Consider the following 143,771-nt stretch of genomic DNA (forward strand, 5'->3'; position numbering starts at 1 on the left):
CCCCTTCTTCCCAGGCGGGGCTTCCCAGAGGTGCCCCCTCGGCCCCTGCACCCTTCATACTTTGCCAGGCTTTCCCAGGGGAGTGACAGAGACATGCAGGGTGGACAACACATTGCAAGTGCTGTGGTGCAGCTTCTACCCCACACGGGCCAGTAGTTCCCACACCAGGAGTTTCCATCCCAGGGAGGTTCATGCCCTGAAGATCTCAGGTGAGCTCACCCCTGGACAGTCACAAAGAAGGCATATGGATACTTTCCCAAATCAGAAGCCTTAAAAGCAAACACCCTAGAGAAACTCTTATACAGAGACACAAAAAGGCATGTGCATGGCCAGCTCCTGCAGCACCACGTACACTCGTTACTAATTAGAAACGATTTAAGTGTCCTTTATGAGGCAGGTAATTAGATAAACTACAGCACACTCATGCCCTGCGATCCTGAGCAACAGTTTTTAAAACACGGGGAAAATCTATATGTGCTGACAGGAAAAAACAGGCAAGACATTGTTCAGAGAAAAAAACTCAGGTTCCAGCCAAACATCATGTCTTCCGGGGCTACCTACAAGAGGGTGACATTTTACCATAGAAACTCCATGGGGGCTGGCGAAGGAGGTCCTTGTAACTGAAGGTGGGTGAGGGGCCAAAGCCCATCAAGCTGGGAGGGGCAGCATGACCTTCAGGCAAAAAGAAGGACAAGGCACAGATAGCATGAGGTCCCAGAAGCCCATGTGCTGGGCAGCCCAGCTGGAAAAGGACTACCCTGGAATAGACTGGAGCTAGGTCAGAAAAGTGGACAGAAACCAAACCAACAATTTGGAATCCTTTATGCCTTTGCTTAGAATTTTGGACTTACTTTCTAGATAAGGGAGAAAAACTTGATAACTATTATCTTGATGAGAACAATTTGGTTAGTTTATCATGTACAAAGATCATATTGAAGTAGAAAGGAAGGTACATGAAAATGGAACCAGACTTAAGGCAGAGAGATCTTTTAGGGAATAATGACAATAACCCAGTCTGTTCATGATGTCAGTTTAAGTAAAAGAATGCTACCATGTAGGGTGACCATATAATTTATTGTCCAACCCAAGAAACTCTAAAAAAATGAAATATGGTAGCCAGAGAGACATTGGGACAGAAGGCATAAACTGGGAATGTCCCAGGTAAACTGGAATGTATGATCATCCCAGTAATAGGAGACAAAGAAGAGAAACACTGGGATGATATCCGTACAGTAACATATTGCCTGGTATCTCCATGAAAGCAGGAGCACATCTCCTTTTCTGTTCACCATTTACCATTTATCTCCAGAGCTGCTCCATTACCAGGAACTTCATGGTGCTCAATAAATAACCTTTGAATAAATGGATGTTGAAGAAGACAGAATTGAAGATGGACAACTTATTCACACCTTGGGATCCCCAGAGTGCGAATAAGATTTTCTGAGGAGGGTGCATGGGCTGAAGAGAGGGGAAAAACAGAATGTATGACAGCATGGAAGTTAGGAAGTAGGCACAGAAGAAATTAAGAGAAAGTTAGATGGAGAAGGAGTGACCAGAGAGATAAAAGAACACTTTAGAAGGGGTTGTATCAGTGACAGTGGGTGTCAGAGCCAGAGCCATTGAAGCTTGACTTAGAAGTCTGCAGCAGAATGGAATGAGGTCCCTTGGGATGCAGGATCAAACTGTGCTCTGAGCACTGTAGTTCACGGAATATGTTCCTTCAACCCCCTGAATCCCAATCACCTCAAGTGCTTATTTAAAATTCAGATGTTGGAACCAATCCCACACCTAATGAATCCGAATATCTCTGAGCAAGGTCCAGGAATTTTAACATGTTTTCTGAGGGATTCTGAAGTTTTAGAATCCTAGGATAATATATGCCTTCCCACTTGGATTTTGAAGACCAAGGAATAAAAGCTGGACTTAGAAAGGAGAAGACAATTCTGGACTGAGAATTGTGGGCTGGAAAAGTGAAAGCAATAAATAGGAATAAACAATAGATCTGGGCAGATGCCAACCACACATTTCACCAAGAACACTCCTCTGGTCTGAAGAAAACAGTGGATGGCATTAAAATAAACTTTCTAGGAGATGAGGAGAATAGACCTGCAGTTGCTAATTCCTTCAAGCTTCACTCGATGCGTTTCAACCATGAACATGAAGACATATGACATGTAAGGAGATAAAGTCTTCATTCTCTTGTGAAGATGAAACTCAGGATATTTTAGTAGAGTAATAAAATAAAGGTAACTCTGATGGCAAAATGACTAGTGTACGCAAGAATGAAAGAGTGATGAAAACAATGATTCTTCAAGGCCCTGGTAATAACCCAGATAGGCAACTCTAAGGGCTTGAACTGGGGAGGGATGAACATGATCTACAAGACGCTTTTGAGAAAGACTTGGCAGATCATAGTAAATGGATGTAGGCAGCATGTAAAGAGGGAAGTAAAACAGGCTCCTGGGCTGCAGAAGAAAGCATTCACTGAGGTGGATGATGGGAGGATGTGGAGGGGAGAGGTGAAAGGTGATTCGTCTGGGCAAGAAAGTAGAACACATGGTTATCAGGCATTTGGAAACTTTCACAGATGCACCTTTCTGGTGTCAGGCAGGGTGATGGTTACTTTTATGTGTCAACTTTGTGGAGCCACAGGGTGCCCAGATTAAACATTACTTCTGGATGTGTCTGGAAGGGCATTTTAGGAGAGATCACCATGAGAGTCAATGGAGTACATTGCATCCCACCACACACACCCCAAGATGACAGGTGTCATCCAATCCCCTGAGGGTCCGGAAAGAGCAGACACAGAGGAGGAAAACAATGAGTGCTTTTGCTTCCTGGCTGCCTGCTGGAGCTGAGACATAGATCTTCTCCTGCCCGTGGACTAGGATTTACACTGTGGACTCTCCTGGTTCTCAGACCTTTAGACTCAGCCTAGAATTACACCATGGGCTTTTCTGGGTCTCCAACAAATCGTGGGATTTTATTCTTCCATAATCGCATGAATCAATTCATCATAACAAATTTCTTTTTATATGTAAATATGTGTGTGTGTGCATGCGTGCGTGTGTGTATACACACATACACGATTGGCTCTGTTTATCTGGAAAACCCTAATACAGTTTGTAAGAAGGGGGGATTTCCTTTGATGGGTTAGCTCAATGACAAAAAGGGAAGATATAATTTAAGGGGCAAAAAGAATTTTTAGAACATCAACAACAATCAAATTCTTGAAATAAACAAATTTCTGTTACAAACTTGCAGGGTTTCCACTTATTAGAGAATGAGTCATGAGGAGTAGGGTTTTATCCTTGTGTCATGATAGATATTCCCAGGCATGGACAGATAAACGTACACAAACACAGAGTTCTACAAAATCATTTCCCTTCTGATAAGACTTACAATCATCATGGAGGGAAGAACGTTAAGGCTAGTGTTTCAATACAGTTTCTTTTATTTAACTAATTACATAACTTGGTTACATAGTGACATAGTTAAGTTAGGGGCAAGCTACCCAGAAATTGACTACAGACTTGATGAGGATTTAGACTATGCCACTGTTTAGGGAACTGTAGCAGGAGCACCTTCCCGTCCTTCCTCTACACAGATGAAATCAACTTGACTACTAGAAGCATGGCAGAGTGTATTTCCAAGCAAAGATTCCAAGGGGCATTGAGAAAAAGTTCTTAATTGGCATTAAGTTTGAGCTGCATGACAGATGATAATCAATGAGATATTTTTCATAGATTGTGCGTGTGTGGCATTAGTAAGGAAATCATGGAGATAGGAACATTTTTTGTTCCTGTGATATCTAATTATTCCTCCTGTACATGACTATGATGAGTTTTGTGATATAACACAGGAGGAGTGTCATTGTACTTTATAGGCACTGTATTTGCCCTCCCCATGAAGAAACTATTAACACGGACTTTGTGATACAGCGTGAATGTTCTGATGCCAAGGGAAGGCTTGCAAATAAATTATTTTCATCAGCGTTAGTAGTAATAATAGTGGTAATTACCTTTACTTGAAAGTATTATTTTCCTTGTTAATTTCTGTCATTCTAGATTTCTGTTTAATTTAACATTTTATATATCGTAAAGAATCAAACAAACGCTTAACATTTCTGTAATGAGGGATGCGGGCACATACTCTGCACATGTGCAGATTCCCACTGAATCTGCCCTTGGAAAGGAGATGTGCTAACATGCTGTATTTCCCAAACAATCAGAGGTGTATACATCATCAAATTGGTTGAAGATATCAGAATCGAACTCTAACAATCATATACTTCAGTGATTTTTCAAATTCACATTTAGGCAAAGAAAAACACTTTGTTCAAACAAAACCTTATCTGGAAATTTGATATGTAAAACAAGGAAATTGGAGCTGTTCTGTTTAAAGGACAAGGAGAAATGTTCCTAGCGTCCTCCCAAATTGGACTTCTCTCACCCCACCGCCGCACCCCATGTGGTTTCTGAGCTTCCAATAACATTTGTGGGGTTAAGATCATGTTTTGCTGCCGCTGAGCCAACCATCTTCCTCATCTATTCGTAGAAGTATCTGAGTGCCAGGGGACAGAGATGTCCCTTTTGCACCAGCAGACGATGGGGCCAATGCTTCTCAATCCTGGGCTGGCTCTTCACTCCCGCTGTGCATGAACATCAGTGGCAATGCAGAATCATCTTTGCTGATAGTGTTCCCACCCTGCAGATATGACCTTGATCAGTTTCGTAATCATCCTCTGACACATTAAATCCTGTCCTGCTCCTCCTCAGACACCTTTGATAACTCCCTCTGCTCAGAGGATAAAGCCCAGACTCATTCATACGCGACTGAAATCCCTTACAATGAGACCTCGGTGTCCTTGACTGCATCCTTGATAAACTCCATGCTGCAGCCTCACCCACTGCTCACTGGTCCCTGAGACATTTTCTGAGATGATGGAATCCCCTTAACTCATATTCTCTATCAAAATCCATGTCACCTTCCAAAGCCTGGTCCAAATGGCAGGTCATTGTACTCTTTCCTCATTGGCAGAATGAGTCATGTCCTCCTTTGACCCCTGAAGTCCAGAGCTCTTCTATCACTGAGGGTCTAGCTAGGAGACAGAAACCCTGTGAATTATTTGGACAGAGAAAATAATTCTCAACTAGATATTGGTATGGGTTCAATTGCATGTCCTTAAAATTGATGTTAAAGTCCTCATCCTCAGTATCTCAGAGCTTATTTGAAAATTGAATTGCTGAACATGGAAGTAGTTAAAGTGAGGTCACACTGGAGTAGGGTGGGCCCCCAATCTAATATGGCTAATGACCTCATAAGAGGGGGATATTTGAGCACAGAGAGCCCACAGGAAAAATGCCTCCATCTGAAGCTGAAGGCAGAGATTGGGGTGAGGCATCTGCAAGTCGAGGAACACCAGAACTGCCGGTACACCCTCAGCAACTGGCAGAGAGCATGGCTCTGATATCTTTGAGCTCTTCCCTCACAGCCCTCTGAGGAACCCACTGTGCTGCCACCTTGAACTTGGACCTCCAGCCTCTGGAACTGCCAGGCAATACGTTTCTGTTGTTTAGGTTCCCTGTCTTGGTACTTTGTTACAACTGCCCTAGCAACTGAAGACATTGTGATGGATTTTCAGCAAGTTAGCAGAAAAGGCAAAGAGCCAACATGAAGTTATGGCAGAGGCAATGCGGGAAGCAGCTGCCACCCATTAGCTAGGGGACAAGGGAGGGCAGGCAGATGGATTGGAGGAGCGCAGAGGCTGAAACTCAAGCCTCTAAAATGAACACTCTGCTTGGCTGGTATGGTGTTGTCTGAGGGAATCTGACGGTCTGGCTTGGTAAGTGCTGGACACCTGGACCACTGGACCAGCTGCTGCCTGGTGAAGTCAGGTGGCCGAGCTGATGTGGAGAGTAACGGGAAGCGACCTGGGCGGGAGGGGCGAGGCTGCTGTGGAGAAGTGTGTTTAGCAGAGCCTGGCACTGTGCAGCAGAATGCAGAAGGGGGCTGGCAACTTGGAGATGGACATTTCATAATGGTGTATCCCTCCTAGCAGTTACTTTTGCCTTATAGAAAAATTATGTGTCTGTATGTGTTTCACCTAATTGTCTAATTTAGACATGTAACATAGATACTCAGACAACTGTCTAATTGATTTCAGCTTCTGCCAGAGCACAAGATACTGTCTATTCCTTATAGTGTTTCCCTAAAGCCTTCAGAGAATAAACGAACAAAGGGAAAAGGAGGGAGGAAGGAAGGAGAGAGGGGGGAAAAGAGGAAAGAAGGAGGGAGGCAGGACAGGAGGAAGGAAGAGAAATGGGAGGAAAGAAAGGAGGGAGGAGGGATGGGAGGAAGGAAGGAAGGAGGAAAGACAGGAAGAAGGAAGGAGTGAGGAGGGACAGGAGTAAGGAAAGAGGGAGTCGGGACAGGAGGAAGGAAGAGAAATGGGAGGAAGAAAGGAGTGAGGAGGGATGGGAGGAAGGAAAGAGGCAGAAGTATGGGAGGGATTGGAGGAAGGAAAGAGGCAGAAGTATGGGAGGAAGGGAGAAAGGAGAAGGAAGAAAAGAGGGAGGCGGGACAGGAGAAAGGAAGGAAGAGAAATGGGAGGAAGGAAGGAGGAATGAGAGGAAGAAGGGGGAGTGACAGGAGGAAGGAAAGAGGGAGGCAGGACAGAAGGAAGGAAGGAAGAGAAATGGGAGAAAGAAAGGAGGGAGGAGGGAAGGGAGGAAGGAAGGAAGAAGAACAGAGGAAGGAAGGAGGGAGGAGAGATGGGAGGAAGGGAAGAGGGATGAGGAAGGAAAGAGGGAGGCGGGACAGGAGAAAGGAAGGAAGAGAAATGGGAGAAAGGAAGGAAGAAGGAGGGACGGGAGGAAGAAAAGAGGGAGGAGGGATGGGATGAAGAAAGGAGGGAGGAGGGACAGGAGGAAGGAAAGAGGGAGGCGGGAAGGAAGGAAGAAAGGAAGGAACGAAGGAAGGAAGATAAATGGGAGGAAGGAAGGAGGGAGGAGGGATGGGAGGAAGGAAGGAGGGAGGAAACGCAGTCAGACACGGGTAACAGCTGTGCTGGCGATGGCCCTGTAACATGATGAGCTGCCCCTAGAAGTGCAGAGACCAGGGGACTGTCACAGGGTCTGGGAGAAGAGAGTGTGGGAAGGGTTGTGTCATGAGATCAACAAGTCTGTCAGTCCCGGGCCCAGTGGGCGGGCTGTTGAAGGAGGTGCTGAGGTTCTAATCCTGGATTTATTGCACACTTGCTGAGCGACCTTCGACAAACCACTTAACTCAACCCTAGAGATAATGTCACACAGTTCTCAGTTTGTAAAATGATCACTGATCCTTTGCCACTGCTATCACAGCCACAGTGGCAACGTATCTGCTGGCAGTGAGGCACAGCAGCTGATAAAACACACAAGGGGGCTCAAATGTTCTGTTTTTATGGCAGTTTTTTCTTGCCTAATGTACATACAGTAAGCTACGACCTTGGGACCCAAGCATATTCACATGATGGGCTACTAGAGGTTTCCTCTTTTGCAAAATCTAGGAAATGGGGCTTAACTGACAGCTTTGAAATGTGCTTGGCAGAAATGACATCAAGATAGCACAACTGGAACATCTATTGCATGGAGTAAAAGCAGCACGCTGGCCTCCTTGGTTTATGAAGACCTCCTACCAGCTAGCTGACTACCCTGGAGTCAAGACGGAAGAAATAGAAGTAGCTCAGAGCCCAGGATCAAATTCATTTTCTCAAATCGAAGCCCCTTCTTGTCTAGAGAACCTATAAGCCAGACAAAATTCAAAAGTCTTTTTAAACAGGAATACGCTGCATCAGGGTGGGAAATTTAACCTTCGATAATAACCAATGTTGGAAATTTTTAATGTATGGAATAATATAATTCACCTAAATATGACATATTTTTATTTTATTTAACACTGAAGAGAGGAAACTCTAGAGCTTTTTCTAAGACCTTTTGCCCCAGAGCTAAAGAATATATTGCAGTGTGAGCAATGAGCATACGCAGCTAATGAACTCTGGTGTGGCTTGTGTGGGAGAGGCATAGGTGATCATGGATTGTAGTGGGAAGGTATAGGTGATCATGGATGGTAGTGTGAAGGTATAGGTGATTATAGATGGTAGTGTGAAGGTGTAGGTGATTATAGATGGTAGTGAGAAGTTATAGGCGATCATGGATGGTAGTGGGAGAGGTATAGGTGATTATAGATTGTAGTGGGAAGGTGTAGGTGATCATGGATGGTAGTGGGAAGGGGTAGGTGATCATGGATGTTAGTGTGAAGGTATAGGTGATTATAGATGGTAATGGGAAGGTGTAGGTGATTATATTTTGTAGTGGGAAATGTATAGGTGGTCATGGATAGTAGTGGGAAGGTTTGGTGATTATAGATGGTAGTGGGAAGGTGTAGGTGATTATAGATGGTAGTGGGAAGGTATAGGTGATTATAGAAGGTAGTGGGAAGGTGTAGGTGATTATAGAAGGTAGTGGGAAGGTGTAGGTGATTATAGATGGTAGTGGGAAAGTGTAGGTGATTATAGAAGGTAGTGGGAAGGTGTAGGTGATTATAGATGGTAGTGGGAAGGTATAGGTGATTATAGATGGTAGTGGGAAGGTACAGGTGATTATAGATGGTAGTGGGAAGGTACAGGTGATTATAGATGGTAATGGGAAGGTGTAGGTGATTATAGATGGTAGTGGGAAGGTGTAGGTGATTATAGATGGTAGTGGGAAGGTGTAGGTGATTATAGAAGGTAGTGGGAAGGTGTAGGTGACTATAGATGGTAGTGGGAAGGTGTAGGTGATTATAGATGGTAGTGGGAAGGTGTAGGTGATTATAGATGGTAGTGGGAAGGTACAGGTGATTATAGATGGTAATGGGAAGGTGTAGGTGATTATAGATGGTAGTGGGAAGGTATAGGTGATTATAGATGGTACTGGGAAGGTGTAGGTGATTATAGAAGGTAGTGGGAAGGTGTAGGTGATTATAGATGGTAGTGGGAAAGTGTAGGTGATTATAGAAGGTAGTGGGAAGGTACAGGTGATTATAGATGGTAGTGGGAATGTGTAGGTGATTATAGAAGGTAGTAGGAAGGTATAGGTGATTATAGATGGTAGTGGGAAGGTATAGGTGACTATAGATGGTAGTGGTAAGTTGTAGGTGATTATAGAAGGTAGTGGGAAGGTATAGGTGATTATAGATGGTAGTGGAAGGTGTAGGTGATTATAGAAGGTAGTGGGAAGCTATAGGTGATTATAGATGGTAGTGGGAGACGTATAGGTGATTATAGATGGTAGTGGGAAGGTATAGGTGATTATAGATGATAGTGGGAAGGTATAGGTGATTATAGATGGTAGTGGGAAGGTGTAGGTGATTATAGATGGTAGTGGGAAGGTGTAGGTGATTATAGAAGGTAGTGGGAAGGTATAGGTGATTATAGATGGTAGTGGGAGAAGTATAGGTGATTATAGATGGTAGTGGGAAGGTGTAGGTGATTATAGATGGTAGTGGGAGAAGTATAGGTGATTATAGATGGTAGTGGGAAGGTATAGGTGATTATAGATGGTAGTGGGAAGGTGTAGGTGATTATAGATGGTAGTGGGAAGGTGTAGGTGATTATAGATGGTAGTGGGAAGGTGTAGGTGATTGTAAATGGTAGTGGGAAGGTATAGGTGATTATAGAAGGTAGCGGGAAGGTGTAGGTGATTATAGATGGTAGTGGGAAAGTGTAGGTGATTATAGAAGGTAGTGGGAAGGTGTAGGTGATTATAGATGGTAGTGGGAAGGTGTAGGTGATTATAGAAGGTAGTGGGAAGGTGTAGGTGATTATAGATGGTAGTGGGAAGGTGTAGGTGATTATAGATGGTAGTGGGAAGGTGTAGGTGAGTATAGATGGTAGTGGGAAGGTGTAGGTGATTATAGATGGTAGTGGGAAGGTATAGGTGATTATAGATGGTAGTGGGAAGGTGTAGGTGATTATAGAAGGTAGTGGGAAGCTATAGGTGATTATAGATGGTAGTGGGATACGTACAGGTGATTATAGATGGTAGTGGGAAGGTATAGGTGATTACAGATGATAGTGGGAAGGTATAGGTGATTATAGATGGTAGTGGGAAGGTGTAGGTGATTATAGAAGGTAGTGGGAAGGTATAGGTGATTATAGATGGTAGTGGGAGAAGTATAGGTGGTCGTGATGGTAGCAGGAGAGGTATAGGTGATTATAGATGGTAGTGGGAAGGTGTAGGTGATTATAGATGGTAATGGGAAGGTGTAGGTGATTATAGATGGTAGTGGGAAGGTGTAGGTGATTATAGATGGTAATGGGAAGGTATAGGTGATTATAGATGGTAGTGGGAAGGTGTATGTGATCATGGGTGGTAGTGGGAGAGGTGTAGGTTGTCATGGGTGGTAGTGAAAGAGGTATAGGTGTTCATGGATGGTATAATAGGCTGAATCATGCTCCACCCCATTCCCAAATTCATACATTGAAGCCCTAATCCTCAGTACACCATAATGCCAGTGCGTTTGGGGACAGGGCTTTTAAAGAGGTGATCAAGGTAAAACGAAACCATTAGAATGGACTTCAGTCCAATTGAACTGGTGTCCCTTCAAAAGGAGGAAATTTGGACACATAGAAAGACACCAGGATGCCCATGCACTGAGTGGCCAGGAGGGGACACAACAAGAGGCTGCTGGGTCACCTCTAAGCGAGGGAGAGAACTCAGAAGGAACCAACCTTGCCAACAACTTAGCCTTGGACTCTTAAGCTCCAGAGCTGGGAGAAGATGAATGTCTGCCATTGAAGCCCCTGGTCCCTGGGACTTTGCTCCAGCACTCCCAGCCAAGGCACACAGGTAGACAGGATTCTGCAGGCCTCTCTCAAACCTGGCTCTACCATCAGCAGCATCTGAGAAGGAAATCACTGACAAGGGGGATGCAGAAGGCCTCCTTCCCCCAAAGAGTGATTGGGAAGGAAGCCACTTCTCCCCTAAACCTCCAGCAAAAGTGTGGGTGTCCCCTAGGAGCTTTGGGTGACTGCTCTATGGCCCCTTATTAAAATGTAGATGTTCTCTCTGCAGGAGATTAAGCTAACCTATCCCTGTCAATTAACAAATACCCTGGGTCATATTAGAATCTTTGATTTGTCTGCCAGTCCCTCAGTTTATTCCTAAGAGAATGGACCACAGGCCCCATCAATCTTCACTGGAGGTGACGGGAGCCCAAGCATGGGTCATAGGTGGCATTGAAGGTCAACCCAGGCAGCCTGCCATCAGCATGAGGACCTTTAGGGCGGGCTCTAAAATGCGGGGGTTTGGGAAGGGCATCTGGAGGAATATGGAGGACTGAGAAGAGGAACTTGCCAATCTGGGGATTTTGCCTGGATTGGGCTCCTCTTGGTCACAGGTGTATTATGTTCTAGGGGCCAAATTCCCCACTGGAAATGTGTCTGGGAGAAGAAAATGTTTCCTCTTCTTCCTCTCTTCTCTTCCACCCCCCACACTATTTCCACCTTTCACAAGCACGCATGCACTCACACAGCACCCAAAGCTGGTGCAAGGTTGGAAGGTCCGGAGGCCTTTCTTCATGTCCTACAAAAGAGAGGATGCGAGTGGTGGGGACCTGGCTAAGAACCCCAGACTAGGGTACAGCTATGGTGATGACGTTGGGTGACAGTTATGTAAGAGGCAAAGTCAGAGCAAGAACAGATATGGGAACCATGGTTCAAGGGATAGTTTAAGTTTTCCTCCTCAGACTCATTTCATACCCCAGATTTTTCTATAACAGTGGTCTTGGAATATGCTGGTAGGCTCTAAGTGTCTTCAGAACTTCCCAGAAACTTTCCCTGAACTTCCAATGTCTGTTAGGCTTTGAGACATTACACTGTGCTGTTGAGCTTGTGTCCCTAAAGTTTGATGAATAGATTTTAACCTATGGGCCTAGGAGGTCTGCTGTTGCACACATTCATTAAAAACCTGAAATGTGCTATGCTTTCTGCTTGGGAGGTGTTTTGTGGGCATATATTTCTCAATGGATTTTTAAAGAGATTTGTAGTAGGTGGGCTTTTATCTTTAATAATGTATAAGTGGTTGAGGGCTGATATGAAGTCATTGGAGACAGAACACTGGTCTAAATTTTAAATATTTTTGGAAACATCAAACACAAATACACCATTTAGTATTTTCCCCTTCTTCCATCACACGCATATAAATCCTTTGAGGGTTTTACCCTGAAATCTTCTCTGGATTTGTTCAGCTCTGGGAAATGTAATATCCTTCCTAAGCTAGCATCTTACTTCCTCTCTGGTCGTTACTGTCTGTTGTTATTGGGAAGAATATATGAAGTAAATTGATAAATAAGTTTTAAGTACGCATCCATGTAGATCTGGTTCTTTGAAGGAGACATGCTACTGTAATCATAATTGAATGTAATTAAGTGGATAGTATATTTTAACCACTATTGGTTGTTAGAACATCAATTTCAAAATGCACAGCTATGATAAGAGTCAGGAATTCTAAAAAGAAATAAAAAGTCAATCATTTTTATCAACTTGTTGCATTTTCTAAACCCCTTCCTACTTCATTGAACACTGTACTAATAATATTTGATATTTATGTGACAATAGTTCATGAGCTTACAATTAAAAAAATTATTTGATTATTAAAATATTAATGAAAATGACAGTGGAATTCAACCAAGTTGATTTGAGTTCTTCTTATTTCCTATCTTCTTTTCAGGAAGAGGGTGAAATGCTCTCTGCCCCCTCCCTAAACCCCTGTGTAAATTTCCCTGCTGGCATTTCATCATGCAGCAGTGATAGAAAATTCTTAAAGTTGCATTAGATGCACCAACTGTTGCATTGTGTGGAGACAAATTACCTTTGGAGCCTCTCAAAGGTTGTCATGGTTTGGAGTTAGTGGTTCTTGCTTTTGGAAACCAAGAGGAAATGAGGTTGCTCCACAGTCTAAGACTTAAGAGTTTAGATCAAAGTCTGGGATGTGGTACCTTCCATTGCTGTAAGTTAAAACAAACAACAAACAAACAAAACAACAACTCCCTGACAGACTTCTTGTTGGTAGTGTGAATGCCTCAGGGATCAAGAGGAGCTAGGATGGGAGAGACCCAAAGAGTGCGTGGGACTCAGTGGCTTGACTGGAGTCTTCTGAAGGATGCATTATTTTGTTTTAAACACTTTCATGAAATGAGTTGCTAGTACAGAACTGTCCTGACTTGCACCAGGAGGGAAAAAATGGCACTGAAGCAACATGAAATAAGTTTTAAGATAAACTCGACTCACATGACAGTCAAAGGACATTAATTTCCAAAGCGACTTGGGCACACACGTGTACGTAACAGGAGCGCACCTCTGTGTGGCCAGGGTCATGCCCACTGCCCTCTGGACTCTATCCACCAGACTCTACCCACCATCTTAGTTTTTGTTGGAGTGTACAGTAACAGTCACATACTCAAAGAGTTAAAATAGAACCCTTCCACATGCCTGCTTTTAAACTGTAACGTCCTCGTAACAGAAATTCTTATCGGAGGTCTGCACGGTACTTGGCAAACAAGACGTTCTACCTTTTAAACAAATAATTCATTAGGTAATTAAATTCAAGTGAGATTACTCTAATTAAATATACACTGCTGTTGAATCATAATTTCTATGTGGCCTAGTTAAAGATGAGCAATCTCTTGTTCCTGACAAAAAAAGAAAGCTTTAAAAGAATTCCCCATGGCTGGAAGAATAGATACACACGCTCTCCACAGAGGTCATTTCAAGAAGGCGGAGACGCAAACACAACACGGAGAGGGGATGTCTCCTGTCTAGAGATTCCGGAGCAGGTTCAGCTTAAGGCTGCGGGTTAAGGTTAGCGGGAGCCGGAGGGAAGCTACAGTGATCCCAGGGCGCTGGGTCACTGCGGGTGCGGGTGCGCACAGCCAGGGATCCTGGCCGCAGCCACTGCGGTTTCAGCTGCATCCGATAGGCCCCAAGCGGGAGGCGATTCTGAGGCCAGCGCTGGCCCAAAGACCACAGGACCTGAGCAAAATGAAAAGTCACTTTGTTCCCCACGCCGTGCTCAGCCCGGCCTCCTCTAATGACATTAGGAGCCGCAGCCACGACGGCGCTCACGGGGGCGCAGAAGTCCCGCTGGCTTTGATCCGCGCCTCTCCGCTGCCGAGAGCTGACAGTCGGCTGCGCAGCGGCCCCGCTTTCATTTGTCAGACACGCGTTTGCCGGTGTACCCGCGCAGGCAGCTACACCTGTACTGAGAGAATTTACATCGCCTTGCTTCGGGATGGCATTGATTTGGGACGGGTGAAATACAAACACAAACTAATTAAAAACTGCATAATGGAGCCCTACAGGAACAAGGCAGAAAAACAAATAAATACAAGTGCAGCTGGCACGGCGATGGTGCCTCTGCCCCCGAGCAACCGTCTGGTGACATCAAATTAGAAGCCCTGAGAACTCTCACACCGTTGCTGTTGTTCATATTGAGGGCATAATGGAAATGATCTGGTTAATTAAGGGAAGGTTTATAAAATATTTACGTGTGTGCACACGCATGTAATTCACTTCCTTCGACACTGGGGACGGCGTCGTAGCGGCACTCCAGGCCAGGCCACTGCGGTCCATTCCTCTGCCCTGCGTTTGTGGGAAATACAGGTGCAGTGCCGCAGCTTTAGGGCCTGGGTCGCACTTGGTCCGCCCGCCGCGTTCCCGGGTGGTGTCCCCACGCTGCTGAGGAGCTGGTTCCGCGATGCCTGCGGTGGGGGGCACTCCCCGCAGCGTGCGACCGTCCTGCGTCCTTTGCTTCTGGGCGTTTCCTTCTGGGGTTTCCTTGCAGCGGCTCGAGTCGACTCCTCCCGCCTGCCCAACTCAGCTCCGCTAGCCACTGGGTCCCTGCAGCCCTGCGCCCTCGGGGCGCTCACTGTAGATTATTCTTGGTCTCCAGGGGCCACCGGTCCCTGCCTGGCGTGGCAGGAAAGAGCAGACTGGACACAGGGGTCGGAGCCTAGGGAACCATCGAGTCTCAGCGGCCAGACCCACCAGGGGTCTCAGACGCTGAGGACTGTCTGACTATTGCCTCAATGTCGCGGACTTGGGTGGCCTCCCAGCTGCTGCTGAGGGACGGTGCGAAGTCCTAGTGCGTTTTATGCAGACTCCTAAGTCTGCGCGCGAGTCGGGGCGCAGCGCCAGGCTGGGGTCCGCGCTGCAGCGCCAGGTAAGGCCGCCTCCGTCGCCACCGAGCCGCGGCCCAACGCAGAGCCCCGCCATCTGGAGCTGACAGCGGCCAGTGTGAAGGCAGGAGGCCAGGCCCGCGCCACCCGTTGCATCCCGCGGCGGGTCTGTGTCGCCTGGTCCACAGCGCCAAAGGCTGGTCCCACAGACGGCTTCCGGGAGTGATGCGTCCCCACGACATCCTCCTCTTCCTTAGCGACCCCCGGATTGCAGAGCTTCAAGACCAGCGAACTGTTTCCCAAGAAATAAAATCGTAAATTAGGAAGCTGTTGGGTGTGTTTAATCTTGTCCTGATGTAAATATGCCCCAGGAGGGTGGGGCAGGGCGGGTGGAATCCTCACCGAGGGTTGGGGGAGAGAAAAGGGAAACGATCTTCTCCAGGAATAACAAATCCCTCCCATTTAGAAAACTGACTCATAATAATAATGATAACAACAGCAGCACCTTGCAAGTAAACTTTCCATCAAGCCTTAACACCAGCTTAAAAATCAAGTTAGCTTAAACTGCAGTTGTACACCAACGCCCGTCCCCCTCCACTACCGCCTCTGGGCCTTTCCTCTCCTCCCTGCCCAATCCCCACCCCCACAGCCTGCCCCCTGCGCTCCCCGAGACACGCGCGCTCTCTGCCCACGCCGCTGCACCCAGAGGCCTGCATCTGTCCCAGCCCTGGACACGCTGAAATTCCTAGCTTCCCAGCAGGGGAGTCCCAGTCACCCCCCACTGCCGAGCTTCGCGGGGTCTCGCCAGCCTCCTGGGCCACGTGCCTTGGGTCCCCGGAGCACTGGGGCCCAAGGGCTTCCGGACTGGATCCCCCCGGCGCTAAGCAGGAGGAGCTCTCCGATTCCGCTGCGCAGCGACCCCTAGACCTGGTTTCGTCAGGCTCTTCGTCTTTGTCTTTGGCACAGTGACCAGGGGGCAGCCACCGGGTGCGGCCAGCTCCGCCAGGAGCAACTTCCGGAGCAGCGGCAGGGCCTGCCTCAGCCACCCCCTTTGGAGGCAGGAAAAGTTGCTGAAGGGCCAACGAAGTGGCTGTCTCCTGCCTCAGAGGTCCAGCGCCTCACAGCTGGGGCGTCTGTTTTGAAGGACAAACAGAGGGAGCCACACAACCTCCCATTCCAACGTCCATCGTCTTTGCCTGGCACCCCTAAGGCGAGCAGAGGGATGGTCCTAGATGCCAGTGACGCTGAGTCCGGGCGGGGGCAGGGGCAGTCTCTTTGAGAGAAAGTTTAGACTTTCTCACGACATTTTTAAAAGGACGTTCAAATCAGGCCCATGGATTCCAGACGCCCAGCCCTTCTGCCTGCTCCAGCATCTGAGGCCATGAAGCCCTGGGCCTCACTGAAACATTTGCTGCTGAAAATGAGTGGCAGAACGAGTGAGAGGAAACTCTCCCAGGAGAGGCTGAGCCAGGAGATTCTAGCTCCTTTTCCGCCCCTCCCCCTCTCTGATGGGATGCTTTGGTGGCAATTCTCTCTCTCTCTCTCTCAGTCCACCCTGCTTCCTAGTATCCTAGGTGAAAGTTTTGGGGACAAGGGCCAAGGAGAAAGAAGAGAGGAGGTGAGTCAGGCCTGCCAGGCTCTGCTAGAACTTCCTAGAAAGGACGTCCTAGAATTGGTTTTAGGACCACAGGCCTGCAGTGCAGCCCCAGGCCCTGGCCTTGGGCAGAGAATAGACCACAATCTCCCCTTCTGCACCTTTGCAGGGCTCCCCGGGGAGCAAGTTACCCAGCTTTGCTAGTGCCGCTTCCCCAGGAACTGTGCAGTCCTCAGGCAGGATTCACAGGGGAGTCTCCCGGTGGGGCCCAGCCAGGTCCTCCCCACCCAGCTCCCTGGTGTTTTCAGGAGCCTGCAATCACTTTGTGATGTGACGCCAATGGAGGTGACGCAGCCAGGACACAGAGGAGTGGCACAGAGGAGTGGGCCTCCCCACAAAGCTCTGCCAGCTGCAGAGAGACCTGAGGCTTGCGGGTGGGGTGGTGGTGCTCAGTGGATTGGATGGAGGCAGACAAGCTGTAGCTGAATCCCAAGGCTGAGAAGTGTCCCTGGACTTACATCCCACCTCATTCTCCAGGTCACTCAAGAGGGCGTATCTCCCCTGTCAACCTGAAATGTGACACTGTAGTTTGCTGAACAGGACAGGGGTGGGTGGGACTGGCCCACTTCTCAAACAGTGAGTCACGTGCAATGGATGGATTTGTTTTGGGTACAGAGGAGAGGAGGTTGAAGATCGGAAATCTATCTTAGGGTTAGAAGGTGTCTGGTGGTAGGCTGAGGAACAGAAAAAAGCTGCAGTTAGGGGCTTCCCGGAGTTGTGTCACCAAAAATTCACTCTGCACCAACCCTCGGCGTCCCCACAAACCCCGCCCGGGATCTATGTAAAAGCAGGAAAGGAACCCTGGAGGTTGTAGGCGGATTCTGGAGTGTGGAGGGGCGAATTGAGGGCGGGAAGCAGCATGACTGGGAAGACAATCTGACTCAGAGCAGGGAAAAATCAAGCCCGATGTCGGAGCTGGTTATTAGTAATTACTACTATCACGGGCATTATTGTTGCTAATTATAGGCGATGTCTCAGTGTCTGTCCTCAGGCCCGGAAAACCGGAGCCCTCCTGATGCTGCTGAAGTCCCTGGGCCTCGAGGCTTGGTGAAGAGAGGGAAGCGAGGCAGGGGGTGAAGGGACCTCCTGGCCGGTGTCCAGGATACGGGTGGCTCAGCCCACCAGCAGAACAGCATGCCGACTCTGGCCCGATGGCCGCCTTCATCCCGTAGCCCCAACCCGGCCTAAAGCCGGGAAGACGCCAGAGTGCGCTGCTGAAATTCCCGCGGAGTCCGGTGTGCTGGAGAGCGGCAGCGGGGTGAACTCCCGGCCCCGGCTGTGCGTAGGAGGTGGTTCGCAAAGTGGCCCCGGGAGCCGGGACCGGTACCCGGTTCCCCACGGCACTGTCCGGACCTCTCCAGCCACGAGGCGCAGAAGTGGCCTGCCAGCGCCTTCCCAGGCTCAGGGAGGCGAGGAGGCCCGTGCACTTGGCATCTTCTCCCGGGAGCCGCACGGCCAGGGCCGCGGCGACACCGAGCCCATCTCAAGTGCGCCGCGCCTGGCCGCGTCTTGTAGCCCGACGAGGCTGAGGATGGAGAAGGGAGACGCAGGGAGAAGAGGGACGCGGGACTTGGACCCAAGAGGCCGCTCCGTTCCCGGTCTGGCGGCGGCGGCGACTCGGGTTCGCGTGTTCCGCACAAGTTTCCTGTCTGCCTCTGCACACCTGGTGGACAAACCGGGCGTCCAGGCCACACCGTGTTCCCCCTTCGCTGGGGCGCGGGGGATGTTTCCCTCCGGCTGCCAGGGGGCTTTCTGGGTGAAGAGAAACCCCTCCCCCCGCGTCTCCCCCACCCCTCCCTCCGAGAACCCGCGGCGCCGACTGCGCCTGCTTCCCCCGAGCTGGCGACTTCTCCGCGGGATTTGCCCTCGCTCAAAGTTTGCACAATTGAAAGAGCCCGCAGAGCTCGGCCGCTCCCTGCTTCCCCAAGGGCGGCGAGGCCGGTCATTGGCAGACGATCGGTTACGACCCAGTAGGGGCCCACGGGAACCCGCATCTGGAGTCGGGGGTGTCACGCCACGCCGGTTCAGTGGCTCGCGGAGAGCGTCCGGGTGCACTTCTGCCAAAGATGTCCCCTGGAGGCACCGGCCGCGCGGGACTCGGGGGAGAGGCCGCTCCCCGCCCGCCGTCACCAGCGCCCAGGCCGTCGGCCCCTTCCCAGCTGCCCAAACGGTAGAAAAGCAGGCGCCAAGTTGTTTTTGTTAAAAAGGGGACACACCTCGGCCGCGAAACTGCAAACCCGGTGTCAGACAGCTGTAAACCCGTGTCGACAGGTTGTCAGACAGCTGCGGGCGCTGGTCGGGAAGGAGCCCACGGCCTCCGGGCCCACACCCCGCCGCCCCGACGCGCGCGCCCACCGCGAGAGTAGCTGGCCCGGCCGGCACGGGGCACCACGTGCTCGCGGGAGGGGCGGGAGCGGCCGGCGAGGGCGGGCGGGAGGCTGGGAGGGGGCGGGAGGGGAGCCAGGGGCGGGGCCTGCGCTCAAGGGGATGCCAATCAAAGCATCAACTTCAAATTGTGTCTGAAAGCCCCGCCGCCGAGCGGAGGGCGGCCGCCGCAGTCGGCGCGCGATCGCGGATCCGGGCGCAGCCGGGAGCCGGGCGCCTGCGAGCACCGGGCAGAGGAGCCGCGACCGGCCCCTATCTCCCGGCCCGCCCGAGCGCGCCCGGCCGGCCGCCCGCTCCTCCCTAGACCCCTCGCGGCGCCCCCTGCAACCCTCTCGGCCGGCCTCCGCCTCCCTCCCCGCGCCTTTAATACTCGCCCGCTGCGGCGGTCGCCGAGTCCGCGGACATGTCCTTCCCGCAGCTGGGCTACCCGCAGTACCTGAGCGCCGCGGGGCCTGGCGCCTACGGTGGCGAGCGCCCGGGGGTGCTGGCCGCGGCCGCTGCGGCGGCGGCCGCCGCCTCGTCGGGTCGACCGGGGGCCGCGGAGCTGGGCGGCGGGGCAGGCGCGGCTGCAGTCACCTCGGTGCTGGGCATGTACGCGGCGGCGGGGCCGTACGCGGGCGCGCCCAACTACAGCGCCTTCCTGCCCTACGCCGCGGATCTCAGCCTCTTCTCGCAGATGGTGAGTGCGCCCGGCCTCCCCCGCTTCTCCTCTGTCTCACCCGCGCCAGGGCAAGGGTGGCGGGTCGCCCGGGAGGGAGAGACGACGGGTGGACCTGGTCCGGAAGAGGAACTAGAAAGGTCCAGGGGCAGGTTCCCGGTGGCCGGGGCCGCGGCCCCCGGGGACGCAAGAGGGCTGGGAGGCCGGGCGGGTGACGGCTGGGCCATCTCGGCCTGGGAAAGCGGAAGGCCCGGGCCAGGGAGCGGGTAGGGAGAGAATTCAGAGAGGCCGCAGAAGCAGGCCCGGGGAGCGGTGCCCGCGCTGGAGGTCGGGGGCAAACTCGCCTGGCTCGGCCAGGGCGCCCGGGCAGGCCCACGGGGTTCCTGCAGGTCGGCCCGGCGTAGCGTAGCAGGATTTCCCTTCCTGGCCGCGGGTTCCACTCGCGCGGCCTCTTTAGTTTTCGAACCGAGTCTGGAAAACTTGGTTTTCTCCCTCTTTAGCAGCTCCGAGATAGTTGTATCCGAGTTTGCCAGACAGACCCCTTTTAAGCCTAGTAGAGTCAATCAAAATAATCTTAACAATAGAGGTCCAAAGGGATGGAGAGGTCTCTCCGTGGCGTGAGTGCGAATTTAAGATTAAACAAAAATTAAGTTGCAGTAACGTTTTGGTGTCTGAAACGGTGTTTGATTTTACTTTTGTAAGTTGCCAAAGTTTTCATTTCATTTGCACGGAAAGAAAAGCACTTTTCTTCCTTCGTTACATAATGGAGGATTAAAGAAAACAGTGTCCCTTGGTTTAAAATAAATGCTGTCCTCTTAGTCTCCCGTCCCAGTGGACGTTAGATGTGGGGGCAGGCGGCGGCACACTTAATTCTCCGCGGGGGCATTGGCCTGTCTGCCGGTCCAAATGATCCATTTTCCTTGGTCTGACTGCAAGGTCGGTGCTTAAACTTCGGACGGCTGGTGAACTGTGCGGCGGGAGCCGGGCCCTGGGAGGCAGCCCCCTCCTGGGTCGCTGCCCGCGGGATAAAGCAATTTCCAAGCACCCGCAATGTCTCCCCGCTTCCCGAAGGAGAAGCGGGGAGTAAACGTCCCTCCAGTGTGCACAAGCAAAGAGCTGGTTTCCCTGTAACTTTTCTTGTAGTTTTGAAAGAAAGCGGCCCGGCTGCCTTTCAGGTCTCTTACTATCGAAAAAGATCAGCCCCCATTTTGTTCAGGCGGCGGGGAGGCCGGGACGCGATGAGAGATTTACAAGTTGTCCTTTCAAAAAGAATTCCCAGTGGAGACGAGGCCGAAATGTCTTCTTTACAATTACAACTAAAATAATTAGAAAAGCGCAAAGTACATTTTGCAACGATTGGGCAAAAACGAAATCTAGCCGCAGAAACGTTTTCTCGGCGGCCTCAGTCACCAAACTAATTAGTTCAAGAAATCTTCTGGTCTTTACAACTTTCTCAGAGTCTGGAACTCCCTTTGCTAACATTGCAACTCGACCGTTTTTACATAGAGGATGAACATTTTTTACAGAAATTGCGAATGCAGTTGTGTGCCATTTGGGAACCCTGCCTGTGTTTGCGGGGGAGGGAGAGAGCTTCAGTGTGAGGACCTGCACCCTTTGTGGAGAGCTGGGGAAGGGAGATGTTTGCTGTTCTGAGTTGTTTTTCCCCTCTAGAGGGATAATATGTAAAAATTATTCCTACCCAAAAGGTGTGTGTTTCCTCCAGTTCTCCCGCTGGTTCTGAGAGAGTAAACTCAAACCCATACCCCGATTCTAGGCCTAGGTTTCCAAGCCATTATAATTGGGCGTTTGGAAGTCAAAAGATAAAATTGTATTTGAATGTCTGTCTGGGCAATTTATGGTAATAATGAGGCCTAATGAGGTTGTTAGAAAGATAAAATGTTATTTACCAAAAAACCTGATGGGATAATTTGACTTGCTGTGTTTTACTACTGATGATAAAAAGAATATTGATTGCAAATAAATCACCGCCTCTAAATGCCTGCAAACAGTTAGTGTTTGCTCCCTCCAGATCAAAGTCAAACTTCAGAGATGAAGTAACTGAGAAGAGGCCTAGGATACTGAACCGGTTCCCCTCCTGGCCGCCGGTGGCTCCCTGCCCTTGCGTTAATATTTTACAGGCTAAGCCTTCCTTTTGTATTTAAAAAAAAAAATGTTGTTTTTGTTATTGTTGTCGATGATGGCCGGGATTAAAATTTTAAATTACCTGTCACCACTAAAGACCTTTTAATGTGGGTAAACCATTATATGCAGATTAATTTGGAAGGCAAAGGACTGTGCTTTCGTTTTAAATTGCTGGCGGATTTAGACCGGTAGAAAACCCGGGATGGTTTATTTTGATTGAGCCCCCTCTGGGCGGCAGAGAGGAGGCTTGGGCTCTGGGCCCTTTACGTTTGGAGAAATGGCTTTATCAGCTCAGTTGAAAGGTTTTTCCCTCTAGCTAGTGAAAGATAAACTTGGAAATGCAGGTTTCTGCAGCGGTTGGTGGTGGGGACAGGGGTCGCCTAGGGAACTTGCAGGGACCGCGGCCTCTGTTGTGCTCTTCTGGAGAGTGCACTGTTTCTGGAACTTTTCTAGAGTGGCAAAAACGATCTCCACTGTCGGTGAAGGGCAGTTCCTGAAGTCAGCTCGTGGTCCTGGCTCCCCTTCTCCCCAGCAGTGAACTGGGGGTGACTTCCTGATCTGCCCAGCACAGGAGAGCCCCGCAAAGCGCCCGGGAGGCCCTCGAGCCCACTGGAGTGGCTGCTTCCCACTTTCCCTTCTTGGGGACTCATCTCTCTCTCTCTCTCTCTCTCTCTTTCCCTCTCTCTCTCCACTTCCCTCCTGTCTCTCCTCGACGGCCCTGCCCTGTGGCTTCAGGGCTCGCAGTATGAACTGAAGGACAACCCTGGGGTGCACCCCGCCACCTTCGCAGCCCACACGGCGCCGGCTTATTACCCCTACGGCCAGTTCCAATACGGGGACCCCGGGCGGCCCAAGAACGCCACCCGTGAAAGCACCAGCACACTCAAGGCCTGGCTCAACGAGCACCGCAAGAATCCCTACCCCACCAAGGGTGAGAAGATCATGCTGGCCATCATCACCAAGATGACCCTCACGCAGGTCTCCACTTGGTTCGCCAACGCGCGCCGGCGCCTCAAGAAGGAGAACAAGGTGACATGGGGAGCGCGCAGCAAGGACCAAGAAGATGGAGCGCTCTTCGGCAGCGACACCGAGGGCGACCCGGAGAAGGCCGAGGACGACGAGGAGATCGACCTGGAAAGCATCGACATTGACAAGATCGACGAGCACGATGGCGACCAGAGCAACGAGGATGACGAGGACAAGGCCGAGGCTCCGCACGCGCCCGCAGCCCCTTCTGCTCTTGCCCGGGACCAAGGCTCGCCGCTGGCAGCAGCCGACGTTCTCAAGCCCCAGGACTCGCCCTTGGGCCTGGCAAAGGAGGCCCCAGAGCCGGGCAGCACGCGCCTGCTGAGCCCCGGCGCTGCAGCGGGCGGCCTGCAGGGTGCGCCGCACGGCAAGCCCAAGATCTGGTCGCTGGCGGAGACAGCCACGAGCCCCGACGGTGCGCCCAAGGCTTCGCCACCACCACCCGCGGGCCACCCCTGCGCGCACGGGCCCTCCGCCGGGGCGCCGCTGCAACACCCCGCCTTCCTGCCTAGCCACGGACTGTACACCTGCCACATCGGCAAGTTCTCCAACTGGACCAACAGCGCATTCCTCACACAGGGCTCCCTGCTCAACATGCGCTCCTTCCTGGGCGTTGGCGCGCCCCACGCCGCGCCCCATGGCCCTCACCTTCCTGCACCTCCACCACCGCAGCCGCCGGTCGCCATTGCCCCGGGGGCGCTCAACGGAGACAAGGCCTCGGCCCGCAGCAGCCCCACGCTCCCAGGTACAGCTCTAGGCCGCGTCCACCTGTCCCCTAGCTGGGAGTGCAGAGGCCTGGTTAGGTGTCGTAGCGTGGGGTGCAGCATGGGCCGGGAGGGTACCAGGCAGTGGTCGCTAAGCCCTGGGGCTGCGCTTAATCCCTGCTTCAATTTAGAAAGCCAGACAAGGCCCTAGGGCTCTCCCAAGAGAGCTTTGCCCTACCGGCGGGCCTGCTAAGGGGTGGTGGTGGGGTGAGGGGTGACGTTTTTCGGCGAATCTGCCTGGGCAGCAGGCAGAAATTGATGGGAAGGAGGCCTGGGACCTCTCCCGCCCGTCTCTCCGTCCTAACTCTGCCTCTTCTGAACTCTCGCAGAGAGAGACCTCGTCCCCAGGCCAGATTCGCCGGCACAGCAGTTAAAGTCGCCCTTCCAGCCGGTACGCGACAAGTGAGTGCTGTTTGCTTTTGCTATGGGAGAAGGCGGTGGGGAGGGGGGAGGAGGAGTGGTCGGGACCCGGGCGGAGCTGGCTGGGTGGCGGTGGGAGTCGCGCAGTCCTTGTTGAAGGAGCGCTCCCCGCCAGCCCTGGGCGCCGGGCGAGCCGAGGAGACTGGGGTTTCTCCGGAGCCGGGAGCCGCGCTGGCTGTCGACCCCGCCCCCAGGGCTCCGCTGCTGGAACCGGCGACGCCCGGCGCTGCGTCCCCCACTCACAGTGCCCCTGTCTTCTTGTCTCGCTGTTTTCCCATGCAGCTCTCTGGCCCCGCAGGAGGGAACGCCGCGGATCCTAGCAGCCCTCCCGTCCGCCTGATTAAGGGTCTTCTTTTACTTTTGCGGGGGGAGGGGGGAGGAGTTGGGGAGGGAGGGAATGTGGGAGGAATTAAGACAAATATTTCAGACTGGTGTAAAGGACAAATATGACAACGACGTCAAGGACTCCCATCCATCGCTTTCTGCAGAAAGGGGCTTGTTCGGTCCCGAGCTCGCGTCCAGGTGGCCAGGCCTCTCTGCCGGCGGCTCCGGTGGCTGCGATTATCGGGTTCGGTAAATGCCCCCACGTGCTTGTGTCTCTTTCCCCCCTTTTCTGTATATAGAGTGATTTCAGATTGTAAATAGCGCGTCAGCGAACTTGTCTAAATCATATATTTTTGTCTAATAAACTAAATGAAATGACGCCCCCTCCTCGCTCCTGCTGCTGTGTGCCTGTCCAGCGTTGTGTGAGAGTGTGTGTTTGTGTGTGAATGTGTGTGTGTGAGTGTCTGTGTATGTGTGTGTGTGTCTGTGTGGGAGAAGGAGAGACAGAGAGAGAGAGAGAGAGAAGTGGGGGATAGAGGGATCCTGGAACCCTGGGCGGGACCCAAGGGCCTGTGGCTGGGGGAGATGGGCTTCTCATGGGGGGCCTTTAGAGAATGTTTCCACCCAAGAGGCAGGTGCTTTAAACATCTCTTTGTTGTTTGTGGTTGTTGTTGAATTTTTAAATATTGTCACTGTGGCAGTTTCTTGCTGGCAGTTCAATTGCTTTCAGGAACATTTTTCTGAGACATAATTTTCTCGGGACATAAGTTCAATTTGAGGCAGTTTTACAAAACGATTTTATAAAGTCGGTAAAAACGGAGGAAAAATAATTTTTATTTGCGACCCCAGAGAACTTCGGATTAGAAATGAGCTTATAACTAGTTGTCTCAACGGCGCATCGTGGCGCCTGGCCGTTTTCTGAGTTGAGTGTGAAAATAATGGAGTATTGCTTTGCATGAATTTTTAGTGATTTGGTTAAATCAAACACGGTAAGAAATTGGAAGGCTCTTTAAAACTCCACAGATGGGCCAGCTGGGATGCGGTGCGGGGGTTCTCTGCGGTGTGAGGTGTGAACCAGGGGCTGAGGCTGTGGTGGGAAGCGAGAAAGAGGAGGTGGCTTTGGTCTCCCAGGGAAGTCCCTTTACACTTGGGCTCCACGGACTGCGTCCTTTGCCCTCAGGCGCGCGCACCGCGGGCGTCCAGAGTAAATTGCCCTTAGATGGCCGCGGCCGGGCAGCGGGGAGGCAGCTGGGAGCAGCGATATTGGGAAACACTCGCAGCGGGGCTGGCCTCGGGCGCGCGCGAGTGGGGAAAGGCCTAGGATTCTGGACATCGCTGCGGGTCCGGGACATCAGCATCACTGGGTTCGGAGCGGGACGCGCGCCAAGCGCAGCAGCAGGCACCTTCAGAAGGCTTTGCGGACCCGGCGCAGGGCCTTCAGGGCGCAGGCGACTCTGCGTTGAATACGTGAAAACTGAGCCAGCAAACATTTCCAAAACTGCCAGCCAGGATGTGGGCTGCTGGGAAAAACGGTCTAGTGGGGACAGGGCCGAGTCCCGAAGTCAGAGCGACCATCCTCCGCTCGCACCCTCAGCCTGTGACCCGCCCTTCCCGGCCTGCTCGAGACCCGCTGGCGCCAGTGATGCGCGTGGGGACTCCGTGCATGGCCGAAGCGAGGGGAAAGTCGGGGCGCTGGTGTCTTTTCAGAGGTTCCAGGAAAGAGGGAGGCTCGCGTTAGGACTAGGAGGTGCCGGTCCACGGCTCCTACCCGCCCCCGACGCCCGCATCCTTTTACAGCCCTCCGTCCCGTTCCTGGTCCCTGTAGAGGGGAAGGTCCTCTCCCTGCCCCGAGGCGGGAGGAAAAGCGGCGAAGAGGAGGCTCGAAGGGCGCCGCGTAGGGCAAGTGGGCCGAGGACACGAGGGGCGCGTCGGGGAGCGGGGAGTGGGCGGGGTGGGATGAGCCAGGCAGTAGCCGGGCCGGAGCGGAGTGGAGTGGACCGCGGGCGGACGGACTCGGGCCGGGCCCCGGGGAGCAGCTCCGCAGTCTGAATGGACGTGCTGCAGGCGCCCTCTATGGTCCGAAAGCGGAATGCGGCCTTGACCAGCGCGGATCTCGCTCCTGGGGTGTGGGGCAAATCTGGGGGCGCTGGGCCTTGGGGCTCCGTGGGCACGAGCCTGGATTTGTAGTGATGGGGACCGCTTTGGGTTCCAGGGCTGCATCCACTGGTTCTTTGTGTGTGTTTTGGGGGACTGCCGGGCCAGCAGGGTAGGCTACTGGCATTTGGAGGTAGTGAGCACTGGGCTCTACGTGGGGTACTTTTATTGTCCAGTGCCTTCCTTGCTAAATCAGAGAGGTGTTTCTCATCTGCCCTCGGCCCTAGCCCTTCGTGGATCATCAGAGCCCTGGGCTCATCATTCCAGAGGTTCTGCAATGGGGCCCTAGAGCCTACTTTGACTGCTGGGCCCAAATAGATCTTGTGTCCTTAGCCAGATGGTGTCTCTAGAGGGGCTTGACCAGCTACGCCCTTCGCCTCTGATGAGGAACTGTGTTCCCAGCCACAGAGACGTGCTGCTCAAGCAACCAGTGTGCTGGGAGATGCCTTCTGGGTGACGCTGGAAACAGCAGGTTGGATTCAGGTGGGCCAGGTAGAGTTCTCTGCCCCTGGGCAAGTTCAGCTCTTTATTTCCCTGAATCAAATCGGATGGTCTGTGCTGGCACCTGCTGCTTTGCACACCCCTATTTCCACCCTTTCCTGATTTTTTGGTCAATGCAAGACATTTGGGACCCCACCCCCACCCCCACCCCCACAAGAACTGCTGCTGAGGTGGCTCGGCCAGCACCTGCTCATCCTTGGGAGTCCTGGCTACTGAGCTGCGTGGCCTAGAGTCATGAAAGGTCTGTGCACCTTCCTGAGAGCTAGGTTTTCCATACGAGGAAATCAGATTGCTAGCCTCAGAATTATTTTTCTCCAATGAAAAGCTACAAATGAATTTGTAATGGAGCACTGAAGGCATTTTTGTCCTTTGGACACTATTTGTTTACATCTTTCTGGCCATGGGAGCCATCTAGGTGTGCAGGGTCCCATGGGAGCACCCCACATGCCCGGTGCTTCAGCTCCTGAAAAATCTGGAGTGGACATAGAAAATCCACAAATATCCGTTGCTTCTAAAAACAAAGCCCTGTTAGTTCTGGAGGGGCTTTCTGCCTGAGGAAAGGGGCTTCCCTACCTCAGCAGTGCCCAGGACTGTTTCAGAGGTGGCAGCTGCTCTGTGGCCGGCAGGGAGGAGACGGTCCCTGAACAGACTAAGGGGAGATTGTCCACAGGACTAATTTCCAGACATAGGGTTCCCCTTGTCATCAGAAATGGGTTTCCTATAGAAAAGTTCCCTTTTCTGGTTATATTGGGCTTTTTCTGGAGGGGTATGTGTGTGGGGGAGAAAGACATAAATCTGGTCCTGGGCTCCTGCGTTCTGTGTTACAGCCCTGGCAGCCCCCAGCCCAAAGGTTGAGCTGGAGTCTCTGAAATCTCCTTGCTCGCACCATCCTGCCCACTGTCCTCCGATCAATTACATTCACCAGCACATTTATCTCGCCTGCAATATGGAGAATTCATATTCATATCTCGGTTTTAGTGGTCTGACACTGATTAATGTAATACGTGTCTCGGCTCCAAGGGGTGCGCCACCGATGAATCATGCCCTATAAAGTTTCAGTCGTCCTTGTAGATGGGACTCTGCCAGAGAGCAAGGAAGCTGGAGTGAGGGAGGGAGGCAGAAAGGAGAGAGGACACGGTGGGCCACAGCACCCAGGGGTACCTGGGACAGGGCACTGGCCTTTGGCTTTTCAACATGGAGGGTTCAGGCAGGCCCTGTCCTCTCTGCTTTTGAACCTCTTGCCTGAGAGGGGAATGCTAATTTCACCCTCTCCTGTCCACCCCAGCCACGATGCCAGTGGGTGGCTGGTCGCCTCCTCTCACAGAGGCAAGGTCTAGGGTGGGGTTAGGGATTCCAAGTGGAGATGGGGTTTGTGGACTTGGACTTGGGAAGAGTGGACCACTGAATGCACTTCTCAAAATGACAGGGCCCTGTTTGTTGGTGGGGACTGCAAGTTGGAGGTCAAAAAAAAGGGAAGGTAGCAGAGCCTAGGGAGGGTCACCTGCAAGGGTGGGGGAGCACTGGCCCCACGGAGGAGCGGAGCTTCATGGTGCCCTTGAGGAAAGAACTTGCAAGGCCAGAGGAACCTCCTGTGTGTGCAGAGGAACGTGCAGAGGAACACCTCTGCAATGTGGGCCACACCGCAGGACCCAGCACTGCCACAGGAGTCAGCCAGACTCTGAGCCCTCCAGAAAGGAAAGGGAGGCTTTAGGGAACCAGACACTGAGCGTGTTCCCAATGCCTGGTGACTTCTCTGTTCCCACAGAGGCCCCTGCCATCTCGCTGGCCCTGAAGTCAGAATGTGGCACCAGGAGGGGAGGGAATGTGGGGTAAGTCCAATTTGGGGGCCAGGAGACAGGGCAAACAGTGGAGGGGGCGCATTCTGGGGGAATTAAGAAGCCCACCCACCTTTAGGTATCCCTTGAGCCAGCGAGCGTGGGGAATGCATAGATTTGTGGAAGGAGAGCTCCTCACTCAGGGCACCCAGCCGCCTCGACCGCCCGGAGACTTTTTCTGTGCTTTGGCCGCCGACCCCGGCGCATGGACAGCCCCAGAGCAATAGGAGCGGCTCCAGGGAGAGGCCATGCTTTCCAGGTCTTCTCCGGCGCTCCCCACAAAGCCAGCGACTCCAATTATGACTCCTGAGCTGAGAGGCCTGCCAAGGTCATCCCGCGGGGACTGCTGGCCGCCTTTTGTACCCGGCGACTGGCGGCTGGACGCAGATCCCCTTCCCTCGCCCCAGAATGACGTCTGAAAATGGACCTCTTAGGGCGAGCGCGGACGAGGGCCAGATGCCAAGGCGGTCCCAGCCCGGTGACTTCAGCACTACGAGCCTGGGCCTGGGGGCCCCGGGTATTTTGAGGGGCCCAGGAAAATGGTTTAATTTTTTTTTTCATATAAAAATATCCGGTAATTTTTGGGTCGAAGAAAATGTGTTAATGTATATCAATATATTCATCTTTATACCAATGGAGTGGTAAAACAAAATTTTTAATAAGTTTCTCATGAAGAAGGCGTCTGCCTTAGGCCCACGGAAGTCACCACGTGGCCTGGGACTGAGGAGGCTTCAGGAGCGACCTAAAATGTTAGGATTGCTCTAAATGAGGAGGCAGAGAAAAGGCGGCCTTGAACCCGGGAGGGAGCAAGGGATGGAGCTGCGCGCTGGGTGGCAAGACATGGCAAGCCAGGAAGCTGGGACCCAGGGACGGCTCGGCCGCGCCGCAGGATCCCAGGCTGTGGGCCTGAATGGTGACCACGCGGAGCACGCGCCCCGGAGTCAGCTCCCGTCCGCGCCGTCCCAGCTCCCCGCCTGAACCCGGCGCCCCTCCGCGAGGAAAGGCCGGCCCTGGCCCTTTCTGGGCAGTGAAGGGGGTCAGGCCGACCCGGGGAAGAGGCCGAGCAGTCAGCGCCCCTCCTTCCCCTCGGGCGGGGCATAAGTGGCCGCCCTCTCCGCGGCTGCTGTTGGGCTTCTGAAGACGCAGCGGTTGTCTCTGATCCCCTAGTCCATTTATCCGGAGTCCTGAGCGCAATGGCTGGTGCGGGGACACAATGGCAGGAGGTGGTGGGGGTGGAGGGAGACCGGGCACTCAGCTAGCGCCACCCTCCTCCAGCCCCACCCGAGACGCTGAGCCACGACCCACCCTCCACGGGTCCCACGCCCTCAGGCAGAACGCAATGGTGGGAATGACGCCAAGGTCGGTGAAATCTTCCAAATTGAAGGGCTTTTATTTTAAATTCCGATTCCCCTTTGAAACAGCCCTTTCGATGAGGGAAGAAGCCAGCTCCGTTTCTGCGTGCGTGTTTATGATCTATCTGTGAGCGCGGCGCTCTGGAAGGTCACCCAGGCTGCGGACGCCCTGATAGCGGGGTGACAGCCTGCAGGATTCCCCAGCTGGTCACTTTCATTCTTGGTGTGTGTGTGTGTGTGTGTTTCTCTGTCTTCTCCTGTTTGCTGTTTGTCGCTGCTGTATCTTTGCTTGTTACTGAATTTTAAACATATGCTTAATTGCCAGAGCCTTGGATAGCTGCAGAAATGCCTGAAAATATTAAGTACATCTGTGAGATGGTTGGCAAGAGAAATTTAAAAAGGTGCTGTCTGCAGTGAATGTTAAAAAGATCTCACAATGAAGTGATTAACATTTTTATGAATAAAATTAATCACGCATTAAACTCTGCAGCACAGTACATCTGAAAGCCAAATGTGGAGCCGAAGCCCCCTTTCTTACACCCAAGAATTTGGAGCCTTCCCTGGCCCACAGCAAGCATTCAACCATTAGGAATTTTAGAGTATTTATGAGAAGATACGTCAATAAGAGATATCTAAGTTTGAGCTACCCCCTCGAAAGAAAAACCCTCCAAAAATGCCTCCACCGCCCTCTCCCCCCCAACACACAAACACGTGGCAACATTAAAAAGCAACCAGTAATTATTTTATTTTATTTTATTTTCTTTTAGCAAACTCTCAACCAAAGCAGGCCGTTTCCATTCTCAGATATGCACGTGGGATATGTGGCCCTGGGTCAGGGAGGGCAGGCAGGGCTGATGCAAGAGGAGGGGCTGGAGTCCGCTTTTTCCTTCCTAACCCCCATCCTGGGCCCACTCTTCTGGCAAAGCTGATCAGATTGGAGGGCGGGTCTTCTGCATTATTAAAATTTCCACTCTTCCAGATAATAAAGTGTGATTTCTCCTCTCTCTGTCTCCCCTTCTCTCTCCTTTCTAATCTCTTGCCACTGTGGTTTTGGGATTATTCCAGCAGGCTGTACAAAGGGAAGCGAAGGCATCTGAAGTGTCACTCTACAGCTGTGCAAAGTAACAGCATTTCCATTTTGTTGATGCTCCCAGCTCATGTGTGCAGCAGAAGGTGAAATCAAAGAAGCCGGTCTTCCTCAGTTGTGCACATTATTTTTCACTGCTGTGGCGAATCTCTCCGAGCTCCGTGAACCAATAAAACAACGGTCCCTGTTTGAGTTGATATATTAATATTTACTGAGGATTTGCAAGGTTGGGGTTAAATGTCAGCAGATTGCGGGGGCAGTCCTGTGGGGAATAATTAAACAAATCTCACAGCAGTTCAGCTTCCTAACATCTTTATTAATGTTTTTTCTCCTTCCCTCCTGAAAGAGTACATTGAAATATTGCTTTTGCAACCTTAGAGAAGATTCAGAATAAGCTTAATAATAAAATACTGCGTTGGCAATGTGTGCACCTGATGGTGTCCCGGAGCCTTCCTTTCCAGGTGTTAGTGAGTGAGGGAGACTCTGATGTGTGAGTCATCACCAAGCTGTTGTGATTCTCACCTGCTCTTCTATCAAATTTATCGTGACCAATTTGCGAAACACAGTAAGACTGTTCCTGTGATTTGATCCACGCCCTGGCTATGCCTGCATGGCCCACTTTGCTGAGCAAGGTGACTGCAGGCTGCTTGTTCCAAGGCCTGCCTTCTTTAACGTGATTACAGTGTGCACTTTAGTACAAGTTCGACAATTCTTTTTAATAAGCTTCATAATTAGTGTTGGGATGCCTCATTACAAGTCATAGCCTGTAGCGGTCCTAGGCCACACAGCCCTCTGCAATCTGATTTATTTTTTATCAGGCAACAGGAGCTGTCTGGAGTTTTTGTTTGTATAATGGGGGCCTGCATTAGGCCCCCAGTGTAAAAATACCACCAGGAAATTAATTGCTTCTGTGTGGATTCACCACAGACGTGTCCTGTTGATCAGAATAGTATATTTTTGACTTTGCTGTCCTACAGTGAATTGTAAAAAAATAAAATGAAAGCCAGCAATGCACACATATTAGCATCCACGCAGATTCAGGAGGCATAATTGAAAACATGGGGCTTCAAAGCAGGATGTCCAGGGCAGGTTCGAGATTCTGGTAAGACTTTTTTCCTTCCTTTCCCTTTTCTCACAGCTCTTATTTGATAAGAAACCCATGTATTTTTGTATTGTCTGTAAAGGAAACCTCTCCATGAAAAGCACAGGGCCAGAGTCTCAGTTGGTTTCTGGCTGAAAGATTACTCATGATAAATACACCCCAGCAGAGTGGCTGATTTCCCTGACACCCACCCTGGGCATCGAGACCCCTGCAAGCTTCAGCAGACAAGGGCCTGTCTCAAGTGTGCCTCCCGGCCACCCCAGAGGGAACGCAGGTGGATGCTCGGTGGCCGGCCTCATGGACACTTTCAGGGTGGTGTGTGTGTGCCACATATTTCCCGTGCAGACCCCGGTTTCCCTGCATTGCTCCCTGGGCTAAGACAGAAATACATGCCAAAGGCTTCCTTCCATCTCTTTGCTCTTGCATCACACCACTTCACCAGTTCCTGAACTCTGATTAGGTTGTGAATTGCACCTCCAGCTTTGAACACTTAAAGGATTTTTTTTTTTCAATCTTAGTCCCTGAATTAGAATGTGTTACTTCTGTGTTCTCTTCCCAGCACTGGACGGGTCATTGTTGGTGCTTCCGTGTGGACGGATCACATCCCGAGGGTGGACATTTTGCTCCTGTGTTCCTTTGTTTGTTCTTTTTCATCCAGGAGTTTTATGATTCTCCTTGTCCTTCTCTTTTGAACTCTCATGTGGTCAGCCATCTGCTTTCCTTGCTCGGCACGGTGTTGGGATGGGGTTTGTAAATTTAATTTCAGATAACATCTTGTTTGTGAAAAAAAGAAAACTAAAGATCAGTGTAACAATGATAGTGAAGCATATGGAATTGTGCAGGAAAATAAATAGGTTTAGTATACACAAAAACATATTGCTCTGATGGTTTTATTTTATATTTGTTTTTTCTCTGACTTTAAATGCTCCTAAAGACACATTTGGCATTTTTGCGCCAGTAGCAAGGATGTGCAGAGATGTATTGATGGAAGAATTCTAGTAGTTCCCTATTAAAATTCTGTAACTTGCCATATTACCAGTAAACGTGAGCTGCCAGAGCCTACAGGTAGGCAAGGGCTACCAGAAGGAGAGACGTGAGGAAACCTTGCCAAGAAGCCAGGAGAAGCCCCATTGGTCCCTCCCACATGGCATTCAGACAGAGGGTCCTCCAGCATTGTGGGCTCAAGAGTTGTCCAAGTGTGTGTTCGTGTGTGTGGTGTGTGTGCGTGTGTGTGTGAGAGAGAGAGAAAGAGAGAAAGCGCTAGCTCTCAGGGTGGGGATGTAGGGGAGGAGACCTAGAACTGGGTTTGTCAGTCTGCGTAATCTACTCTCTCTTTATCCTGCTCCCAGATGCCCCTCATCCTCGGGAGAAGACTCTTAGAGAAGCTTGTTACAAATGCATATTCCTCAGCCACCCCTCCTGAATTCCTGTTTCAGCAGGAGTGGAGTGGGCCCAGGAATGTGCATTTTAAATCAGGGTCTTAGGGTCATTCTGAAGCTGAAGGTGTAGCCTAGGCTTCGACCCTAAGCTGCGTTAAATGACTTCTTGCTAGAGAAGCCCCCTCTAAAAGAGTCCAGTGTCACCCGCCCTGGTTTATTAACACTTGAACTGAGATGGAAAGGTTTTAACTTATTGCAGAGCCAAACAAATTAATCTTTAATGGTGAGCATTGCTTCTGCTCAACCAAGGGAGGGACCTCTGGGAGCTCTCTGCAGTGCTCCCCAGGCCAGCTCCTGGGGGAGGGGCCTGGTCACTGTGAACACATTCTGGTTGTGCAGAACCCACGGCGACAACAGATCTTCGCTGATGTCCTACTGTGTCCATGGCCATCAGGGCCATTTATCAATTCCCAGCAGTTAAAAAGGGGATAATGAAATGTTGCCTGATCCCCAACTTATGGCTGGAACCGAAATGCATGGCAGATTCATTTGTCAGCCAGCAGCAGCGGTGGCACTTTGGGCTCTCTATTCTAGGGACAGTTCATTCCAAGGGTCTTCTCTGCAATGGAGGGCCGCTGATTATTTGTGACATAATTAACCTTTACTCATGCACATTTTCCTTTTTACTATTCATGCAGTTGCTAATTCCAAAAGTAGAGGGCAGTTGTCCAAGATGTAATGAAATGGATGCCGTGAGTGAGAGTCTCTCATTTGGTGAACGAGGCTGCAGACCCTTGATAGAAAGTCCACATTGAAGGAAGCCCCCAGTGAAAGGAATAACAAAATAATTGTAGAAGTAAAAATAATAAAATATTGCGGAATAACAAAATGTTGTTGAGTACAGTGTTGTGAATGAGATCTGAGTGCTGACCCCAGGTGGCCTCCAAGGTAGGACAAGGAACACAAAACCCAGGAGACCTTTCCAGGGAAAAAAAGCAAAAAGATCACCCCACCCAAGGCACTTGCTTTCCTCTTCATTTTTCCTCCCTCTGTCACCCACATAGAAAAATAAAGATAGAAAAGAATTTCTCAGCCAAGTTTGAAACCAGCCTAATTTACATGGACTGATGTTCATTTTATCTTAGGAAATACTCCTTACTTCTAAGAAGGAAGATATTTTTAACTTTGTTAAGAAAGGTGGCTGGGCACAAGGGCTCACGCCTGTAATCTCAGCACTTTGGGAGGCCGAGGCAGGCGTTATCACTTGAGCCGAGGCGGGTGTTTTTGAGATCAGCCTGGGCAACATGGTGAAACCTCGTCTCTACTAAAAATATAAAAATTAGCAGGGCATGGTGGTGCATGCCAGTAATTCCAGCTATTTGGGAGGTTGAGGCAGGAGAATCCCTTGAACCTGGGAGGTATAGGTTGCAGCGAGCCCAGATAGCCCCACTGCACTCCAGCCTGGATGACAGAGGGAGACTTCATCTCAAAAAATGAATAAATAAATAAAAAGACTCTTCCAATCAAATCAAGAGAAATGTAAGGAAATACATACATGTGGTCAGGACCATGTATTTTTAGTAGAGATGGGGTTTCGCCATGTTGGCCAGGTTGGTCTCGAACCCCTGACCTCAAAACATCTAAACTCTCTCCATGGTTTTCTGACTTTCCATGTTGTAACTCATGCCTTTATTTAAATATTATTTTGTTATTTTATAAGATGCCATGTTTATATGGAGGCTGCAGAGAGCCAAGATCACACAACTGCATTCCAGCCTGGATGAGAGAGCAAGACTCTGTTTCAAAAAAAAGAAAAAGAAAGGCCCCCCAAACATTTTGGGCATCAAATATCTGTTAAAAGCAAACATTTTGATAAGGTAAGTATAAATGAAACAGAAACATATGGCTTTGGTTTTTTTTGAGAAGCTTACTTTGAACCCCAAATATTTTTGGAAAGTTTGAGGTGTTCAAACACTGTGCAGTTGGGTACACCCATCCATAATTTTAAGGGGCTGAATTCAATGCACATGTTTTGGATATATTTACAATTACCAGAGTCAACTGTTCATTCTGGATAGCTTTTGATGTGGAAGAATTCCTCTGGGGCTTTAACAATCACTCTGCAATCTCTTTTCCCGTTTGGAAGTAGAAGGGTGTAACTTCCCAGAGTTGCATAACCTCCTCGTCCCTCACATTGCATACTGACTCCAGCCTCTTGGCTGCTAAGTGCTAGGGAGTATCAAAGTTGCAGAAATGCTTTATCCATGGTAGGAAGATGTTACTGTCGGAGGGAGAGTCCAAAGCTCATCAGTGCAGGTCATGACTTGTGATTCTTAGGTAGGAATGAGAGTGAGCCCTTGTTCTCATTCCCTGCCTTCCACCTCCTGAAGGGCTCAGATACAGGCAAGTTCTCTGGAATTTCTGCTGGTGGATGAGTTTTACCAATGACATTTTAATTTCGATGAGTCAAAAATCAGTCCTGGGGCATGTGTTATGTAAAAACAATTCATATTTTAGAAAGTTAAAGCCTATCTCCCAGGCCTAAAGAGATGACTTTAAAATGACTTCCCACGAGTGACAACACATATACGCAGGCAGATAGAGGAGAACGTATCTTAGTCCTGACTTAGGATCATCAAAATTCCTGAACCTTAAGGAGCAATTGTGGGGTGCCAGGCGTTCTTTGTAGTTGACACGGAGTAATGGATCTGGTGAGGCTGGAGTTACTATTCCTGTAATTTTAAGGCTGGTGGGACTGGGACACAGAAGTCACCTCGGAAGCTCGAGGTCTACTGCCTCTGAATATAACCCCCCGCCCCCTGCCCAATGGCATGGGAGGAGGTGGGGCTCTTGCCATGCCTGCCTGGTGCGTGACGGTGTGGCTGTCTTTCTGAGCCTTGAAGGGCTGTGGGAGCTCCCCTGCCACGGGAGCCTCTGTGTGCCCTGCTCCCTGATGGCCCTCTGTGGCCCTCAGCCCCTGCCATTGTTTCACTACCCCTAGGGATGGGGCTGATCTGTTGCAATATTTTCCTTTTAAAATTGGGCTGCAATTTTCTCAATTTTCTCTCATCAATAGGCAATACTATTTCTTTTCTTACTGATGTCTTTTCACACCAGAATAAAACAGGCCGGCGTATTGTTAGCAACCTTCTTTTTGTAGGAAGAAAGTTCTTGTTTCTCCATTGCCACAGACATCTGAGTTCTATGTAAAACAGGTGTCCACGGTTCTCAGAACTTGCAGTTGGTTCCATCTTCCTGGTTCTGCCTTCCATTGACAGTGAAGATCCTGGTAACTCCTGTATTGCCACCCCCCACCCGGTATGTACGGGATGGAAGAGGAGACCCACACTGCCGTGGACTGCAGAGGGCTGCCAATGCACACATTTCTTGTGTTCCTCTGAGTGTCACAGTGAGCCCTTGTGGGGGACAGTCCCATACTGGGAGAGCAGCCAGGGCACTTTGCACCCCCACCGGCAAGGGCTGAGCCATCTTCTGCCTCCATAGGTGGGTAAATGGGATGCCCTCGGCCTTCAGGACTGAAAGTCGAATGGGCCTCACAGGATGCTCTGTCTACAGGGCTCAGACTCGGGAGCCTTGAGAAGACAGCCCAGGCTTTGCATCAGACCACGGTGCCATCAAGGGCCTTGGTCCTCCCTTTCTCTTGGCTTCTTTATTTGTGCAGTTGGACCACTAAGATTTTAACCTCTTCTAGAAATGCACATTTAAAATAATATGATATTTATAATTCCTCTCAAGATGCTGAGCAAATTGTAGGCTATCCATGAATGCTGATTTCCTTTCTCCTCTGTATACGAGAGAGAGAAGAAATCTATTGTTTGTTGTGACTTCCGTGGAGATGCATACACTTTATTTAACAGGATTTTCAGGGGCTAGTGATGGTATTTGCTGGATCTTTAGAATTAAATGTCAACTCACAATGATGACCACATAGCTTCTTTTACTTTCTGTTTTCTTTCTTTTTTTTTCTGAGACAGGTCTCACTGTCACCCAGGCTGCATTGGTGGCACAATCTTAGCTCACTACAATCTCAAGCAATCTTCCTGCTTCAGCTTCCCGAGTAGCTGAGACTACAGGTGCACACCACCATGCCCAGCTCATTTTAAATTTTTTTCTTATAGAGATGGGGTCTCACTATGTTGCCCAGGCTTGTCTCAAACTCCTGGACTGCAACGACTCTCCTGCCTTGGCCTCCCAAAGTGCTGGGATGACAGGCATGAGCCGCCACGCTGGCCTAGGCCATTCTTTACAGGCAGATGCACCTGCTTCTTCATATTCATGCCTTTGATGCCTCCTGTCTCGGTGACTCAGAAGCAAACACAGATGACATCCCTACATCATGTGCACAGGCCAGATATACATATTCATTACATTTTTCAAAGTTCTTTATGAGTGGGATTTCCTGTAATACCTGAGGACCATCTTGATTTACTTGAATTCCGGGTCTCATGTTCATGTTCCCCCCCTTTTTTTGGTTTTGTGACTTATCTCTCATCGGGGCTCCTAATGCAGGAGAAGGGCTGAGTGTTTGCTGCTGATGGTTTGGGATAGTGTGTCTGCTCGGCATGGGAAGGAGAAGGCTAAGATGACACCATTGGCTGTTTTAGGGTTGTCTCATGAGGAGTTAGCAGATTTTTCCCCTTTTACTGAGAGGCTGGAAGGAGTACTGCTGTGGAGGGAAGTCCAGGAAGAAATCAGCTCATCTAAGGAAGAGTGTTCTAACAAGAGAGGCTCAGAGGGAAGATATTAGGAGTTTCCAGAAACAACCCAAGAAGGAGTCATTCCAGAAGATGGAAAGCATTTGTTATGGTGTTGTGGAGGGCATTTTTCCACTAGGGTAATTTGGACTTCTTGACAGCTTCCGGTTTCTTCTGATTCTCAGAGGCTGTGAATTCATGATAGAAGCAGCCTTTTTGCATTCTTTAGGTCTTCATCATCAAAATTGCTTGTGTGTGTGTGTGTGTGTGTGTGTGTGTGTGTTACTGTTTACCCAGGTAAGTTTCTAGCCTTTTTGTTCCCTAGTGTTGCTATCCTAACTCTGCAGTATGTCCTACATCCTGAGGACAGGACCTGGGATGCCACCAACACTGTCCCCCAGAACTTGTCCTTGATGTTCTGATGCAAACCCAGAGGAACAGCTGTCCAGCTCCAGCCTGATTTACATACACAACAATTACATACACATTGCATACATACACAACAATTACATACACAACAATTACATACACATTGCGTGGCTTTGGGGAGCCATGCAAAAGAGAAAGCAAAGGTGAGTGAGTCAGGGTTTGGGGAAGAAAAGGCACTCAGCAGCCAAGAGGCAAAAAGCAGAGGAGCCAGTGTCTTTCAGTGGTTTGCATCTATCTCTTTGTGTCTCTCCCCAAAGTTTCTGAGGCTCCCCACACCCCAGGAAGGGCATCTCTGAGAGTGTCCTCCTGGTTACAAGGCTCTGTGGGAGCAGCGAGGGGCAGAAAGGCTCACGTAGTAAAGGAGGAGGCATGGCTTCCCCAGATCGCTCTGGAGACTGAAGGTGCAACTGCCGTGGATATGACATCCACCCTTGTGATTGTGGTTGGGTTTTGTCTATGATGTGAGGGATGTAGTGAGGCTTCTAAATGGTAAGTGACATGTGTACATAATGTCTGCGCATGTGTGTGGTATGTGGGTGTTGGAGGTGGTGTGGGAAGGGCATGGGGAGAGACAAGTATCAGTGTTGCTAACTTGATTCAAGTAGACACCAGTGCGGATGACTGAGGCCTGTGAACCTCATGTGTTTACCGAGGGAAAGTCTCCTAACCCAAATGTCTTTGTCTCATTGCTATAACCTCATGGACCCTGTAGGGTACACACAGCTCATTTTACTGGTAGGAAAATGAACCCCACAAGGCTGAGTGAGTTGCTAAGCACCCACAAATCTGTCTACAAATGGAGAGAAGAAGGAATATGCTAGTCAGGACCACCTGTGGCTAGTGTGAACACGTGACAGCATGTGTGAGGAAGTGACTCCACGTCAGCACATTCCCAAGGTCTTCAGGCCACCTGAGAAAGGTGGCCAGTAAAGGGGGGCAGAGGGAATCTGGGAGATGTGAGCAGGCAGGGCTTCAGCATTGGCCTTCCAGTCTCCAGGGCTTGGCACGCACATGCCAGATTCCACAGATCTGCCTGCTTCCCTTTTCCTGAGCTCAGCCTTCATTCCCTGACTCCATCCCTAAGAACTCACACATGCCCCAGCAGGTGGTCCTCATTGACCTTGAAGTTGGGCCAGAGTGGCTGCGTGTGTGTCTCCTCCCACTCTGAGTCTCCCAGCATCTCCTGGCCTGGCCACACTGGTTGTGGTCATGATGCTGTCAACCATCGCCACTGTGTGGATCCTGACAACTCAGTCTTTGGACCCTTTGCACATGAATAGCTTTGTTTTCCTGTATCCTCTGGACTCTAAGACTTTCTGATTCAGAGGGATTTTACAAGGACCTGTTGAAATTCACTTGATGAATAGCAATTGCTTTGATTCTGGATCAATACTGGGCTCCATACCTAAGTGCATTCAAAGTATTCTCTTTGCAGCTGAGGCCCTGTGCCCAATTGCATTGCTTGCTTTCTTTCTTTCTAAGACTGGGACCCTCTTAAGGGTAGAGGTCTTTCTGCAAGTTACCCAGCCAGCATCATATACAAAATGGAATCTGTGTAAAGCGTTGCTAATGGTGATGCCTCTGTTTCCTCATCTCACTGAGTTGCATATAATGCCAAATGGCTTAAGGATGGTTTTGTACACCCTGTGTTCAAAAGCTACATCAACTTTAGTTCTTTATTTAAATTAAACACTTAATTTTGGCAGTGGTAGGTGGTTATGAAGGGGAATGGAAGGTGTGAGCAGCTAGTGTCTAAGTTCCTGAATTTATGGAGGGCACAGGTAGGAAGCTCCGTGGGGCAGTGTTGTTACGAGGCTGGGCTGGGTGGAGTTAATGAGACAGCCACCTCCTCCCTTAGGACTCTTCCTTGTGTGCAATGTTTGTCTTTCAAATACTCTATAAGCTGCAAACATGTGCAATGTTCCCACTGAAAGGGCTTTCTTCTCGCAGTATTTTCCTTACTGGGCCCTTTGCAAGAACATTCTACATGGATTTCCCTAAATTTGAAATCTGAGCTCATGACTTTAGAGACAGTGCTGGCTGACTTCATTCCAGGAGGACTGAGCTCTTCCATTTTCCAGCAGACATGGTGCATTCTGTGGTCACTTTCCAAGAGCCCGTGTTGGGTTGTCCTGTTTCTGCTGGTGGGAAACAAGTTAAACACAATTTGCTATTTGCCTTTCACCCCTCAGTTCATCACGAGATCATTAGTCGGCTGAGTGACTGCTGTCCCCCAGGGGCTGGGAGAGAGGGGGTCTTGAGGGAGTTACTGGTGATACTGCATGCCTGTGGGTTGGGGGATCATATCCTATTTGTATCAGATGGAATATGCTGGACCAGAAAAAAGAACAACTGGGAACTGTGTTCTTCCAACTTTGGTTTCAGATCCCTCTAGTTAATGCCATCCATGAAAACAATTAACTTCTCTATATTTCAGGATCCAGGCAGGACCTTGCAGGAATCTTATTTAATTATGTGCTATATTAATGTTATATTGATTATGTTATTGCCTGTAAATCCAGTTGCTTAATAAAGCTGCAGTCAGTTTGCAATAAAGTTGCATTTGCAGTCAATTAATGGGTGTCTGAGGGGTGGAGAGCTATGTGAGGGGCGTTGGTGCTAAGAGAACACGTCCTTGGGCTGAGCACCCGAGGTACCCACAGAGAAAGCCAGGGGTGTATGTGTATGTATGGGGATGTTTGTGTGGGTAGGTATAGAGTTGCATTAAGTCAAAAGGCAAAGCATGTGGCCCGTGGCACTTATTTTTAGCTCATGGAGCTGGATATTTATGAACGGCCGACTGTATGGCCCAGCTCAAAAGCGGCACTGAGGCGGCATCCATCCAGGGGATGGGATAGTATTTGATTTTAAAAATACCAGTAAATGATAACTGCCAGTATGGAGAGCATGTGAAGGCTAGGGAACAAAGCACACTTTCATTGCTCATCATGCTAACATCCAAGTTGGAGGAACATACCCTCCCATTCAGAGGAAATGCCATCGCTCCTCTGACGATCACATCTGCCACCAATATCGTTCGGCATGTGGTCCGACTTTTATCTTTCTAGCAAAATTTCATGTCCTGATTTTTACATCTGATGATAAATGCAGGTCACTATGAAACGAGTACAACTATTCATTTCTGTCTCATCTTTTGTGATGTGTCCAAGATGTGTGTTCTCATAGCAGAACATGAATACATATTAAAGTCTTATGAGTTTATTTTTAAGAATGCACCCTAGCAAATAGAAAATAAGACATTCCCTAATTCAGATAGATAGTTGATCTTTCCCCTAAGTGGAAGTGATATGAAGATCATATAACTATACTCAAGTAATTTTATTTGGAGGCAGGCAAATAGTTCTACCATGCCAATTATTTGTTGACTTTTTAACATGCATGTCTCTTTGACCATAAGGATGAGGTGTAAGAATGTACAAGCTCATGATGAAAAATGTCATTTATGACAATGAAGCACATGTCAGTGACAAACCAAATAACTCTCAGCTGGGAATACAGAAAGGACCCAAGCTCTGGGTCTCTAAGCCTTCCTGATACCAGCTCCTGCTCTTGTCCAGGGCAAATAATTGTAAACCACAGTATAAAACCCAATATTTCCTCCGAAGTTTCTGCGGGACTTTCCGAGAATGTGTCTTTTTGTGTTATCTTTTCTGTGCCTCTGTCTCCCAGCTGTCCCCTCATTCTGCAGGCTGGGAGCACACCGGCCCATCACTGCACATGACAGGTGCTCAGCAGTGAGGGCTTCTCAGTCTCAGGAATGTCCTTGCTGCTTTACTGTGAGGCTTCCAGGTATCAGTGCACTCCAGAGTTGAGTGTCCCTATCAGAGAAGGAATGTTCCACGTTAAGCCAAGTTCGTGTCTCCAAGGCTGTTGTCTCTCTAGCTTGGAGGACCAACTCCCCTTGTGACAGTTGGTGGGCACTGGGAGCTGAAAGAACATGAGAAGAACAAGCTGGGGGGCCAGCCCATGACCCCCGAGGACAGCACAGTCCTTCAGTCACCCACAGCTGGCATCAGCCCAGAGTGGCTGCAGGGAGATGGCATTTAGATCCGATCCTCGGGATCATCTCTGATAAGGAAGTTTAGTGTGTGGGGAATCAGAAGCCTCCAGATTCCACAGGATGCTCAATTGTTTTATCCCCTTACTATTACTGCTGGAATGAATCATTGGAAAGAGGTGGTCACTCCAGCTTTCCTTGCAAATGTGGTATGAATCGAACAGAAATGCCACCAAGTTGAAATGAATGTATGCTGACATCCTGTTTCCTGGATAGGAACTGAAGAGGACCTTGAGTGAAGTGGAAAGTAAAGGCCAAAAAGAACTAGGGTGGAGGCAGCTTCCACAACCCTCCCCCAGCCCTGCAGGGACCTGGCCTTTCAGAGAGCTGCCTAGCCCCTGTGGCAGCCACGCTGTGATTCATACAATGAAGTTTTGTGGTGTCCAGCTGTCTCTGAGCAGGGGAAGGAAAGGAGATAACGAAGCTCATGTGTAATCATTTGTACCTGTCTAATCACTGCCATCAAAGAAGGCAAGAGTGTCCCACCCACTGCCAGTTTTCTGAAAGCCAGAGGAAGTGTCAGCACATAAAGGAAGTTAAGCCTTGGAGGCCATTTCTCCATGGCACAGACCCTCAGCTCAGTCCAGAAGAGACAGGAAACAGGCCCTGCACCCAGCACCCCCTGCAGCCTCTGGTGATCCGCCAGCCATCTGTGAACCCAGGCACACCAGAGAGGCCTTGCGCTGCACCGAGTCCACCGCAGCCTGCCTGCTACAGGCCACGAGGAGGCTCTGAGGCACAGGGCTGGAACAGCTGCCCACCGTGTTGGAAGGTGAAAGCTGCCTTTCCAAGTCTTCCCTCCTTCTCAAGGCACTCTGGGGTTAACTCCTTCACTCACGTTTTCTTTTCAGTCAAAGTTTTGCCCAATTGACCACTGAGGAGTTCACAAGAACTGATGTCCTTTGGAATTGGTTGAGAGAAAGCACGGGCTCAATGCTGTACATCGAAGCAGGACAAATTTCTGCTTTGTCCTGGGGCTGTGCAGAGACACCAGGTGGGCCCCTGGCTCACAGCGAGGGTGGCGGGAAGGCCATAGTGGGAGAGCAGGTGGCCAGGCCACGTGGCCCCATGAGGATGAAGTAGGACAAGAGCCTAAGCTGGGGTGGTGGCTTCCAGGTGACAGAGTAAGGGAAGGGAGGCCAGCTTGACAACAGTTTGCCTTGGGTCTAAATTGCACAGCCTGTATCTTAGGGGACATTTCTGGAGGATCCTCAGTAGTTTCCTAGCAAACAATAATTTGGACTTGGGGTGGGCCTGTCTCATTGATATTGACCATGAATTTTTTTGCACGCACATTGGTGAGAAATTGCTTTCCCCTCCGCTCTCTTCATTAGTGTAGTGGTTTTCTCCCTGCCCTGAGGACATTTGTCAATATCTGGAGACATCGATGGGTGCTGACAGTGAGTGTGGCTGGCATTTAGTGGGTAGAGTCCAGGGACACTGCTTTGCATCCTGTAATGCATGAGACACCCTCCCCTTTCTGCAGCAGAGAATTATCCAGCCCCAGTGTCAGCAGAGCCAGAGCGGAGAAGCTGGGTAGCGCCGCATGTGCATATGCTCCTTCCTTCACGGCTGTGGATGGAGAAAGGCCAGGGCTCCAGCCCCAGGCCCAGCATGCATGCGAGAGCATCTTCTGCAGGTCACGGTGTCTCTAGGCCTCTGTCTTCCTATCTTCAGAGTGGACATAGAGGACCTCTTGCCTTTCTTCAAGAAGTGTCATAGGGAGGGGACGTGCAATCCCAGGGCTGAGCACGATTTTCCTCTAGGCACAGAAGGAGTGGGGATCAGATAAGTTGCAACTCTGGGGGTCATGCATCAGTGGAGGCCTGTGAGTGAACTCCATTTTACTGATGAGCAGATCCTGACATTGCGCCAGTGCCTGAGGCTGGAAGGCTGAAAGGCAGAGCCGAGGGCTCAGGCCACTCCAGTGGCCATCTTTCCACCACTGTTATCTCCCTCTTTTGTTAATTCCCCAACACTTCTTTTTTCTCATGAAGTGTCATATTCATATCTAGAGATCACTCACCCAAATTTTAGTTTTAACCTTTGATATTATAATTTGATAATCAATTTAAACAGGGCACTCTCAGATGCAAGACCTGGCCCTGTTTTCCTCTACACACTCACTGTGTGACCTTAATTACCATCACATCTGGGCCTCAGTTTACCCATCTGGGAGCCAGTGCTCTCTTCCTGGTTCAACAGAGTGTTATTTGGACTTCTGAATAGGCTGACTGTCCTGTGCTTGTGTTTCTGGTGAAAGATACTGAGCTGGGAGAAAGACACCACTTCTGCTGCAGCTTACACAAGACATTCACCTCAAGTAAAGGAAGCTTAACATCTGAAAGCTCCCAGATGACCAGATGTTAGCAGTCAAAAAGAATAAGAACCTTACATTTGAATTTCACGAATTAGGTCTTCTGATCAGTGGCCCACACTCAGTGTCTCCAGCGGGCACAGCCAAGGGGTCCTTGCAGCCCCTCTGTAGAGAGCACGTTGGCCACCATATGCAGCTCAATGTGAATTAGAACCAGCTCTGGTTTGTAAAAGGGTGAACTGTCAGGCATCTGAGGACAATCCTTTTGAGTTTTTATATCACTTGAAGAATATTTAGGAAGAAGAAAATCAAAGAGTTGGGAGTACACACAGAGTGAGTTAGGCAGCAAGGGTGACACCTCAACGCACAGGGGCCAATGCTGTGTTTTCTCCACTAGTTCAGGAGGTAGCTGCACAGGAAGACTTCACCTACACCTACCAGGATCATCCCAGTGCCTAGGAAGAGGGCCTGGCACTCAGAGCTCAGAAGCCTGGCCGGCTCACGCTGACCAGCTCTTCGGGCCCGGTGATTGCCATTCACTTCTGTTTAGTTATTTCCATGGTCAGGAACTTTGCATAACATCATCTGTGTTTCTGAAAAGGCAGAGGCAGATAGAATTCCTTTCCCTCCTTAGAAAGCCAGCTGGAAAGGCCTTCTGTTCCCTAAACTCTTGCAACATACAGGGATAAAATCTCATTTCACAGCTGGGCTGATGGACCTAGGACCTACCCTCGCTTTCTGAAATGCAAAGCACTACATTGCAATGACTGAAAGGTAAGAAAGATGTCTGCAATCAACAGCCAATCAGAAAAGGAAGCAAGAAAGGACAAATTCAGTCCAAAACATTCAGAAAACAAGCAAGCTCACCTTTCCAGGAGGTGCTGTAGGAGGAAGCTTTCCTGTCGACCAGCTGTGGTGTGTCTGGGGTCAAGGGAACGGCAGTCCAGGCACCTGTGTGTGCCTCAGGAAGCTCACCGGTACCCCCTTTATTTGCAATCAGGACCCGGAATACATGGGCTCCTTGGTTATGGGAATATGTTCATCTGCACTTGGACTTCATGGCATTTACAGAGTTAGATGATCCCACGGTGCACCCTCAAGCATGTGGTTCAGGGAAATGAGCCCACGGGAGCAGGCTTTGGTGAGCACCGCTGGCACTTCTGAAATGGAAAGGTGCCATGTATTGTTTCTCACACACCCAGGTGAAGCAATCTCAGGCCCAAGTCATGGAAAAGGTGTAATCTTCTCCATCTGTGTGTGCACAGTGCCACGGACCATGGATTGAGCCACTAGTTATGAATCTTATGTGCTGGGTAGACATAACTCACTGCACCCGCTGGGCCTTCTTCACAATAGACCAAACGGTGGGCTCCTTGGGAAATACTCTATTTTTTATGTTTTCATTTCAGTAAAAAATACTGAATTTGAGAGATTGCTTTAAAAACAAACTGACTAAATGATTCTTTAATAGGACAGATTGGCAATCATGACGAGGTAGGTAATAGGATTGAGCTGAAATGCTCAACTTTCCAGAGGGAAAGGAGAACCCGAGATACTTTCCAGAGGGAAAGGAGACCCTGAGATCCCTCCTGTGGCATCTGTGGTCATGGGAGTCTACAAAATTCGAGCTTCATCATTCTAAACCTGGGGAAGCCGATAGGGCCTGAAAAGCCAGCTGTGTTATCTCAAAGTGACTGACTTCTTTAGATCCACTAAGAGAAACAGGTCTCCCGAACATCCCTGAAGGATTCCAGCTTTGAGGCTGCCTCCAGACCTCAGCTTCCACTCTGGCTCTGCTTGTATGGCATTGCCCCAGGAAAATGGCACTAATTTTGATTTTCAACCCAAGAGTAGTCCCAAGGAATTTCTTCTGTGTGTGTGTGTGTGTGTATACATATATACACACATATATATATACGCGTGTATATACACGTGTATATTTTTTAAAAAATATACATATATACATATATACGTGTATATATGTATATATGTATATTTTTTTAAAAGAAGGAGAAGTGAGGGAAGAATAAGAATTACAAGAAAACATAAGGAGAGAAGAAAAGAGTATGAAATAATTCTCGGGTTTCAGGGGAAGATCTGCCATCATCAAGTTATTTATGAAAGTGAAACATGAAAACCAACCTAAAAGTCTCAGAAGTGAGAATTCCTTAAATGGATTTTGATCCAAGCACTCAAAGGAAAAATATGCGGCATTAAAAATCAAATTTCCCCAAAATTTAACAATGCAAAAATGTTTGTGTTGCATTGCTAAGTGATAAAATATGGAAACTGACTATATTTATGACTTGATCTTAATTCTGAAAACAATATATAGTTTTTTATGTATTACCATATCTCTATCCACATGAATACACTGAAACAAACCTAAAGAGAAGTTTACAAAAATATTGTGTTTTTCCTATTAAATGGTGTGATAGTGCTGATTGGTGTTTCTTCTTTATACTTGAATGAATTTTTGACATTATTAAATGAGACAGAAAAGCTTTGTAATAAAACAGTAATAGTTGAAATAGTTTTGGAATAATTTTTACTTCAAGTTATAAAATTAATTACACCAGCTTTCTGAGATCTGGGTTTATCCCAGAATGTCCTTTAAAATCAGATGTAATCCTTGTGTGTGTGCACATTTCAGCCAGTGAAGGGAGACATAGAATGAACAGGCAGAGATCACTTACAGAAGCCATTTCACACCATGTAGAGATGCATATTTGCAAACCGTGCTAGATGGATAGCAATCCTTGTGAGATTTTGGAAAGTAAAAATAAAGAACTCCATATTTCAAGTGCCACTTAGCGATGAGAAGCCATCTCATATAAACACACTCAGCCCCTACAATGTGTGTCTTGAGAGTCAACACCCTTGAACCCTCCAAATGCCTGTCTTGTGGGTGATGCACCATTTCAAACACCTTTACGTTCCCCTATAGGAGAAACAGTAACAATGGCCAGGTCCTTACTGTTCCCAAACCCCTGACTCTAGCCATCAGGCTCACATCTCAGATAAAGCCTCCCTGATGGCATTCCTGTTTGTAAAAAATAAACTTACAAAAATAAAAACTTTGGCTATTAACTGAATTTTTAAAACGATCTTTAGCAAAAGAATAAAAGGTTCAAAATCACTGGACAGTGAGAGAGTATCATATTAATCCGTTTTCACGCTGCTGATAAAGACATACCCGAGACAGGGCAATTTACAAAAGAAAGAGGTTTAATTGGACCCACAGTTCACGTGGCTGGAGAGGCCTCACAACCATGGCGGAAGGCAAGGAGGAGTAAGTCACATCGTACATGTATGACAGCAGGCAAAGAGAGAGCTTGTGCAGAGAAACTCCCATTTTTAGCACCATCAGATCTCGTGAGACTCATTCACTATCACAAGAATAGCACGGGAAAGACCGACCCGCATGATTCAATCACCTCCCACTGGGTTCCTCCCATGACACATGGGAATTGTGGGAGTTACAAGTCAAGATGAGATTTGGGCGAGGACACAGCCAAACCATATCAAGCATCTTCCCTCTCCAGTCATAGAACAGGTGTCTGTTCACTTCACGCAGGAGCACCAGCATGCCTGTTAATAGCAGGAAAACCATCATGATGGCTTGGTGACAGGACAGTCAGTCCCGGGGCTTTGCCATAAATGCACAGGGTAGAAACCACACCATTTCTAGTCACATTAGGAGGCCATACTTGAGGATAACTATAATTTCTGTTTTTCCAAATTTCATGTACTAGTTTTTAGCTTTTACATCTCACTCATACAACTCATTCTGGAAGTCTACCATTGTAAGATTCTTCTAATTGTTAGCACTTGTGACTTTTTTACACCTAGCAATAACACCAACAAAATTAGCTGCACAGTACAATAGGAAATGCATTGGTGTTGGGGGTAGGCCCCACAGTGAGTTGTGGTTTCTGACTCTAGTAAGCCATGCAGTCTGGGGTAAGCCACTCAATCTCTCATGGAGTCAATGATTGAGTCAAAACCATAGATATCATTGAGTAAGATGACTTCAAACTTGTTTTTCCTTTTCCAGAAGTATAAAATAGACTAACCTATAGCACAGAAACAAAAATATATTCAGTGAATATATATGTACATATATGTTCATATACATGCAGATTTATAGGCAAGGAAAGACTTCAGAAAAATATACTTGCCGGTACACGTGCAACACACTTTGTTATTTTTTATCTTGTTTTCCTTTTTTTTTTTTTTTTTTTTTTTTGGTTTGAAACAGGGTCTCGCTCTCTCACCCAGGCTGGAGTGCAGTGGTGTGATCATGAGCTCACTGCAGTCTCAACCTCCCAGGCTCAACTGACCCTTCCACCTCAGCCTCCCAAGTAGCTGGGACTACAGGTGTGTGCACCATCATGTCCAGCTAATTTTTGTATTTTTTGTGGAGATGGGTTTCGTCATGTTCCCCAGGCTGGTCTCCAACTCCTGGGCTCAAGTGATCTGCCTGCCTTGGCTTCCCAAAGTGCTGGGATTAGAGGTGTGGGCCGCCATGCCTGGCCTTCAATTCTAATGTTACAGCTGGTTGTGACCAACTGAATTTGTGCCGTGATCTGTATCCTGGCAAACACCGATGCATATACTTCACAAGAAGGACTCTTACAATATGTACAACGAGGTGAGAACAAGCTCTGAGCAGTGACCCCAGCCATCAGTGTGTCCTGTGCTACAGTAAGGAGATGCCGGTCTGGAATCTCTGAAATGCTGTCTGCATTCACCCTCCCATGGGGCCGTCCTCTAAGGCAGGAGTGTCCCGGCCTGGTGAGCGTCTCCAGGCGGCTGCCAGAGTTTGGGCGCGCCATCTTTCTCCTCTGCCTTTTTGCAGGTGGGAGGAGACATGTGTCCCCTCAAGGACACATCAAGGTCACAGGAAGACTCATTAGTTCCAGGGATCATATGCCTGTGACCTCACCTTCAAGGAAAAGAGTCCTGACGTCTTTATTTCTTAGATGCAGGAGAACCGTTCCCACAAGCCTCACAGCAGTTCTTTCCTTGGGTCCCAGTGACCCAGACTGGATCCCATTCCATGTTGAATTTGTCATGGAAGCCAGGGATGGTGGCATCTTATGTTAGATTCTGGGATGGTCTGAGGGCTCTGCCTACAGGCGGTGAGTGTCACTGGGGCAGGACTGGGTGGGGACAGCCAGAGAGGATGAGGGAGGCACTGGCCATGGTGTCTGCTGACCATCCCCTTCCATCTCTGAGATTCAATGAGGCTGGGTAAACATCTTTGGAATGCTCAACAAGGTTCAAACCTACTAGGAACCCACCTACACCTGGGAATCTAGCCGTCCTCCCTACAGACATATGCAGAGTAAGAAAGGATACACTTAGGAATCAGCTCCTCCTGGAGCCTTCAAAACCATGGCCAGCTAGTGGTGGCATTGCTGAGACTGAAGGACGGTCCACTGTGTTAGTGCCTCCCGGATTCCCTCTCTTACCAATATAACCACTTCCCTCTTCTTCTCCCTCTCAAAGGCTGCAAGCTCCTCGTGCCCAGCTGACTACCAGAGCCAGACAAGAGCCAGCCCATATTACTGACCTGCTTGTGTTGATATCACAGCAGAGGAAGTGTCTCTGTGCTAAGTCAGGACCCTGCCTTCCTGCTGCGGGTCCTATGCCCTTCTATCCCCTAAGACTTGGCTTTATACTATGCAGCCTTTCTTTTCTGCTTTCTCAGGTTTATTTATGTATTTCTCTCTCTGGGATCATTTTTACCCATTCTAATATCTCTCCTCTAAAACAAACCAGCACAGCAATGCCCCTGTCATGAGCCTATGTCCCCTTTCAATGGACTCTTCATTAAAACTATCTCTGGAAAGTTATCCAGGCCCCCAGTGTCTCATCTCTCCGCCTCTCCTCTGCTCCCTTTTGGGTGCTGCACTCCTGGCCTGTCCGCCAGACCTGTGGCCGCCATGCTCACTGAGACCCTCATTTCTGCAGATCCGACGGTGTGTGGCGCCTCTTCTCCCGACTCAGCTTCTCCATCGCATCTGGCACACTTGGCCTCCCTGGCCCCATAGCGGGAAAGCATGATTTAGATGTGGCTTCTGGGCTTGCCTACACCCTAGCTGTCCTTCCCGCTCACTAGCCATCTCCCTCCAGCTGCCTCTCCTAGCTCCTCCTGCCCTCTAATTCTGCAGGGTGCAAGGTTCACCTTCTCACCTCTCCTTACTCTCTCCCGGGTGACTCATCCCCTAGGTGACTCTGAGCAGCGTCCACGTTCAGATGGCTCCAGAGCCAGACACTGGCCTTGCCAGCTGCCCTGTGCAGGGCTCCACGCAGGACATCAAAGTGCCCACTAGGCCACAGGTGTCCTGACCCCCACCACAAGCCTGTCCCACACCCCTCCTCCTCTTCAAATGAACAGGACCTCTGCTTCCAGGTGCTCAGACTGAAGACCTGGGGCTATTCCTCATTCTCCTCTCATTCCCTGGCCTGTCCATCAGCAAGTCCTGTGTTCGCCACCTCCGGGATCTCTCTTGAATCCACCACCCCTGACCATTTCCGCCACCACTGCCCTGGCCCAACCCACCACCTTCTCTTGCCTGGGTGATTGGAAAAGCCACTGAACTTTTGCTGGATGGGGAAGGCAGCCAGAGAGGGCTTTTAAAAGTGTAAATCATATCACTTTATTGCTGTGATTATGAGCTTCCGTTGATGGCTGCTTCTTGCCACAAAACAAAACAAAACAAAACACATAAACTTTTCACTGTGGTTTACAAAGAAGAGCACGAAGTATCCATTTCACAAATGGGAGAAAAATCAGCCCTTTACTGAAATTACCTGCTCAAGCCATGCTACAATCATATGGGTAATAACTGATTATTATTCATTGAATGTTTGTGTCTCCCCCAAAATTCCTCTGCTGAAATAACATAAGCGATGGTTTAGGAGGTAGCATCTTTGGGAGGTGACACGGCCATGAGGGTAGAGCCAGGTGAGACTGTAGCCTGAGGTGTGGTCCATGAACCAGCGGGCAGCCCTCACCAGACACTACTGGGGCCTGGACCTGAGAGCCGCCCCCAGCCTCCAGGACTGGGAGGAAATAAATGCTTATTGTTGAAACCACCCAGTTTATGGTAATTTTGTGATAGGAGCCTGAATCAATGCTAATAGATTCTGAATGGGATCGGGGGAAGGCGTGAGCTCTGATTTGCACTGATTCAGCTGCTGCCTTCTTCACATTGAAAACTTTGCTTTTGCTATAGCTCTTGGTATGTATGTTTTGTTTATGCCAAGACCATAATGATAAACTGTAACAATTATCCACTTGTAGTTACAAAGACCTGTGTCCTGGGAAGAGCTACAAGTGCCTGGCCTGTATCAGGACCGCAGTCTTAAGAGGTGGGCACTATGGCGATCCTGGCTTTACAGCTTTACAGGTGAGAAAACTGAGGTGAAGTTACAAGATGTGCCCAGGCCACGGGTTTGCAGAGGGTAAAGTTAAGCTCAACCTGCTCCCAGGAAGCAGACGCTGGGAAGGAGGTGAGCGTGCAGGAAGCTCAGCAGGAGAGCTCCGTGCAGGAACACCCATGGGAGGAAGGGTGGAGGGCAGGCACCTTGCTGGGATGCAGTCTCCACGCGGGACTCAGCCAGCCTCACGGGAGCCTGCGTTGTGCTCCTGGGGCTGGTGAGGGGGCTTTGTTACCCACACACCAACCTGGGATTGGATGTGGGCTGCCGCAGTGGATGTGTGATCTTGGGGGAGGCATTCTCAAACCAGGAGATTCCCGGAGAGGTTGAGGCTGTGGCCGTCTGTGGGCAGAGCACCCAGTACTGCATGGAAAGTTGCCACAGTCCTCAGGGAGCATCTCCTCTGTGCTCACCAGCATCCACCCAGCGGCTCCAGGGCCTTTGGTCTTAACCCCTTTACTGACCACACAAACTCCTTCTAGGTCCCTCTCCGAAAAGGAAATGAGGATCTGGAGCTTTGCGAAGCACACAAGGCTCTGATGATGCAGGCTCCACTCGCGGGGCCAGAGTGGGCTTCCAGCACCCTGGGCTACACCCGTCAACTTGTATTCAGTCTGAGTACGGCGTCTGGTTAATTGAGCCACAACACTTTTTTTCCAGAACTGCCTGGTTGGCATTCACGCCTTCTTGCATTATTAACAGAAACAACTCGACTTTTTTTTCCCCAGGAATTGTAAGGACTTATACGGGGAGTTGAAATGTATGATTGGGGAAAGCCCAGTAGCTGGAGGGAAATGAGTCCTTCTGCAGAGGAGATGCATGTGAGTTTCCCATGGACATGCCCAGGGCTGTTTCTGTCTGGCTTTCATGGTGAGTTATGTTATCTGGATGCTGGGAAGGAATGAAGATGGCACAGAGGTTAAAAGGAGTGAAAGGAAAAAATTGATTTTTCAATTGAAAATGTCATTGTTGCATTGATAACAGACTGCTTTAAGATTAGAAAGCTTCACATACTTGTGTCTACCGCAGTCAACCAGAATTTGTTTAGTTTTTTTTTCTAATGAAAAGCCCAGAATTAATAGCCAGCTAAACAAATGATATAAAATAGGGTCTTTGTAACTACAAATGGATAATTGTTGCAGTTTATCATTATGGTCTTGGCATAAACAAAACATACATACCAAGAGCTATAGCAAAAACAAGGTTTTCAATGTGAAGTAGGCAGCAGATGAATCAGTGCAAATCAGAGCTCATGTTTCCCTGCTGGTGAGGGCACCTTGGTCCTCAGAGGGGCGACGGGAGAACTTTACCCCAGGTCTGCATGCCTTTTGCTCCTGTGAGGAGTTGGGTGGTCAGTCTCGGATTGAGCTGGTGGATAACAAGCGGCATTTCTGAAATCTCTGTGCTGGGGCTCAGGGTGGTGCTATGGGCAGAAGATTAGATAATGTGTCTGAAAGTTGTGTCTCCATCCATGGCGAGAACTTGATTTTCATCCATGGCGAGAACTTGATTTTCATCCATGGTGAGAACTTGATTTTTATCCATGGCGAGAGCTTGATTTTTATCCATGGTGAGAGCTTGATTTTCATCCAGGGTGAGAACTTGATTTTCATCCAGGGCGAGAACTCGATTTTTATCCATGGCGAGAAATCGATTTTTATCCATGGCGAGAACTCGATTTTTATCCATGGCGAGAACTTGACTTTTATCCAGGGCGAGAACTTGATTTTTATCCAGGGCGAGAACTTGATTTTTATCCAGGGCGAGACCTTGATTTTTATCCATGGCGAGAACTTGATTTTTATCCAGGGCGAGAACTTGATTTTTATCCAGGGCGAGAGCTTGATTTTTATCCATGGCGAGAATTGATTTTCATCCAGGGTGAGAACTTGATTTTTATCCAGGGCGAGAACTTGATTTTTATCCAGGGCGAGAACTTGATTTTTATCCAGGGCGAGAACTTGATTTTTATCCATGGTGAGAACTTGATTTTTATTTGGGATATTTTGGGGACGATGATATCAATTAGAAATCCTAAAGATTCCTTCCTTCGCTCCTGGAGATGGGCCTGTCTACGTTTCCAAGTTTGACTCATGCATGTGAGTGGGCATTCTGAGAGAGAGAGAGAGAGAGAGAGAGAGAGAGAGAGAGAGAGAGAGACGCCTGGAGTGGCATTACCTCTCCCTCCTCAGACTCCGTGCAGCAGCATTGACTATGGGGAGCTCAGAAGCCAATGAGCCTTCTTCTGACTGAGGCTTAGTGGCCGTCACTATGCTGTGCTCCTCAGACGCCCATGCTGACCACCAGGTCGGGCTCACAGCCGCTTCTCATTCTCCCTTGTTCCAGCACCCATTTTTGTTCGGATAGTTTCTAAGATAGTATTACAAACATTTTCATCCAGAATACTTACATTTTCTCAACACAATAGGTGACTCTTAATTTTTTTTTCTGTGAAATGTACATTAGCATTGCCAAGTGGAGTGTGGAGTCTTTCCTTTCCCTCTTTTTTCCCCTTCCCCTTTCATTTCCTTCCTCCTTTCCTTTCCTCTCTTGTCCGTTTGTTATCCACAAGCTCAATCTGAGGCTGACCGCCCAACTCCTCACAGGGGTAAAAGACCTGCAGACCTGGGGAAAGGTGCTCCCATCACCCCTCTGAGGATCCTCTCCTTTCCTCCCATCTCCCTTCCTTCCTTCCTTCCCTTCTCCTTCCTTCCTTCCTCCCTCCCTGCCTCTCTCCCTCTCTCTCTTTCTCTTTCTCTCTCTCTCTCTTTCTCTCTCTCTCTCTCTCTCTTTCTCTCTCTCTCTCTCTCTATTTCTCTTCTTCCTTCCTTCCTTCCTGCCTGCCTGCCTGCCTCTCTTTCTTTCTTTCTCTTTCTTCCTTTCTTTCTTTTTCTTTCTTTCTTTCTTTCTCTCTCTCTTTCTCTTTCTCTCTCTCTCTCTCTTTCTTTCTTTCTTTTTTGGCAAGGTCTTGCTTTGTCACCCAGGCTGGAGAGCAGTGGCATGAGCACAGCTCACTCAACCTCCCTGGCTCAAATAATCCACCTCAGCCTCCCAAGTAGCTGGGACCACAGGCCAGCACCACTATGTGCAGCTATGTTTTGTATTGTTTTAATAGAGATGAGGTTTTACCATGTCGGCCAGGCTGATCTCAAGCTCCCAAGCTCAAGGGGTCTACCTGACTCAGCATCCCAAAGTGCTGGGATTACAAGCATGAGCCACCATACCCAGCATGGAGTTGTTTCTGATAAAGATTTTTTTTTTTGAAATATTTTAATCCTGAATCTACATACAGAATGACAACTGCCAGCCTCACACTTTTTATCTTGCTCCCCTTCGCCCAGGGAGACTGAGTCCCACCCTGCCTGCTTGTGTGTTGTTTTATCTGCAAGATCTGGAACCTGCAGGTTCCTGACACACACTTGCAGAATGAATGAATGTGTGAGTTACAGGAAGACTTTGTGTAATGAGTCCATTCATTCAGAGCCTTTTAGAGACAGAAAGGTGTAGGGTTTTCTGAAAAGCTCTGTAAGCTACATCAAGTTGAAGCAGTAAAAACACATAATCAGTCACAGTGAAGAATAAGGCCACGAACTCGGCTTCTACCTAAACACAAGGCATTAAGAATAAGGTTGATATTCAAAGCATGTACTTGCTCTAGTTGGTTTCCTTATTTACCACCTATTTCTAGGAATGCTCTGAGGCATTTGCAGTAGAGGCATACGCACACTGAAAGGTGGATAAATTCTGTGTATACAGTTGGGAACATGGGAAGGAGAAGCAAATGTACCAACAGCCAGGTTTCATATACACACAATGCCTGGAAACGAAATTGGGAACACAAATGAAAATAGAATACCCAGGAAATGCCCACTTAGCAAACACCTGTTTCAGCTCTGTTACCTGCCAGGTGCTGGGCCCGGTGACGGGAATGTAAGGACACAAGCCCCCAGGCCCAAGTCTGGATCACCCTTGACTCTTCACGTCCCCTTGCACTCCGTGTTAGATTGGTCTGCAGATCTCCTTGGTGGTCTCTTTATTTTATTTTATTTCATTTTTGAGAGGGAGTCTCACTCTGTTGCCAGGCTGAGGTGCAGTGGTGCGATCTCGGCTCACTGCAACCTCTGCCTCCTGGTTCAAGCAATTCTCCTGCGTCAGCCTCCTGAGTAGCTGGAACTACAGGAACACGCCACCATGCCCAGCTATTTTTAAATTTTTTTTTGTATTTTTAGTAGAGACAGGGTTTCACCATGTTGGCCAGGACAGTCTCGATCTCCTGACCTGGTAATCCATCCACCTCGGCCTCCCAAAGTGCTGGGATTACAGGCTTGGGCCACCGCCCGGCTGGTGGTCCCTTTAAAATGCACTCAGGGTCCCTGCATTGCTCCCCACCTCCCCTGTGGCTGTGCTGGCAGGTCAGAGCCAGAGTCCTGGGCCTCCTACCGTCCCCCATGCTATCCTCAGTGCAGCAGCCCACACAGACACATTCTGGTGTCAATCAGATCCTTCCGCTGCTGAGTGGCTCCTGTCTTGCCTGGGTAGAGGCCTGGCCTCCCACTGGCCTTCCAGGCCCTGAGCACTGAGTCCTGTGGCTCTCTCTGGCTACAGGGGTTGCTCTTGCTCTGAGAGCCCGCTGGGTGCCCTATGCCAAGGACACTGCCCTCCAGATGTCTCACCAACTGAGCATCTTTGCACCAAGGGTGACTTCCCTGACTCCACCCTCCCAACACCTGCACCCCACATCCCCCCTACCTGGCTGTTTCTCCATCAGTCGCATCACTTGCCACATATCTCTGTGTTTCTATTTTGATATCATGCTTCTCCCACTAGATTGCAGGTGTCCTAGAGGTGCAGAGCCTGTTGGATCCTGTGGCTTTTTCAGGCTGAGGTCCCATGGGACCCACAGTCGTTCTCCACACTCTCCGTGGTGTGGTTGATGCTATTTGCTGAAGGCCCACAGTCCCCCCTTCAAGGGCTGTCCCTCAGTTATTGAAAAAAGAAAAAAAAAAGCAGGTGATTCCTTGAACAGTGTGAGGTTCTTTCGCCCTGCGTTCTGTGGGAGGTTTCTCCTGCGTCACATTCGCAGTTTGCTAAAGCTTTATGGGCACTGCCCATGGGGAGTGTTAAGCCAAAGGCAGAGCAGTTTTCAGATGACTCACAAAGGCTGAGCCTCTTGAGGCAAGCACGGCACACCTCCCCGACTGCCTCTGCTCAGAGGCTGGGCCAGCGCACAGTCAGAAGTCAGTCACTCCTGCGGCCCTGCAGGGTGCTTCTCAAACACACTACATCCTGAGTGCTAGAGGCTGCACTGGGCCTCCGCCCCACCACATTCATCTGCTGAAGCCCTAAGCCCCATGACCTCAGAATGTAACTGTATTTGGAGATGGGGTCTTTACAAAGGTAAATGAGTTAAAGTGTGGTCACTAGGGTGGGCCTAACCCCAAATGACTAGTGTACTTATAAGAAGAGGTGATTAGGGGCCGGACGCAGTGGCTCAAGACTGTAATCCCAGCACTTTGGGAGGCCGAGGTCAGTAGATCGAGACCGTCCTGGCTAACACGGTGAAAATCCGTCTCTACTAAAAAAAACAAAAAACAAAAAATTAGCCGGGCATGGTGTCGGGCACCTGTAGTCCCAGCTACTCGGGAGGCTGAGGCAGGAGAATAGCGTGAACCGGGGAGGCGGAGCTTGCAGTGAGCTGAGAACGCGCCACTGCACTCCAGCCTGGACAACAGAGCAAGACTCTGTCTCAAAAAAAAAAAAAAAAAAAAAAAAAGAAGAAGAAGAGCAAGAGGCGATTAGGACACAGCCACACAGGGAGATGAGCGTGAGAAGACACGGGGCGGACGTTCCATCTGCACAGCATGGATCGAGGCCCCAGTGGGAACCAACCCTGCCAACACCTTCATCTTGGACTTCCATCCTCCAGAGCTGTGAGACAATGAATTTCTGTTGTTTAAGCCCCAGTGTGTGGCACTCGTTATGGCCTTCCCAGCAGACTAAGATACTAGGCCTTGCCTTGAGCTCTTACTAAACACAGAGTTAGAAGCCATGGTCCGTCCTCCTGATTGGGTGGGCTTGAGCACTGATGAGGCGGTTGGATTCTTCAGAGGGAGTACGGACACTTTGGAGCCCGTGGCATGATTTAGGCACAAGTCAAGGATTTTCCCCAAAGACAAATCTGACTTCATTTAAACACATTGATAAGTGCCTGAAGAGACCCTAGAATTCTACCTCAAAATCAGGGAGAAGGGGCTGGTTTGTTCCCCTACATTCTGGGACCAGTACTCCTCATCCCCTTCGCTCTGGGAGCTTCAGCAGCACACCCACTGACACCGACCATGAGCATGTGGCTTAGGGGACACGTCTGGCATTTCCTGGTGGAGGCACACAGACGCTGGAGAATCACTGCCACTGTCTGCAATGCAGCCAACGTGCGTGTCCCCCTGGACTGCGTATGTTGAAATCCTAATCCCAAGATGATGATATGAGGAGGTGGGTTCTTTGGGAGGTGATTGTCATGGAAGGCAGAGCTCCTGTGAATGGGATCTGGGCCCCAGAGAGCCCCTCCCCTCCCCCCGACCCACGAGGACACAGTAAGAAGGCGCCAACTGTGAACCAGAAAGGTCCCTCGGCAGGCACGGAGGCTGCCTGTGCCTTGACTTGGAATTTCCAGCCTCCAGAGCTGTGAGAAATAGATTTTTGTGGTTCATGAGCCTCCAGGCTGATGGCCCTTTGTTATGGCACCCCGACAAGACTAAGACAGTGTGCAAGGCATGTAACATTTATTTAATTAGAAGAATTGAAGAAGACAGAATGTCAACGGTGGTCTTGGATGACAGTGGCTTGTTAGTGTAGGGTGATTGTAAAAGTGTACCCCTAGGGTGGGGGTGCTGACAGTGGGGGAGACTGTGTACATGGGGGAGCAGGAGGTGGATAGGAAGTCTATACGCTTTCCCCTCAATTTTTCTGAACTTAAAACTGCTCCAAAAATGAAGTATATGAAAATATAAACAATAGCAATAATTTTAAAAGAATGATTTCCCTCACTTTGAGCCCTGGCCGAAAATTGTGGTTCTTCCTGGACCCTTTTCTCTGCCACGTCTGGGCTGCCCCCTCTCAGTTTTGCTCTCAGCTATTGAACTTCAGATCTTTCCATCACGTGTCAAAATAAATACAGCCTCTTGGTTCTCGAATGCCTTTATAATCCCTCATTGCCCACAGACTTCACAGGAGCCCATACCTTTAGTCTCCACAAGAAAAAAGAAGGCTGTGATCTCCATATTGCCACACTTTTATTTACCTTATCTGTAATATAATTAATAGATGACTGCAAGGAGATCAACGTGCTTTCAAAGGGAATGAGACAGCTTCATATGAAACGTGCTCTTTTGAATCAGTCCAGGGCTCTATCAAAGTCTGTGTGATAATTTCATGTAAATCCTGGTGTTCCGAATCTGTATCTTTTAACCTGTACATACCATTTTTAACACACTACATTTCAAAGGCATCGAAGGCTGGTCTAATTTGTATTACAGAATTACATTATTTTCGGCGAGCAGCACATCTTACTGATTTATTAAAATGAATATGGAAGCTCATGAGAAAGACATTCAGAGGTCTCAGACAGTCTTTTAAAAGGCTACGTGGAGAAAACCCACACAGTCAATGCAAAACCTGGTTTCATGCAGCTAGGTGACACCTTGGACATGTATATTTTGGTGTTGCCTTTGGCAGTCTCTGGAGGGGCTGCACCATTCATGATGGCCGCCAAGAGCATTCACACTCTTGTCACCACTTGAGCCTCCAAGCTGTTTGTTTACAAATTCCCCCTTTGTTTAGTATGGGCAAATAAAGTAGTTTTTACAAACTTTGATTTCATAAATGTTACTGTTCCTCCACTGGCCCATCTCAGAGGCTTTACTAGTCATTGATTCCCTAGAGGCATTGTATTTGCTGTCTTAAAATGTGAGCCAGGTGGAGCCTTTATCTTCAGGCCACTTTTAAGAGTGGAAGTTGGGGTGTGGCTAGAGAGAGAATTAACATTCTTGCACTAGAGACGCCCAGCATCGCTCTGTGTCTTGAACTAGAGAAGCCCAGCATCCGTCTGTGTCTTGCACTAGAGACGCCCAGCATCCCTCTGTGTCTTGAACTAGAGACACCTAGCATTCCTCTGTGTCTTGCACTAGAGACGCCCAGCATCCCTGTGTGTCTTGCACTAGAGATGCCCAGCATCCCTCTGTGTCTTGAACTAGAGATGCCCAGCATCCCTCTGTGTCTTGAACTAGAGAAGCCCAGCATCCCTCTGTGTCTTGAACTAGAGACGCCTAGCATCCCTCTGTGTCTTGCACCAGAGACACTCAGCATCCCTTTGTGGTGTGATTCACTGGCAGGTGGGCGTTGGGCAGGGCCAGCCCGAGAACTGCTATGGGACAGGCAGGAAGCTGCATTTCTGAGCTCATCCACAGTGAGGTAGGCATGAGGTCCCCTTCCTGCAGGAAGCTCCTCCGTCCTTGGTGGTTCTCCTGGCCCGTCCCTCCCTAGTGCATAGCTTAGTGCATTGGCCACACACCTCCTTCTCCCTGACACCTGTCTACCCTCTGAGGCACGGTCGCCTTCTTCTTATTAGATGGGTTGGAGGGGTGAGTGTGTCAGGCAGAAACCCTTTAACTTTTTCCTGATGCATGAGCTTCCTGTGGCTGCTGGAACTAACCACCCTCTAGGTGGACAAAAACAACAGAGGTGCATCCCCTGGCACTTCTGCAGGCTGGAAGTCCAGAGCCAAGGTGTCTACTGGGCTGGGCCTCCTTCCAAAGGCTCCAGAAAGGGCCCTTTCCTGCCTCTTCCAGCCTCTGGTGGCCCCTGTGATCCTGGGCTTGCAGCCAGTTCTATCCCTGCCTCCCTCTTCACCCGGCCTTCTCTGCTGCGTGTCCAAGATTCAAATCCCGCTTCAGCTCTGTCTTGACAAATGATTCAGTGTATAAAACAGTCCTGTTACCTAGAAAGCCAATACTAGACAGTAGGCTTCTAGAATGTATTCATTTTACTTAACTGAAATGTTATGCCCATTGATTTAATTTGATTAGCAACTCCTCATTTCCCCTCCCTGCCCTGGCAATCATTGTTCTGTTCTTGGCCTATGTGTATTTGACTATTTTACATCCCTTGTAGGAGTGGGATCATTCAGTATGTGTCCTTCTGTGACTGGTTTATTTCACTCAGTGTAATGTCCTCTGGGTTCATCCATGTTGTCACACATGGCAGGATATCCTTTGTTTTTATGGCTATGGCTATGTAGTATTCTACTCTTTGTCTATACCACCTTTTTTTATCCATTCATCCTTTGATGAATAATTAGGAGCAGCCCACATCTTGGCTATTGTGAGTAGTGCTGCAATGAGCATGGAAATTCCCCACTCAAAAGATAGACAGCAGCTGAATAAATTAAAGAAAAAACCAAGATCCAACCATAAGTTGTGTACAAGAGATTCACTTTAGATTTGAGGACACTCATAGCCTGAAAATGAAGGAATAAAAAAAAGATAGCCAATGAAGAATAAAGAGATGAAAATGGCCACACTAACATCAGACTAAATAAACTAAAAATAGAACTAGCATGTGATCCAGCAAGTCCTCTTCTGGGTCTTCCTCCAAAGCTCTCTCTGGTTCATTCTTTTTAAAAATAATTTTTAAATTATTTTTTTTTGAGACTGAATCTTGCTCTGTCACCCAGGCTGGAGTGCAGTGGTGCAATCTCAGCTCACTGCAACCTCTGCCTCCTGGGTTCAAGCAGCGCTCATGCCTCAGCCTCCCAAATAGCTGGAACTACAGGTATAAGCCACCACACCAGGCTAATTTTTGTATTTTTAGTAGAGGTAGGGTTTCACTATGGTGGCCAGGCTGCTCTCAAACTCCTGACCTCAAGTGATCCGCCTGTCTCGGCCTCCTGACATGCTGGGATTACAGAGGTGAGCCACTGCACCTGTCGTCTCTCTGGTTCATTCTTATAAGGACCCCTGTCATTGCTTTTAGGGCTCAATTTAAATCCAGAATGATCTCATTTGAAGAACCTTAACTTAATGACACCTATCAAACCCCCTTTTCCAAATAAGGTCACTGTCACAGATTTCAGGGGTTAAAATGTGAGCGTATCATTTGTGGGGGTGCTGTTCAACATCCTACCCTTGATGAGTCCCAGGAGCAATTCTGCACCTCCCTTTCAGATCCCTTTAGAAAGTGGGGCTGGCTTTTCCTTGTTATCCTAATCTCTGGGGTTCTAGTGGGGGTTCTCAGGCAAGAGGAAAGTCCCATTAGCATGCTGGTGCATGGGGCTCCTCTCTGTCCTCACCTAACTCCATAGTGCTGTAACGTAGAGAACATCCTCACTGTGGCATGTGGACAGGGAGGTACAGGGCCCACTCCTCTGACAAGACAGTGGGACAAGCAAAGGAGAGTTGAGGGTTCAGTCAAGAATCCATCTGCTAAATAATCTTGCTCATAAAATCTCAGGATTTTAACTGTTGTCCATGGCTGTCTTTGGGTTTGGGGTGGACTTTTCCTGAAGTTTTTTTTTTGACGGAGTCTTGCTCTGTCGCCCAGGCTGGAGGGCAGTGGAATGATCTCGGCTCACTGCAACCTCTGCCTCCTGGGTTCAAGTGCTTCTCCTGCCTCAGCCTCCTGAGTAGCTGGAACTACAGGCACGCCCCACCACTCCCAGCTAATTTTTGTATTTTTAGTAGAGATGGGGTTTCACCATGTTGGCCAGGACGGTCTCGATCTCTTGACCTTGTGATCCGTCCACCTTGGCCTCCCAAAGCACTGGGATTAGAAGCATGAGCCTCCATGCCCGGCCTTCCTGAAGCTTTTGAGCCTGTTCTTTCCACATCCTCCTTTTCTGTGATTCGGCTGCCTGACTGATCCTAACACCTCCTATGTCCTTCTGCCATGGCATATTTTACCAGGATGCACTCTCTGGATTCACACTAAGGTACGAGGTGAGAGGTGTGTGCCTCCATACACAAAGGTATGAGGCTCCATTTATGGGTTTCTTGGGTCACTCGTCCATTCCATTTTTCTGCAAAGCTCTTCCTCTCCCCTAGCCCCTTCCCCAACCCCTCTCAGCCAGTGCTGTCTTGGATGCTGAAAGATGGCAGTTTTCAGAGTTGGATCTGAAGAAGAATCATCTTGAACGATTGTTTAAATGCAGATGTCCCCCTCACCATCAGTACTGGGTACTATACTCAGTACACCCAAGAATCTGAACTGCAGGTCTGTGATGTGGCTTAGGAATCTGCATTGTCAAGATTTCCCCAGCTGATTCTGTCTCAATATTCTCAGTGGCAGCTGGAGCAGCAGGGAGAGGTCGCCTTTATCGTCTGCCTGGGGGCAGAAGCTTCCAGGCTAGAGGTGAGCGGCCACTCCCAGAGTGAGGCAGGGAGGATGGAGCAGGACCTGATCTTTCTCTTCCACTGAGCCATGATTCAGTCAGCAGAGATCCCAGGGCCCCCCTGTGCCAGGCCTGGTGAAAAGTACTGAGACTTGGCTGAGCTAGTTCTCCCTGCTCTTAGGAAAAGGGCACCAGGTCCTAAACTCAATCCTGTTTTCAGGGACCAGTGAAAGGAAGAAGCAGGAGAAGGGAAAGGAGTGTTCAGAGCAGCCTGGAGCATGCATATACCATGTCTCGAACACTCTCTGCGCCCCCCTCCTCTGAGCTCCTGGGGCCTGCAAGTCAGAAACAGGCCCTCTCCCTCCTTGGGTCCTGTAGCCAACGGCTGTCTCCAGTGCTTGTAGAACCTGAAGAAATGAAGAAAAAAAAAAAAAAGAAAAGAAAAGATGAAAACTGAAAGAGCACTTGGCCCTGTCTGCCCAGGGCAGCGGGGAGGGGCCTGTAGGAAATAAGGGGTTGTTCTTGGCCGGGAGGTAGAAACCTTCTCATCTGAGTTCCCCTCCTCCTTATGTCCTACACTTTCCTTCCAGACCAAGGTTTCTTGGTGGAGTTAAAGTCTAGAAACCTCTTCTTGGCTGAGTGGCCCATGGCGTAGGCAAGTCTTTCATGAGAGAGAGATTAAACCTATGATGAAGGGATTTGACCAAATTGCTCTTCAAAGTGTTGCTTTTAAGTGGCAATATCTTGCAAAAGTCTCTTTGCTGACTGTCATCTGGATGCAGTCCCTCCCTCCTCCTGTTATGGGGCTAAAATGAGGAGGCAGATAGTTCACCCCGGAGAACCAGCTTGACACCACAGCCTTCCCCCTCCGTCCCTCCATCCCAAGCAGCTTCCCTCCGTGCCTTTGCAGCCTGGGGTCTTCTAGGAGGCAGCCTCCCTGTTCACCCACACCTGGTCATAGTCACCAGGCTGAGGGCAAGAGACATTCCTTGGGGAACCGGGTGCAAAGGTGCTCTGGCTTCATCCAGCTCCATGAAAAGTAAGGCAGGCAGGATGGAGGAAAAGATGCTGAAAACTACAAATCGCTAAACAAATGTCCATTGTCATTATATGGACTGTGGGTTCTTGAGGGTGAATCCAGAGTCATCCCTACTGACCCCATTTCTATGAACAGGCCAAACCCCCACCAGCCCCCTCCAGATGCTGAAGCCCATGTTTGCGTTACTCTCATTAGCACTCCCTCTACTCCAGTGGCAGAAGGTAATGAAAATGGAAAGATGACAAGTAATCACTTTAGTTAAAAAATGAGTGGGAAGTAAGTAGTTTTCGTAGAACATTCAAAAATCTCGCCCTGCCTCTGGAGTCTGCATTTTGGAGACAGCGTCAGACCTCGGGTGCTGGCTATGCCTCCCGGAGCAGAAGGAGTGCAATGGCATGAAAGAGGAGGAAGGAGCAGCGTGGAGGGCAAACCGCGAACGTCAAATTGCAGAAGCCAGCTCTTGATGGAAAGTGGCTTGTTAATACTTAATTTGCTTTGCACTAAAACATAGGCATCCTTATAAATGTCAACTGGGTACTGTAAGTACAATGCTTTAACCTGTTACAGAAACAGACTTGTGGAAAGAAACCATTTTCTCTGCTACTTGCCAAACACATTTAACTGGGCCACAGAGCCCTCTAAAAGCACATACGAGTCAGAGAATGATTCTGCCATCGGGATGTTTTCAGAAAACCAACAATTTTTTCTGAATTTTTAAGAAGACAAACAGAAGCCCCAGCCAGGGAAAGAGTGTATTCTGGCTTGGTTTCTTAGATGGTGGTTGGACTCAGAGCTTTCCTGCAATTTCACTCTGTGCACAGCCCGTTGACTTCAGGAAACCATATACAGATAGGGCTGGTGCACAGGGCTGGGGGCATTAATTGAGGATGGAAATCCAGAAAAAGGCAGCCCCTCAGCAGCAGGGGGTAAAGAGGACCGTTTCCATGCCCCAGGACTGTGTATTTTCTTCCAGTCTGGAAGCCTGGGAAGGACCTCCAATGTGTGCACAAGAGCCATCGGGGCTCAGAGGATAACAGCCTCACTGAGTTACAACTTCTCTCTAACAACCACATTTTGCTGCTAAAACAGGAAGGTTTCCCTCTGACAGGCTGCATGGCTATTGTCCCAGCAAGTCCCTAGGAAACCAACAGTTTGCAGAACCCTGGACATGGAGCCATGTTTGAAGTTCTTTGCTTAGGTTTTTTTTTATCCAGTGGCCTCCATATCCCAGGCATGGGCCAAGCTCCTCCCTGGGGCTCAGTCAAGAAAGGAAGATTGCCTGTTCTCCTGCTAAAGGTCTGCTTCAACTGAGCAGTCAACCCAGACTTAGGTCCAAGTGTGCTGGATTCTCTAGGCTCTATTTTTCTTCCTAAAGTCAAGGGAAAAAGTCAAATTTCCTTTGGGTCAAAGGTGTACACACTCACTTCCTTTGCGTCCTTCTGGCTTCATATTCACAGTGGCTTTCTTGTGCCCCAAGCACACCCAACAGAAACTGCCCTCCTGTGTAATCCTCACAATTACCTGCTTCCTGAGCCAAACCCGGTGTCCCTCAAGCTGAGTTGCCATGAAACCCACTATGGGAGTTTCCAGACTCTGTAGGGAAAGGCAGCTTCCTCTTGCATTGCTTGTGACCTGAATTGGTCTACTTTGTTGGTCTTCTCTGCGGAGGTTGTGAGACTGTCCTCAGAATATTAGTTGGAGCGTTTTCCATCCCCAGCAAGGGGAAAAGGGGAAGAAGAAAGGATGAGGAGAGGAAACAGGAGGAGGAAGAGAGGCGGGGAAGCAGGCTTGTGAGACAGGCTCTCACCGTGGTGGATGGTGGGCTCAGTGGCTCTCAAGACAGCCCTCCGAGACTCTTGGGGGTGCACTGGGGAGTCTCCTGTCTGTTGGCAGTGGGAGCTCAAGTGGATTTATTAGATTGGAGCTAATGGACCAGCTTCTGCCTCTGAGGCCAGAGTTTGTTTTGGAGTCTGTCCTCAGAAAGTCTTTGTGGTTCTACCAGAAATAAAGTTGCACTTATTCCAGTCACCTGATCTTCCAAAAAGTCGACAAAAATGAGCAAGAGGAAAAGACTTCCTAGTCAATAAATGGTGCTGGGATACCGGGCTAGACATATGCAGAAGAATAAAACTGAACTTCTCCCTTTCATCATATACAAAAATAAATTCAAGATGCATTAAAGATTTAAATATGAGACCTCAAACTATAAGAATCCTAAAAGAAAACCTAGGAAGTTGCATTCTGAGCATCAGCCATGGGAAAGAATTTATAACGAAGTTCTCAAAAGCAATCACAACAAAAACAAAAATTGACACGTGGTACCTAATTAAGCTAAAGAGCTTCTGCACAGCAAAAGAAACTATCAACAGAGTGAACAGACAACCTACAGGATGGGAGAAGCTATTTTCAAACAATGCATTCCACAAAGGTCTAATGTTCAGAATCTACAAGAAACTCAAACAATTCACAAACAAAAAACAAATAATTCCATTAAAAACTTGGCAAAAGACATGAACAGACGCTTCTCCAAAGAAAACATACAAGCAGCCAACAAACATGAGAAAATGCTCAACATCTTCAGAGAGATGCAAATTTAAACCACAATGAAATACCACCTCTCACTAGTCAGAATGACTGTTATGAAAAACTAAAAAAATAACAGATGCTGGCTGGGTATGGTGGTTTATGCCTGTAATCCCAGCACTTTGGGAGACAGAGGCAGGAGAATTGCTTGAGCCCAAGAGTTCAAGACCATCTTAGACAACATAACAAGACCTCATCTCTACAAAAAAATATTTAAAAATTAGGCGGGCATGGTGGCACATGCCTGTAGTCTCAGCTACTTGGGAAGCTGAAGTGGGAGGATCACTTGAGCCCAGGAAGTTGAGGCTACGGTGAGTCATGACCATGCCACTGTACTCTAGCCTGCATGACAGACCAAGACCCTGTCTCAAAAAAAATAAAACAAAATAAAAAATAAAAAATAACAGAAGCTGGTGAGGCTGCAGAGAAAATGTTATGCTTATACATCGTTGGTGGGGATGTAAATTAGTTCAACCACTGTGGAAAGAAGTTTGGACATTTCTCAAAGAATTAAAAGCAAAACTACCATTAGATCCTGCAATCCTATATCTGGGTGTTTGTATTTACCCGGAGGAAAATAAATAATTCTACCAAATAGACACATGTATGCGTATGTTTATCACAGCACTATTCACAATAGCAAAGACATGAAATCAACTTAAATGCCCATCAACACTGGACTGAATAAAGAAAATATGATACATATACACAATGGAATACTACTCAGACAAAAAAAAGAATGAAATCATGTCCTTTACAGCAACATAGATGAAATTGTAGGCCATTATACTAAGCAAATTAACACAGGAACAGAAAACCAAATACTGCATGTTCTCACTTACAAGTGGGAGCTAAACATGGGATACACATGGACATAATGATGGGAACAATAGACACTGGGGTCTACAAAGAAGGGAGGGAGGGAGGGAGACAGGGAGGGGGCAAGGTACGAAAAATGACCTATTGAGTACTGTGCTCAGTACTTGGGTGACAGTTTCAATTGTACCCCAAATCTCAGCATCACGCAGTATACTCTGGTGGCAAACCTGTGCATGTACCCACTGAAAATAAAATAAAAATTGAAATCATAAAAAAGAAAGTTTTAGTTATTCTAGAGGGCACCTTGAAAAGAAGACTCCTGTCAAGCCAACTGAGCATTTGGAACATTCTCTGCCTTCCCCACCAAGAACCTTGGATTTCTTTCTTTCTTTCTTTTTTTTTTTTTTTTTTTTGAGATGGAGTCTCACTGCATTACCCAGGTTGGAGTGCAATGGCATGGTCTTGGCTCACTGCAACCTCCACCTCCGGGTTTCAAGTGATTCTCCAGCCTCACCCTCCCAAGTTGCTGGGACTGCAGGTGTGTGCCACCACGCCCGGCTAATTTTTGTATTTTTAGTAGAGACAGGGTTTCACTATGTTGGCCAGGCTGGTCTCAAACTCCTGACCTCGTGATCCACTCGCCTGACCTCGTGATCCACTCGCCAATCCCAAAGTGTTGGGATTACAGGCATGAGCCACCATGCCCAGCCTGAGCCTTGGATTTCTAAGGACTGTCGTGCATGGATCCTAGATTGTTCCAGATTTTCCAGACCAGTTCTGGTCCACAGAACCTCTCTCTCAACAAACCCCACAGCCACATTTTGTCCACAGAAATGGGCCTGGTAGGACCAATAATTTTGAGCTTTGTTTTTGCCATTTCCCCCAGTGCCATGTCTGCACTGCCTCTGTTGCTGGAGGCATTCCTGAACAGCAATTTGACTTGACACATGTTTTTCAGTTGTTTGAAAGGTCATCAACTCACTCACCCACTGGGACAATCAATCCATTACCCATCAATCAAATAATTCAACAGATGCTTATTAAATGTTTGGTGGTGTCATGCCCACATACGGTGTCTGTCCTCAGGAAGCTCCGGAAACCCAGGAAGGAATCTTAGTGCTTCTCAGCAGGTCTCGTGGAAGCCCTGGCAGTTTTCAGAGATGTGCAGCTGGTGGGGGATTGCAGGGCCTCTGCTGGGGTCTCTTCACACTTGCTCCAGGAATGAGGGGCTCTGATGAGCTTCATGACCTGGTTATGTCTTCATTAGTAACATAAAAACATAATCCTCAAAGACAGTCTTTCCTTTTTATAGTCTTTCCTTTTAATGGCCAAACATAGATGAGAATGGTCATTTTCTAGTGTTTTCCAAATTACTTTGTTATGTCACGATCTAGCTTTTTGAAATCTTTCCATTGTCTTAGCTGTGGCATTACATACTTCAAAACTCTGCTTATAATTTTGTTTTCTTATGTAGGAAGAATTCTGAGTAGGGCATCAGGGAACCCAGCTCCCCATCTCAGCTGTGGACATGGGGGTGGCGCTTGTTGGATCACTCTGTGCTCTATTTTTCACCGGTGAAGGATGGGGTCACTGGGGTTACTCTTGGGGTCCTTCCCACCAGTGGCAGTTGTGGTCCTGTTTGTTCGGCACACTGACCAAGGAGTGGGAAGAAGGGCAGTCAGGGTGGCTCGAAGGCAAATGGCTGCTGTTTCTACCAGGAGGGTTGGAAGCTTTTCTGTAGCCTTCATTCATAAGTGGGAGTACATCCAATGGAGAAAATACAATTCATGCATATTCTGTATCATCATAAAAGATCCTTTGTGAAAGATACAAATGTAAGTAGGATTATTTGTTTTCATGAGGCCTTGGAAGGAAACTCTTATAGTCTGGATTTAGCTGTGTACAGGGAACAAACTGTGGAAGTGGCTCAGGCAACCACCTGCAGTGGTGAGGGAGAAAAACCCTGGGTGGTCAAGCTCTTTCATGTCCTGGGGAAACAGGTGAGATGCCCACAGGACTAATTGCTCCTTGGTCCACCCTTCTGAATACACAAAACCCTCAAAACAGAGAAGGGCTTAGCCTTTAGACAGGACTTCTCTCTCCCTACCCTTCCCTACATGAAGACCAGCATCCTGGCACCTGATGGGATCATGCTCAGCCTGCCTTTATCGCCAAAGCTTCCAGATCCATGTGGCAACATCACTTCCTGCCTCTTTCACTGGGTGATGTGCAGACGTCAGGTCCACCAGGGGCATTTTCTGCCTTTCAGGAGCTGAGGCTGCCCTGGTCTCACCCCTGATTTTACCCCCTAATGAAATCCTTGAGGCATCTAAGGTGCATTAAGAGCTGTGGCGCAGAAGATGAGGGATCATAAGGCTTGCATGGGAGACTCAGCTGCGTCCTGTAGCCCTGTGAGTTTGGGTGTCTTGCCTAGCATTGCCGAACGTTGGGACGCTCTTACCCACCTCGCGCACCAGTGTGAAGCCTAACGGGGATGATCCGCTGACAGCTCTTGGCACAGCCCCTGTTGCATGGCAGATGCTTCATAAACATGGGTTTCTTTCTGCATTTTTCTGTTCTGGGGTAGAGAGAGAGGTCCCGACAAGTCTTCATAATAAAGACTATGCCAGCACATTGTGAGGGCTTTGCAGAATCTTCCTTGGCTGGTTTCTCTGTCCTTCCCTGAGGTCTGGAGTTCTGCAGAAGGTGCTAAGCAATTGCTAAACTCATATTCAGGGCGAGTGGGGAGGTCATCACCCACTTGTTCAGGGCTCCTTTTCTCTTTCTTCCTCTCTTAGCTGTCTTTGCAGGGATAGGGTCTTCCCAACCATCCCTCACTGTGACCCACACCTGGAGGGGGTCTGGAAAGCAAGGACTGCAGCCTGAGTTCCCCTCATGGAGGCAAAGCCAGTCCCACCACCCTGGCTCAGGCTGGCGGCTGTCAAGAGGCACTGGGCTACTCTCTGAGCTTTAGTTCCTGTGACCCTAATTGCTAGGCGAATGTGGAGGCAGTGGGGATGCTCAGTCAGTGCAGCTGGCCTGGGGGAATCTGGCTATGTTTCCGGAGACCCTCTTATATGATTAGGCTTTGTATCCCCACCCAAATCTCATCTTGAATTGTAATCTTCATATCCCCCATAATCTCTACATGTCGAGGGGGCTGTTTCCCCATGCTGTTCCTGTGACAGTGAGTGGGTTCTCACGAGATCTGATGGTTTTATAAGGGGCTTCCCTTTGCTTGGCACTTCTCCTTCCTGCCACCTTGTGAAGAAGGTGCCATTCTTACCCTTTGCCTTATGCCATGATTGTAAGTTTCCTGAGGTCTCCCAAACGTGGTGAACTATGAGTCGATTAAACCTCTTCCCTTTATAAGTTACCCAGTCTCAGGTAGATCTTTACAGCAGCGTGAGAATGACTAATAATCCTTCCTTCCTTTACCTGGAGCTTAAGACTCCACAGATCAATGTGGCGACATCATTTCCCACCTCTTACAATGGGGTGAGGTGCAGACCTCAGCTCCTCCAGGGGCATCTTCTGCCTTTCAGAAGCTGATGCTGCCCTGGTTGGTGGACAGCCTTACCCTACCTTACCTTATCCTCTTTCAGCAGTAACCAGTCAGTTCCAACAGGAAGTGAGGGAAACAGAAACCTCTCCTGTTGAGAAGATCCATTCCAGGAATGCCTGCTGTGGGTGTCAGGCAACTCTAGAAGGAGGCCATTGGAAGTTTGCTCTCTGCCCATGGAACTGCTCCCCCTGTCAGCCTCATTCACTGGGCTGGCGCCTGAGGGAGATGTCGCAAAGGACAGTGTGCTGGGGTTGAGAGTGGGAAGGAGCAGGCAGCCATAGTTTCTTTTATTTTTCCGTTGAACAAATTCTAATTTCTACAACAATTCATAACACATTTTTGGGACACTCACATAATCCCAACTAAACATTAAAACCATGCATTGCTATTCTGGGAATAAAATTTGAAAAGTACTGGTGCTTTTGTGCAGTCTGAGTCATTATATTTTTACTACTTTGGTTAACATTGGGCTATAAAAACAGGTAAATAACTGTTAAAAGTTAAAAGCGGAGTCATTTGCTCAAAACTATTTTATGAGCTTCATTTTTGGAATGGTTGAACTTTCCGCTAGATTTTTCCCCTTCATACACACAGAATCTTTGTGTTTTTTACAACTCAGCTTGTGAACAATATTCCACCTTCTGACTGAGGTAAGGGTGTGGGCCTCGTGGGCTGGAGATTGTTCTTCTGGGCCTGGATGATGCAACCGGATATGCTATTTTCTCCACTGTTTTCTTGGGAGAAACCGTGGTTGTATTCTAGGCTCAGTGTGCTTTCAGTTGGTGGTTACACCCAGATATGAATATTGCAGCCATTTCAGAGGGACCCCCAGCCAAGCAACACCTGCCATGATTTTCATTCTTGGGGTCCTGGCTGCTTATGGTGAATTTGACCCGCTAAACACGTGTGCTCCGGAGCACAGCCGGTTTTCTGCTTGCCAGTTCCCATAGGTCCTCCATGTCTCAGGAGAGCCTCAAGGGCAGTAATAACCCACGGGACAGTGCTCACCCAGCACCTGGGCACTCAACAGAGGCATTGGGTGGAGGGTTTTCCAGACCATATTTGGTGGAAAGTCAAGAAGTCTCTTGATACCAACATCAGGGGCCAACACTCAGTGCATTCTAAGCTCCAGGTGTCCTGGGCAGCCCACTGTGGACAAGACGTAGTTGACTCTTCAGAAACTTTTGATGGTATGAACCCATATTAGAGATGAGCAGATGGAGGGGAATGGGTCCAAGAAGCCCAACCCAAGCCACACAGCCAGAAATGCATGGCTGTAGTTTTGTGGTCTTCACCGTGTCAGCATGGTTGCCATAGAGTGCCTGAGCAGACAGCATCACCAAGGGCCATCCATTCCATCTCGGCTCCAGTTCAGTCTTCTTTGGCAAGGCGGCTGAGCAATCCGGTCCCTGGGAACTGGCTGCCTGAAAGCCCTGCCCATCTGTACCTTATTCCTGCCATGTTCCAGACTGAATGACAGAGCTGTGTCTGCAGAGCATGTTTCCTGTAGCATTGGGTGTGGTTACAGGTTTCAAAACAATGCACTCTGTGTACCTGTTTTGCTTCTCAACTCACTCCTTAATAGCCTTGAAGTGTAAATCTAATCTGCATTTTTTTTAAAGCAAGCAAACTATCAAACAAGGTGTTTCTTAGGCCACCATTGTGCATTCTGTGTGTTGCAGCTCCCATACCAGGATCCCCAGCCGCCATAGGATTCAGCATTTTAATATTCCAAATGCCCTTGAAAAGGCAGTAGCGATACCTTCCATTGCTAATGTTATTATCCCCATATGTTCCCTTTTGAGTTTTTTATTATTATACCTGACAAAATTGTTGCTGCTATTTTTCCTCTATTTCATTTGGGGAATGTTCATCCCTGAAATGACTCCATTAGGGAGGATATTGAAGCATCAAAAGAACTCATTGATTGGTGCTCAGAAGAATTCCCTGGAGTGACAAAACAAGTTAATGTCTCAATCTGTAACTTGCAGCTCCATATTTCTTTGTCAGTGTCAACCATTCCAAGCAATCTCAGACCTTGATTTTCAACTACTTTCACCTTAAAGTTTCCTGAAGTGTATAATCCTAACCACGAGTCTACATTTCTTCCCCAACAACATCTTCTAGGAGTGTTGGTCTGCGGTGGTGACTGTGAAGTGTTGTCGGGCAGGGAAAGTGGGAAATAGGAGGTGAAAATCCATCCCTTTATAGAAAGCACAGCCCAGCACTGTTAGATCTTCCCACCAGGGGTGACGAGGAGAGTAGAGGGAGGAGGGCTTTAGTGCATATTTGGTATTGGCCAACATTTAGATGATGTTGTCACAGACCAAAATGTCTCATTTCCTAACAATAAAGTTTAGTTATCCATATTTTACTTCAAATCAATAGACATAGCATACCACTTCAGAACCATAAAATACCTAAGATATAGCTTCTATAAGGAACTCACTTTGCACTGCAAGAAAACATTCTGGTTGGTTCATTGTATTTCATTGATTAAAATTTATAGTGGGAAAAATCTGGTAAAAAGACTAAGTTGGAGGCTGGGTGTGGTGGCTCACACCTGTAATTCTAGTACTTTGGGAGACCAAGGCAGTGGAATTGCTTGAGCCCTGGAGTTCAAGACCAGCCTGGACAACATGGTGCAACATCACTGCTACAAAAAAAGAAAAAATTAGCCTGATTTGCTGGCATGTACCTGTCGTCCCAGCTACTGAGGAGGCTGAGGTGGGAGGATGGTTTGATGGCTTGGAACCAGGAGGCAGAGGTTGCTGTGAGCCTTGATCATGCCACTGCACTCCAGCCTGGGTGACAGGGCAAGAATCTGATGAAAGAAAGAAAGAAAAGAAAGAAAGAAAGAAAGAAAGAAAGAAAGAAAGAAAGAAAGAAAGAGAGAAGGAAAGAAAGGAAGGAAGGAAGGAAGGAAGGAAAGGAAAGGAAAGGAAAGGAAGAGAAAGAAAGAAAGAAAGGAGAGAGAGAGAAAGAGAGAAAGAGAGAAATAAATAAATAAAGGAAGGAAGAAAGGGAAAGGAAAGGAAAGGGAGAGAAAGAGAGAAAGAAAGAAACAAGAGAGAGAAAGAGAGAAAGAGAAGAAAGAAAGAAAGAAAGAAAGAAAGAAAGAAAGAGAAAGAAAGAAAAGGAAATGAAAGAAAAGGGAGAAAGAGAGAGAGAGAAAGAAAGAAGGGAAAAGAAAGAAAGAAAGAAAGGAAGGAAAGAAAGAAAAAGAAGGAAAGAAAGAAAAGACTAAGTTGGAATGAAAGTTGGAAGGAGTAAGTGGTTTTACTTGGGGAACCCATATAGGATGTGAGCTTCCTTTATGAACTTAGAGTCAGAGACTATCTGATAAGTTATTTTTCTGGCTTTATATATTGTCATTTAGAAACTGTTATTCCTGTTGTATGAATGTTAGCCTGTTTGCTGTGCTCTGAGATGCAACTCGTGGACTCACAAGAGGGCCCGGCTGAGAAGGCAGAAGGAAAGGCGCCACCATTGTCAAATGCTTCTTGTGTGTGAGATCCATCTGCTTACCAATTTAGTGTCTTAATCAACCCTTACAAACCCATGAAGTAAGTAAAAGAATAACACTTTACAGATGAGAAAAATGGAGGCTCCAAACATGTATGCATCTCACTGGAGATCCAGGCACCGCTGAGGATATGGCACAGAGGAACCTTGCATCCAGGTGTGTTGGAGTCTGAAAATTACTTTTTTTCTCATTGCATTACACGTCTGATGAGACACGAACACACAACCCACTGTGAAAGATTGCCCACAATTATGAAAATACAGGAGGTTTGGAATGTGGCGTGCCTGCCATCTCACCCTTCATTAAGCCCCAGTCAGAACTCAGGGGTAATAGTGATCCACTCTCCTGTCACCCAACACACGTTACCGTGTCACTTAATTCTCAGAGTGGGGAGAGGGACTTTGGAAATACTGGATAGCTATTCAGCACGGGCCCTTTACAACCTGCCTAACGGAGATGTCTGAGTTTGTTCATTTGTTATGGTCTTCATCTGAATCCAGATAGTAAAGCTATGTCAAAATTTAGAGCCAGGAAATAAGTCCATTTCCACTCTCAGTAGGTGCCACTTACATGCTCCTCAGCCACATCTGTCGAGATGAAGTGGCGATCCCAGGACTTGTGGCTGTGTCGTGGCTGCACAGTTGTTAGAGTGTGGAAGTGTTGAGACAACATGAAGCCTGGAGCTGCCTCCATCCTTCTGAAGGGCCCTCCCTGGCCCCCGACCCAGCCTGAAGGAGTATTGCCCACTGTCCATGGGACCGTAGAACCATGGGGGACTGATTCTTGCTGCCCCCCAGGACCAGTCAGATCTCTGCAAATTGACACTAACTGGATTTTCAGGCAATATAGTTTTCCAGGACAGAAACTCATATCCTACCCGATGTGGTCAGTATGGTTTTCCGCACTGATTGTTACCCAAGGAGGTAGAATCTGACTATAAAGGAAGCACCTGCCAACTCCCTGGGAGGTGGCTCCCTTCCTGACCTCCCTGCTTCTGCTCCTGTCTCTGAAATCCACTGCCCTCACCTCCCAGGGCAGCGCTCTGCCCGCTCTCAGCCTCTGAGCGTGCTGTGACATCTCAAAGCAAGGGATTTGGTTCAAAGGTGACTTCAATCAATATTTTTTCTTTGTAGATTTGCTATCAATAGAATCACAGTTATATTCGTGTCTTGGTGAATTGAACAGCATAATTTGCCTTTTAAATTTTTATAAATTTAATTTTATTATTTTAAAATTTATTCTCAGTTTCATTAAGGTATAATAGACAAACAGAATTGTATGAATTAAGGGGGAAAATAACATGCTGATCATATATATACATATATATGTATTATAACATAATATATTATAATATAATATATATGTAGTGAAATGATTACCACAATCAAGTTAATTAATACATCCAGCACCCCACCTAGTTACCATTTGTGTGTGTGTTGGTGAGAACATTTAAGATCTACTCTCAACAAATTTCAATGATACAATACAGGATTGCTAGCTACAGTCACCATGTTGTTCATTAGATCTCCAGAACTGATTAATCTTGTAACTGAACCTCCCAACCCTTTGACCAACATCTCCCTCTTGCCCTCATCACCAGCACCTGGGAACCACTATTCTACTCTGTTTCTATGAGTTAGACTCCTAGATGCCACATATAAGAGAACTCGTGTGGTATTTGTTTTTCTCTGTCTGACTTTTATTTCACTTAGCATAATGCCCCCACATTCATCCACATTGTCACTAACAGCAGGATTTTGTTCTTTTTTAAGGCTGAACAGTATTCTGTTACGTCTGCATGTCTTTCTTCATCCATCAAGGGAGGCTTAGTTTGTTTCCGCATCTTGGCAGCAGTGAATAATGTTGCAATGAGCACTGGAGTGCAGACGTCTCTTTGAGCTGCTGGTTTTGTTTTCTTCAGATGTATGCCCACAAGTAGGGTCTCTAGTTCCAATGGTAGTTCTCTCTTTGAGTTTTGGAGACAACTCCTGACTGTTTTCCGTAACGGCTGCACCCATCGCCATCTCCAATGCACAAGGGTTTTCTTTTCTCCACATCCTCTGACAAATCCGCAAGAAGGGGTTGCTTTCCAGAGGAGACAGAGCAGTGGCCTGGACAGGACAGATGGATGGCCCAAGGGAGACCCTGCTCTTTAGGGCCCAGCTTCCAAATCTTGGGGAGAAGCCCTTCTGTGAGCGGGGAGGAGGTGCTGGGGCTCCCAGCCTGTTCAACCAGTGGGGTGCTTTTCTGTGGAATTACTCCTCTCCAATCTACAGACACTTGATGTGCCAGGTCAGCTCTGTTTTCCATGTAAAGCTCCTTTTCCTAAACTTTGTTCTGATTGTTGGGGGGAGGGGGTGGGGGGAGATACGTTTGGAACAGTGGATAATTAAATATCACATTTCCTTAATTCCCAGGTGCTGACAGCTGGAGTATGCCTCATTAATTTAATGACAGTTTTTCTGGAATACATCTGACACTTAGGCATTTAATGCTAACAGCACTTCCTAGATGTACCCAAACTTCAGAAGTTCTTTTTTTAAAGCACTCGAGCACCTAGGAAATACTGTAAGTTTGGGAAACACTGGGTTAAACTGAGGTAAGTCTGTCTCTTTTCTGCACGATTTTCTTAAGACTATAGGTGTTTACAGTGGAGATAGGCTGTTTCCTCCTCCTCTATGCCCTGCTTTAGTGGGCTGAGTGCATCCCTGGGAATCTAAGCTACTTAACCCAGGCATCATTGCAGGCAGGATTCTAATGGCCCCACATCTGCTATCTGTGAGCTGCCACTGATCGTGAGCTATGGATCTGGGCAGCCAAGCCAGTCTGCACCTCAGCTCTTCTCTCTGCCGGCACAAGATTGAGTCCCTTGGTTTCCTTTAGGGCCAATGAGTGCAAACCAGGTGCCGGGGAGACCCAGCAGTCCCCTGCAGCGATGGTGGGTGCTGCTTGGGGACCAGGCCTGAAGTCGGGGGCAGGAGGATGCTCACCTCCCATGCTCTCTTGTTCCTGGGTTCCCTGCTCCCCAGTGCTTCTCAGAGCTGCTGTCAGAGAAGGGTTTTCTCACCGAGGTTTTTTCCAGACCTCTGAGTCTGGAAGAAGACCTCTGAGCTCCCCGAGGTCTTCTTTCTGTTTACTCCTTGTTGATCCTAAAAATACTCATGGGTGAAGTGATGGCTGCAGGCGATGGGCATGAGCTGAGCTGTTTTCCTGATGCCACGCTGCCATCATAGGGTATGTGGGACCTGAGGAGGGAGGAATGATTAGGGACCTTATAGCTGTTTATTCATTCATTCAACAAGTATTTCCTGAGTGTCTTCTGTGTGCCAGGATGCTCCTAGGTTTAGAGATTCAGCAGGGAACCAAATAGAAGGAACATCTCGTATTTTAGTGGTGAGACGCCAACAATCAGGAAATTAACGTAAGGCATAGAGTACATTCGACCTTGCAAGTGTCACGTAGGAAAAGCAGTGGGGAAGCGAGTGTGGGAGAACGTGAGGGGAGGGAGCACTCACAGGGGTGGAGGGAGGACCTGCACTGTGTCAGGGAGAGCCTTGCAGGTGGAGGGACTTGCCCCAAAGCCAAGGGTCCTCAGCTTCAAGACCCGCTTTCTGCATGGGCTGTTCCTGCGGCTCACAGGGTCCATATGATTTCTCTGTAGTCAGGACTATTTCCATCCTGAATTCCCCTCTGTCACTTTGCCCCGTGGTGAGTAGCCCTGGAGGGCTGTGGACAATTTTGGGATCCAGCTAAGGTTGAGTTGGGATGCTTTGGTTGGGTTTAGTAACCACGTGCGTGTGGTTTGCTGCCACTCTGTTGAGTTGCACAGCCCTGATGGGAAGGTGTCCATCATTTTCCAGGTCATTGCCAGCGTGTCAAGACATGAAGATTCCAGGCCAGAGGGACCAGCTCACCTCGGCTATATCCCAGGGTGCCCCTATCTGGACACCTGCAGGAAGGAGGAAAAACCAGGTCCGTAATGCACAATGCTAGAACATTCCTCCACTCATGGCTTGTACCGGATTGTATAGGAGGAGGACTTGTTTCTCTTCCATGCTTGGCCCAAACAAGAGATTTCACCCCAGGGGCTCTCTCTCCTAGGTAGCATCCTCCTCTGTAGATACAGGCTACTTCCTCCTCTTCTCCTTTCTGTCTGTGGTTTTTTTTTTTTTTTTTTTTTTTTTGAGAAGGAGTCTCGCTCTGTCGCCCAGGCTGGAGTGCAGTGGCACTATCTTGGCTCACTGCAAGCTCCACCTCCTGGGTTCACACCATTCTCCTGCCTCTGCCTCAGCCTCCCGAGTAGCTGGGACTACAGGCACCCGCCACTGCTCCCAGCTAATTTTTGTAGTTTTAGTAGAGATGGGGTTTCACTGTGGTCTCGACCTCCTGACCTCATGATCCACCTGCCTTGGCCTCCCAAAGTGCTGGGATTACAGGCGTGAGCCACCGTGCCCAGCCTCCTTCTCTTTGTTTTTAAAATGGGAAAAGATCAAAATAGAATTTGCAGGATTTATTTGTTTAGAGAATACAGACTTGTTGCATTTCTACAAAAAGTGAGGACACCTGTGTGTAAAGGTGCATGGTTATGCGTTCCAAACATCAAAGATAAAACACGAATTTCCATCAGCGAGGCTACAACATTGATCTATTCTCTCTGCAGAAAAATGATGTTAGTAAATCATTGTCATGACAAGAAGCAGTGAAAACGTGGAGGAGCAGTACTAGAGTGTCTGGCAGGAGATTTAGAAAATGTGCTGTCATTTTGGATGTTGTGATATATGTGGTCTTCATAAAACTAAAAATTTGTAATTTATGTACTCGTTATAAAGAAATATTTTCTTATGTGCCCAATTTCCTACTGGTAATTTTGTATTCCTTTCTTGAAAAACCTCCGCCTTCCTGCTCTACTCCCACTTTCGGCTTCTAGCATCCAAAACCTAGGCCTCTCCCAGTATGCAGACACTGAGCACACAAGCTTTCCAGATGGAAACATGTGCAAAGGTCCCGGGGTAAAAGGGCCTGGGCTGTCTGGGGAGGGGTGAGGATGCTGCTGTGGCTGGAATTGATGAAATTACACTGGGGCAGGGCACAAGAGTGAGCAGAAGGGTGGCCTGCCGGGCTGGGAGGCCATGGACATGGACTGGGCTCTTAGGAGGGGACCGTGGAGTCCCTAGGGCTCTGGGTCTGGATGGTCCTTGCTTCCGTGTTAGGAAGGGCTCTTGGGGTTGCCTGTGGGCTTTTCGCAGTGGATATTCTGCCTGGGGCCTGTCTCTGCATTCATATCTATTCGGCATTCTTGGATCCTGCCAAGCAGAGAAATGATTTTCTCAACAGCGAGATATAGAAGAAATTTGATAATAATGCGGAAGTAACTCCTAAGCATCCTTTTACAGAAAAATAGGATCACGTTTGGCCAAAGAACCACCAGAAAGTAAGAGCAGTGCTTCAAAACGGCCTTGAAGTTGCTCACTCAGCCCTGGCCCGGCAGCCTCTGAAGGCCTCTAGGAGGCTGGTTTGTGGCCTGGGCCGCAGACTCAGCTCCGACAAGAGCAGTGAGAGAGCAGCACGCTCTCAGCTCGTCTCATGACGAATGCAGATTCACGGAATGGAATTTACATTGCCCAGTGCCAGCAAATTCCGGGAAGTAATACATTTTATTAAGAAAACTCAACTTTTAACTTTATTTTGAAATAATTGTAGATATACATGCGGGAGCATAAAATAATGCAGGGAGATGTCAAATGCCCAGTTTCCCTCAATGATAACATTAGTGCGAAACTACAACGCACTTCACAGCCAGATAGCGACATTGATGTCATCTACTGATCTTGTTCAGATTTCCCCAGTCGGTCTTCACTCACTCGGATGAGCGTTGAGTTCTATGCAATGCTGTCACCCAGGCAGATTCATGTACCCGTCATCGCAGTTAAGACGCAGAACCTTCCCACCACTGCAGGAATTCTATATGATGACCTGCCCCGTTATGACCACACAGAACCTTCCCACCACCGCAGGAATGCTATGTGATGGCCTGCCCTGTTATGACCTCACCTTCCTCCCTCTTCCCCTCCTTAATCCCTGGAAACCACTGATCTGCTTTCTATTTCTAGAATTTTGTCATTGAAAGGAGGCTATGTATATGGAATTGCACAGTATGCCACCTTTCAGAACTGGCTTTTTCCTCTCAACATAAACCCCTTGAGACCCATGCCGGCTGCTGCCTGTACTGGTAGTTCATCCCTCTTCCTTGCTGCGTAGCATCCTGGAGCAGGGATGGAAAGGCGCTTTTTAAAATAATGCTTTTGCTGCTCAGAATATCTCAGCACTCGTCTTTAGCATCTTTGGTAAAACCTGCTAAGCCCTCCTCCACGATACAGGTCTCATTTTCACAGTTCCTAGAAAAACTTCTAAAGAAAGGATTCCTGATGGGTGCTGAGAGATTGTAGGGCCACTGGGATGAGTTTATGCCAATGCAAGAGGAGTTACTTGTGTGACTCTCTACGTGGGCTGGGGGTGGTGGGGTTCATTTAGAAAAACCAAGCAGCATCTCCTGAAGCCCTCCCTGGTGCCCGCCTCCCTGATGGGGATCACCACGGGAGAGGGGACTGTTCTAGCTCCCAGGCTTTCAGGCACCCAGGCTTATAGAGGAATGCTTTTGGAGAGGAGACTGTTAGATGCCTTGAGGATGAGGCACTGGCTTTGCTGTTTTCTCCAGAGTTGGGAGGGCAGGGTGCTGTGGCTCCATGAAGAGCATGTGGGGTGCATCTTCTTTAGGGGCTGCCTCCGTGAGATGGAAGGCACCCAAGGAACACAGGGGGTGGCAATAAATATCTGCAAACAGAAAGGGCACGTCCACTGTGATTCTCACCGGGTGTGTAAAAGCCCCTGCCAGTTTGCTTCATTTCATTGCAGATACTGCTACCATCCATTCTCTGAGGATAAATGGGTTAATTTTGCAGAGTGCTTTGAAAATGCAAAGTGCTGTAAAATTATCATGATGTAAGGAGGCCCCACATGTACACTAGAAGGAAAGAGGGGCAGAAGGGGCTACGGCTTGTAGTTTGCATAGTAAATTTCATGATTGCTTTTGGAAATTGCGCTTTCTTATTTACAAGTCTTGTCAATGAAATAAATTGAATAGAATCACCAGATGGCCCTAAATATTGTCTTTATTACCTAGAACTGTCTTCAGAGAGCTTTTGTTACAGGAACTGGAAGCCTTGAGATTGTTAAGCATGAGAGGCAAAGGGACACTATGCCTAATTCCAATGATTGTCATGGGCAGCTATTTATTTGCTGAGTGAGGTGAGGGGGAGACCTTCTCATTTAGACTTATTAAACGGCCCAAAGTGTAACACTCTTCAAAAGGGTCACTATAAATATGCCACATACTGTATTTCATAGAGTTTATGGGAAAGGAAATTGAAATCTCCTAAAAATAGAATTGAATCTTGTCCAAACAATATTGGATATACCAAATGAGTATTTTTGTTATTACATATAACAGGCTGATATTCTGAACACATTTTTATAAACCTTTAGTTTGTTTTCATAAATTTTGGACTTTCCTACAATTCTGAGGTTTCTTACAGTTATCAGCCAACATGACAGTGTTTTTAAAAATGAGAATGAAAGGCTTGTTTGTAGCAGAATGGCCACCTCCTCCCGCCCTTCCTGCTATGCCACCAAGAGCTCTAGGTTGCTGGCTCAGCTCCTGTCATCTCAGGGGGGCAAGGCCCTACAGGGCCAGGGTCCTGGGCTCTGGAAGCCTCATTTCCCTTAGACCAGGGGTTGGCCTCACTGTGGGCATGGGGTCAAGTTTTGGTTAGAGTTTAGGGAGAAGCTCTGCTGGGGAGAACTCTCTTTCTCAGAAACAAAAAGAAACTGAAAGAGTCTCTCCAGCAAGCCCTGGCAGCTGTGGCCTTATCCCTGCCTGTCCTGCAAATTTGGGCTCTGGAGCTCCCACTGTAGCCTTGAGACTATGGGCATGGTGATTGCCATAGAGAAGAGGCTGAGAGATTTACAAAGTGCAGCACTGGCACCTTCATGCCTCCAAGTCACCCACCTCCAGATCTGCTACAGAGGAAAAGAAAGCGTTGTGTGTCTGTAAAGACACCACTCTTTGTAGGATTGTCTGTTGCCTGAGGCCAAGTGCATTATTCTCAGATCATTCTACATGGACACATCAGAGAAGAAATAAAATGGCAGGGAATTATTATAGAATAGCATGAACAAATATAGACTGTGCTTCATTAGAGAAGCAGAAACATTCTCCTGTATCTACAGCCCTGTGTGCATGCTTAGACCTGGATAGTGGGTGGAGAAGAAAGGAGGCTTTGCATAGAGATTTTTCAGGAAATGCATCAATTTAGAAAAATGCTTCCTGTGGCGGCTCTACCCTGCTTTCTGCTTCGAGGAGTTCTTAGCAATTCACAAAGGAACCCTGGATTTCCTAGTTTATAGAGATCCCACAGAGTAGGGTTTCTTGGACATGAATATTACATAGGCTCTCTGCCCAGGGGATACATTTTCTCAGTGATCTCTAGTGTTGGCATAAATGATGTTAATTTCTGTTACTTGAAGATGTACACAAATAAAACTAGTATCAACCCTTCCCATTTACCTTTATGCACAAAATTTGAAAATTAGATGCAAATACAGGTTTACTATCAATAATATTTAAATTAGTAGTATCAGTGTTGTTGTTTAGTTGGAATTAAGTTTCTCTTCACAATGTGAATATTATTGTGATTTCTAGGGTTCAACTTGCTGTATGTTAAACATACGATGTGTTATCTGATGACAAAATTCCCCATTTCTGTTTTCTCCATTGAACTTTAGAGAAGCATCCCTTCATCCACCACGGTGCCAAATGTTCTCAGTTTGGCAGAAAAGAATCACTTATTAATTACATCCAATTCTGTCCTTTTCTTAAGGCCAATTTACCCATGAAACAAAGCCAAAATAGGATAGGTCTCCACAAATTTTTTATTTTTTTGAGATGTAGTCTCACTCTGTTGCCCAGGCTGGAGTGCAGTGGCGTGATCTCGGCTCACTGCAACCTCCACCTCTGGGGTTCAAGCAATCCTCTTGCCTCAGCCTCCCAAGTAGCTGAGATTAGAGGTGCCTGCCACCACGCCCAGCTAATTTTTTTGTATTTTTAGTAGAGACAGGGTTTTGCCATGTTGGTCAGGCTGGCCTCAAACTCCTGACCTCTGGTGATCCACTCGCCTTGGCCTCCCAAAGTGCTGAGATTACAGGTGTTAGCCACCGCACCTGGCCCTCCACACATTTTTTATTGCAATTGAAACTGCAGTGAAAAATTAAAAGCATCTTGGCGTGGCAAATGCATACATTGCTGGAAGTGTCTGTGGACCCCTTTTTGCAAGAAAAAAATGCCTATTAGGGAAACACACCTTTAGATCTCATCATATGAAGACCAAGTTTTCTTTTCTTTTTTTTTTTTATTATGCTTTAAGTTCTGGGATACATGTGCAGGACGTGCAGGTTTGTTACATAGGTTTACACACGCCATGGTGGTTTGCTGCACCCATCGACCCATCATCTACATTAGGTATTTCTCCTAATACTATCTTTCCCCTAGCTCCCCACCCCCTAACAGGCCCCAGTGTGTGATGTTCCCCTTTCTGTGTTCATGTGCTCTCATTGTTCACTCCCACTTATCAATAAGAACATGTGGTGTTTGGTTTTCTGTTCCGTGGTAGTTTGCTAAGAATGATGGTTTTCAGCTTCATCCATGTCCCTGCAAAGGACATGATCTCATCCTTTTTATGGCTGCACAGTATTCCATGGTGTATATGTGCCACATTTTCTTTATCTAGTCTGTCATTGATGGGCATTTGGGTTGGTTCCAAGTCTTTGCTATTGTGAATAGTGCTGCAATAAACATATGTGTGCATTTGTCTTTATAGTAGAATGATTTATAATCCTTTATATACCCAGTAATGGGATTGCTGGATCAAATTGTGTTTCTGATTCTAGATCCTTGAGGAATTGCCACACTGTCTTCCACAATGGTTGGACAAATTTACAGTGCAACAGTATGAAAGCATTCCTATTTCTCCACATCCTCTCCAGCATCTGTTGTTTCCTGACTTTTTAATGATCGCCATTCTAACTGGTGTGAGATAGTATCTCATTGTGGTTTTGGTTTGCATTTCTCTAATAAACAGTGATGATGAGCTTTTTTCATATGTTTTTTGGCCACATAAATGTCTTCTTTGGAGAAGTGTCTGTTCATATCCTTTCCCCACTTTTTGATGGGGTTGTTTGATTTTTTTCTCATAAATTTGCCTAAGTTCCTTGTAGATTCTTCATATTAGACCTTTGTCAGATGGATAGATTGAAAAAATTTTCTCCCATTCTGTAGGCTGTCTGCTCACACTGATGATAGTTTCTTTTGCTGTGCAGAAGCTCTTTAGTTTAATTAGTTCCCGTTTGTCTATTTGGCTTTTGTTGCCATTGCATTTGGTGTTTTAGTCATGAAGCCTTTGCCAACGCCTATGTCCTGAATGGTATTGCTCAGGTTTTCTTCTAGAGTTTTTATGGTTTTAGGTCTTATGTTTAAGTATTTAATCCATCTTGAGTTAATTTTTGTATAAGGTGTAAGGAAGGGGTCCAGTGTCAGTTTTCTGCATATGGCTAGCCAGTTTTCCCAACACCATTTGTTAAATAGGGAATCCTTTCCCCGTTGCTTGTTTTTGTCAGGTTTGTCAAATATCATATGGCTGTAGATGTGTGACATTGTATCTGAGGTCTCTGTTCTGTTCCATTGGTCTTATATCTGTTTTGATACCTGTACCATGTTGTTTTGGTTACTGTAGCCTTGTAGTGTAGTTTGAAGTCAGGTAGCGTGATGCCTCCAGCTTTATTCTTTTTGCTTAGGATTGTTTTGGCTATATGAGATCTTTTTTGTTCCATATGAAATTTAAAGTAGTTTTTTCTAATTCTGCGAAGAAAGTCAATGGTAGCTTGAGGAGGATAGCATTTTTAAATTACTTTGGGCAGTATGGCCATTTTCACGATATTGATTCTTTCTATCCATGAGCATGGAATGTTTTTCCATTTGTTTGTGTCCTCTCTTATTTCCTTGAGCAGTGGGTTGCAGGACTCCTTGAAGAGGTCCATCACATCCCTTGTAAGTTGTATTCCTAGACATTTTATTCTCTTTGTAGCAATTGTGAATGGGAGTTCACTCATGATTTGGCTCTCTGATTGTCTATTATTTGTGTATAGGAATGCTTGTGATTTTTGCACATTGATTTTGTATCCTGAGACTTTGCTAACATTCCTTATCAGCTTAAAGAGATTTTGGGCTGAGATGATGGAGTTTTCTAAAGATACAATCATGTCATCTGCAAACAGAAACAACTTGACTCTGTCTCTTCCTATTTGAATACCTTTTATTTCTTTCTCTTGCCTGATTGCCCTGGCCAGAACTTCTAATACTATGTTGAATAGGGGTAGTGAGAGACAGAAAGCATCCTTGTCTGGTGCCGGTTTTCAAAGAGAATGCTTCCTGCTTTTGTCAATTCAGTATAATACTGGCTGTGGGTTTGTCATAAATATCTTTTATTATTTTGAGATGTGTTCCATCAATACCTATTTTATTGAGAGTTTTTAGCATGACGCTGTGTTGAATTTTGTCAAAGGCATTTCCTGCATCTATTGAGATAATCATGAGTTTTTTTCCACTGGTTCTGTTTATGTGATGGATGATGTTTATTGATTCGTGTATGTTGAACCAGCCTTGCATCCTAGGGATGAAGCCAACTTGTTTGTCGTGGATAAGCTTTTTGATGTGCTGCTGGATTAGGTTTGCCGGTATTTTATTGAAGATTTTTGCATCCATGTTCATCAGGGATATTGGCCTGAAATTTTCCTTTTTGTGGGGTGTCTGCCAGGTTTTGGTAACAGGATGATGCTGGCCTCATAAAAGGAGTTAGGGAGGAGTTCCTTTTTTTCTATCGTTTGGAATAATTTCAGAAGGAATGGTACCTGCTCCTCTTTGTACCGCTGGTAGAATTCAGCTGTGAATCTGTCTGGTCCTGGGCTGTTTCTGGTTGGTAGGCTACTAATTACTGTCTGAATTTCAGAACTTATTTTTGGTCTATTCAGGGATTCGATTCTTCCTGGTTTAGTCTTGGGAAGGTGTATGTGTCCAGGAATGTGTCCATTTCTTCTAGATTTTCTAGTTTATTTGTGTAGAGGTGTTTATAGTATTCTCTGATAGTAGTTCGTATTTCTGTGAGATCATTGGTGATATCCCCTTTATCATTATTTATTGTGTCTATTTGACTCTTCTCTATTTTCTTCTTTACTAGTCTGGCTAGGTGTCTATCTATTTTGTTAATCTTTTCAAAACACCAACTCTTGGATTCACTGATTTTTTTTGAAGGGTTCTTCATGTATCTGTCTCCTTCAGTTCTGCTTTGATCTTAGTTATTTCTTATCTTCTGCTAGCTTTTGAATTTGTTTGCTCCTGCTTCTCTAGTTCTTTTAATTGTGATGTTAGGGTGTCGATTTTAGATCTTTCCCATTTTCTCCTGTGAGCATTTAGTGCTATAAATTTCCCTCTAAACATTTATTTAGCTGTGTCCCAGAGATCCTGGTACGTTGTGTCTTTGTTCTCATTGTTTTCAAAGAACTTATTTATTTCTGCCTTCATTTCCTTATTTACCCAGTAGTCATTCATGAAAAGGTTGTTCTGTTTCCATGTAGTTGTGCAATTTTGAGTGAGTTTCTTAATCCTGAGCTCTAATTTGATTGCACTGTGATGTGAGAGACTGTTTGTTACGATTTCTTTTCTTTTTTCTTCTTTTTTCTTTTCTTTCTTTTTTTTTGAGACAGAGTCTCGCTCTGTCGCCTAGGCTGGAGTGCCATGGCACGATCTCAGCTCACTCCAAGCTCTGCCTCCCGGGTTCACACCATTCTCCTGCCTCAGCCTCCTGAGTAGCTGGGACTACAGGCACCTGCCACCACGCCTGGCTAATTTTTTGTGTTTTTAGTAGAGACGGGGTTTCACTGTATTAGCCAGGATGGTCTAGATCTCCTGATCTCATGATCCACCCGCCTCGGCCTCCCAAAGTGCTGGGATTAGAGGCATGAGCCACTGTGCCAGGCTTATGCTTTCTGTTCTTTTGCATTTGCTGAGGAGTGTTTTACTTCCAATTATGTGGTTAATTTTAGAATAAGTGTGATGTGGTGCTGAGAAGAATGTATATTCTGTTGACTGGAGGTGGAGAGTTCTGTATATGTCTATTCGGTCTGCTGAGTCCAGAGCTGAGTTCAAGTCCTGAATATTCTTGTTAATTTTCTGTCTCATTGATCTGTCTAATATTGACATTGTGGTGTTAAATTATCCCACTATTATTGTGTGGGAGTCTAAGTCTCTTTGTAGGTCTCTAAGAACTTGCTTTATGAATCTAGGTGCTCCTGTATTGGGTGCATATATATTTAGGATAGTTAGCTCTTCTTGTTGCTTTGATTCCTTTACCATTAAGTAATGCACTCCTTTGTCTCCTTTGATCTTTTTTGGTTTAAAGTCTATTTTATCAGAGACTAGGATTGCAACCCTTGCTTCTTTTTGCTTTCCATTTGCTTGGTTAATCTTCCTCCATCCCTTTATTTTGAGCCTATGTCAGTCTTTGCATGTGAGACGGGTCTCCTGAATACAGTACATCGATGGTTCTTGACTCCATCCAATTTGCCAGTCTGTCTTTTAATTGAGGCATTTAGCCAGTTTACATTTAAGGTTAATATTGTTATGTGTGGATTTGATCCTGTCATTATGATGCTAGCTGGTTATTTTGCCTGCTAGTTGATGCAGTTTCTTCATAGTGTCAATGGTCTTTAAAATTTGGTATGTTTTTGCAGTGGCTGGTACCGATTTTTCCTTTCCATATTTAGTGCTTCCTTCTGGAGCTCTTGTAAGACAGGCCTAGTGGTGACAAAATCTCTCAGCAGTTGCTTGTCTGTAAAGGATTTTATTTCTCCTTCACTTATGAAGCTTAGTTTGGCTGGATATGAAATTCTGAGTTGAAAATTCTTTTCTTTAAGAATCTTGAACTTTGGCACCCACTGTCTTCTGGCTTGTAAGGTTTCTGCAGAGAGATCCACTGTTAGTCTGATGGGCTTCCCTTTGTGGGTAACCCAGCCTTTCTCTCTGGCTGCCCTTAACATTTTTTCCTTCATTTCAACCTTGGTGAATCTGATGATTGTGTGTCTTGGGGTTGCTCTTCTCGAGGAGTATCTTTGTGGTGTTCTCTGTATTTCCTGAATTTGAATGTTGGCCTGTCTTGCTAGGTTGGGGAAGCTCTCCTGGATGATATCCTGAAGAGTGTTTTCCAACTTGGTTCCATTCTCCCCATCACTTTCAAGTACACAAATCAAACGTAGGTTTGGCCTTTTCACATAGCCCATTTCTTGGAGGCTTTGTTTGTTCCTTTTTTTTTCTTCTTCAATATTTTCCTCATGCTTTATATCATTAAGTTGATCTTCAATGTCTGAAATCCTTTCTTCCACTTGATCAAGTCAGTTATTGATACTTGTGTATGCTTTACAAAGTTCTTGTGCTGTGTTTTTCAGCTCCATCAGGTCTTTTATGTTCTAAACTGGTTATTTTAGTTAGCAATTCCTCCAACCTTTTTTCAAATTCTTGGCTTTCTTGCATTGGGTTAGAACACGCCCCTTTATCTCAGAGGAGCTTGTTATTACCCACCTTCTGAAGCTACTTCCGTCAATTCATCAAACTAAGCTTCTGTCCAGTTTTGTCCCCTTGCTGGTGAGGAGTTGTAATCCTTTGGAGGAGAAGAGGCATTCTGGTTTTTGGAATTTTTAGTCCTTTTGTGCTGTTTTTTTCCTCATCTTTATGGGTTTATCTACCTTTGGTCTTTGATGCTGGTGACCTTTAGATGGGGTTTTTGTGTGGATGTCCTTTTTGTGGATGTTGATGCTATTCCTTTCTGTCTGTTAGTTTTCCTTCTAACAGTCAAGCCCCTCTGCTGCTGGTCTGCTGGAGTTTGCTGGAGGTCCACTCCAGACCCTGTTTGCATGGGTATCACCAGTGGAGGCTGCAGAACAGCAAAGATTGCTGCCTGTTTCTTCCTCTGGAATTTTCGTCCCAGAGGGGCACCTGCCAGATGCCAGCCAGAACTGTCCTGTATGAGGTGACTGTTGACCCCTACTGAGAGGTGTCTCCCAGTCAGGAGGCAAGGGGGTCAGGAACCCACTTGAGGAGGCAATCTGTCTCTTATCAGAGCTCAAACACTGTACTGGGAGATCCGCTGCTCTCTTCAGAGCTGGCAGGCAGGAAGGTTTAAGTCTGCTGAAGCTGTGCCCACAGCTGCCCCTTCCCCTGGGTGCTCTGTCCCAGGGAGATGGGAGTTTTATCTGTAAGCCCCTGACTGGGGCTGTTGCCTTTCTTTCAGAGATGCCCTGCCCAGAGAGGAGGAATCTAGAGAGGCATTCCAGCTACAGGGGCTTTGCAGAGCTGCAGTGGGCTCCACCCAGTTTGAACTTCTCCTTTACACTGTGAGGGGAAACCCGCCTACTCAAGCCTTTGTAATGGTGGATACCCCACCCCTGACTAAGCTCGAGCATCCCAGATTGACTTCAGACTGCTGTGTTGGAAGAAAGAATTTCAAGTCAGTGGATCTTAGCTTGCTGGGCTCCATGGGGTGGGATCTGCTGAGCTAGAGCAATTGGCTCCCCAGCTTTTGTCCCCTTTCCAGAGGAGTGAACGGTTCTGTGTCACTGGCATTCCAGGCACCACAGGAGTACAAAAAAAAAATCTCCTCTAGCTAGCTTGGTGTCTGTCAAAACAGCTGCCCAGTTTTGTGCTTGAAACCTAGGGCCCTGGTTGTGAAGGTACCCAAGGAATCTCCTAGTCTGTGTGTTGCGAAGACCACAGGAAAAGCATAGTATCTGGGCCAGAATGCACCATCTCTCATGGCACAGTCCCTCATGGCTTCTCTTGGCTAGCGGAGGGAGTTCCCCGACCCCTTGCACTTCCCAGGTGAGGTGATACCACACCCTGCTTTGGCTAGCCCTCCATGGGCTGCACCCCCTGTTTAACCAGTCCCAGTGAGATGAGCCATGTACCTCAGCTGGAAATGCAGAAATCACCCGCTTTCGGCATTGATCTGGCTGGGAGCTGCAGACAAGAGCTGTTCCTATTCAGCCATCTTGCCAGACACTCAAAGACCAAGTTTTCTTAAGTTATGCGGATATGACCTTGAATTGGTTCAGATTTCCCTATGAGGATATAACTTCATTATATTTACAGGAAAGGAAAATACAAATATTATGTAAAAGTATCAAGAGCAGTCCAATTCCTTTATTGATCAGCTTCCTGGCCTCGCCACTGAAGTGGCCTTTTGTTGTTGAAAAGCCACGTGGACGAGATGAGCAAAAGAGGTGAGAAGCAGTGATTGAGACAATGCTCATTCATTGGTGAGCTTGTCTCTACAAACAAATACAACTATATTAATCCCCCTTCAGAGACTTGACTGTGTTTAAAATATGAAAATTTTTGAGTACCTAATACAATATTATGGTTCATAATTAAAACAAACAAATAAATAAAAGGATTTTTTTTTAAAAAAACCTCCCTTCCTCTCCTGTGGCTTAGCCATCTTTCCTTTCTAATAGGAAACTGACATTGCTAGGATCTGTGTATCGCCAGAGATATGTTCTTGTCTGCATAGCCATGCACAATTGCTTCTGCACAGTGGCAGAAGACTACACAATGTTCTGCACCTTCATCTTTTCAAATATTTACTTACTAGTGTAACTTTATCCCCTCCCCATATGTGGATGCAGTTATCACATATTTACAAAGTCCTTGTGCAATTTAAAAACTTTAATCTATGGTAATAATTTTATTGCTCACCACCCTAGGCATATTTGGATATTCTCAGTAGATTCCTACAAGAGGACTTGATGTAGGTTTGGGATGCATGAACGAACTCCACATGGGACTTGGGGAATCAGTGATTTTCCAGGGAGTTTGAATATGTCTTCCATGTATGTTCTTCATAGTATTTGCTTGTTTAGTGTGAATTTGTACCTTTATGTAAAGAGGATAAGGCTGCCGAGAGCCACAGCCTGCAGCTCAGTTGCTAGTTTAGGGATTTACCTATTTTTTTGGCATCTAATGTGTGCCAGCACTGTGCTGAGGACTGCAGAGTCAAAGCTGACTCAGGCACAGATATGCCTTCTGAGCTGTGTCCAGAGGAACCCATGCGCCAGTGGGGAGGGAGAATTGCAAGCCAGATGATTCAATCCAGTGTTGACTGATGTAATATGATGTGGTAGGGAGGGACACAGACAGGGAGAATGCACCCTGCTGGGAGACAGAGGAGGGAAGGTGACTGAGACGAGTCACATGGGAGAAGCAGGTGTTTGCAGGGAGATATCTGAGAGCCAGGCAGTGCTGTGGCCAGGCTTTGTACTGGGGAGTCATGAATGTTCAATGTGTGTGTGCCCCAGGGCCCTGCCGGTTGCTCAGACTAAAGGCCCGACTCCCACCACCTAACCCTGGGGAGGGAAATTTTGGTTCACATAGTTGAAAAGTCTAGGGTAAAAGGCTCAGGCCTGGGTCGAAGGAAAGACTGAGACCGTGGCGTCGTGGCTTCCTCTTGCTGTTTGGCTGCATTGTTTGTTGAGTTTTAGCCCTGCTCTCTCCTGTGTGAACGGCTTCCTTACAAGCCAGGGCAGAGGGTCTCCTTGCTCACGGTGTGTGGTCTTTGCTGCTCTGAACTCCTGAGTGATCAACAGAGTTCACCCAATACCCCTAGTAGAAACTTGTGTGGACTCGGCTAGGACCTGTGCCGCTCCTGGACCTTAACTGTGATGGGGGTGAGCAGAGGCTCAGCCAGGCTTTGTCTGTGATGGTGCTGACCTTGTACTCCAGAGGCTGTAGGGGGCAGGAAGGGCCAAATCAGCCCCCAGAGAACCATATGAAACAAGGGTAGGACAAGGCCCTGTGGAGATATTTTCTGTGCTGAGCTGAGCAGCATAAAGGAGATGCCATTGGGTTTGGCCAAGACCCTTCCTAAGATGGTTCCTCAACTGCTGGATAACCCCGGTGCTGGTGGGGCCAAGTGAGGTATGGTGACACCAAAAAGAAAGGCTGCCTGCTTCCTGTGTGTTTTGTTTGGCAAAGGGGCTGCCCAGGCATGTGCTCAAGGCCTCCCCCAAGCTACAGAGTCTGGATCAGCGGGCCCACCGGGCCTTGGCTGGAGGGTGCAGGGAGCCTGGGCTCCCTGTGTCATCAGGTGGACTCTCAGTGAGCGCCCTTCTGTCCCTGCTTCACCCACATCACCCATCCCCATGGCATGGCACCTGGGAGGGTTGAGTGGGATGGGCACTTCTCCAGCTCAAGGGGAGAGTGCTGCCTGGTCTGAGCCCTCTGGGTTAACCCTGTCCCACTGCACTCTGCTCACACTTTAGGACTATGCAGTCAGAATAAATCCCAAAAGCCTGCCCTGATGTGAGTGGAGACACTTGTCCAGGAGCTGCTGTAACACGGGACAACTGCCAAGGCAGAAGTAAACACACAGCAGTCACAGAGCTGGGAGAACCAAGGAACTGAGCCGCAGCCCTGAGGTCACAGTGGCCATGGGGTCAAGCCCACCTGAGGCCCGCCTTTCCTCTGTGATATGGTTTAGCTCTGTGTCCCCACCTAAATCTCATCTTGAATTGTAATCCCCTCGTGTGGAGGGAGGGAGGTGACCGGGTCATGGGGGAAGTTCCCCCTTACTGTAGTGAGTGAGTTCTCACACAATCTAAGGGGTTCACAAGCATCCAGCATTTCTCATGCTTCCACTTTCCTCTCTTTCCTGTCATGTGAAAGGTCCAAATTTGCTTCCCCTTTGCCTTCTGCCATGATTGTAAGTTTCCTGAGGCCTCCCCAGGCATGTAGAACTGTGAGTTAATTAAAGCTCTTTCTTTCTTAAATTACCCAGTCTCAGGTATTTCTTTATAGCAGTGTGGGAAGGAACTAATACACTCTGGAATTCTTCCTTTTACTGCTAAGGGCTGCTTGAGTCGTGTTTCCTTACTTACCACCCCAGAACTCCCAGTTGGGGTACTGCCCGTTGGGTTTCCAGGGTAAATTCAGGGAGTCTTGGTCAGGCCTTTCTCAATCAATCAGAAAACTTTTGGTAACACCACTCTCAGGGCCAAGCTCAAGGTCTTGACACTGGGCTTCTAGGAAACTCTTGGCCCCTTTGCAAGTCGGCCTCCTCCGTTCAGTCATCTGAACAGTCCAGAGGCCTCCCAGCTCCTCCTCATGGGCAGCCTCTCACGGGCATGCACGGGCTGGCCTGAGAGGCATGCTCCTTGGAGCTTGGAATGTGCTGCAGTGACGAGGACCCCCTCCAAGCCCTATCACCACACAGAGAAGTCTCTGGAAACCTTTCACTGGCAGATACTTGTTCACAGATAGGAAAAGAGCCCACCAGCTCTCTGATGGGAGAAGCAAAGTGCAGTGAATTCTACCACCACCTGCAAATACTGACACCTCTCTTCTATCGATCCAGCTCTGTGATCTTTGCACACTGCTTTCAGCATTGAATGTGTTGTTTGTCTTGGGTCTTTAACTGCAGGTTTTATTTGACTTATTCATGGGACCAAACCCAGCTAAGGTCCTGGCTTCCCTGTTGAGAATGCTAACGTCCTCACAGGGACTGCTCCAGCCTTGATTCTACTCAGCTCACCTCTCACCTCCTGCCGTTTTCTCCACCAGTCACTCTGCTCCAGCGGCTGCTCCTTACGTTTTCCTCAGCACTCCCGGCAGCTCGGCCTGGGTGTGTTTGTGCTGGTGGTTCCTTCTACACAGATGCTGCTCCCGGCTTTCCTGCAGGACTCATCCCTCAGCTCCTTCCTGGATGCCACTTTCTCTGGTAAGCATACCCTGACCCACTCTCTTTCCTCAGAGCTGGCTCTCTCCCTCTACTTTCTGCTTCATATATATATATATATATATATGAAGCAAATATATATATATGAAGCAAATATATATAAAGCATATATATATGAAGCAAATATATACATATGAAGCAAATATATATAAAGCATATATATATGAAGCAAATATATATATATTTTTTCACATATAGATAATTTACTTATTTGTATGTTTACTTTTATGGTACTACCATTCCCCAACTACCAGAATGTAAACCCCCAGAGGGCAGGGATCAGAGATCTTTGTCCGTTTTGTTTCCCGATGGATCTCACAAGCCCAGAGCAAGTGTCTTTGTTGAAGGACACATGAGTGGATTTTAGGGACAGTGGATGGTGTGCTCACTAGGCCCCTCGCCAGCGGCCAGCTAGCCACGCTCTTGACAGCCAGCACACCGTGCAGGTGCATCCTTGCCAACACAAACCGCCCAAATTCCCCAGGTGAGAGATGGGAAGAGGGGGCAGTCCCAGGGACTATTTACCTTCCCTGCCCTCAAGTTTTCTTTCAAGTTTAATATTTTAAATTATGAAACAAGCTACTAAACAGGAGAGGCTATAAAGCCACCGCAATTGTTGTTTTCTGACAGTCAATGGATTCAAGAGAGGGAAAATGGAGACGTGTGTTCCGGGAGCGGGGAGGTCGGGTGAGGCTTTGCTTCCCTGTGCGACTCCTCACCTGCTGGAAGGCTCCTCTGTTCACGTCGCTTCTATGCTGTTAGAAGTTTAGCCTTTTGTTAAATTATTTAGAGCTTTTGGGGGCTGCCAGTCAGGATAGGATTAAAGCCAGATATTTCTTTCTTGGTCCTGTTGGTCTGCTGCTATATATTTTCAATAACTAAATGTCTTCAAGAAGCACAATTTCAATAGAAGTAAATTAGCATTTGATACAGATTAATCCTGCTGAATGAAGTTCATTCCAGATCACAGCAAGAGCCATGCTTTTGCTGTAGTCACCGCAAAAAGAAATTCTCAATGAAATTTAATCAAAAGTTACGTCTTCTTCCTTAACTTTTTTTTAAGTTTTCTTATGCTAATTTGAAGGTGAAATGTACTTTGTATTAAGCTGATGAATATCGAATTAATTTGATGTTAGAATTATTAGGAAAATCATTAGAAAATCATAAATAACTTGTAAAAACCTTAGCAAAGCATTTATATGTCTGTGGTGTCTTAGCTTAAAATTTGTCTTATGAACATATTACTTTCAGCAAAAATAAATAATTCTAACTCAACATTATTGACAATTAAAAAAAATAGCCGAAACCGTTCTTCCATCTCTCAGTTAGGATTGTCATGGGACTATTTGAGTGGCCTATGCAAGCTTGTAAAAACCCTTCCTAACTGGAATTTCTCATCTTGTTCGTGGATTACCACAGTGTTAGATGTTCATGATTTATTCACATTCTCAATTTGTTATGAATAGAGAAATGGCAACTTACTCAATACTCATCTTTTATGAAATTTCTGTCTGAGGAAAGAAAGATACCAGTAGCTGCCATTTACTAAGTGTTAGCTGTGGCCCAACTCTATGCTAAGCTTTTGACGTATATTATCTCATTTAATTTTCACAACAATGCAAGGACACAGATATCACAACTCTGAATTTAAGAGATAGGAAGACAAAGGCTTCACACAGGCTAATGCATGTCTAAGTCTCTAGAGTTAATCAATAGACAAGACCCGAATCTAAGGCTGTCTGATGAAAGAAGCTTCAATCAATCACAGTGAAGCAGAGCCAAGGGGAGCGAAGGAGACAGAGGGACAATTATTAAACACCTACTGTTTGAGGGGCATTTTTACATTTAAACTGTATTAAGACATTTTACATTTAAACTTACATTAGCCTCAAAGCAAACTTCAAGGGAGTGCTCGTGATCCTCTTTTCTGGAAGAAAAGATGAGAACCCAGGAAGCCTACGGAATATTCATAAGGCTGGGCAGCCGGCAGCTGGCGAGCAGCTGAGCAGAGTTTGAATTCAGAGCTGCGGCGGGCTTCCTGTCACCATCTCCACTCTCTGGACCCTCCAGGCTGCTGGATTTCCTCCTGAGACATCACCTGGCCTCATCGTGAGTGTCTGTTTACTCTTAGGCATAATGGTCCCTCCCCATGGGTGTGTCTTTGTTTTTAAACTCTTTAAGACATCAGTGTCCTCAAGTGTGTTGGGAAGACAAGACAGGAAATGGAAGAGTAGCTTTGGGAACACATCCTCCCTCCTGAGAGAGCAGGACCCCAGCTCCACTGTGGGCATTTGCCTAGCTGTGATTTGATTTTTGGCTTTCAGGACAGCATAAAAGGTTTGCCTTTGCCCGGCAGACTCAACGCAGAAGCTCTCCATGGCTGAGCGACTGCACACAGCAGAGAACTGAGCAGCCGAGTTGGAGGACGTCGCAGGGGGTGGCTGCAGAGACCCTGGACATGCACCTTGCTGCCTCTTCCCAACACAAGGCACGCCATTGACCCGGCATGTGCCTGCCCAGCCTCTGCTCTGGCCAGCTGTGCCACCCATGGGGCCTCCAGCTGTGAGGACTAACAGCCCATGTGCCTGGCAGCCGGCCCTCCGACAAGCTCACAGGTGGGACTGAGACACCATCCCTCTCTGCTCTCTTCCCTCTGCATCTGAAGTGAATGAATACATTCATGTTTCAGGAGGAGAAGATCATAACTGTCAGGACTGTCACAGCCAGGCAGCAGTCACGTGGGGACTCTGTTCCTTTGAGCTTCAGTGTGGCTTTCTTGGGTTTGCAGATGACATTCAAGTGGGAAGGAAGAGGATGACACTTTCCCCCTGAGAATGACTTCCTGGTCCAGGTGTGGTCCTGGAGGCAGTAATTAGTCGCTTTGATCTTTGTCCCTATAGTTCCTGTCTTTGGGGTGGGGTTCTTGGTCCCTCATGGCCAGGATGCTGCCCCCTCTTCTGCAGTGCTTCCTCAACCCTGGATTCCCTTTAAAACTCTGCTTCCCAGGGCTTCCTCTCTGGTTTCACAGGGCGACGATTTCACCTTTTGAGCTACCAGCAGGGTCCCAATCAAGGCAAAGGAGATGTGAAGAAGCGAGTGTGGCTTCCCTGAGGTTTTCACAGCTTCTCAAAGCTGCTGTTGATCAATAATAAATGGAATCCCAAGCAGACAGCTCCCAAGTCATGCTGGAGCAGGCAGCAGCTCAGGAGGGGCATTCGGGGCGATGCCCAGGCTCAGGTCACACAGGGTGGCCCCAAGCATGGACAGTTCCTTCCAGGCCATGCCCTGAGAGTCTGGCTTGCCTTAACCTCTGCCTGCCCTTTGCTGGAGCCTCATGCTGGGCTGAGGAGTGCCCAAGGTGTGCATCAGGGTGATAGCCCTGACTGCCAACATTCAGGGCCACACCTGGGAGCCCTGTTGTTGGGAGAATTTACACCATGGGAACTGGCAAACATGGTGAACCAGCCACTTCTCACAACTGTTCTTCCCCCAAGCATGGGTTACCTGGTTATTAAGTATATTGTCCTTCCTCAGCCCAGCTAATTCTAACATCTTCTCTTAATTCTAATATCAGTGCCCACCTTGCTATAGTACAGGGGCTTTTAGAAAGCGGGGAGAAAAGCAGTGAGTGAGCATCTCTTCTTTTCATGGTGGGAAGGCAGCTGTGTGGACCATGAGAGGGTGCCTCCTGCAGCACATGGGGGGCACCTGCTCCAGCAGACTCCCAGCCTGGCAGCGGGCACTGGCCAGTCCTGGGTGTGTTTGGTGGAAGCCTCTCCATTTTCAGTGCCAGGAGGGAGTCTCCTTGTTGTGACATCTGTAAAAAGGAAGACCCTCTAGGAGGAGACAGTGCCCCCACAAAAAGGGCCAGTGTGGCCTCAGTAGGGCCCTCCTGGAAGAGGGTGCTTGTGGTTCTGGCTTTTTCTCCTCCGCTTCTGTGATGGGGCCTGTAGACCCAGCTGCTCAGACTGTGGGGCTGTAGGCAGGCTGCTCCTGGTCCCATAAGAGGGTGAAAGGTCTCACCTGAAATGCTGCTCTGCTTCCCTGTGTGGATGACACCTTCTGGGAGGTGTTTAATTTTCCAAGGCCCTTTGAAGGACCCACAGATCCTTCAATTCAGTTCAAAACTAGGCCCAAAGGTATGGGGTCAAGACAGACTGGGCTTGGGAAGTACCTAGAGTCAGGGTGGTAACTGTCCTTGCACCAGTGTGGGCTCATTCTAAGAGGGGAGGAGGCTGGACGTGGGGAATTCTACACACACTTCAATAGAAAATATCCAGAGGGGACATAGGGACAGATAGTCCAGTAATGGAGGTTCTTCTTCCAGTATGGGAGCTACGCCCTTCATCTGGCATTCATTACTGGAGCCAAATGAACAAGGGAGACCCTACTCAGTCCTATAAAGAAAGGTCTTGTGCAGCCAGACAAAACCTGGGAGGTCCAGAGCTAAAAGTGTGTAACTGTGGACCACTTGAGGGTCCATTCTGTTCTCCAGAGTTCACCTGGAGTCCATCATATCTAGAAACTCAAGAAAGAAGAAAATTTAACAGGCACACAAAGATGTAATGTGAGTAGAACTTTGAGTAAAAAATAAAGTTCTCTATGAAAGGATGAGAGCTGCATTTATGGCTAAAGCATTGTGTATCAAGGATGTCAATTCCACAGGAATGGAGCGTGCCCACTGCCATCCCTCTATCACCACCTCCTCCCCATCCCCATGTTGTGTTTCAAGCATGCCGATTTCATAGGAGTAGAGCCTGCCCACTGTCATCCCTCCATCACCGCCCCCTCCTCAGCCCCGCATTGTATATCCAGGATGTAAATTTCACAGGAGTGGAGCCTGCCCACTGCCATCCCTCCATCACCGCCTCATCCTCAGCCCCGCATTGTATATCCAGGATGTAAATTTCATAGGAGTGGAGGCTGCCCACTGTCATCCCTCCATCACCGCCCCCTCCTCAGCCCTGCATTGTATATACAGGATGTAAATTTCATAGGAGTGGAGCCTGCCCACTGTCATCCCTCCATCACCACTCCCTCCTCAACCCTGCATTGTATATCCAGAATGTCAATTCCATAGGAGTGGAGCCTGCCCACTGCCATCCCTCCATCACTGCCCCCTCCCCAGCCCCGCATTGTGAATCAAGGATGTGAATGCCATAGGAGTGGAGCCTGCCCACTGCCATCCCTCCATCACTACCCCCTCCCCAGCCCCGTGCTACACTGCAGCTTCACTCGTGCTGGGCATTCCTACATATTTGCTGAGTGAACAAATGAGTTGATTATGCAATAGATTCTTGCATTGCTGCATAATAAATTATGATAGAGAAAATTAGAACTGAATCTCTTTTGAAACATTTGTCATAGTGATTTATGCCCAAGAAATGCTTTTATAAGCAGTCAATTTGTTGTATGAGTCTTTTTGGTTGTGACAGTGTTTATAATCCTGTACATTTGTATGAAGTATAATTACTCAAGCAAACAAAAAAGCGTATATCAGGTATTAAATTTTCTCTTATTCTCAAACAATTCTTTCTTAGACTGATATGTATGATATCCTTCTAGTTACTTTTCCTCTCTCCCTCCTTCCTTCCTTCCCACTCTCCCTTCCCTCGTCCTTTTTTTTCTATTCACAATCTTCTTTTTCAAATTTTAGAAATTATTTTTAATTGACATATGTTAATTGCATATATTTATAGGGTTCGCTGTGATGCTTGACCTATGCATACAGCCTAGTGGTTAAATTAAGCTAATGAAAACATCCGGCACCTCACCAACTTATGTTTTGTGGTGAAAACATTTAAAATATACTCTTTTAACATTTTTATTTTTTTTGAGATGGAGTCTCGCTCTGTCGCCCAGGCTGGAGTGCAGTGGTGTGATCTTGGCTCACTGCAAGCTCCACCTCCCAGGTTCATGCCATTCTCCTATTTCAGCCTCCCGAGTAGCTGAGACTACAGGCGCCTGCCACCATGCCTGGCTAATTTTTTGTGTTTTCAGTAGAGATGGGGTTTCTCCGTGTTAGCTAGGATAGTCTCAATCTCCTGGCAGTGATCTGCCTGCCTCAGCCTCCCAAAGTGCTGGGATTACAGGTGTGAGCCACTGCGCCCAGCCAACATTTTTAAAATGTACAAATTATGATTAACCAAGGTAATCACATTGTGCAATAGATCAGCAAAGCTGATTCCTCCCATCCAGCTGAAGCTTTATACCCATTGACTGACATCTCCCTTTTTCCATACCCCAATCCCTCAGTTTACAGTCTTCTTTTAATTGAATCAATCAATCAATCAATCATTTTAATGTCCGTTCGCCCTGGAGGTCTCAGTTGACTTATCCCCAAAAACACCTCCAGGAAGCAGGATGAACTTCCTGTAATGACCATTTGTGTTGATGTGGCAGATCCTTTCAATAGAAAAAGTGTTCCATATACTCACCAAATTAATGATTTCCCTTGGGAATAAGCAGTTCACAGTCAGGTTTTGTTCTATGGATCTCTGTCTACCTACCCATCTCTATCCACTAAATGTGTTTTCTTCTGATTCTATGTTCCATACCTACAAATTATCAGAGACCCAGATGAAAGTTACACCTCTATACTGCCAATTATAGCAGAAAAGATCTGCATCTTTTAAAGGGGTTAGTTGACTGCTTTAAATTTGAAGTTGTTTACTCATTTTATTCCTTTTGAAAATGATGTTTTAGGTCAGGTGTGGTGGCTCACGCTTGTAATCCCAGCACTTTGGGAGGCCCAGGCTGATCACTTGAGGCTGGGAGTTCATGACCAGCTTGGCCAACATGGTGAAACCCAGTATCTACTAAAAATACAAAAATTAGCCAGTCATGGTGGCGGGCACCTGTAATCCCAGCTACTCAGGAGGCTGAGGCAGGAGAATTGCTTGAACCCAGGAGGCAGAGGTTGCAGTGAGCTGAGATTGCACTATTGCACTCCAACCTGGGCGACAGAGCAAGACTCCATCTATAAGAAAAAGAAAATGATGTTTTAGAAATAACCTTATGACCGGCAAGAACAGAGTGTTGTTCTTGCCCACTGTGTGAGGAAAGCCAATGAATGCAGAGGGAGGCTTGCACCTGACTCCAGTTCATGGCGCTGCCTTTCTCTCCTTCATTCCTGCTGTACTTGCATTTAGATGACTTCCTTAGAAGTTCAGTTGCAGGGTAACCCCGTCCCATTGATCTGAGGACACATGGTGCTGGGGGTTTTGATGGACCCAGAGAATCCTCTCCCCACCTTTCAGATAGGAACTATTTGGAGCAGTTCCTGGCTCCCATCCAGGGCTGTCACCATTCTCCCTCCTGATCACTTAATCCATCAGAGGGAAGGCCGATTGATAGAAAACACTGCTGCTTTCAAGTGTTTCCAGATAGAAGCACAATCCTGTTGCTTTGGGTCTTTGTGAATGGGTTCTCTTTAAGAGCAGAGATGTGAAATAAGAACCAGCTGAGTTCAGGATGTGCCAATCAAGCAATTTGTATTCAGAAAACTTAAACAATATATTTAAACCAAATGCTGTGTTTCAGCTTTGATCAGTGTATGAACAGTATGGGAATGGAGCAGGCTGAGGAAGCCACTAGACTCTGGCTGAATAGCCGGGCCCTGCCCTCGGTAGGTGGGGAAATTCACTGGACCATACCAGGTCTCAGTTTCCTCATTTGTAAAATGGGAAAGTAAGAATGCATGCTTTAGGTATTCCAAGGATTGCTGAGACACACATGAATGGTTTGAACAAATTGTCTGGCTCAGATAAAGTGTTTGGAAACTCTCCGGAGGTATTAGGGTACAGATGAAGTTCGGATCTAGGCGGGCAGAGCAGTTTCACCCACATCGCAGGCAGTTTACCGAGCATTCAACACCACGAGCGGCTCTGTGGAGGGAGCTTTCCTGAGGTTTCCTGGAAGCTCAGACCCGCAGGGCTTGGAAGAAAGTCGGCCTCAAGTGGTCCCTAAGTCCTGTGCGTTCCCAGAGGGTGATGCTGTCCACACTTCTCTTGAGGATAGAAGGAGGCCCGTTCTCACTGCCGGACTGAGGGCTTTCCGAGTCAATCACCAGCAGTGTAATCAGGACACTCCACTTCAAGGGATTGTTCGGAGCAGCCAGATTCTTTCTCTTCTCTTGCTATCTCTTCTTTGTCCCCTAGGTCCCCGTTCTCTCCTGGCCATGGCTGGTTGGAGGGTCTGGCCTGATGCTCAGAGAGTCAGCTTGCACCGTGGGTGGTGGGCTGATGGCTTTTTAATTGGGTGTTGAGTCTGTTGACATAAAGAGAGTCCAAAGCCATCCCATTTGGAGGGGGTGGAGGGCAGATGAATCATTTTGCATTTTAATGCTTCCAGGGAACTTGGGTTAGTTTTCCTTTTTAATTTTATTTTTCTTTCCTGTTTGGACAACCTTGAGAAGTTTAGAAACGGTCTTAGGATCTTTATAACAGTGATTTTTTTTTCCAAGTTAATGTTGGCAGAACAAGAGTTGTTTTAGTCTTACTTTGGTTTGTAAATGATACTTGTTTTAATTTTATGTTGTGAAGAACTGATTCAAACTGACTTATAGTGTTAGAAACAAAGATGCCTAACATAATTCTTGTTTTACCTCATCAAAATTAATTATTGTGTGAGCAAGTGAACTTTTTAATTTAAATTTATGTTACAGGGAATACACAGTCATCTCTCAGTGACCCTGGGGGGCTGATTCCAGGACCCCCTTAAATACCAAAATGTATGTATGCTTAAGTCTGTTATACAAAATGGTGAAGCATTTGATATAACCTATGCACATCCCCCATGTACTTTGAATCATCTCTAGACTACATATAGTACCTAACACAATGTAAACACTAATAGTGGTTATGCTAGTTATTTAAGAATAATGATGAGAAAAGTCTGTTCATGTTTGCCATAGACACAATTATTTTCCAAGTATTTTATTTCTTTTTTGCCCATTTAATAGTCATATTTTAAAATTTTTTTATCTCTGTAGGTTTTTGGGGAACAGGTGGTGTTTGGTTACAGGAATAAGCTCTTTAGTGGTGATTTCTGTGAATTTGGTGCACCTATCACCCGAGCAGTGTATACTGTACCCATTGTGTAGTCTTTTATCCCTCATCCCCTCCCACCCTCTCCCCTGAGTCCCCAGAGTCCATTGCATCATTCTTATGCCTTTGCATCCTCATAGCTCAGCTCTCACTTATGAGCAAGAACATACCATGTTTGGTTTCCCATTCCTGAAATAGTTTCCAAATATTTTCTATTCTCCATGAGTTGAATCTGCAAGTGCAGATCTCATGGGTTTAGAGGACTGACTGTACCTGTCATCACAAACACTGGCCTGAGTGGTTCCGGGGTCCCACAGTCAGGATTGTAATCCCAGCTCATCGCTGTCTAGCTGGGTGATGTTGGCACAACATCCCAGCTCTAGGGGTATTGGCATCCTTATCTGAAAAGTGAGGTAACCGTCCCCTCCTTTAGCTGTTGTGAGGAACACGTGGGATGACATGTGTTGTGAGGAACATGTGAGGTGCTCATTTGGGCACTGGGGCCTAGCCCACGGTGCATGTTCATAAATGTCACCAATCACTCACAGTTTGAAATATGTAGGGAATCTCTCGCCTTCTTTCTCTCCCTCTCTCTTTCTCTCTCTCTCTTCTGTGCTTCTGTGCTGACTCCTTGGGTAGTGGGAGAGTGGGAGGGGTCTGCAGAAGCAGAAGAAAATGGCACGAACAGGGAGGGCTGTGACGGTGCCAGCACCAGCGCTGATTTTATTAGAACCTGGAACCCAGAAGCCCAATCTCAAAGTCCTGAAGCCACAGGCATCATCCACTCATTCAGACTCTCTTAAATATGTATTTAAAATACTTATGACTGCGTTTGACAGATGATCACTTTTCAATCTGGTATACATTCTCTTATCTCCCTGTGTGCTTTAAATTCACCTGCACCCCGTCTCACTCAGCGCAAAGCTCAGCCTCTTGGCCAGGCAGCCCTGCCATTGCCCAGAGAACAAGCCGGGCCTGTTCAGCCCGGAGGGCATTTCTGAGCTTGCAATGGCCCCTCCCAAATGCATGCTCCAGGGGCCATTCTTCACAGGCATCTTGTCAGAAAGGCAAAGGAGAAAAGGGTCCCCGAAGAGCATCCTCTGCTGTGAAACAGAGACCACAGGCCTCCTTCATCCTCCACTGAGCTGGGAGAGAATGAAATGAGATTAAGGGTGACAGCAATTAAAAATGTGAAATTACAGCTCTAAGTGCAGAGCTCTGTGCTTCTTGTGAGGCTCAGTTATGTGAAAAGCACCAGGAGATTCCTGAAATACAAATTCCCCTGATCAGGGGCCAGGCTTGGCTCTGCTGTAGCCCAGGGGAGACAGACGTGCTCCTGGGGCCCTGTGCCTCCGACCCATGTGTAAGGTCGGCTTCCAAGGTGGGGGACACCTAATAGGAAAAGCCAGTATCCATACTGGAAGAAGCGGGTCATCTGGGCGCCCTCGGTGGCTGATTCCGCACCTGTGATACCGCACCTGTATAGCATGTTTGCACAGATGTTGCCCGCTGGCTCCCAGGCTGCCCTCCAGGTGCCCCTCCAGGTGCCCCTGTCCTGACCGGCCTGCTGTGCTGGGGCTGGCGTCTGACCAGCTCGTCAGCAAAATGCAGCTGTGTCAATCCGGGTGCATCAGAAGCCGCGGCTCTCCCTGCTGGGTTTCAATTTTGACCAAGTGAAATGTCAACATTTTTTTTATTATCAGGAAGTCTTTTAATAGATTTTCACCATTAGACCTTAGGTCACAGAAAGAAACACAGGGCAGAAAGATTAGACCGATCCTCTCATGTGGCTTTGCTGAAATCGGTTATATTCACCCTATAAATAGTTGGCCCCGTGGAACCTTGAGACTTTTGAAAACCCAACTACAACCTCCAGTCAGGGAGCTCAGGGAAAGCTTTGCTAACAAAATGTCATGAGGTTTGCAAACCTAAAGGTGTCCTGGAATCACGTCTCCCTCTCTGAGTGAGTCTAACACCTCCCCACGGAACACCTCCTTTCTCCTCGGCCTGCTGGGACTGAGCCCAGTGCTGTGTGCACCACACACAGGCTCTCTGCATGGGAACAGAGACCCTTGGAAAGCAAGGCCCACCCCGAGAACCCCACAGGCCTATCCTGTGGGAAAGTCCCCACCCTGCCACCCCTGGTCCCTCTGGCTCCGGAAAGCCCAGGAGCCTTTTTCTCTCACTAGAACCCTGTGACCCGGGGCGGGGCTTGGCCCAGGCCTTGACCTCCCATCTGGACCTTGTCTAGGCTTTTCACACCACCCCTGGCTTTCTCCAGCCTGCAGGGACTTCTCTCTAACTGAGATGGACTACTACTGAAAAACTCATTTTCAAACTTTTTCTGCTGAATCGACTCAATTGTAAACATCTTTGAAGAAAAACTGTATGTTGTAATGGATTATTTCACCTCTGGCCTGTTCTTCTCATGGCATTGAGCACCACGCCCATGACAGGTGATGCCTTTTTATTAGCTCATTTATTAAAGGTGTCGTGTAATCTACAAAGTAAATATAATGCAAATGAATGGTAATAAAATATACACCTTGGAGCCCATACTATAATTTAAGAAGACACACCATCACCTCTCGGGGATCCTACATGCCTTCTAGGATGCTGTTGGCATGTGACTCGCATCTCCAATTTCTTGTTCATAATTCTTTGTTACTACTTACGGTTCTATCAGGAGCAGTTGCACACTCAGCCACATATTGTTACTTTTTCGCACATAATTTCATCTGTAGGTGATTTTATTTTTCTTCTGGGACTTGCTTTTTTTCATTAAGAATTATGCTTCATTGTTGTTTTTAGAGACAGTGTCTTGCTCTGTTGCCCAGGCTGGAGTGCAGTGGTGTGATCTTGGTTCACTGCAACCTCCACCTCCCAGGCTCAAGCAGTCCTCCCACCTCAGCCTCCCAAGTAGCTGGGACTATAGGTGTGTGCCACCACATCTGGCTAATCTTTGTACTTCTTGTAGAGATGGGGATTCACCATGGCTGGTCTCAATCTCCTGGGCTCAAATGATCAGCCCTCCTCAGCCTCCCAAAGTGTTGCAATTACTTACAGTCATGAACCACTGTGCCTGGCCCAAGAATTAAGTTTTGAATACTAGTTCAATCATTTTCAGTCTGCATGCTGTTTCTTCAGATGAAAATATTGCAACCTATCCATTCTCTTGTCCACTAACATCCAGCTTCTTCTATATTCTTCTCTTCTAGAAACCTTCTTGTACATGATCCCTGAAACAGATGCGAGAGTTTCCCCCTAGTATACAAGTGTAGGAGTGGCCTCGCTGGCTTGTTGGATACACACATCTCCAGTTTTACAGAATATTGTTGTACCCATATCAGCTGTGAGTGTTTTCATTTCTCCAGTATTCTTGGAGAGATAATTTCCATATGGTAGTGATGGATATATTGGTTGTTCCAATATGACGATTAGAAATTGTTCTCTTTGAGGGTTTAATTTGCATTTCCCCAATGTGGACTATCTTTCCATGTGTTCATTTGTTTTTCCTGTGTTTTTTCTTTTGTTAATTCTCCTATTCACACCTGTATTAGTCTGCTTTCACTCTGCTGATAAAGACATACCCGAGACTGGATAATTTACAAAAGAAAGAGGTTTAATGGACTCACAGTTCCATGTGGCAGGGGAGGCCTCACAATCATGGCAGAAGGTGAAAGCCACGTTTCACATGGCTGCGGACAAGAGAAGGGGACTTGTGCAGAGAAACTCCCTTTTATAAAACCATCAGATTTCGTGAGACTTATTTACTGTCATGAGAATAGTGTGGGAAAGACCCACCCCCACGATTGAATTACCTCCCACCAGATCCCTCCCACAACACGTGGAAATTGTGGAAGCTACAATTCAAGAAGAAATTTTGGTGGGGACACAGCCAAACCATATCAACGCCTTTTGCTCTTTTTTGTTTTAGGTTGTAGTTTTCTTGTGTACATTAAGAAACTTATATATGCAGTATAAAATATGCAGTGTAAAATTCTTTGCATTAAGAAGCTTGTATAGGCAGTATGAATTCCAGATGCTGATTTTTCGTGGTTGTGTGTATTGCAAATATCTCCTGTTAGTTTTTAGGCACATTTTCCACAATTTCTTTATAGAGCTTTATTGAAATTCTTAATTTGAATATATCCTATAGTTTATTTATGCTTATTCCAAAATGACAGTTTTTTCTCTTATTAATAAAACTTTTCCTATACTAAGGTGACAAAGATATTCTGCCTATTCTGTTGTAAATTTTTTTTAAACAACATAAATGTATTTCTCATGATTCTGGTAGCTGGGAAGTTCCAGATCAAGGTGTGGGCTGAGTCAGTTTCTGGTGAGGCCTCTTCCTGGCTTGCAGACATCCCCTCTCCCAGTGACCTCACAGGACCTTTCCTTGGTGTATGCACATAGAGAGAGGAGTGGGGTGGCAGGAAGAGCTCTGTCTCTTCTTATAAATTCACCAATCCTTTTGGATTACGACCCCACCTTTTTAGGGTCCTAATTGCCTACTAAAAGCCCTATCTCCAAATTCAATCACACTGGGGTTAGGACTTCAACATATGAAATATTGGGGCTCCCATTCTGTAGCAGGTATATTCATCCCATGAAATACTACTCAATAATGCAAAGGAGCGAGTGACTGAATTTCACAGACACTGTGAGTGAAAGAAGCCGGATACTGAGGAGTACATGCTTCGGATTCCATTTAAATAATGACAGGAATTAAAGAGTATTTGACTGTGGGTGAGGGGAAGTCAGCTAGGGAGGGGGTACAGGGGAAACTTCTTTGGCAATGCTTTGTCTATATTGGGGTGAAAGTTACATGGGTGTATATATTTGTCAAAATACATGGACTGTACACTTAAGACCTGTACATTTTATTGTGTTTAGACTATAGATTTTGTTTTGTTTTGGTATGGTTTGTTTTTTGAGACAGGGTCCCACTGTGTCACCCAGGCTGCGGTGCAGTGTGGCAGACCTGTGCATTTTATTGTGTTTAGACTATAGATTTTGTTTTTTTTTTGGTATGGTTTGTTTTTTGAGACAGGGTCCCACTGTGTCACCCAGGCTGTGGTGCAGTGTGGCATAATTATGGCCCACTACAGCCTTGACCGCAGGGGCTCAAGTAATCCTCTCGTCCTGGCCTCCCAAAGTGCTGGGATCACAGATGTAAGCCACCATGCCTAGCTTGTGTAAACTATATCTTGACGAAGCAAAGGCAACTAACTAAGACACTTCCCTGGTGATTTTCATGCACTCCCAGGTTAGAGGGTGCTATTTTAGTAGAGATATTCCATTTTATTTCTTTTAAAAAATAATTTCAACTTTTATTTTAGATTCAGAAGGTTCATGTGAAGTTTTTTTACATGAGAATACAGTGTGACACTGAGATTTGGGGTAGGGATCATCCCATCACTCAGGTAGTAAGCATAGTAACTAATAACTGGGTTTCCAACCCTTCCCTTCCTCCCTTCTCCCTCTCTCCCCCTAGTAGTTAGTCCCAGTGTTCTAACATTTTAAAGTTTTCATCAGTAATTGACTTTTATATATGATTAGTTATCTCATATAGATAACTAATTGCTCTGGTTAGATCTTATTGAATAGTTCATCAATAACCGATGATTACAAGCATTTCTGTCATATTTCATTTTCACCTATGTGTAGGACTCTTTCTGGACTCCATTCTATACTGAAGACGTTCTAGACAGAATCCTTTGTCAGTTATACACTCTCTTCCTTGCCGTGGCTGAATACTAATATCTGATAGAAAAAAATCTCAACACCATGATTTTCTGCAGTAATATCCTCTCTGTGAGACTCATCTTTAGAAAATTTGTATCAATACTGATTTTTATGTCAGTTTTTATCCATTATTTTTCAAAGGATATATAATCTCTCACTATTGTGGTAGATATTTTAATTTATTCAAAAACATAATTTTTGCTGTATTTATTTTGGAGTTCTACTATTTTTACAAGATTAGAATTTGTATATCTTTCTGGTAAAATTAAATGTTTTGATTTTTTTGGGTGGATTATGCACTAGTGTGGCTTTCCTAGTTAATATCTATGTTGCCTGAGGTTAATATCATCATACGGACTTTATTTGAATTAGTAGTTGGCCTGTGACTTCTTTTTCAGTCTTTTAATTCCAAACTTTCTGTATTCTTTTTTAAGAGATCTATTTTTAAAAGCATATTGATGAATTTAATTATAACTATTTTAACAATAGGTCTTTAAACTAGAAGTTTACATTTTTTGTGATTTCCAATACATTTGGATTTATTTACAAATAAATCCATGTGTGTTATACTCCGTAATTTTTTCTTATCTTTCTTTCTTTGGTTCTATTTTTAATTTTTTTCACATTCTTTTTTTTTAATCCTCGACTAGCTTGCAAGATGAAGACTTTTATAACTCCTTTTACTGGTTTTCATAGGATTTGTAACAAGATTTTTTAATTTGATTAACCCCAGGTTAATTAGATCCTTACTTTCCTTCTAAACAATAAAAGAGACTTAGATTTCCTTCAGTTTAATCTCATCTCTTAAATTGCATGCTATCCAGCATTTTATAATTTCTAATATTTTAGTTCTGTATTTTATTTCTTAGCTTGGCAATTTTTCACCCTTTTATTATTGTTTCTAAAGGCAATGCTTGCTGAGATTTACCATCATGTGTATATTTTCTCTGTTACCCATTTCTTTTTGTATTCCAAATCTTCCTTTGGGGTTGCTTTCTTTCAGACTGTAGTGAACACTCTCAATTTTTCTTTGTCAGAAAAATATCTTCCTAGTGCCCTCGTTCTTTAAGATGGGGGTTCTGGTGACAGCAACTTTCTGACTCTAGGTGACAGTAACTTTCTCTCAATATTTAGAAGTCATTCCATTGTCTTCTGGTTTCTACTAGTGATTTTGAGAAATCAGCTTTCAGTTTGGATGACTTTCCTTCATAGACAGCCTATCTTTTATTTCAACTTGGTAATAAACTTCTCAGTTTCTGATTACAGGAAAACATCCTTATTTGCCCTCACTCTTGAAGAGTATTTTGGGGCATCCAATTCTGGGTTGGCAGTTATTTTTTTCTTTCTGGCTTCATTGAAGATCTTGTTTTTGCCTTTGATGTTCTACAAAGTCACCGTCATACTCGTAAGTGAGAATTCATTTTTGTTTATAATTTATTTGGCTTTCTTAATATAAAGATCTTTTTTTTTTGCCCACTTTGGAAACTTATCAGTCCTGACTTCTTCAAATATCTTCTTTTCCTAATTGTCTGTTATTTTATTCTTCTGGTACCTAGATAGATGCATATTAGGTCTCATTTGTCTGTTTTTCATTCTCTTAGTGTTTCTTTTCATTTTTGATTATCTCTGTTGAATTAGGAGTACTTTCTTTAGGCATACATTCCAGTTCATTTCTCTCCTCAGCGGTGTCTAACATTTATCTAATAGCTAATATTTGAATCTCCATTGCTTTTCTTGCTTTAACTACTACATTTTCCATTTCTAGAGATTGTACGTACTTATTTTACAAGTCTGCCTATTTACTTTGATAATATTCTATTGTTTTCTCATATCTTCAGTATTCTATTTTTCCTTTAAACATATTTAATATAATATCAAATATTAAATATATTTTTACTCTAGTAATTCAGTTATTTGAGATCTTTGTGATCCTTATTGTGTTGGTAGTTTCATTTTCTTTTCTGCTGAATCTGGAAAGCAGTGTTTTGTTTTCCCATACGCTCTGTCATTTTTTTTAAAGAATTATAAACTCATGATTATTAGAACCTTATCCTTGAAAATTCTTGAAGCTATTGTTTAAGGCACATTTTTTCCAGAGAGATCTGATGACTTCAGCCAGGTTCCTGAGTGCAGAGTCATGTCAGGAACATTTTACTATCAAGAGTTTTAACTTTTCCTTTTGAAAATAATTAGACTTACATAAAAGTTGTGAAAATAGTTCAGATTTTTCATATTCCCTTCTCCCAGGTTCACCTACTGTTAACATTCACGTGTCCATAGTATAATTATCAAAATCAGGGAATTAATATTACTACAATACTTATAATTAAACTATAGGTCTTTTTCAAAATCTACCAGTTTCTCACTATTGCCCCATTTCTGTTTCAGTATCAAATCCAGGGCACCATATTGCATTTCTACATCTCCTTAGTCTCCTCACCTCCGTGTCATTCCTTAGTCTCCTCACCTCTGTGTCATTCCTTAGTCACCCCTCTCCTTCCATGATCTTGACACTTCCAAAGACTACTAGTGAGTTATTTGGTAAAATGCCTCTCAATTTGCGTTCATCTAATATTTTTTTATGACTAAATTGAACTTCTACATTTTGGCTAAGAATAGCATAAAAATAATGTACCCTTCTTAGGGCATCATATCATGGTCAGTGTAAACTAAATTCTCAGTGTGGTGTTATCAGGCTATATGGAGGCATGACTTAGAGGCCTAACCCATGTAAAGGCCAGTTTGTGGTTACAGATTCTCAGGAAAAACTTGCTTCTTTTTGCAGAGCCAAGCCTTAGACAATTGTGTTTTATTGTTTTTATTATTATTATTATTTTGCCATTTTCTTTCACCTTTTAACTACAGGTATAGAGTTTCATATTTCCATTTTGTGGACGTGGATCTGATTTTATACCTTACAGTGAGCCTCAGCTTTATCTCTTTCCTCCATGCGTACCTTTTATTAAACTGAGAGCTCTAGACCTCTGAGGATGAACAGATACAATTAGGTCTTCGAATACTTTGGAATTTGCCCTTTCTTATTAAATTTTGCTTTGGTCACTCATCCTTTCTTTGTGTGTATTAAAGGAAATACTGAGACATATATGTGTGTATGCATATATATACACATATGTACATACACATACATATATTCAATTATGTTTTATTTATAATTTTAGAAATTCTATGTCTGGAGGGTTCTGAGATTATCTGACCTACTGTTTAATAAATATGGATTGAATAAATTAATATATATATAAATTAAGTCTATTTTATGAATCTAGCTATAGAAAATACTCAGAGGTGTTACCAATATTTTGTACGAAGAAATTCATTGTAAAAGTATTATTTATAATAAGGCAGGATTGGGAAAATTAGAAAGTGGTTAAGTGAATTAGGATATGTCCATTTGAGAAAATATTATGCAGCCATTGAAATTATGTTTCAAGGTATTTTTAAGATGTAAGAAAATGTAGATATATTGTTCATCAAAGTGAGTTAAAATATGTTAATTTTACAAAGTACATAGAAAGCCCTTATAATAAATGTGTCAAAAGTTAACAGTGTTTACCTGTAATTCTCATACACTTCTGTGCTCTCAAAGTTTTCTACATTCATACATATTTATAATTTTTGTAATCAGAGAAAATAAAAGGATGGAGTGAAATGAAATTTAAAGCTGCATTCATGAAATAAATATAGAGCGTCTACAATATTATAGGTATGGCAACAACGCTGCCATCTTTTCAGCCAGCATTTACAGTGAAATTACAGTTAATAAGATGATTAAAGAATAGTGTCTTCTGATTAGGAAACCTTCTCCAACAACTAGATAGCCAGAAAACGTTTGTGGAGCTAAAAATAGAAAATGTTACTAGTTGTCACTTATCTTTTTTCATTCTCCAGTAACAAATAGAAGAAGGTAGATATTCAGCAAGGCAGAAGTCAATGCAGTGAATTTTCTCTTTCCAGGTTGACTCTAGAACACCTTTGTTGCATTTCTCTGGGAGCCAGGAACCTGGGACCACGTCCTGGCTCTGCAGCTAATGGGCTGCATTTTTGCTTACTGACAAATTAGATGATCTCTATCTAGGACTTTTTGATTTGATGATTCCAAAAGTAGGGTTGCTATATAAAGTGGATTTTTCATTTTATGAATATTTTCAACAGTTACATTTTGTGCTCACTATAAAATAAGACTTCTATGAAATTCAATTATTTTCTTTACGCGTAGCCTTTTGCAGTTCGACTATTGCGATATTTCTTTGGACATGTTCAGTACAGAGTCATCCCTTTTATTGGAACTGTAGTTAGGGTTTGTGGGTTAGTTGTCCAACACTGAGAATTTCACCGTCATAGATGAAATTCTATGACATTTCACCATTGAATGTGAACAGGTTAAAATAAGAGTTATAAAGTGAGGGGTGGGGTAGAAGTTGGTCCTTGGATACTCTGCAATCTCAGAGTCTTGGTGGCAGCACAAATTAGCAAGTATTATGTAGAGAGATTTGCAGAAATCTCCATGCCTCCATAAAATAAGTTTTGGAAGGTTTTATATCAAAAAGAAATAGAGAAAAATGTTAACATAGATTTTGCTGGTGAGTATGGAAATGTTTATTTTCTGTAGTTTCATGTATGTTATACTTAAAGCATTCTCAAATTGAAAAGAGAAATCTTCTTGAGCTGGATTTTGAAGCCTGACAGGGGTGCCCAGCTGCTGGAAGCCGGTCCTGTCTTTGCAGGAAGGTCAAAAGGCCACTGAGTTCGAGACACATCTCCTATCATGGTCAATGATCGCCTAAGTGATCCCAAGCAGTGGTTTTGGGGTGGGGATCACAGAGTTCCTTGTTTTCTAGCCAAGAAACAGCAACCAGCCCCATCCACAGCAGAGGTGGAGCTCCACAAGCATCTGTGGCCAGAGCCACTTCTGTGAATTCTGACAGTCGTCAGCATCAAGGACAGACTGGTGTGGTCGGCAAGAACACACACTCCTCCTCCTCAATCTGTCTCTCTGGGCAGACTCACTCCTTGAAAGAAAGGCAGACCCTTTACCATTTTTCCCTGCAAAGCTGTGTCTACCTTGAATTCTGAGGGGCATTGAACGACGCCCTTCACTCCTCTTTAATGTTCATCTGGGAGAGCACGAGCAGTGGAAAGAAAGGGTTATTAATTTCTGGCTTCTTGTTTAAATTCTTCTATGTCTTTTTCAGAAGAGATTACAGCTCCTATGGAGATTGCTGTCAACCATCAGATCTGCTTTTTTGACACAAGGTTATTTGTCTCCTTTCTAAAATATGCATTATTCTGACGCAGTGAAAAGATATGCGCTTGTTTTTGATACAAAAATACGGAGTTCTTAAGCTGAGCTTGGCCTGGTCTTCCAAACTCTTCTGATTAATCAAAGCCTCATATTATCACCAGGCCACAGAGTTAAGGGTATGAATGGAAAGTGCATTAAAGAGAAAAGTGAAGAAATACCTTAGTGCATCAATCTGCTATTTTTGCTTCACGTCAATTTGTTTTTTAAGCTAGAAGTTGTCAGAAGCTATATTTGTGAATTGTGTTTGCATTTTCAGTATAAAAGAAAACAAAAAAAATAGGTAGAGGTACTAAAATTTCTTTCCAGTACTGCGATTATCCTTGACCTATACTTTAAAAAGCAATAAAGTACTTGTGGAGAAACACTCCGTCTTCCCTGATTGTACATTACTCCCTTCTAATTAGGGCAAAGGATGGAAGCAAGATATGCTATCAAATACACCTACTGTGAACTATATGAAATATTTTTGACGTAGAAATGCAGAAACAATTAGATTCTTTTCAACAGAGAACATAGACTTTATCAGGGAATTATTACTTTGCTAATTGGTTCTATGTAAGTACAAAGTTAGGTTCTTGGCTTATCCCGGTCCTCAAAATGTGGTACTCAATTGTTTAGATGTCTCCTTTGATTGGCATCACCTGTGTCCTAAATAATTGCGTTTTTATTCAAGTCAATATTGTCTGCGTTTATCATGCATTGAGTGAAAACTTTGGAGTAACTGTTAGGATAATTGGGCATTGGGGATTCTTAGAAGTCTTTATTATGTGGAAATGCCTAAATAACATCTGTTCCAACATTCCTGTTATTCAGGGCTGCTTTGTAGTTGCCATGTCTTCAGGGACCTTCAAAACAAGAAACAAAGAAATTCAATATAAACTGCGCTTCATGTAAAGCCCTTTAAACCCATCAAGAGAGTGTGACCTGGGTCTGGGTTAGCCCCAGCCTTAGTGGAGACAGAAGAACTTCCCCAACATGCTGCCCCCTCTCCAATTTTAATGTAAGTCCTGGTCGCAGCTCTTCCAATTTTTTCTTACCATCAGGAATAAGGATAATTTAAGGACACTTTACTGAGGCTACTTGCTCTTCAAAGTAAATGGAACTTTGATTCTCAACATACATTTGCATTTTAATCCTGGGTACTCAGCTCTTGAATACTTGTGGCTTTTGAATGAATTTGCACCCATATTGCTCTTGATTGAGATGTTCTTTCCTAGGAAAGGGGTGGTTTTGGTGCAATGCGGTAAGTAACCACTGCGCTGGTGGAGACGGGAGTTAGGAGCTGCCACTGGGAATGGGTGGCTGCTCACTATACTGTCACCACGCTCAGGAGGACGGAGCAGGTGAGTCCACACCTGTCTGCCATGCACCTGGGCTATACTGCCATACTGAGCATGACATTGTGTACACTGTGCAGAGTGGGCTTCACTGACGGCTGCAAGCAACAGTGCTCGGTGGGGTGGGATGCTGGGGTGTGAGGTGTGGAGTGCTGGGGTAAAGAGTGTGGGTTAAGCAGCATCTGGCCTGCCCAGGCTCTGGGTAAGCTAATGGGAGGATGGTAGTGGCCGTGATGTTGGGGGAGTTGCAGGATGGCCGTGCATTGGAGGCTTGGGGGTGGGGAAGTCAGATGGAGGCCTAAGCTCCTTGCTTCTGGTTTCCAGAAGGAACCTTCCCTCCACCTCTCCCACTTTATGTCCATCTTCAATCCGGACCACCTGTCCTGCAACCTCAAGCTCAGAAGCAGAGGCCCAAGACTGTTTTTGAAGCTCCCACAATGGCATAAAATCAAATGTTAAAAAGAAATTCCTCACTCTACATCATTTCTAGAAAACTTCTCTGATTGAACTCTGATGTCTATTAGTGTGTATGACACAGCTTGTTAGTGTGTGTATGTGTATGTGCATAAGTGTGTTTGTGTGTGTATGTGAGTGCCTGTGTGTGCATACATGTTTGTGTAGGTGTATATGCATGAGTGAGTGTATTTGTGTGTGTTGTGAGTGTGTGTCTGTGTATGTGTATATGCATGAGTGAGTGTATTTGTGTGTGTGTATGTGTGGGTGCTATCTGTATGTGTATGGCTATAAAGGACTTCTCTAATTTCTTTTAGATTATTCTTATGCTTTTGTACTTTTAAACTTTTGGGAGATCTCTGGGTCAGCCTTTTCCTCGCCTCTCAAGGCCCAGCCCACCTGCCCATCACCCTGAGCTAAGGATAGTTAGGATGGGAGGGCCAACAGCCAGGGCAGGCACATACCTGCTTTCTGACTTTGTCTTCTGGGCTGATGTGACCTGAGAGCCTTAGGACATAGACCTGAACTGAAAAACAAAACAAAGGAGAACCAACCAAATCGGGGTATTAATTGAAGAAGATAGCATTTGTGTCAGGAATTAATGGCATGTAAATGAACTAAAGCAGCAAGAGACAGGACTCAGGGGAAAAATACCAGAGGAATAGGGGCAAGATCTGAGAGTTGCAATAGAAAATGATTGGGGTTCTGGGGGCAGAAAAGGGACACATGGGAAAAACAACCCGACAAATAATAGATGAGAATTTCTGAGCTAAGGAGATTCCCACCTCTGCAAATTGAAATAGTTAATCAACATCCACACTTAGACGTCTCTAAAATCAAAGAAAAAAAATCTAACAAGTTTCTAGGCTCAAATACCTAGCTGTTAACCAAACAAAGGCATTAGGTTTCTGTTTGTTTTTTTTTTTCAAGTACAAACAGTGCAAGTAAAATGCAGTGAAATACTACAGTCAAACATAATCAGGCGCATGCCAGGTGGCTCAAGAAAAGGACTGCACACTAGGATTTCTATATCCAGCCAAGCAATCACTGACTTATTCAGGTGTAAGACATTTAAAAAAAAAGTTTTAGAGAATACGCAAACTGTGAGTCTACCAAATACACAAACTGCAAGCTAATCTGAGCCAGATACCCAAGGAAAATCTAAAGAAACAGCAAAGAGGACAGACCCAGCCGCTCCAAGCTGAGCCTGAGTGGGTTCTCTCTCTCTCACTCTGAATGCATGATTATATACTTAACTCTCTGGGAATGTGTAATTATGTACCACGTTTTGTTTCTTGAAATAGAAGAGACATATTGCTAGGGAAAATCTTATGATGATCTGAAACAAAATCAGCTAAACCCTTTCAGCAAAACCTGGGGAGTGGCCAGGTTCTAGGGAATCTGCCTTAGGGCATGGGATGGACAGTGCTAAAGACTCAATATCCTGCACTTCCCAGCATCCAGTTTAATTGGAATGGGATGTTGTGTGTAGTGAGGTGCAGCAGGTATGTGGCGGGGGGGGCGGAGCAGTTGAAAAAGTAAAACAACTTCTTGTGGAAAATAATATCCATATCTCTAAAAAGAAACGTGTTGCACTATAAATGTGAGGAAAAAACAGGTAAGAAAGAAAAGAATAAAGAATAAATGGAACTCCTGAATTGATGAGCAGGAAAAACGAAAGCATTAAACCAGCAAATAAATCCAATAGGAAAAATTAACCAAAATAAGTAAAAATTGTAAAATAAAGTAGAGATTAAAGTTGACTATATTCATCCTGATATCAATTGTGAAGGAACTGAATTCTTCCATGAAAAGCAGGGACTATCTGATGAGGTCAAAACTCAAACTCTAGCTTTATGCTGTTAATGAAATTGTTTATTTTCCTATCTTCTCTGCCTTATCAGAGTAACTGCTATGTACTAGACACCTAGATTTTATTAATTTTTTTTTTGAGGTGGAGTCTCACTCTGTTACCCAGGCTGGAGTGTAGGGGCGCGATCTCGACTCACTGCAACCTCCGCCTCCCGGGTTCAAGCGATTCTCCTGCCTCGGCCTCCAAAGTAGCTGGGACTGCAGGCACGTGTCACCATGCCCAGCTGATTTTTGTATTTTTAGTAGAGACGGGTTATCATTATGTTGGCCAGGCTGGTCTCGATCTCTTGGCCTCATGATCCACCCACCTCAGCCTCCCAAAGTGCTGGGACTACAGGCGTGAGCCACTGCGCCCAGCCTCTATTGAATTCTTTACTGCTTAGAGAGGCAAGAACATAGAACTAATATGTTTTAGAAAGGTTTCCAACACTAAGACCCATATGAAATAATTTCTGCTGAATCCCCCATTGACCAGTTTAATCCATTCCTTGGAAGATCCTGATTTCCTTAACATTTTTATTAATTGAAATTTTACCACATGTAAAACAGTACATTCAATAATTAGCAATGTCTCATGAGGTAGTTTGGTTTTGTTTACTGGAAAAAAGGAGTTTAAAAAAAAGACTGGACAACTGTGATTCCATCTGCGCAAATTTATAATTCCTTATCCAGCTATTTCAGAGTTCCTAGTAAGAACATATATTACCATGAAGGTTCATTCTGCTTGGCTTATCATCCCTTCTCTTCCTTTTTATTGACTCTCGCCAGCTCTTGAGCCCTTCAGGAAGATGTTCAGCCTTGCTCTGAGTTATTAGACTGGACCAATTCTTGCACTGGACTTGCCCACTGGGGAGCTCTTCCCATTGTGCCTGGAACATGCTGGGAGGGTTCTCAGCTCCTGACCCCACTCCCAGGGCTGGGTTTGGGTGTTTGCACCAGAAACTGCAGACATCCTACCCTCAGATTTTCTGTGTGAAGGCTGATCTGCACACCACGTGGAAGCACTCTGCAACGCAGGTGTCTGAAAAGGGATGAGAAAGCAAACCTGTGGCATCCTCCTTATGTGTCCCTCCTGGCCCTCCCAGCCCCGAGCCCAGCTCCTCTTTCTGCTGTGCAACTGGGGTAAGGGTGTACCCAGCCTCAGAGTGGGGTCTGTTCCTCAGACCTACTCAGAGGCAAGGCACTCTGGAGAGCACGCCATCATGGCCTGGCCCCAGCCAGCCTCTCCAGCTGAGCCCACCGAGGGACTCCAGGAAGCACTTGGGTATGCTCAGCGATGGCGAACAGAGTTCCTTCTGACTTACTTGCCGTGAGATGTCCCCAAATGAGCCATGTTCCAGAGAGAGTCAGAAGCTAGAGGGTGCAAATTTGCAATTTCTGGAGTCAGTCCACTTGCCTGTCAGCTCCAGAACTGTCACATAAATGGTAGCGATTTATGCTGGACATGTATCTGTAGCAGAAAAAGAAACAAATGAGCTGCCGTTGATTTTCTACTATTTAATTTTGGAGATGTTTCCCCAGTGCACCGTTCTGGAGAAAATGTCCACATAAACAAATTATTATTTTACCAGTCTTTCTCATCAATGCTTTCCAGGCCTCCTCCAAAAGCCATAGCTGTATGAAGCAGGGAACAGTTTAGGATTTGGAAAGGAAGTAATACTGCTAAGTAAGTTGCTTCATTTGAAATTTTATTGGTGATTGGTTGCTTTCTACCATTTTTTTTCCTAGCTGCCATCATGCTTTTTTCACCTGACAACACGTACAGAGACAATTTGAAAATGTCCAAAGGTAGAAATAACTGTTTAAATATTTTTCTAGAGAACTCATTTATTCTTGTGCCAATAACAAATCACTTTACCGTATAGTTTTTCAGAGGACCAGCTCTCCAAGTCTCTTTTTGCGCAGATGAAAAGTGTGGGTACTGCGGACGACTTGGGATGGTGGCTCCTCGTGGGAACACTGCTGCCCCTGAGCGCTCTGCAGGGGGAGCAGTGTCTTCCTCCTTGGACTCTTCTGTGTCTGCCTAGGTTAGCTGAATCAAATTTCAAAAAATCCAGAAACCTAATGAGAAAATAGAAACCTATCCAAGCAAAATAATTTGTTAACTAATGATTACTTTTGCTATGAAGGAGAGAGAGAGAGGTATTAACATTTCTGAAATGAGAAGAGTCAATTCTGGTTTTGGATTTCTGGCAGTGCAGAGTGTTCCATTACTCAAACTCATCAGCTTTTGACCCATCATTTTCACTTGTCGGGGGAAGCCCTCCAACCCTTGCTGATTTAGTTATATTATCCCTTATATTCCCATTTCCTGCTGGCATCCCCTCAACCCCAGAGCCTTGCAGTGGGTGAGGAGCCACCTTTCTATTGCTGTGTGATCTTATGAAGGCCCGTTCTGTTGCCGTTTGTACATGCATTTTAAGTAGATGGTAATGGCTTGGCTGGTGGGAATGTAAGATGGCACAGCCCCTGTCGAATATAGTATGGGGGATTCTCAGAAAATTCAACATGAAATTACCATTCTCCTTGTGGGTATACCCCCAAAAAACTGAAAGAATTGAAAGAGGGCCCCAAACACGTGTTTATCCACATTCCTAGCAGCATTATTCCCAGGGGCTAAGACGGGGAAGCAACCCAAGCATGTGGCAATGCATGAACAGATCAACAAAAGTGGCACATCCATACAATGGAATGGTAGTTAGCCTTCAACAGCAAGGAAGTTCTGACACATGCCACAACATGGATGAACTTTGAAGACACTGTGTCCAGTGAAATACGATAGGCATAAAAAGATAAATACTGCCTGATTCCACTTATATGAGGTCCCCAGAGAAGTCAATTCAGAGACAAAGTGGAATTGTGGGTAGCAAAGGCAGGGGTAGGGGATGGGGAGATAATGCTTAATGGGTGCAGAGTTTTAGGTGGAGACGATGAAAGAAGTTCTAGAGGTGGGTCGTGGTGATGGCAGCACAGAAATGTGAAAGTACTTAATGTCACAGAATTGTACGTGGTTAAGAATAATTAAACTGAGAAATTTTACGTTATATATATTCTGATAATATTTTTGAAACGATGCTGCTAGTAAAATGTTCTATTTCTCCTCCTCCTCCTTCTTATTCTTCTTTTCTTCTGCTTCTCCTCCTCCCCCTCTTCCTCCACTCCTCCTCCTCCCTCTTCCTCTTCCTCTCCTCCTCCTCCTCTTCTCCTCCTCCTCCTCCTTCTTTTCTTCTTCTTCTTCCCTCCTCCTCCTCCTCCTTCTTTTCTTCTTCTTCTTCCCTCCTCCTCCTCCTCCTCCTCCTTCTTCTTCTTCTTCTTCCTCTTCTTATTCCTCTTCTTCTTCCTCTTCTTCTTCTTCTCCTTCTCCTTCTCCTTCTTCTTCTTCTTCTTTTTCTCCTTCTCCTTCTCCTTTTTCTTCTTCTTCTTCTCCTTCTTCCCCTTCATCTTTTTCTTCTTTTGCTTTCCCCCCGAATATTCTATTTCAAATATCCCTTCATGGCAGAATATTCACATAACTTTGTGCCTACTCATTGTTTCATGGTGTGCGACTATGTGATTTGACTTATTTTTTTTCCCAAGCGTGGACATTTAGAATCCTTCTAAGTCCCCATTACTGCACCTGACACCATAGGAAACATTATTGTGCATGTGTCATTTGGTTTTCTGAAGTGTTTTTTCCTGGGGGTGAAATTACTGAACCAGATGATATGGATCAGTAATTTAGTTTGTTTATTTATTTTAATTTATTTTTAATTCTACCTTGGCAAATTATAATTTTGTACATTTATTGATGACAATGTAATGTTATGATATATGTATACACAATGTGGAATGATTAAATCAAGCTAATTAACTTTACCATTATCTCAAATACTTATTTTTGTAGTGAGAACATTTGAAATGTACCCTTAGCAATTTTTAAATACATCGTTAGTAACTGTAAGCACCATCCTGTGCAACAGACCTCAAAAAACTGATTCTTGCTGTCTAACTGAAACCTTGTATCCTGTGATCATCATGTTCCCATTTCCTCCATCCCCCGGCCTCCGGTAACCACTATTCTACTCTTTGTTTTTATGCATGTTACATTTAACTCAGTAGAGCCAACCTGCTCTCCAAAAGGTTGTGACTCTACCTGGGATAACCACAGGCCAAAGTGTTTTCCTTTTTCTACATGTTCGCCAACACTTGCCAATCCAACTTTCTAATATTTTCTAGTCTGTTGGTTGCAAAGTGAAATCTCCTTGCGGTTTTAAATGTCAGTTCTCTAATTATTAATGAGCTTGAGCATCTTTTCACATTTTATTAGCCTTTTGGGTTTCCTCTTCGTGTGAATTGTCTTTTAATCTTTTTTGCCTCCGTATCTATTGCGGTTTTTCTTTTTGATTTATAGGCATTTCCTGAATATTCTAGATAATATGGCCCCTTGTTGGTTTTAGATATTGCAAATACATTCTCTCAATCTGTTGTTAACTTGGCCCATGTGTTTTTCATTAAAATCAATCCTTAGTTTAATGCAATAAATTCAACATATTTTGCCTTCAATTAGCTCATTTGTTTTTAATCTTTCTTGCCTCATGAAAATGTATTTTAACATATAAATTTTACTTTACATACCATTCTAGATGAGTCCCACACATTTTAAAATGTAATGTTTTATGTTGTTCTGTTCTAACTATGTCAATTTTATTTATCATTTCCTTTTTAGAAAAATGTATGTTGTCAAAATTTTTGAAATAGAGGATTGTTTTGAGTTATATTTTTGTATGAATTTCTAGTTATGTTTGCTGTGGTGAGAGGACATATTTTATGATACTGGTTCTTTAAATTTTATTGAGGATTCATTTGTGGCCTAATATACAGTCAATATATGTGACTCTTCATTGTGTGCATAAAAATAGTACTTCTCAAACTTTCTGTGGTGAAGGACCAGTTTAAAAAATTGTTAATTTCGTTACAAACTATTATTTTTCAAATTTTAATAAAATAAAATACAAAAAATTATGAAATCGTATGTCTCAATAATAGCAAACTGTTATAAATTTTTTAATACTCTCAATTTTTACATTTTTTTCATTTCAGACAGGTAAAAAACAGGGGCTGACAGGCATCAAGTAACCGGAAAGACTGCGTGTACTTGGTTTGCTAGTCTTAGCACTGCAAATTTAATCACTTTAGTTATAAATTGTATTATGGCCTCTACTGCTGCTTATTTTTGTCTCCATTAGGTGGGAAGGGGATGCGTTAAAATGTCCAACAACTAATGTTTTTGTATTTATTTATCTCTTCGGTTTGTCAGTTGTTTCGCATATTTTAAAGATATATTGTTAAGTGTATACAGGCTCATAGTGGTTACATGTTATTTTTATTGGTATAACATTCATCTTTTTTTCTTAGGACATTTTTGTCTTGATATTTATTTAGTCAAATATTAAAATTGTCATTACAGCTTTTTTGTGGGTAATATTTCTATAGTATGTATTTTTCATTCTTCAATGTAGCCTTTCTTGATTCATTTGGAATGTTGTATTTTTTTAACCAATCTGGAATTATTGGTCTTTTTATTACTGAGTTTAACATTTTCATTTATCATAATTACTATTGTATTGTGATTTATTTCTACCTTAAACTTATGTTTCCAATTTACTATATTTGTTTTTGATTTTTCTTTCATCATTCTTGTTGAACAGATTAGGTTTAAATTACGTTAAAATTATTTTATTTTATTCTTATCTTGGTTTCCTAAGATTAGAAACCCGTAATTATGTTTACTAACTTCTACTGATTTTTCTAAATTAAAGTAAAATTAATAATAATTAAGGTAAAATTAACAATAAGATGCATGAGTCTTAAGTCTTTAGTTTGATGGGTTTTGACAATTGCATACACCTCTGTAACCACTACCTCAAATATTTGTATTACCCCAGAGACTTCCAAGTTCGTTCTAAGTCATCTCTCCTATTCCCCAGAAATGACAATATTTTCACTTTTGTAGATGGCTTTGCCTATTCTTGTACTCCTGAATAATATATATTATTAATCATATATAATTATATTGTATATATTTATGTATATTATAATATATACAGTGGGAGGCTTGTTTAACATAATTGTTTTGAGATTCATTCATTTTTGCAATGATCTCTGTTGTGCTTTTTATTGCTGAATAGCATCCTATTCTATGAATATATGGCTATATCCTGATTTTTAATAATCCATTCTCCTTTGGTAAACACTTGGGTTATTTCCAGTTTGGGCTACTATGCATAAAACTACGATCAACATTCTTACCTGTTATTTTTTATTTTGTCATTAGTTTTCATTTCTTGCAAGTAAAAGTCTACCCTAGAATTGCGGAGTCATAGGGTGCATGCCTGGTTAACTGTGAGAACGTGACAAAGAGTGCTGGAAACATTAGATCTTGTTATACTTTCACTGAGGATGTACCAGCCTACCAGGTGCTCCACTTCCTCACCAGCACATGTGCTCTCAGTCTTTTTAGTCATTTCAGGGAGTGTGAAATAGTATCATTGAAATTTTAATCTTCATTTCCTTGATGACTAAGGATATGAAACGTCTCTTCATGTGCTTATTGGCCATTATTATATTTCATTTTGTGAAACCCCTGTTTAAATCTTTTGATCAATTTTAAAAATTAAGTTGTCTGTCTTTTTATTACCAAACTTGCAAAATTTTTATCTATACAAATCAGATGCATATGCTACATTTTTATACAACTTATGATACACTGATTAGCAAAAATGGTTAATTTTTATGAAGTCAAAGTAGTCAGTTATATTTTTTGTAGGGCCCGATTTTTGTGTCATTTCCTAGAAATCTTTGTCTACCTCAAGTTTGCAAAAGTATTCTGTTATGTTTTCTCCTAGTAACATTGTGAGTTTTGACTTCACATTGAAGTCTATGTCTGGTCTTGGATTAATTTTTGTGTATGCAGTGAGATGAGGTCTAAGTGTATTTTTCACCCAGCTGGCTTTTTATTGTTCTGGTGGGATTTGTTAAAAACACATTTCTCCTCCATCGGAATTGACTTGGCATCTCAGACAAAAATCACTTGGTAGCATTTCTGAGTCTGTTTCTGTTCTCCCTCATCTGTTCTGTTGCCTTCTCTGCCTATCTTTATCTCAATATCAACTCATCCAGAAGCTTTATAATAGGTCTTGCAATTTGCATTAGTCCTTCAAATTTGTTCTTCTCTTTCAAGATTGTTTTCACTACACTATGTTCTTTCTTTTTCCATATAGATTTTCAAAGCAGCTTGTCTATTGCTTAAAAAAATGCTTCTGGGATTTTGATAGTGTTTGCACTGAAGCTATAGATCAGTTCAAGAATTGACATCTTTACAACTTTGTGGTTTTTGTTCCAAGAAAATTATATATTTCTCCATCTCTGTTCTATTCATTTAAACTTATTTTTAGATATCCATATTTTCTTCCTAACAAAAGAAGACTTTTAATGTATTATTATAAACTTTTGATAGCTTTTTTTGGCCTATTCCATCTTCATATTGTTATAAATGTTATAATTTTAGTTCTGGGTGAATATACATGTATCCCTCTCTTTTTCATTTGTTCTTACTTTTTATGTAAAAACTTCTACTAACTTCTCTGGTCTCCCTTATTTTTCAAATCTCTTGCAGAAACTTTCTTGGGCTTGTATTTTTTGGTCTTCCTCCAAGAATGTTTTCAAGATTGATTTTCCTATAATTAGTCTTCTAAGGTTTTGTGTGTCTGAAAATATTTGTAATTTGCTTTCAGATTTTAAATAAAAATTTCACTGAATGCATAACATTAGGTTCAAAGATTTTTTTCCACCTTCCTTAGTTTAAAATCATTATTCTTGGATCCAGTGTTGCTGTTGAGAATTCTGATGACAAACCTCCCCGTGCTCCTTGTTCTTGCTAGGTGATCTGCCGTCTTTCTCTGGAAGCCGTCGGAATGTCCTCTGACCCCCTTGAGCACTCACATGTTCCCGTCGTGTGCCAGGAGTGAGTTTGGTCTTCTCTGACCTTCTCGGTCCTCTCTACACCCTTGCAACCTCACATCTTTCATTTCTATTTTGAATAATTTTCCCATGACCTTTTCTCTCCTGTGGGACTTCTGCTAAGTGAATATGGACATGTCTTATTTTATCCTCCTGACCTTGTAATTTTCCTTCCATGTCTCTATTATTCTTATCCTTTTCTGATGCCCTCTGGTAGTTTCACAAACAAGCTTTTTGCCTTGCTTGCATCTATTCGGCATACTCGCTCATCTGTTGTCTGCCTTATTTCAACCACTACGGTTTTCAGCGTTTCAGTATTTCAATATTTCTTTTTAGTCTGGAGGCAGACTACTTGAATTCCAATCCAGCTTTGCTCCTTTCCAGTTCTGTGGTCTAAAGCAAATTACTTAATTTCCCTGTGCCCTTGTTTTCCAATCCTGAAAATAGGCATTATAAGAGCAACTAGCTCTTAAACCCATTGCAGGACTGGCGGAGTTACTATTACATACGTCTGTCTACAATGGAAAGACCCATCTCCGGGAAGGTAGGTGCATGTGTTGATCATGACCACCTTTAAAGGCTGTTTCTCAGGCATATTTTAAATCACCTGTCTCTATCAACAGCCCCCTTCACGTTCTGCACATGCCTGGGTCCCTGTGGGCAGTCACATGACGGTTGTGTTTCAAGGTCTGTCACGGCACCTAGAGACCTGTGCCTGGGGCATCCATGGCTCTGTTTGGTGATGTGTGTTGGGGACGTGCTGCTCTGCGCAAAGAAGGGAGAGATGAGCTTCAGAACTGAGAGCCCAAGGGTTCGAAAACCCCTAAAGACCTCTCTCCAGCCCTGTAATTGCAATAAGCCTTGGCTCCTCCAGAATTTTCTCACAGCTTCATGTGGCTCCTCACATCCAGGCCTCTGTGTTTCTCAGTTTGCGGTTGGTTCCAGGGGTGGAGCCTAGACCTTGGCAGAACAAAAAGGCCCAGAAAAAGCCATTTTCTGTGCATTGTTATCTCTCTCTCTCTCTCTCTTCCTCTCATTCTCTCCTCCTCCCTTCTCCCCTCTTGCTTCCTTCCTTGCTCCCTTCCTTCCTCTCACCCTCCGGTCCTCCCTTTTTTCCTTCCTTTTATTTGTCCCTCCTGGTTCTTTTCTCCCTACTTTTCTTCCTTATCTCCTTCCTTCCTTCTTTTTTCTCTTTCTTCCTATATTTCTTTCTTCTTTTTCCCACTGGGTTTCTGCTCCAAACTTCATGTTTCCAATATTAGAAAACAATACATTCATTTCCCATTCTTTTGCACACTTCCGAGGCCAGCTTCAGTCATGTGCATACACTGTGATGGAGGAGTCCATGGCAAAATGTGCAGTGCGGTCCCACTATTTCTATCACCATATATTTACATTTCACTCCCACTGCTTTAAAATTCTGTAAAATAAGTGGAAGTTTTAAAGAGCAAAAAAGTCAAGAACCCCTATGATGCTATCAAATAAAGAAGGAGAATAATTCCATCAGATGTATGTAAGAGATGTCATCAGAACCTTCCCACATTTAGATGTGGGCTGCCTGCATCCCAGCCTTTGCCCAGGTGATGCCAGAGATAAAAGTCCAAGAACAGAGTGATGATGCTTGAATTGATTATTTTCAATGTATAGTTCATCTGTATTTTATGATAGAAAAACACTGAATTGAATTTGTGTCTATACACATTTTTCAAATTCTAATAATTTCTGGTTTTTCCATTGATTGCATATTCACAAAATATTCTGTTTCATAGATTGGAATGGAACTACAATGTCTGTCCCAGACTTGCTCACACACTCATTAGGAGAGATGCCAGTGCCTGAGATCCATGTATGATTATCTCTAACGGGCTCAGAGGGAGAAAAGTCAACTTTGGAAAATTATTAGAGGTGCACTAGCCTCACCGAATGAAGACTCACTGGAGTCAGCATCTCCGTCTTGACTGAGGGAGGGGAGAGACCATTGTTGCCAGGTGGTAAAGGACCTCCGCAGAGCCCTGCAGATCAACTCAGCTTGGATCTCATCCAGTTGAGTCTTGGAATTTTAAAATCTGAAAATATAAATCAGTACCCTTCACAGAAAAGTGTTTTAGTACATTTTAAAACCCTGCATTAAATATAAGCTGAACCCCATTTTATAGCAAAGACAAGATAGGATGAGTCCCTGAAACTCATGGGTTCTGCTGAGCTCACTGCTCTGGTCCCGTTCTACGGACGCGATCATTACCCTGCATTCACGTGCGCTGTGCTTAAAAGGTTGGATCCTCTGCCCCACAATGCACTTTATCTTGAAGCAAAGCCCTTTGGAAATTAATTCAGACTTTCAGACTCAACTTACAAATGAGTTATGACGGTTTAAAATAAGCAAAAGCTATATAAGAGAAGAATCTATACGCTGGGCATGGTGGCTCACACCTGTAATCCCAGGACTATGTGAGGCAGAGGCTAATGAATCCCCTGAAGTCAGGAGTTCGAGACCAGCACGGCCAACATGGTGAAACCCCCTCACTACCAAAAATACAAAAATTAATTGGGCTTGGTGGCAGTCTCCTGTAGTCCTAGCTACTCGGGAGGCTGAGACAGGAGAGTTGCTTGAACCCAGGAGGCGGAGGTTGCAGTGAGCCAAGATGGCGCCACTGCACTCCAGTCTGGGTGACAGAACGAGACTCCATCTCAAAAAAAAAGAAAAGAATCTATAGCATTAGATTAAAAAAAATATGTTTTATATATATGTATATATTTTTATATATTATATGTGTATATATTATGTATGTGTATATTATATAATTATATATATTATGGATTGTATATAGATGTCTGCTACACAATTTGAGAAGTTGTAGGGAATTAGATCTCAGAAATGAAACTACAATTAACCTCAAAGGAAAGACGTCCAGAACCAGTAATTCCTGAAAAGTTAAAGCTGAGGTTGTATAAATACATTTTAAAAAATCTTATTAAAATACAGGCTTGCTTTCTTTCTATTTTTTTTTGTAGCACCTCTGAGCAAATAATTTAAATTATATTAATGTGGAAACATGTGTGATGAAGAAAGGGTACTTATGAATGGCAGCCGTAACTACACTTCTGTCTATTAAATAATGAATTCTAAATAAAATTGAAAAAGACATAATAATGCTCATAAACATAATTTCATGAAACATATGAGTACAACGCAGAACGTTATAGGCAAACAGGCAGTCTTCACACGCTAGCAGAGCTCCTAAGCCAGTGCCCTTGTAATTAGTTGCTCTTGGTAGCACGGTCTGCAGCTCCTTTTAAAATTCCCCCATGCACAGACAGCACACCCAGATTCGAAACCAGGCTCTGCTCCTCACGTAGTGTTTGTGCCTTTTGTTATGGCTCTGTGTTTAGCTCAGTACACTTTTTTGTTTTATGCCTGACTTAGGAAAGCAGGACAAGTTTAGTTTTTGGCAGTGTCTTTTTGCACCTTGAGGGGTGGATTGTCTGCAAGAGCCTCTTCACTCAGTCTCTGCTTTTGACTTTTTCCTTTGTGATTCCAAAACAAGGCTTGTGAGCAGCACTTACTCGGAGATTTCAGGCTTGGGTTAGCCTCGGATGCATGCAAATATCTTAAAATGCTGAAATATTCAAATAAATTCCGCAGAAGCATGGCTGCAGCACAGTGGCTGAGGCAACTCTGATATCTAGGATCTGCAAAGCTCACGGCTTGAGAACTGTCATTAAGCCTGGAATATTCTCAGCCAGCCCAGCTTTCATATTACATATTTACAGCATGCAGTAAACCTCTGCTTTGCTTTCAGAGCTGGTGGGAGGAATGAAAAATACACATAAATGGAGCGAATCTGTGCCAAGGCAGTGGGTCAGGTGCAGCTCACCTCGTCTCATCAGGAAGAGGTGGGGTACATTCATTCCCGGCCCCCTCCTGTCTTTCCTCTTGAGTTTAAAGAGATTTCTAAAATCAAGTCGCCAACATGGAGTGAACTTTATTGCTGATACTAGTGCGACCTTGTAAGGTAATTAGCACGCTTCCTGCGTGTCCGAAGGGGGTACAGAGGGGGTCTGTTATCTTTCAAGCATTGAAATATCTCTTTTTTGTTGAGGAAAATTTTAATGAAAGGTGCCATTAAAATGGAAGTCTTTTGTTCATGTTTAGAATGTCTCAGTGTGGGGCCTCTCCTCACACATTTGAATGTCACCCTCCAGAGAGCACAGCCTGGGAGGTTCCAGGGAGCTAAAAGCTGGTGTCCATTGATTCCTTCCCTTCTCCACAGGGACAAAGATGGGACAAGGGACAGTGCAAAGAGACACATTATGGAATTCTTTGAGGTGGAAAACCTGCTTCCTAGATGCTGAGCCCAAATCAGGAAATCATTTTTGGGGGGTGGTCAAATAGGTGGAGCCATGTGGTAACATCAGCGTCCAATGCAGGCGGAGTTGGGGAACTCTGCCTTCCAATGCTGGGTAAAGCTCTTCCTCTTCACTTCGATTTCAATTCATGCTCTCTCCATAGAAGCATAAATGTCCTCCGCTAGGTTCATTGATCATAAAGTTGACTTCCAGAGGAAGAACGTCTAACATGGGTCACTAGAGAGATGCATGACCCAATGATTCAAGTAGAGGGAAGCCTAAGTAGGGGAGTGAAAACGTCCTTACTATACAAAGTGATGGCAGAATTGTGAGCCTGAGCTATGGGTCTCACGTTTTATGAACTGAATCTCATACTGTGTTCTTTATTCAGTAAATTATGATATTTGGTTATTTAAATACATGTCTAAACCACTTGATTCTACATTTTAAAATTACTTATATTATTACGGCTATTCTATGCACTTGTCAGACTATCTACTAGGGTGAATCTAGTATTATCACTGAATACACACAATATTTGAATCTACTGTAGACCATAATTGGCAAGAAAATGAAATAGTCTTCCAAACTAATAGGTATAAATCTCACACTCAAATTTATGGTTTTGGTTCATCTAAAAAATATGAAAAGTAAAGACAACATTCCATGCCCAGTGGAGAGGACCACTTGCCCTTGTACACTTAGCTCATAGCGAGTGTGCTGTGTACTCTTGGCAGGTGACCTGTGATGGGCTGCCCTGATTGACTTCCACAAGCAGACACTTAGAGAGCAGACATGTTACCCTGTCCTGGGATGTACCAATGAGCAGGTATGAAGTTTTGATGACAATCCATTCTCCCCTCAAGATTTCATTCTTGGACTAGGGGGGTCTATGTTTGATGTCACCATGGTGTCAAGCTGAGAGCACTGCTGTTGGGACAGATTGGGTTTGAGTTCTGGCTCTTTCACTCACTAGCTGCATGAATCTTTGGGCCTCGGTTTTCTCATCTGTAAAATTGGAATAGTTATCTTACAGGCTTATTTTGAGAATTCAGGGCCTCAGTAATTGGGAAGAACTTTGAGGATTACCTGGACTGTAGAGGATGTTATGTGAGCAGCTGATAAAATAAAACATACCTAAGATCGGTTACAGCTTGCTACGAAGCAGTGGTCAAGAGAGAGTAACGGTAGCAATCTGTATTTTGGAGTTCTAGGGAGTTATGCCAGAATATGAATTCAAGATGAAGGCAAACACTCTGTTCCAGCAAACCTTCCACACCTATGATGTTTGATTAAAGGTGTCTACTTGGCTGGGTTAAGGGACCCACAGATAGCCAGCAAAACATTATTCCTGGGTATGTCTGTGAGGCTATCTCTCAAAGAGACTGGCATTTGAATCACTGGACTGAGTAAGAAAATTTCACCTTTCCTCTATGTGGACAGGCACCATCCAATCAGCTGAGAGCCTGGATACAAAGAAAAGGCAGAAGACAGGCAAATTTACTCTCTTTCCTGGAGCTTGGACACCTGGAGTTCTGATGTTCTCCTGCCCTTGAACATAAGAACTCCAGGTTCTCGGGCCTTTGGATTTAGACTAGACACACTGCTGGCTTCCCTGGTCCTCCAGCTGGCACAGAGCATATTTTGGGGCTCTTTAGCACCTATAATCACATGAGCCAATTCCCTTAGTAAATATTCTGTTCCATTTCTCTATGTACCTATCTATCCATCCATCAGTCCATTCATCTATCTATTTTCTATGTATCTATGTATCTATGTATCTATGTATCTATGTATCTATCTATCTATCTATCTATCCACCTATGCATCTATCCATTTGTCCATGCATCTATTTTCTATCTATCCATTCATTCATCTATCTAGCCATCTATCTGTGAATCTATTGTCTATCTATTTATCTATCATTTATCTATCTATTCAGGCTCCCATCTATTTATTCATCTATCCATCTATCTACACATCATCCATGCATCTATTTTCTATCTATCCATCCATTCATTCATCTAGCCATCCATCCATCCATCCATCCGTGGATCTATTTGATATCTATCTATCTATCTATCTACCTATATCTACCTATCTATCTATCCATTCATCTATGCACCCATCCATCTATGCATCTATCCATCAATCCATCCATGCATCTATCTATTTTCTTCCTTCCTTTCTTCTTTCTTTCTTTCATCAATAAATCATCAATTTATCCCTTCATCCATCCATGCATCTATGTATCCATTCATCCATGTGTCTATTCTCTATCTATCCATCCATTCATCCATCTAGCCACCCATCCATTCATCCATCTAGCCACCCATCCATTCATAAATCTGTTATCTATCTATCTATCTATCTATCATCTATCTATCCATCCCTCCATCCTATTGGCTCTGTGTCTCTGGAGACACAGAGTGTTCTCCTCAGTGTTCTCCTCCCCTGGGGCACACTTTGGTATCTATCAATGAACAAAGCCTAGCTTCATTATTTGCTTGTCCTTATGTTTGTCTTACTTTTTCACACACCTTCAAGTCAGGCAGGATGCTTTTTAAATTGATTGTGAGCCCCTTAGGTGATTTTTCACAGAATAGGAGACCTCACAGGTAGAAGTGTGTGATGTGTGATGCCCAGAGTGGGGCACCTTGGCCCATGTAACTTGCTAGGACAAGTAACAAAATTCAGGGATTCTTGAGGACAGGGAGGGTGTTGGCATTAGTAAGCTGATCATTTTTGTGTGATTCAGAATGAACCAGAATGCCTTCCATATGCCCTGGGATATTCTGTGTGAATTGGTCCAGGTACTGGGAGCTGGAAGGTAATGCCTTTCCCTAGAGTCCAGTATGCTGCAAGCAGGTGTGGGTCTCTCAGTCTGAACTTGGTTCTTCTTCGAAGAAATGGAAGACTCTAGAACATTGGTAAAGACATCAATTTTTCTATGGAAAACAATATAAAACAAAACAAAACAAAAACACAAAGCACGGTTCAGGGAGAGTCCTTTTGTTTGTACTTGAAGGAATTTTCACTACTTCGAATTTTCACTACTTCTTAGTCTGTGGTTTTCTAGTAAGTGATGGAAGAGCCAGTGGCTGCTGCGGCTCCTTCTCAGGATAGTGGGGTGATATGGTAGTGATGTGGAGTTGCCTGGTGATGACTCATTCTCCTTCCCTCCGCCCACATTTTAGATGTGAGGACACTTAGTTCCACTGGTGCTTGAAAACTGAGCATTTTACTATTAAATGTCTCACTTCTCTTCAGAATATCACAAGCATGACCATATACCTATGGTCAGGAAAGACTGTCAGGAAGCCTTCATATTTCAAATGACTTCCTTTCCCATCTATGATATTTGGGGGTTTAAGATCATGGTGAAGATGTTGTTTACAAATTAAGACTGCTTTTGTAAACAGCATAAAGTAGGAAAGTTTAATCAGAACATTAGACTACTCCCAAGTTCAAATTCATCTTTGCGAATGTGCCAACATTGAGAGATGTGCATGAGAAGAGGGAAGTCTGAGATAGACTTACAAGTAATATTTTTCACCTTAGGAAGCTCATTTTATTTATTTATTTATTTTGAGAAAAAGAATTTGAGGTAGAGAAGATTGGAAAAGGACTTCTCACAAGAAGCTGGTGGGAGGCAGGCTCCTCTGATCCCAAACCTGGGATAGAAAGACAGAGATCCCAGGGAACTTACTCAACACTCCACCAAGCCATTCCAAAGGGGGACCACCACTTTTACTCAAAATCTGCAGAGGAGCCCTTGCTGGCTGACTCTTCTGTGTCCTTGAAGATCGCTTAGACCCGACAGAGTTCAGAACCTGCTACCCACAAATAGGAGAGCTTGAAGTGTTGAATACTTTAAGCCGAAGTGATTTGAGAAGAGCAGGTGTGGTAGCATTCTCTGACCTTCTCCTTCTCCCCTGAGAACAGACACAGTCCCTCACTGGAGAGATGCTTTCCCTGTACTAAGAGGGAAGCAGCATCCTTATCTCAGGAGACAGAGGGTCTCCTGGAGGAATCCTGGTGAGCAGGCCTTGCTAAGCTTCCCCATGGACTACCCCAGTGCATACCCTTTGTCTTACCACATCTTTCCTCGACTTTCCACTTTTCATGAAACCTGGTATGAAAACCTCAAGTTTAATGGTGCCTTTGGGTCTTTGTTTCCTTATGAAGGCTTCTGTGTCGTGTAGAAATTATATTAAATGAATGTGTGTTTTTCTCTTGTTAATCTATCTTCTGTTAGTCTAATCTACAGGGCTTCAGCTGGAGAACCTAGGAGGATGGTAGGAAAAATAATTTTTTGCACCCTACCAGTGACATTGTCATATCAGTGACTCAGCCCACATGGGTGTATATGACTTAGAAGAGTAGAGACCTTCCCTTCTGCAAGGATCAGAAGGAGACAGCATGGGTCCTTGTCTTTTCCATCCGATTGCCATTGTTCTGAGGGAAATAGGAATAGGGGAAAAAAGGAAAGCATTCTCCAAAGAAGTGTCTGCATCATCCTTTTGTGCTCACTTGGAGCTCCAAGTGAGTTGTCTGTTAACTGTTTGCATTGTAAAATCCTTAATTCAAACTTTTGAAGTTCTAATCCAAAATATCATAATGTGTGTTTATATTGTTGTAGGGTTCATACACATTTTTTAGTCATTTTTGAAAATATCAGAACTGACATATTCAAAGTATTATATCTTTCAATATAATACTTTGGAAGAATTTAGAGGTCATAAATTATCCCTTACTCAAAGATAGCACAGGGTATGGGTCTCGAGGGGCCTTCTAAAAATGGAGGAAAATCCAAGCGGTGCCACTTAGAAAGAAATTAAAACAAATAGAAGGGAAACAGAGAAGCAGCGATCAAGCTCAAGGGGTCATGAGGGAGATGAGAAACAGCCCTGGCCTGGGAGACCAGAGGAGGTGGAGCCTGGGCTTGCTGCCCAGACAGTGTAGGCCCAGGTCTTGCAGGAGAGTCCTTCCAGCCACAGAAAGGAACAGAGCTGGGGAGACTTTGTACAGAGGCAGAACCCCATATGCAGGGAGCTGCCCATGGAACTGGCACCAAAACTGCCCCGTGAGCATGCAGCAAAAATGTCAAGAGTGACTTTTTAAAAAATTGAGTTTATGAAACTCCCCAGTGTGGTTACCACATCAGTCAACAGACTTGGCTCTAAATGGCTTTTGCCATTTCCAAAAATCAAAATGCAGCTTTCTATCACGGAGGTTGCAAACCACTGAGGATACTGACATTACTTAATCTCATCAAATCCCAGCTGTTTCATCTGTAAAATATAACAATGACAACAAGAGCTAAGCCATGATATCAAAGCAAACAAACATGCAGAAAACAAAAGACAATTCTCTAGTACTGGGTAAATAAATTGAGATTTGACTGTGCTTCTGACAATATCTGGCATGGGGTAGCCCCTCCCTGAATGTTTATTTTTTTTTTCCTTTGCTATGCTGTGAACTCTGGAGAGGATTCTAAACTACACATTCTAGGAATGTTCTGAGCCACACCAATGTTAGTGGAAACAAGAGGTTGTGTAGCTGAAGGTGAGTGGTTACGGTGGCTCTTCCCCTCGTCCACCTGCCTCCCCATCCTGCTGTCTTTTCCATTCATCATGTTCTTTACACACATACATGGACCAACTCAAGTGCAATTCCTGGAAGGGTTGTGTTAAATTAGTTAAATGAATTAAAGTAACTGCATTTAAAAAAATCAACAACAATGCAATTCCAAAATTAAGCATTTGAGGCAAACTATTAAAAATCCAAAAATGGGAAAGGATTTTTACCTGCTGCTGCTTTGACTTACCATAAACATCATTTATTTTTATGTGGTGAAATTGAAGACTGCCAACTTTTTGGTTGCGAAGATGAATAGACAGAGAACAACACCTACACATACACTCATGAAATTGTAATGACTATAAAAAACAAATGTACTAAATTCTTAAGATTGACTTAAGACATACTTTACATAAAGCTACATTATTTTATTTGTATTTCATTTTTATTTATTTATTTATTTATTTTGAGATGGAGTCTCGCTCTGTAGCCCAGGCTGGAGTGCAGTGGCATGATCTGGGCTCACTGCAACCTCCGCCTTCTGGGTTCAAACGATTCTCCTGTCTCAGTCTCCCGAATAGCAGGGATTACAGGTGTGTGCCACCATGCCCAGCTAATATTTTGTATTTTTAGTAGAGATGGGGTTTTGCCATGTTGGTCAGGGTGGTCTCTAACTCCTGACCTCAGGTGATCTGCCTGCCTCGGCCTCCCAAAGCGCTGGGATTACAGGCATGAGCCACCACGCCCAGCTAAAGCTACATTACTTAAAAAAAAAAAAAGGCAAACTTTTCCCTGTCATACCCTGTAGGAGATTAACAAACCCACTGCACGGTATTATGGCATTTCAAGAAGTGCAAAACATGCCATACTAAATTTTATTTTTCAGATGTAGAAAACTAATTTAGGAATTGTTTTTATAACTACTTAATGACTCCCTCTGCCCGCCCTTGGGTGGACTTTATCGATCACACATTGCCATAAACTTCCCACATTGAGAAGTTGAACTTGACATTAAGGCACTTGCTCCCCAGCCTGTGATTTACAGCCCTGAAATGGTTGCTTCCAGGTGGCGGCCGGCTTGACTCTTTCTAAGGACTCCACTGTAGGCTTGCTCTTTGGAACAATGTTCTCCTAAGAGTTCGTGTTCCCTGCTTAGAGATTTTCCAGGTTATATTCCATTAAGACTTCACTCTTATAATATTTTTAACTTTTCTATAAAAATGTGCAATAAACACAAGCGAGGTAATAGGAACAAGAGCTGTCAGGAAGCCAGGGCTCAGCATAATTTCTGAAAATATGAGCACTTGATGGAGATGAATGTTTCTGCTTCCATATGGCTTATTGTTGCCTTTAGCCTCTAGTGTAATAGCAACTATTAGGATTTTAATATACGGATTGAAAGGCTATTTGCTTCATATTTGATGAAATATTAATATTGCTCCTGAAATATGTTATAAATGCTGTGCTAATACGTCTTGATGAATTACATTATGTACAGGTTAGACTTAGTGGTTCCATTCTCACTTCAGAGAGTTATTACCGTATGTCATGGAAACACTTTAAATTTATGTTTAAAACCTGTAAAGTCTTCTACTTAAATATGTTATTAATTTTTAAAGTTCTGTTTTAGAATAACTATATATTTGTAACCAGAAGTGCAGTAAAAGAAATAAATTTGTATCTGAATTGGAGCAGTTGCTAAACGAACCAGGAAAGAATTACTTAGAGGAGAGACCTTCTTTTCTGAGTAGATCTTTGTTTGCAGCTCTGTTTAAGAGGACCACAAGAGGGATTTTTGCTTTTACCTCCCAATGCATTTAGGGGAAACTTTTGCTTATGGATAATTTCTTGCTGAGGGCGGGGGGAGGGAGGGAAAATACTGGTCGTTCAGCAAACAGAAAACAGAGACTGTGACTGGCTGGCTCGTGCTCCCTTAAATTCTAATGTTGGAGTCCTGACCTCCACTACCTCAGAGTGTGACTGTTTTGGAAACAGCGTCTTTAAAGAGGTAACTGCAAATAAAACAAGGTCTTTAGGGTGGACCCAATGAGACTGATGTCCTTTTGTTTGTTTTCTGTTTTAATTTTTAAGTTTGGGGTACATGTACAGGTTTGTTACATAGGTAAACTTGCATTACGGGTTTTTTTTTTTTTTTGTACAGATTGTTTCATCACCCAGGTATTAAGCCTAATACTCATTAGTTACCTTTCCTGATCCCCTCCCTCCTCCCACCCTCCACCCTCTGAAAGGCCCCAGTGTGTGTTGTTCCCCTCTATGTGTCCATGTGTTCTCATCATTTAGCTCCCACTTACAAGCGAGAACATGAAGTATTTGGTTTTCTATTCCTGTGATAGTTTGCTAAGGATAATTGCCTTCGGCTCCATCCATGTCCCTGCAAAGGACATGATCTCATTCTTTTTTTATGGCTGCAGCTTATTCTATGGTATATATGTACCACCATTTCTTTATCCCGCAAAAGAAACTATCAACAGGGTAAACAGACAACCTACAGAACGGGAGAAAATCTTTGCAAACTATGCATTCGACAAAGGTTTCATACCCAGCATCTATAAGAAACTTAAACATATTTATGAGAAAAAACAAACAACCCCATAAAAAGGTGGGCAAAGGACATGAACAGACACTTTTCAAAAGAAAACATCCATGTGACCAGCAAGCATATGAAAAGCTCAACATCAGTGATGTCTTTTTAATGAGACATTAGCACACAGAGAGCTGTGATAGACCTCTGAAGACCCAGAGAGAAGATGGCCACCAACAAGCCAAGGACAGAGGCCTCAGAAGGGACCAGCCTTGCCAAGCCCTGGGTATTAAACCTCCAGCCTCCAGAATGGTGAGAAATCAATTCTGTAAATAAATTTCTGTGAATGAAGCCACAGAGTGTGTGGGGCTTTGTTATGGCAGCCCCAGAGAGCAAACAGAGATGGCAACTTGTTAAAGGTGCAGGGTCCTTAGTGAGACATCAATTCCTGAAACTATTAGGAAGAGATGTTTATATAAACATGTTACCTTATAATATTTAAACCAAGGTGTGATTTACAACATGGAAAGTCAGGAAACCATGCTGAGAGTTTAGATGTTCTGAGGACACTCCTGTCCTGCATCTATGTGTTTCTTTTCTTCTTTTAAATTTAATTTTACTTTATTTTAAGTTCTGGGATACATGTGCAGGATGTGCAGGTTTGTTACATAGGTAAATGTGTGCCATGGTGGTTTGCTGCACCTTTCAACCCATCACCTAGGTATTAAGCCCCACATGCATTAGCTATATATCCTGATGTTCTCCCCAATCTGGCACCCCTAACAGGCTCCCATGTGTGTTCCCCTCCCTATGTCCATGTGTTCTTATTGTTCCACTCTCACTTATAAGAGAGAACATGCAGTGTGTGGTTTTCCTGTTTCTCTGTTAGTTTACTGAGGATAATGGCTTCCAGCTTCATCCATGTCCCTGCAAAGGACATGATCTCATTCTTTTTTATGGCTTCATAGTATTCCATGGTGTATATGTACCACATTTTCTTTATCCAGTCTATCATTGGTGGACATTTGGGTTGATTCCAACTTTGCTATTGTGAGTAGTGCTGTAATGGATGTTACGTATATCTGCATGTATGTTAATAATAGAATGATTTATATTACTTTGGATAATGGGATTGCTGGGTCAAATAGTATTTCTGGTTCTAGGTCTTTGAGAAATCGCTATATTGTCTTTGACAATGGTTGAATTAATTTACATTCCCACCAACAGTGTAAAAGTGTTTCTATTATTCCTCAACCTATATAAAGCTATACCCGAGACTCAGTAATTTAAAAAGAAAAAGAAGTTTAATTGACTCACAGTTCCACATGGCTGGGGAAGCCTCACAATCATGGTGGAAGTAAAAGGAGGAGCAAAGGCATGTCTCTGCATTGCAGCAGGCAAGACAGCATGTGCTGGGGAACTGCCCTTCATAAAACCATCAGATCTCATGAGTCTTATTCACTATCACAAGAACAGCATAGGAAAAACCTGCCCCTTTGATTCAATTTCCTTCCACTGGGTCCCTCCCATGACACGTGAGGATTATGAGAGCTACAATTCAAGATTATATTTGTGTGGGGACACAGCCAAACTATATCACTGAGGTTATCTGGGTTTCCTGAATTTGAACATTGGCCTATCTTCTTAGGTTGGGGAAGTTCTCCTGGATGATATCCTGAAGTAGGTCTTCCAACTTGGTTCCATTCTCACCATCTATTTTGGGTACCTCAATCAGTCTTATGTACAGTCTTTTTACTATAGACTGTCTTTTTACCACAGACAGTCTTTTTACTATAGACTTTTTGAGAATCCTATAGTTCTCAAAAGTTTTGTTCATTCCTTTTCATTCTTTTTTCTCTAATCTTATCTGCCTGTCTTATTTCAGCAAGATAGTCTTTAAGTTCTGAAATTCTTTCCTTTGCTTGATCTATTTGGTTATTGATACCTATGGTCACATTGCGAAGTTCCTGTTCTGTGTTGTTCAGCTCCATCAGGTTATTTATGTTACTCTCTAAACTGGTTATTTTGGTTAACAGCTCTTGTAATGTTTTATCATGGTTCTTAGCATCTTTGCATTGGATTAGAACATGCTCCTTTAGCTCAGCACAGTTCATTATTACCTACCTTCTGAAGCCTACTTCTGTCAGTTTGTCCATCTCAGCCTCTGCCCTGTCCTGTGCCGTTGCTGAAGAGGTGTTGCAATCATTTGGAGAAGGGGCACACTGGCTTTTTGAGTTTTCAGCATTTTTTCACTGATTCTTTTTCATCTTCATGAGTTTACCTAGCTTTGATCTTTGAGACTGCTGACCTTTGGATGGGGTTTTTGTGGGGACTTTATTGTTGATGCTGTTGTTGTTGCTTTCTATTTGTTTGTTTTTCTTTTAACAGCTAGGCTCCTCTTCCTTAGGGATGCTGTGGTTTGCTGGGGGTCCACTCCAGACCCTATTCACCTGGTTCCCTCCCATACCTGGAGGTTTTACCAGTGGAGGCTGCAGAACAGCAATGATGGTTGCCTGCTCCTTCTTCTGGGGTTTCTGTCCCTGAGGGGCACCTACCTGATGCCAGCAGGAACTCTCCTGTATTTGGTGTCTGGAAACCACTGTTTGGGGGGTCTCACCCGGTCAGGAGGCACAGGATCAGGACCTCCTTAACGAAGCACTCTGGCTGCCCCTTGGCGGAGGGGGTGCACTGCATTGGGGGCAATCCCACTCACCCAGGCTGCCTAGATTCCTCAGAGCCAGCAGGGGAAAGAGCAAGTCTGCTGATCCATGGAGACCACGGCTGCCACTTTCCCCATGAGCTCAGTCCCAGGGAGATCAGAGTTCCCTCCCTAAAACCCTGGCTGGATTTGCAGAAATTCCTGCAGGGAGGTTCCACACATTGAGGAGGTATGGGTCAAAGTCCAGCCTAAAGAGATTGTCTGGCCACAACCCACCACAGCCACTAATTCCTCCTGAGTCCAAACTGTCCAATCTCCCTGGAACCAGCAGGAGAAAAATGGCAGACTGGAGCCACAGTGATGGCGACCACCCCTTCCCCAAGGAGCTCAGTTGTCTTAGGCAGCAGCCAGCCCCAGTGATGGCAGCTGCTCCTCCCCCTGGGAACTTGGTAGTCTTAGGCAATCTTCAGCTGAGTGGCTGCCTAGAATCTGCACAGCTCTGTGCCTGTGACCCAAGGCCCTGGTATCGTGGGCTCACGAGGGGGATCTCCAGATTCACATGTTTGCACAGATCCGTCGAAAAACTGTGGTTTCCCAGGCAGGGTAGCGCAATCACCCAATGCCTCCCTTGGCTTGGAGTGGGAACCCCTTTTGCTCATGTGGCTCCCAGGTGGGCCATTGCACCACCCTGCTTTTCCTCACTCCCCGCAGCTTGTGCCAGCTGCCTAGTCAGTCCCAATGAGAGAAACTGGATACCTCAGTTGCTGGCACAGGATTCACTCACTGTTTGTGTTCTTCTCGATAGAAATCTCCGGCTGCAGCTGTTTCTAGCCGGGCATCCTGGCCCCTCCCCGTATGTATTTCTTTAAAATTATCTTTATTTATCAGAAAAGAGTCTTTTTTTTTTTATGGAGTCTCACTCTGTTTTCCAGGCTGAAGTGCAGTGTCACTATCTCAGCTCACCACAACCTCCACAACCTTCACAAGCTCAAGTGATTCTCCTGACCCAGCCTCCTGAGTAGCTGGGATTAC

At 45.7% G+C, this 143,771-nt stretch overlaps 2 protein-coding genes and 1 long non-coding RNA gene across 5 annotated transcripts; all 3 read left to right on the forward strand.

Moving 5' to 3' along the window:
* The first annotated feature begins 19,361 nt into the window (after positions 1-19,361).
* On the forward strand, positions 19,362-24,946 carry IRX1 (iroquois homeobox 1). Its single transcript, XM_054489735.2, has 4 exons — positions 19,362-19,913; positions 22,770-23,805; positions 24,154-24,226; positions 24,527-24,946. Exons 1-4 carry the CDS (start codon positions 19,638-19,640, stop codon positions 24,582-24,584), a joined length of 1,443 nt encoding a protein of 480 aa, XP_054345710.1. The 5' UTR covers positions 19,362-19,637; the 3' UTR covers positions 24,585-24,946.
* A 131-nt stretch (positions 24,947-25,077) lies between these two features.
* LOC134739573 (uncharacterized) lies at positions 25,078-77,725 on the forward strand. Its single transcript, XM_063664640.1, has 5 exons — positions 25,078-35,855; positions 52,833-52,938; positions 53,698-53,790; positions 75,768-76,040; positions 77,657-77,725. Exon 1 carries the CDS (start codon positions 25,592-25,594, stop codon positions 26,615-26,617), a length of 1,026 nt encoding a protein of 341 aa, XP_063520710.1. The 5' UTR covers positions 25,078-25,591; the 3' UTR covers positions 26,618-35,855; positions 52,833-52,938; positions 53,698-53,790; positions 75,768-76,040; positions 77,657-77,725.
* Positions 77,726-77,795: 70 nt separating this feature from the next.
* LOC134739574 (uncharacterized) lies at positions 77,796-107,304 on the forward strand. Of its 3 annotated transcripts, XR_010126357.1 has the most exons (6): positions 77,796-78,176; positions 78,302-79,856; positions 95,656-95,812; positions 97,717-97,939; positions 98,155-98,445; positions 107,159-107,304. It is a non-coding gene; the product is annotated as an uncharacterized LOC134739574 (long non-coding RNA). The 3 variants fall into 3 exon arrangements; XR_010126356.1 differs by lacking the exon at positions 107,159-107,304 and having other exon boundaries at positions 98,155-101,165; XR_010126358.1 differs by lacking the exon at positions 107,159-107,304 and having other exon boundaries at positions 98,187-101,165.
* Positions 107,305-143,771: the final 36,467 nt, after the last annotated feature.

Source organism: Pongo pygmaeus, chromosome 4 (genome assembly GCF_028885625.2).
Source record: "Pongo pygmaeus isolate AG05252 chromosome 4, NHGRI_mPonPyg2-v2.0_pri, whole genome shotgun sequence".
NCBI classification, from domain to species: domain Eukaryota; kingdom Metazoa; phylum Chordata; class Mammalia; order Primates; family Hominidae; genus Pongo; species Pongo pygmaeus.

Bases quoted from the DNA above. Each gene is read 5' to 3' on its own strand.
- IRX1 (XM_054489735.2), top strand. From the start codon at position 19,638: ATGTCCTTCCCGCAGCTGGGCTACCCGCAGTACCTGAGCGCCGCGGGG. The intron at 19,914-22,769 runs GTGAGTGCGCCC...CTGTGGCTTCAG, and splicing joins TCAGCCTCTTCTCGCAGATG to GGCTCGCAGTATGAACTGAA. The intron at 23,806-24,153 runs GTACAGCTCTAG...GAACTCTCGCAG, and splicing joins CAGCAGCCCCACGCTCCCAG to AGAGAGACCTCGTCCCCAGG.
- LOC134739573 (XM_063664640.1), top strand. From the start codon at position 25,592: ATGGGCCAGCTGGGATGCGGTGCGGGGGTTCTCTGCGGTGTGAGGTGT.